This window comes from Polypterus senegalus, chromosome 12, assembly GCF_016835505.1.
Source record: "Polypterus senegalus isolate Bchr_013 chromosome 12, ASM1683550v1, whole genome shotgun sequence".
Taxonomy (NCBI): Eukaryota; Metazoa; Chordata; class Cladistia; order Polypteriformes; family Polypteridae; genus Polypterus; species Polypterus senegalus.
Genome location: NC_053165.1, coordinates 9920029 through 10064207, shown reverse-complemented (window position 1 = coordinate 10064207; position 144179 = coordinate 9920029). Strand labels below are relative to the sequence as shown.

At 42.8% G+C, this 144179-nt stretch overlaps 1 protein-coding gene across 1 annotated transcript; it reads left to right on the top strand.

Annotated features, from left to right (window-relative positions):
* The first annotated feature begins 55652 nt into the window (after window positions 1-55652).
* Window positions 55653-143026, top strand: lmcd1 (LIM and cysteine-rich domains 1). The gene is made up of 6 exons (XM_039773643.1): window positions 55653-55789; window positions 88540-88628; window positions 105594-105849; window positions 122395-122727; window positions 140370-140585; window positions 142502-143026. Exons 1-6 carry the CDS (start codon window positions 55763-55765, stop codon window positions 142661-142663), a joined length of 1083 nt encoding a protein of 360 aa, XP_039629577.1. The 5' UTR covers window positions 55653-55762; the 3' UTR covers window positions 142664-143026.
* The last annotated feature ends 1153 nt before the right edge of the window (window positions 143027-144179 follow it).

The window sequence follows — 144179 nt, the reverse complement described above, 5'->3', positions numbered from 1 at the left end:
CATATGGATGGGAGATAACGTCATCCGATCCTGAAAATCCAACGCATTGACGAACATGGCAGATTCCACACATTGGGCCCCCAACTACCCGAAAGGTCTTGTCTTGGCTTCCTCGTCTGTTATGCCGCTTAAACCGTCATTAAAGAAAGCTACTTCTCATATGTGATTTCTTACCGCCGTATCACTAAGGCATCGCCTTTTTATTTTATATCTATAAAGTTTCGGGTTATGTAACACGCCGCAATTACAAAAGAACTTATTCCAACCAGGGAGCAAGCGCCCCCTGCTGGATACAGGGAGTAATTTACCCAAACCAAATTGTTTGGTCCAGGATCAAACTAACAGGGCAGGTGTGACCAGACAGTTGCTGACGTCCTCCTCATGCCCCATCCATCGTATTCACACAAATATTACAGTCACACACCTACCGCTCCTTTCAAGCGGTCTTCATTTAATGTGCTTTAGTCTCTAAAGGGGCGGCACGGTGGCGCAGTGGGTAGCGCTGCTACCTCGCAGTGGGTTTCCTCCCACAGTCCACAGACATGCAGGTTAGGTGCTTTGCCGATTCTAAATTGTCCCTACTGTGTGCTTGGTGTGTGTGCGTGCCCTGAAGTGGGCTGGCACCCTGCCTGGGGTTTGTTTCCTGCCTTGCACCCTGTGTTGGCTGGGATTGGCTCCAGCAGACCCCTGGGACCCTGTAGTTAGGATATAGCAGGTTGAATAATGGATGGAGGATGGATGGATGGATGGAAGTCTCTAAAGCCTGCAGAGCTGCGACCATTCACAGCAAACGTCTGTGTGAAATCCAAACAGAGAGCAGCAGCGGCTCACAAATTAAACACTTCATTTTCAAAGCCTTGACACCATCACTTTATTGTCTAAACTCTTCCTCGGGTCACCATTCCTATCTCTCTGTCATTTATGTGTTGTGCGGCGCTCGGGGTCACAGAGTGAAATGAAGGCACGTCTGCGCCCCGGTCGCTTACAATTTGTTATCCCGCCTTTCTAAAGACAAATCAGTCTTCCCTTCGATTTATTTCTTCCTTGTAGTTACTGAGCTGTTTGGAGCCCTCGTCACGACTTACATTTCAGATATGTGGCGGCGTGCGTGATCTCAATTATTCCTCGTGCTGCCTGGAGTGACAGCCGCGCACTCGTGACGTCAGCGCTCGCCGAAAGCTTGTGGCTCTTGTGGCTTTTGCCCCGGTTATTTCCATCTGTCTAAGATCTTCATCTTGTAGCTCTCAACCTGTCGTGAACTTGTTTAGTTTGCCTTAAGGGTTTGTGATCTGAAAGCCTTCATAACTGGCTGGGACTGACTGAACCCTGATTCTCCGAGGGTCAGATGGAGCTCACTGGTATTGTTGTAAATTCTTTTTTACACAATTTTACCTTTGACTATTTTTGATTGAAAACCTTCATCATCTGCCATGTCATTTCTGCATTAAAGGGATACTCCACCCGATTATGATATTTTCTTTATGCTAGGGGGCTTTGCCCCCTGCTTGCTTCGCTCGCCAAACACACCAGTTCCATACAATGTGAAGAGGAGAGCTAAACGCACCCCGAGGAGACGTGGCCGCTCCTGAGAAACCCCTCTTAAACAGTGATACAATGGGAAACAAGTAACAGTTGGTTTTTTACCTCCTCTTTGCTCGATCAGCTGCTGCCTTGCTGCTGATTCTGTGCCACATGATCGGCATTTCGTGCTGCGCTTCGATCGTTTAAAAGCCTGTACATCACCTGCCCTTTTGTCCTCAAGCACTATGCAATCTCTTTTTGCTGTTCTGTTATTTCACTGAGTAATATTCTCTGTTTGTAAGCGCTAATGCGATCTTTACTTGAGTTTCGAATTTTCCTACTTCCACTATCTCTAACCTGCTCTGCATGTGTATCACGGGACTTGCTTACAAAGATTGCAAGTATGACGTGAATTGTCCGTCTCGCAGGACGTGAAAGTGTCTCTCTGTCTCTCTTCAAAAGATCACGTCTCGTTGCCGGAAAAAAGTCTTGCCCCAAAATTTTTTTTCTATAATAGAGAGATGTCATTTAGCCAATATTGTTTGTAGCGGGTAGCACTGCTGCCTCACAGTAAGGAGACCTGGGTTCGCTTCCCGGGTCCTCCCTACGTGGAGTTTGCATGTTCTCCCCGTGTCTGCATGTGTTACCTCCGGGTGCTCCGGTTTCCTCCCACAGTCCAAAGACATTCAGGTTAGGTGGATTGGCGATTCTAACTTGTCCCTAGTGTGTGCTTGGTGTGTGTGTGCCCTGTGGTGGGCTGGCGCCCTGCCCGGGGTTTGTTTCCTGCCTTGCGCCCTGTGTTGGCTGGGATTGGCTCCAGCAGACCCCCGTGACCCTGTAGTTAGGATATAGCGGGTTGGATGATGGATGGATGGATGATATCACATAATAGGATTTGGATTTGTTCAGAGTCCTGAAGACCTCAGCCATCAAGCTGCCTCCCCCATTTGGCCAGTGCTGGGTTAGGGTTAGGGTTTCAAAATATTTCACATTTCTCAAATGAAACACTTCTATTATCATGCTATTGTTATTTTTTTTATGACATTTCTGCCTTCTGTACAATGTTCCTACCTAAGCCTATGCAACTCCAACTGCAGCTGGACACTGGATTTCCTCTCGGGAATGTCACAAGTGCTAATGACGGACAACAAGACTCTTTTCATGCTGTTATTTTTGATAATCTGGATCCTCTCAAAGCTGCTCCTCAGACTGCTCTCCCTCTTCACCCATCACTCTACAGACGAAAATAGTAACAACGACACAGAGGAATGTGGTGGCAGATCTGTGAAAGTGTCCCTAGTGTGTGCTTGATGTGTGGGTGTGTGTGTGTGTGTGTGTGCCCTGCGGTAGGCTGGCACCCTGCCCGGGGTTTGTTTCCTGCCTTGTGCCCTGTGTTGGCTGGGATTGGCTCCAGCAGACCCCCGTGACCCTGTAGTTAGGGTATACCGGGGTGGATGGATGGATGGATGTTTGTAATGATGGCCATGAAAAAATTTTAAACGCAGTTTTCATGCAAAATTTTATAATAGAATGGGCGCCTATGGTGACCAACAGCAAAAATGTCAATGAAAAAAAATTCTGACGTTACTCGTGTCACACAATCTTCATGTCAAGTCATCCAGTTGTATGTTCACAGCACTCCCCCAAACACATGTGCTTTTACTAAAATATGAATTAGGTCGCCTTCCGGAAAACATTCCGATGAACAAAAGTGGAATGCGCTCGTTGGATAGGCGGAGCTATGTCATCCGTGGAGTGAAGCATTGTGGGTAGCAGGAAAAAGAGAGAGAGAGAGAGAGAAAAGCATGCATCTTCTCAGTGATCCATTTAAAAGTATCAATTTCAAGGTCAGATTGCTAAGAAAGTTCCTGGCATAGGATTCCTGTTAATGTTTGTCTCGAGAAAATACCTCCCGATAGACAACATTTTTAGTGAAAACTTCAAGCCTTGCCCTCCATTGCTGAGGTCTTTCACTTGCACATTGTTGAGCTCGAGGCATTTCGACGTTGTGTCTCTTCATCTGTGTCATTAGCATGACATCGTTGTGGCATGGTGGTATTTGCTGTACACACGTCAATCGTAGAGAGAAGTGAGGGGCATGCAAGAGCACACAAAATGTGAAAGTGCCTGCATGCGCCATCTAGTGGCTGTTGTTGAGCGTGGGCAGAGTAAGACTGCTCCATACACACACAGGTCTTTCTTTAAATATGTCTAATGGTGTCAATTCACTCTTTTTCTTATACTTTCGTTAATCTCCAAGGAGAAATTGTCTTTTCGCTTGATGTTTGGGGGTCAGAGTGCTGGGTCAGCCAGTATACAACACAGTACATTTCAGGTTAAGGGCTTTGCTCAAGTAGGCCTAACAGAGTAGGATCCCTTCTGGCAGTAATGGGATTGTAACCAACAAATCTCCTAGATACCAGTGCAGGTCTTTAGCCACAGAGAGCCACCACTTCCCTAATCGAACTACACCTAACACCCCAGAATAACATAGGAATTTATGCAAATGTATTAAAAATACAAAAGTTGAAATATCTCATTGACAAGAGTAGGCAGAGCCAGTGCTATGCCGCTTGAAATTTAGCTCAGGTGTATCTCATTCTATTGCTCATCATTGAGATGTTTCTATACCTGGTTTGGAGTCCACTTGTGGTCAATTTGATTGATTGCACCGGATTAGGAAAAGTCGCACAGTTGCATGTAGAAGACTTCACAGTTTGAGAAAAAAACCAAGCCATGAGGTCAACAGGATTGTGTCGAGGCACAAATGTGGGGAAAGCTACGAAAAAGTTTTATTGCAAGTATTGCAAGTTCCAAAGAACACAGTGGTCTCCGTCATTCTTAGCTCTTTGGAGCTTCCCAACCGGCCAAACCAAGAAGGGCCTTTTACTGAAAGACGTGACCAAGAATCTGACTTCGAGTGTCTAGATTGGAGAAACTTACATAAAGACAACCACCATTTCAACACTCTGCCAGTCTGGGTATAGGGGGCAGATGTGACACATGAAAGCCCAGCTGGAGTTTTCAAAAAAGGCACCTAAAAGACTCGCACACTGTGAGAAACAAGAGTCTGTGGTCTGATAAAACCAAGACTGAACGGTTTTGGCCTAAAGGACTCTCATACGGTGAGAAAAAAGAGTAGGGAATGCATTCCCGGGCTCCCGATTCCCGGACATTTTTCATTCTCACATTCCCGGGAATGAAACTACTGTAATTCCCGGGAAACTGGGAACGGCCAAGCTCGCATATATCGCATGTAAAAGTGTAAAAATCAATCAAGAAATAGCACAGTTATAGTTGAAAATAATTAAGTGGCACAGTTTTTTGGCCCAAGGTGTAGTGTGTTGCTCATTAATTTAGTCAACAACAGACCAGCAGCAGTCAGTCTCGCGGCTCCACCTAAGACTGGGCACAGTGGACTGGGAGGAGTCTGCACTCTGCAGCTCACGAATGCCAGGACGGGGCAGACTTCATTGACGTCTGTCAGACAACGGCTTTGAACAGCAACTTGAAATTGCAATGCGTCAGTCTGTTAAATATGTCAAGAAACTGGATGCATCAGTAAAAGCTGAAATGGCGGTGTTTAAGAGCAACGTCAAGCGCGGGCGTTGTTTAGAACAAGTGTATCAGTATCTGATGACTGTGCCGCCTACTTCAGTGGAGGCAGGGCATGCTTTCTCAGCGGCTGGCGTACTCTGCACGAAGGTGCGCTCTTACTTGGACGACCGTATGCTGGACACGCTGTGCTTTCTACGCTCTTATTACCGCAACGAACTAGATACATGTTCTGATGTGACAGCATGAACTGCTTGTAGATATGGTTAGTCTTTTATTGGTGTCAACATATTGCAGTAGTTTTATTAAAAATAAGTGTCGGTCCTTCTAAAACCGTTCACATGTGAGATGCCCGTGCTCTGTGTCATCCCCGGGAGCCCGGGATTCCTGCGAATGACATGCGGGATTCCCATATTCCCAGGAATGGATAAACCCGTCCAGGAATGGATTCCCTAAACAAGAGTCTGTGGTCTGATAAAACCAAGATTAAACCAAGGCTCGCGGCTCTTGTGGCTTTTGCCCTGGTTATTTCCATCTGTCTAAGATCTTCATCTTGTAGCTCTCAACCTGTCATGAACTTGTTTTGTTTGCCTTAAGGGTTTGTGATCTGAAAGCCTTCATAACTGGCTGGGACTGACTGAACCCTGATTCTCCGAGGGTCAGATGGAGCTCACTGGTATTGTTGTAAATTCTTTTTTACACAATGTTACCTTTGACTATTTTTGATTGAAAACCTCCATCATCTGCCATGTCACTTCTGCATTAACCCTAACCCTAACCCTAACATTCTGAATGGTTTTGGCTCCAATTCTAAGCATCACATCTGGAGGAAATCAGGCTCCGCTCATCATGTGCGCAATACCATTCCAATGGTGAGGCATGGTGGTGGCAGCATCACACTATGGGATTGGGACTGGGAGACTACACAGAGCTGAGGGACAGTTGAATGGAGCAAAGTACAGAAATATCTTTAAAGAAAATCTACTTCAGAGCACTCTGGACCTCAAACTGGGCTGAAAGAACAATGACTTGAATTCAATCAAACATCTCTTGAGGGACCTGAGAACATCTTTCTAATAACAGTCTTCATCCACCCTGGCAGAGCTGGAGAAGATCAGTGAGGAAGAACGGTTAGAAAATCCTCAAATCCAGGAGTATGAAGCTTATCACATTAAAACTCAAGGAGACCCCAGGGCCGTAATGGCTGCCAAAGGTGCTTGATAGAAGTACCAGGTAAAGGGTCTGAATACTTGTGTCAATGCAATATTTCAGTTTATTACTTTTAAGAAATTTTGCAAGAATCTCTTAAATCCTGTTTTTTTGTTGGTTTGTTTATAGTACTGGAGTGTACAGTGTTGCTTGTTGTGCGGAAAAAATGAATTTAAATGATTTTAGCAAAAGGCTGCAGTATAACAAAACATGTAAAGAGTGAAGAGCTTTGAATATCCACTAGAGGCACAATAACAGGACGGATGTATGGATTAATTGGACAGTCCATCCTTATTTTCTGCACGGTGAGTGTGAACCAGCAGATGTTTGTAAGAATGGAAGTGGTTAAAGGAATGAATCCACTTAAATACGTGAATTACGAGGTGAACCTAGGAACAATAACGACATTTTCCTCATCGTAAATAGCTTGGTACGTAAAATCAATACTCGGGAACTCAATAGCACTCAGTCTCTGGTTTTCCTTTCGGTGTATTTGCACTTAAGCCCCTAGACGAAGATTATGGCTGCACTGCTCTTAGATGGGTGGGTGGAAGCAGCACAGCTGTTGAAGTCAGGCATCCTCACTGGAGGGTGGCTGGTGCTGCTGCTTCACTTCTCCAGAGTCCCAGGTTCACATCCTCGGCCCAGACACTCTTTGTGGAGAGTTCGTACATTTTCCCTGTGCCTGGGTGGGGTTTTTTGACTTCTTCAGTTGTCCTCCCACTTCCCAAATGTTCAGTTAATTGGTGTCTCTATATTCCACTTTTCATTATTATTCATTGCTTTGTATGATTGTTTATAATATTGTTCCGTTGCTTTATTATTTGTCTAATTATATATTATCTGTTCATTTTATTCTTTTAGTTATTATGTAGTGTTGATGTATGCTTTGTGACCAGTGGGGGCGCTACTGAGCCTCCAAACCCTAAAGACAAGTTTGGCAAGCCAGTTACGGGTTGAAAACATGCATTGTTTTATTCAGGTTATAAAGGCTTGTCGTTTTCTTTTTTTAGTCTCCTAGCCAGGAGTTTACGGTTATCCCTTCTCTATAATTGGGACATTTAAGAATGTATTTTTGAACTTTCATCTAGAAGTGCATTTTGTCCCTGATGCTAGTCTTGATGGAACTCAGGCTGCCTTTGCAGCCTCGCCCCCCCGTCCAGTCTGAGCAGACCAATGCAGATTCCAGTCAGCCTCACGCCACTACGGACATTTTGAGATAGTGAATCACTGATAGCATGCAGCCGACACCTCCATGCTGGGAGGACCAGGGGAGGAAACATGGCCAGAGCAGTACCTCCCCTGGGACACTAGATGGCAATCCCCCTGGGTTGAAGCGGTGCCTCGGATTCCTGCAGGGCTTCATGGGAGTTGGAGTGTGGTGCAGCCCTGTTGTGATCCGCAGGCGCTGCCAGGGCATGATGCAGCAGAAGCTGCTGAGTCCTTATGGGCAGTTACCAATTTCTTTCGCCACTTCAACGACTATTGATTTAAAACCAGCTTCATATTTTCTTCTGATCAAATGCTCCATCATAGGTAAGGGATGCTCTTACGATAAAGGTGTATGAGGGTGTGAGATACAAAAAATACAAAACAGTGCAAATGTCGCTTCGCAATAGTTCGGTTTCACCGTGTGGTCTATCCATCCATCCATTATCCAACTCGCTATATCCTAACTACACAGTCACAGGGGTCTGCTGGAGACAATCCCAGCCAACACAGGGCACAAGGCAGGAAACAAATCCCGGGCAGGGTGCCAGCCCACCGCAGGCCACACACACACCAAACACACACTATGGACAATTTAGGATTGCCAATCCACCTAACCTGCAGGTTTTTGGACTGTGGGAGGAAACTCACGCAGACACGGGGCACCGTGTGGTCACGTAGGCACAATATATAGAAATAAAAAGGCTGTGTGCTCTGTGGTTACTCTATCAGATGGCCGTTAGCATATCATAATCTCTTGGACCAATAGTGTGAGTTTTCCACATTCGACTTATACGTCCAACATTATAAAATACCGTAAATTATACGGTAAAATCAAAGTTATCCGCGGGAGAACTTAAACACGAGTATATATGGCAAATAAAATTAATACAACAAAATACAGTAAAACACAATACAAAGCAGCAGTAAATTGAAAACAAACAAATGACCATGAGGAGGGAACCATCAGTATCACCGTAGGTGACAGAAAACTAGAGAACAGAACCGCATCTTCAATCTCATTTTAAACAGTTCAATTGAGGGCGACTCGTTAGTGTAATACAGTAGAGAATTCCACAGACGGGATGCAGCAGCTGCAAAAGCCCTGTCCCCCTTAGTTCTGCATGTAGTACAAGGGTCAACAAGTCACAACTGACTGGTAGATCTAAGCTCTCTGGATGGCTGGTGTGGAACACACAGTTTGGATAAAGGGCAGGAGCATAGCCGTGTATTAATTTAAAAACCAGCAGCAACATTTTTAAATCATTTCTGAAAACTAACAGATAGCCAGTGTAGAGAGGGTGAAATTGAAGATACAGAATCAAACTTTCTTGCCCTGAGCAAAAAACGGGCAGCAGGAATCTGGACCAACCGCAACCTGCGTGTCAGGGATTTGATGATTCCAGAATACAACGGGTTAACGATAATCAAGCCAAGAGAAGGTAATTAACCTTTAAGTAACTTTCCGAAGATCCCTCGGAGATAAAAAAAAAGGGCTTAACCTTGGCTAAAAGACGAAGTTGGAAAAAACAACTCTTGACCACAAAATTGATCTGCTTCTCAAAAGAGAGGTTACTGTCAAAAAAAATCCCCAAGATTCCAAACGTGACGTCCGCAAAAGAGCTAAGGTGGTTCCAAACCAATGTGAGCTTTGGCAGGAGGACACTGACGTTTTATTTTGATTAAGATCGAGAAAATTGTCAGACATTTTGAATCATCAGGCAACACGTGATGCTGCAGTAGACCAAAGGCTGGACCAGGAGTTGTGCTGCCTACTCCATCAGGTATGATTTGACCTTACAGATGTTGTATAGACTGAGGAACTGTAGCAAGCATGGCCCCTGAAGAACAGCTGGCCATCCATCGCTCACCACTCCAAGGTTGCGCATAGACTTGGCTGGTGTTAGCAATAATGAGCCGCACTGAATAGACAAACGAGAGATAACAAGAAGGCCCATCTTTGCCAGCTCGACCTGAAGATGGTGTTCCTCCATCCAGGCTGCACTATCAGAGATTCTACCTGATACTGGAGGACAGGAATGGCAGGTTCAGCTGTGTATCATCGCATTGCTAGGAGAAACCACAGGACCTGATGATAGAGCCTAGTGGTGTGAAATAGCGGGTCCACAGCTCCGAATGGATGCCCAGTTTTTAAATAGATAATCACCGCACTCGTGGCTTAAGGAGGGGGTGTGGTAGTATGGCGGGAATGGTTCCCGGTCATGATGTGGCGCGGGCATTTCTGCACTTAGGTGCACAGGTGCGGGGTCACCCATGGCCGTGATTGATGCCAGGAGCTGCTAGTCACCTCACTAGTGACACGTCCCCATATAAAAAGGAGAAGCGAGTGCGGAGGAGAGGATAAGGAAATAGAAAGAAAACACAGAATGGAGGCTAGTGGAAAGAAGAAGAAGAAGAAGAAGGCAGGAGGGAAAGAGCTGGTGCGGCAGTCAGCTGAGCCATTTTGAAAGAGCAGACCCGTGAGTGTGAAGGTGGGCAGCTGGGAGGAGAGCCCCTGGAAAGAGTGATTGGGGGGCAGTAAGAAGCGGTCACTCCAGCTGAGCAGTTCAGAGCAGCTGGATGGACCAGAAATGTGGATGACTCGCCAAGAAGGCTTGGGAGGGAGAGCACCAGTGTAAGCGCCCTGGTCGCTGGGGAGCCGAGTCTCAGTCTGTAGCCAGGGGACCAATGGAAGGTCAGCTGCACCTGCGGAGAGGACGACTCCCCTGTTGTAAGGCCCGTATGGGAGAAGCAGGTGGAGCCGCCATTTAAAAGGAGAAATCCATCGGCTTTTATAAAGGGACTACTTCCAGGCTGTTGATTTTAACCTCGTTTTAACAGGAATATTTTTATTGGATATTTTAACCTACACCCATTTCACAAGTTTTTACAGATTATTCCTTTCTATTATAAAAGGAAATTCTGAGACGAGACTTTCTCGGAGATAATTTGAACTCTCGCAAGAGATGATCTCAGGTCCCGCGAGACGAGACTTTTTGCCAAAAGATTTTGACAAGTCCTGTCCTCCTCTCAAATATTGATAACTACGCCCACGGTCCAATCACCTCTCGTTCGTGTGAATGCAGTTCATGTGCTCTCAGCTCCAAGCGGGGTCAGAAATAAAAGACAAAGAGGAGATGACAAAGTAGAACGTCGTAAAGAGGTTCAAAAGCATTGGTGTGATACACATGCAGAGCAGGTTAGAGATAATGAACGTGCTAAAAACAGAAAGTCTCAAAAAACTGATAGTAAAAATCGCATTAGCGCAAACAAACGGAAATTATTATTCGGTGAAATAACAGAACATTGAAAAGTGATCGAATATATGGGCATAGGTGGTATGACAGAAGTATGTAGATTTTGTTTGGCTTTAAACTTTAAGTCGGAGACTTGTAGATCGTCTAATTTGTGTTGCCATCAGGGAAAAGTAGTGTTTCTTCCCATTGAAGAGGCCTATCCGCGAGAATTAAAAGATTTGTTATTTGGTGAAAGTGAAATCCACATACACAAGTGCCAGAGACACGAAGTTGCTGAAGCATGGCATCCGGCCCGGGGGTTGGTGAGCGCTGCGAGCAGGAGCCCGAGCCTCCTAGTATTTATTGAAAACGTTACATTTCGACAGTGTCAGGATCAAAAGGCTCCCCATTGGGAAAAGGGAGTATTAGTGCAGAAGCCACATCGTCACCAGTGGTCACAGGGACACCTTGAGGACAGTCGCTGAAATGCACCTTATCATCCCAGTGAAGGACAAATAGTCAAAGTTTACCGATGAAGCTTTCTTGATTTCTTAGACCGTAGAAAAAAATAAATAAAATACAGAATAAATAAAAGCTCAGCACAGCTGGCTTCCCGCTTTGCTCCACTTGCCGGACTCAAAAGCTTCCTTTCTACCAAGTCGGTCATTCTAAATAATTGACAGGAACTTAAAAAATTAATCAGCGTTGCTCTAAAACATCTCATTTGCCTTCGCTGCTCCCTTTTCCACCGCTCCCCCTTTTTGAATAAAAGAGAACATTCATGACTTCCTTTCACAACCACGGCCTTAATTTTCTTGTAAAATCAAATTGTCAAGTCTACTTTTACAGCTGAGTCCTACATTTTCAATTCGGGCAGGCCAGTATCACGGTAATGCAATATTGAGAAATAAATGAGTGGAGCGAGCATTCATAGTATGCAACAAAAATGAAAAGCATATGTTGTGAGCAGAATCAGCCGGGTTTCAGATGTACTTGCTGCGATATTTGCCTTTTCTCGCCAAAGACTATTATCAGCAGACTGTGTATACAGGGGGAAGATATAAAAATGATGGGAGCGAAGATAAAGTAAGATAAAAATGAAGCCATGTCTCATTACTACGGTGTCTACACAAGGGGGCACGGGGAGCCGCTCACTTTAGTGGAAGCGCAGGCCGGCTTTTATGGTCCTCCGGAGAAGTAATACTGGGGGAGTCCATGGCAGTAATAAAGAGAAGCCATAAATAAAGAATAAATCGAGGTGTGCTTACTGACAGCCATCCTTGCCTGCTTTATGTGAAGTGGCCAAATCTGGAGCGAAGTAACTCACCCTCGCAAAAGTAGAGGGGGACATTAAAATTGCATTAGGCCTGATGTGTCTCCAGATGCCCTCAGCCTTATCACTTTTAGATGTATTAAAACATATATTAGAAGGTGAGTGATAGCAACTTGCTAATTCCTCTAGTGGCTCAAACTCCATAAGTAGACTCTCTTTTTCTTATATACAATCACTGCCAGTTTTTCCCTGTTGCCTAGAATCTTACTTTTTAATGAACTACTTTACACTCCTCCACCAACAGGGACCTCAAAAGCAGTTTTGGAATAAAAACACATACTGCATTTATTTAATGCTACAGTTTGGGCATCTGGCAGCCAGGGATAAGGATGGCACTTGGGTGGCACTAAAAAAGGAAAAGGATATTACTGGACCTGGAGAGAAACAGAGTGAGAAGCACTCATTGGGTATCTCCACATGCCAGTGTGGACTGACAGGAGACCCCTAGGGGGCGGTAAGCCTTGTCAATACATGGGACGGTCAAAAGAGAAATTTCTGGTTGCACCTGCGAAAGGAACCGATGTTGTTTTCATCTGAGAAAAGAAGCCTGAAAGTTTTCCCCAAGAACTACAAGAAAGTCAGGAGAAACAGAAACATTTGGGGCACCTTATGGTCTAACAGAGAAAATGAGACCACAAAGAAGCTAGAAAAACGTCTTCAGACCAGCCGAGTACTGACTAACAATCAGACAGTGAGGCTCAGGTGATAGATAAATAAATTGAAAGTCACTATAAGATAGATAGATAGATAGATAGATAGATAGATAGATAGATAGATAGATAGATAGATAGATAGATAGATAGATAGATAGATAGATAGATAGATAGATAGATAGATAGATAGATAGATAGATAGATAGATAGATAGATAGATAGATAGATAGATAGATAGATAGATAGATAGATAGATAGATAGATAGATAGATAGATAGATAGATGTGAAAGGCACTATATAATAGATGATAATAGTGAAGAATAAATAATAGTGGATCAAAATGTCTGTCACTACTGGACAATACTCAGAAGTTAATATATTGCTTTTATTACTAAACAGAAACTAAAAAGAAGGATTTCTAATGTGACTTTGGTCCATCCTTGCACCAGTGCTGCTCAGGTGGGCTCCAACCTCTGCGACCCTTAAAAAGAACTGAGCAGGTCCAAGAACGGATAAAGGTATGGAGTGTGTTGCTGTGCAGTTTGCTAAAAGCCCATTTTAAATTTATTACAAATTAATTAATCCATCCATCCATTCATTCCCTAAACTCGCTTAAACCAACCTCATGACTGTCAAGTTATCGTAAATTTAAATTATTCTTTACTTTAGAAATGAGGCGGCTCTGGTTAGCCCACTGAGTCTTTCAATATCAGTCAATTTTAAATTCTCTTTTCTAGTGACTGAACTGTACTAACATCATATTATCTAATATTAATAAATGCTTACATTAGAATTACAAGTTTTCTGTTCCTTTTCCACCTCACTACTGTACAAAAAATGATTCTGTTTAATGTAGTGTAAAATTAAGATCAGGGAATGCTCCCCTTCCAAGACGTGTGTCGCTGTACAGATACATCCTTCTAAATGAAGTACATTTTCTCCCTCATTTCTTAGGTTGTTAGCTTGTTTGTTTGACATTTTCTCATTAAGCAGGAGATTTAAACCTGCAGGAGGGGTAATCCAGGCAGTTCTGACCTCCATGAGGTGGGCCACCACAGCAGCCTGCTGATACACTTGGCTGGCGATGAAATAACAAATTGTGTCCAGTCGATGTACACAAATGCATAGGAAAATACATTCTAGTTTACATTATTCAGATATGCAAGTAAATAACAAGTAGGAAAGCTGTCGAGCATGAAGACAAGATGTGTTTTATTCATTATTTATACTGTGTAAAGTGACCTTTCAAATGCACTAGAGCATGCTCATCACTGAATGAGTCTTTAAATCTAAGTTTTCAACAAGACGCAAAGGTCCATCCGTCTGTCTGTCCAGGGCCGTAACTAGCATTTGATGGGCCTTAGTATAAAAGAAATGAATTAGCCATCCGGACATGAAATTAAATGACAGTAAATCCACCCTCAATGAGATTCACTCACAGGGCAAATTCATCCATGTTTTTGTGCTAAAACTGGGTAGGACCCTCCTTTTGCTCTCAGAACAGCCTCAGTTCTTTGTGGTATAGATTCAGCAGTGGATTTAGGTACGGGCGACATGGGCAGCCTCTTGTTGGGAATGGTCAATCCATTAATGACCAGCCAATCCTTTAGGGGGCACCATTAATGAAAGTGAAGGTACGCACACTCCTTAAATTCCATGGTATGTCCACAAAGGGGTGCCGTTTATGGAATCTATCTATCTATCTATCTATCTATCTATCTATCTATCTATCTATCTATCTATCTATCTATCTATCTATCTATCTATCTAATCCTACAAACTATGCTAAAATATCTATGTATCTGTCAATCATATAGTGACTTTCATTTCTGTCTATCTATCTATTGGCAACACCACCTAGCCACAGTGCAAATCCTGCCGACTATGCCAAGTGCTCTGTTGTAGAATTACACCACAATCCAATCCATCCTAGGTTGTTATCTATCTATCTATATCTATCTATCTATCTATCTATCTATCTATCTATCTATCTATCTGTTTATCTTGGTGCCTTTAATATGCATCTCACATTTAGAGCAGACAATGTAACTTAACGTCTAATTCTTTAGATTTTACTCCACAAGACTGCTAGTTGCATTTCTTCCTCAGGCTCATTCTGTTCCTCTAGACTTAGTGATTTAATCTGGCCATGTTAGAAAAGTAAAAGACAGCATAGGCAAACAGTTATGATGTATCGCATTGGCACAATCTCCTTGTCTGTTTATGTCATAGCACAGAGTTCGGGGGTTGAGTTCATTGTTTTTGTCTGCAGTTTTTATTTGTTATCTTTTTTCATGCACGTCCTGGTAAGTAGGGGGTCCTGGACACACTTTTGAAGGAGGGCTGGCCATGGCCTGTGAGTGCCTATGTGATGCTAGCTGGTGACGGGGGGCCGGTGGCAGCAGGAGCCCTGAGCCCCATCTGGAGAGCCGTGCACAGTGCTAATGTAATGTATAATAACATTAACGCCAGTGTTGTTCAGGGGACTCAGGTGTAGCTCCAGTCAAGTCATGTCCCCTGGGTACATAATGCCAAACCTAGTGGTGTACTGCCATATTTCACAGTTTTCAATCCTTTCTTGGGTAACTGATTTTTCTTTTCTTTCCTTTTCTTAAAGTTCTTTCCACATGAATACATCATTTGCTGTTTTGAGAAACAGGTCCATTTTGAAGGGATTCAAAAATTCACTTAGTTTGTCATAAATGCAGCTTGATGCACCCTCATAAAATAACAACCCAGGCTTCCCTTTATTTCTTCATCCCATTTATCTATAAGATTTTCAATGAGTATGTGACTTTAAGTATAGCAAGGTGGCACAGTGGTTAGTGCTGCTGCTTCCTCACAGCTTCTGAATTTAAATCCCGGTCTGTGCTCTGCCTTCTTCTCCCATCAAGTCTGGCTTCCTCACAATAACTTCCTTACGTAACTGTGACTGGTTGCCTGTTTACCCTGAATTGGCCTGGTGTGGATGAACGACAGATTCATTGCATTGTGAAGACACCAAAAACCCTAAACAGCCATGTCAAAAAGAACAAAGATAGGGCAGCATAATGGGAAAAATCTTAAGTTTCTCAATTTACATGAAACACGCACAAACAAAATGAGAAAATTGTAACCCTTGAGCTTTAAAACCCCTAAATCAATGTATTGATTGCACAAATCCATCCTAGAAATCCCATCAAAAGTTAATAAAGGTACAGATTAGAACAGTGGCGAAATTACAAGTAATCATGACAGATGATACAATTGGAGTAAGCGGGTCCGACGCATGGACTGATGGTATTGTTACTATAACTATTATTAAACCTAAATTAGTTAGTGTAAGTGAGCTAAAAAATAATAGATAGATAGATAGATAGATAGATAGATAGATAGATAGATAGATAGATAGATAGATAGATAGATAGATGTGAAAGGCACTATATAATAGAGATAGATAGATAGATAGATAGATAGATAGATAGATAGATAGATAGATAGATAGATAGATAGATAGATAGATAGATGTGAAAGGCACTGTATAACATAATAGGCACACAAGTGCAAGACATGGAACTGCACACACAATACGCAGTGTGCACTTACTACACAGTGTCCATAAAGAAATTCTGCCCCAATGCTGATCTGTCACAACTGGTGGTGGTGAGGAGACCATTGTGGAATGAGCCAGTAACTAAATGTACCTCAACCCAACATGTTATGAAGGAGATGAGAAACATTTGTCAGTACGTCCTTTAATGTTACATTACATTTTTTTCTATAACAGTGATAAGACAGGGGGCATCTTGCTCTCTGATAACACAACAGTAATAGACTGCTCTCTGGTCCAGTAAACTCTTTTCTTTTCAAAGATATCGTCTACAATACTGCCTCTTCTCTTCACAAAAAAATAAAGATCTGTTTTTCCTCCTCTCCAGGTGAGCTTCATTCCAATTTCTTTTAAAGACAATCCTAGAAGTACATCTAGGACGTCATAGGCATACATCAGAAGCACTGATGGTTGAGGGCAGGGAAGCTGTCCCTCATGAGCTCCCACCTTTCAGCTTCTCTGGAGGTCCCTGACAGCACAGCCCCACGCTATCTTCAACTCCCATGTAGCCGAGTGGGAATCTCACCCAGAGTGATGCCAGGAGTATGCCACCATCCAATGTATTGGGTGAAACATATCACTGCAGCAGGCAGTCCTCCACTTCCCATTTATTACAGTGGCACCCCATTTGATAGAGGTACCACCAAGGCTTCTTGCCAAGTCACCACTCTGCCCAAATTTTCCTCTCTCTCTCTCTCTCTCTCTCTCTCTCTCTCTCTCTCTATATATATATATATATATAAGGGGGTCTTCAGCCTATCCCAGCCAGCGTAGAGTGCAAAGCAGGAACAAACCCTGGACAGTGTGCCAGCACATCATAGTATTTAAGAAATATTTTTGAGCCTGGGAAAGGTGCTATATAAATATTATTATTATTATTTATTTGATGTTTAGTTGTTCATTTTTCAATGTCCCGTGCTCACCAGCATCATATATGTCCTGGTGTTTATAAGTCTTCCAGAGACCCCATGAATGCGGCCTTCAAGATAGGAGAGAATGTGCTTTTGAATTTTATACCTCAAAGAAAAGGAAACACTGCCCTCTGCTGCCCAAATCAAAAAGTGCAGTGACTGTCAGCTTGCATGATTTACTTTATATACTGTATGAGGCTTTGCAGGGCTCTTCTTTTGTACTGTTTTATTCACATTTTGTTTCTTTTCTTTATCCCCTAGTACCCCCAGGACAAGCTACAGTTATTATTGGAATAGAAGGCTCAGAAAATTAATAGATAGAGAGAAGATGGATGGACTGATTGTGGAAAAGAGTGAATGAACCTCATATTTATTGTAAATAAGGAGACAACAAAGATCATAAAGAGTTGTGGCACCTAAGTGATCCAAGTATGACTGAAAAATCAAAGTAATGAAAAAAATACACAATATATGTGGAGACGGCTTATTCAGACACAAGTCATTCTGAGACTAAATTCAAGATGGAGGTGGAGCCGGTCCTCAGGAAGAGGGGGTGGGATGGGGGCGGGTTCAGAAGGATGGAAGATTGGAGTAATGTCATTGGTGGTCTGCCCACCAATCATCCGTTACACAAAAAAATGCATTAAGTGACAATGCCAACCACTGGCTTAGAGTGGAATTACCAGTACAAGAGCCCTGAAGTTGTTTCCCATGTGCACAGGTTTGATAGCACATATGTGTACATATGTGTGTGCGTATATTCACAAGTGCTTATATGTTGTCATCAACTGAGAAAACAAAATGTCCACAAAAGAATTGTTGGGGCACCAGCTGGGTCACCCCTTATAATAACTGCAGAATCAACAAAAGAAGCAGGCGCTTGATGACTCAAATAAGTACAACTAAACAAAAAGCAAAATAACTACGACAAGGCTCAGGGTGGCTCAGTGCTCGGTAGAGCAGTTGGTATTCAGGTAGAAGTTCCGTTCTGCAGTCTGCTCTCTCTGGAATGAGACAACCCCTGCCAGGAGCGCCTCGGCTTTACAGCAGCTAGCACGGGAGGGGCGGAGTCAGCTGCTGTTATTGTTAGGTGGCTTCTCAGGGCTGAGGAAGAAAGAAGAGATGATACTGTCAGTGATAGCGCCCACTTGTGCCCTGGAGTGATTGTGCACAGAAGCCATGCTTCAGGCCCACATGTATGACAACACACACATATATATACAGTATATATAGAAATATATATAGAGAGAGAAATATATATATATATATATATATATATATATATATATATACATACGGGCGGTACGGTAGTGCAGTTGTAGCACTGCTGCCTCACAGTAAGGAGACCTGGGTTCGCTTCCCGGGTCCTCCCTGCATGGAGTTTGTTTGTTCTCATGTTCTCCCCATCTGTGTGGGTTTCCTCCAGTTTACTCCCACAGTCCAAAGACATGCAGGTTAGGTGCATCAGTTAGTGTGTGTGTGCCCTGCGGTGGGCTGGCGCCCTGCCCAGGGTTTGTCTCTGTCTTGCACCCTGTGTTGGCTGGGATTGGCTCCAGAAGACCCCCGTAATCCTGTGTTAGGAATCAGCGGTTTGGGAAAATGGTATGGTGTATATATATATATACATACACATACACATACACATACACATACACATACACATACACATACACATACACATACACATACACATACACATATATATATATATATATATGTAAGTATACAGTATATATAAATATATATACACATACAGGGTGATGCAAAAAAATTCATCCGATTTCAAAGTGCCCTATTTTTACAACTGTGAGGTGCCTAGGAACCAATCACATACCAACTAAAAGAGGGGCTCAAAGAGTTTCTGATTGTCACCAGAAGATGGCTCCCTTCATTCTGCAAGCAGATGGAAACCCCTGAGCAGAAAGCATTTGACGCAAAATGACACACTCATCCTCCCACAGTCCAAAGACGTGCAGGTTAGTTGCATTGGCGATCCTAAATTGTCCCTAGTGTGTGCTTGGTGTGTGGGTGAGTGTATGTGTGCGTGCGCCCTGTGGTGGGCTGGCGCCCCACCTAGGGTTTGCTTCCTGCCTTGCACCTTATGTTGGCTGGGACTGGCTCCAGGAGACCCCCGTGACCCTGTATTGGGATTTAGCGGGTAGGATAATGGATGGATGACACACTCAATTGAGTATGGGGTGAATTTGACTATCGCGTTGATGTCGTCTTTACAGCTGGAGGAGGTCATATTGAGCGCTTGTAAAATTACATAATAAACTTTATACTCACCTAAGCTATTTACAATTTACTGCATTGCTGTGTAATGATTTACAAGTGAATTAAATCATTTAGAAATAGGATGAATCTCTTTGAATCACCCTGTATATGTGTGTGTATGTGTATATTGTGACCACCGGCGCCAGGCACAAGTCTCTGCAATAAATTGGCTTTAATTCAGTGGGAAATGCTTCCCAAATCGTTTCCCACCAATTCAGCACCGAGCACATTACAAAACCACCACCCACAACGATGTAGTGTTGTCTCTTCTTTCTCTTCTTCTTCTTCTCTTTCCACCTCCACTCTTCATCTGGCAAACTTCTTCCCCCTTCCTCCCGACTCGGACTCCCGGAGTAGAGTCTGCTGGTTCCTCTTATGTGATCCCTAGAAGTACTTCCGGTGTCCTGAAGGCTTGGCCTTGGGAGCACTTCTAGGTAAGGCTGGAGCCCCACAAAATAGAGCTCCCCAGTCTCTCCAGCACCCCCGGTATCATCCATGGCACCCAACAGGGCAGAACTCCAATTTTAAGGATGCCCTATTGGAAACCATAGGAGGATTGCCATCTAGCACTCTGGGGAAGGTAGTGCCCTGTGTATGTCCACTCCCCCGGTAGGACATATTTTAAAAATCAATAGCAACAATTGATTAACAGCGTCGTTTCTAACACACGTGTAGCTATGATCGCTCTCTGAAAAACGCCAAATGTTACTCCCTCCCTAACAATCTGTAGATGGTAATGTCTGCTGAAGAAACAGGTATCGCTAGCTAAGCGGAGGCAGTGCGCTCCAACACAGGGCGCGAGGTAGAGAGATTCAAACGGAGGCTGGCGTGTGAGTGAGGAGAGCTCTGCCCAGCTCCCTACTCCTAAGGTCCCACCTCCCCTTCCCCGCAGCCCACAGCCTGTTTCTCGGATTAGCGTGAACAAATCGGTGCCGCCAGCGAACTGTGATGAGAAAAGTCACAAAATCAACTGAAATGTTCAAGCAAGTGATCTAAATCCATTAAGCAGTTCTCTCGTTTGCTAGCTAAGCAGAGGTAAGGTACACGCCCCGAGGCTGGCACGTGAGTGAGGAGTCCCCCGTCTACCTCCCCTCGGCCCACTGCATGTCTCTCGGATTCGCGCAAACAAATCGGTGCCTCAAGCAAACTATAATACTTAGCACGATGACAGAAGTAGCAAAATCAGCCGGTGATGTTCAAGGAAATTATAGAAAAAAACCCGATCTAAATCCATTAAGTAGTTCTCTCGTGAAAAGCGAACAGACGTTAGATTTTATATGGAGAGTTAGTAGAGATAGAGTTACTAAATAGAGATATTTTAGAGTTAGATGCAATTCATTTCATACATTTATGTGATTAATTAATTTATTTCTGAAATCGATCCACCGCCCTAATTTATATATTTAAGTGTAAAATGGATTGTAAATTATGCGTTTTAGTGTGTAATGAACATTAAAAAGAGAAATATATAATATTTGTCTTTGAACTTGCATGAAGTGACTGTTGAAATGGTCGATTAGACAAGCAGAATGTTCCAGAGGGGTGGTCTATGAAACTGGCTGAGGTCCTGTTATTTCTTTTGCAAAGTAAGACCTGGTAGATGTCACGGGCACAGATTAGCAATATAAGAGTAAAAGTTACATTTGAGAAATGAGGAGAGTTATAAGGATGTAGTAGAAATGAGACTTTTATTTTGGGTGTCTAAACTGGCTCTGCTGGAAACATCTCATGTCTTTTAACCAATCAGATAGGATTGTAAATTAATGAGCCAATCAGAGTAAATGTCAGTTGTTACACAGGCGCAAGTTCAACACCGTTATGTAAATTCAGTTGTCTATGAATGTGACCCTCTCTACCTGTCCTTTATGATCACTCCATGACAGACTACTGTGATGGGTGCTCCCTCTTCGTAAAGTGATAATTGAAGATACCAGCAGACAAGCTTCCTCCTGCCTGGTTTCTGACTCAAAGACGTTTTATATGACAAATTTCTTAACCCTTAAACCGCCGCAACCAGCTATAATCGATTCCCAGTGCAATTTGCCAGCACACTGGAGTTGATCAGTCCGTGCCATACAATTTGCCAGCATGCTGGAGCCGAGTACAGACAGTCCCCGGGTTACGTACAAGATAGGGACTGTAGGTTTGTACTTAAGTTGAATTCGTATGTAAGTCGGAACAGGTCCATTATTTTAATAATTGCTATTGTTGACCGACTGTAACCAAGTGCTCTGAATGATGGAGTGTCACCTCTCTCTGACCTTTTTATTATTTCTACTTTATTTTCCATTGTGATGATTTTTCTCTTCTTTACTTTATCACCAGCACTTGCATCAGATTTGTGTTTCAGACACATTCTTGAAGGGTGAAGACAAAAGGTTAAGATGAGCTCTTCTGCACAGCACCCGTCGTCAACACGTCTGATGTACTGAATGAGAGACAACTTCCTGCTATGTGTGTAACAGTACAAGCAGGCTTGCTATTGAGAATGAATGGGGGCGGCGAGGGGTGGTTCACCATTCGCCCACCACACAGTCACCTCCCTAACAGTATGCTGCCTGCGGCGTCCGCCCACCGAGAACAAACACGGTGCAGCCAAAGGCTCCATCAAGCCTCCGTTCTGCACACGAGCAATAGCTGTGGCCCCGGTGACTATTGACCACGGGTCACCGCTTGCCGCTAGGAGCCACCCGAGGGACAGTACACTGCACTAGCAGCAAAATCGCCCCCCTCCAACCTCCGTCCAGTCACCGCTTGCAGCGCCCCCAGGACGAAGATGAAGGAGCGGAAGTTACTGAGGCGCATGCATCGCAGCTGCGGCCCCGTTCATAAGTCGTAGGTCGAATGTCCTTAACCTGGGGACTACCTATATATTCGGCGACGTACATTCGTTGAACGTCACAGCTGGCTACAGTCGCTTCCCAGTGCAATTTGCCAGCACGCCAGAGCTGATCAGTCCGCACCGTACATTCGTTGAGCAGCCAGCTCGTGAACACTGGCGCCCCCTAGCGAATCAGCCTCACTATCCCTGGGATTCGGCCGTTGTAGGCGTCAGCGCTGGCCTCTGTGTGCTCACGTGCAGCCAGTTCAAGTGCAGTTGGCTCGGTGATTTATTGAATTTCATCAATGGCGTCAAAATGCACTTGCACTTTGCACATATCATACAATAGATTGTTGCAGTCATCGTTTTTTTTTAATAGTTTTTACAGTTCATTGGCAGTGTGTAAAATGATCAGGGTTGCAAAAATATGTGTCCCATTATAATTTCACTTTTTTTTGGTGAATTGTGACGTTTCCTTAAAATTGCAGCAAAAGAGTATTTGACATCCGGGGGCTGCAATAACCCCCCCCGAGTATGTGGCGGTTTAAGGGTTAAACAGTTTTATTTAGTGCTTCATTTCTTCCACAGCAGGCATTCTATCTCAGATACGTTGGAGAAGACAAGTGTGGCTGCCCAATCCGTGAAAGATCCAGAGACGAGCGACAGGGCGGATTAGGCCTGTGAGGAAAGACCAAAGGAGTTGGGCGTTTTCAGTTTAAGTAAATGGAGATTAAGAGGCGACATGATGGAAGTGTTTAGAATTATGAAAGGAACAGGAAAAGTGGATCGAGATGGCGACTTGAAGATGAGTTCAACAAAAACAAGGGGATACAGTTGGAAATTCTGCATAAATGCTAAGGAAGTTTTCTTAACACAGAGAACCACAGACACATGGAATAAGTGAGCAAGCAGCGCGATGGACAGGAGGACTTTAGGGACTGTCAAAACTCGACTGCTTGTTGTTTTTGAAGAATTAATTAGATTGGATTGGCAAGCATTGTTGGGCTGAATGGCCTGGTCTCATCAAAATGTTTCTAATGTTTGCTTGCTTATCTGCCGAATTTTATGTTCAGTAAGTACCTGCCTACATGAAAGAGGTCAAGAGGAACATTCCTAGTCCACGTTAAAGTAGTGTCACAATTGAAAAATCTGGCAACGGTTGGATCAGATTTTCCAATACTTAGTTTAAAAACAGAACCACACACCTTATTCATGGCACTGGCCTGAAAAAGTTACACGTGGTCCATACACCTCCAGCTGCCTACTCATCTAATTTCTGAAAAAGCTTTCTCCATTACACCTGGAGCTGACCCAGAATGCAACACTCTTTTGAACCTCCACACTATAAATAAATTCAACAGAACAACACACAGAGGTGTGAGGAAAGCCGGCAAATTTCATGTATCGTGTGGACAAGCCAAGACAACAGACGTACAGTAGGCCTGTGATACACTGCTAACTGCTGCGCCATCATGCTGCCTCACTAGAATTCATTTCTTTTCTGTTTTCTATTTGCTGGTCTCATTTTTTTTCTCCTGGAATGACCTGCTTTTAGTCACATTGAATGTCTTCCCAGCCTTGTAATTTATCCTTATGTTTCTATATATGAGAGACACTTTGTGCTGAAATCTTCAGAACTGAAACGGAATTTAAAACAGGATTGCCAGTTACTTTTGGGAAAGGATTGACCGAAGATGAACTCTTTACAAATGGAGCTGCCAGTTATGATTTGGAGAGAACAGACATAAAACAAACTCTTCTAAGAGAGCTGCCCGTATTCAACTACAGATATCTAAACTCTTATAAGAGCCTCTGCATCATTCATACTGTTAGGTGACCTGGCATTTAGACCCTTCACCCGGTGGAATCAAGCCGAGACAACGTCAGGCCCCTCCATCACCTCACACTTCAGTGTCCTGACATTACAAGGCAGCACTCTGCTGGGATTATTAAGAGCACTTCCATCACTCCCAGGTCTAGCAAGACCCCAAATCCTCCATCCATCCATTATCCAACCCGCTATATCCTAACTACAGGAAGGCAGGAAACAAACCCCGGGCAGGGTGCCAGCCCACCGCAGGGCACACATACACTCACACACACACCCAGGACAATTTAGAATCGCCAAAGCACCTAACCTGCATGTCTTTGGACTGTGGGAGGAAACCAACGCAGACACGGGGAGTACATGCAAACTCGGAAAGTCACTAACCACTAACTGCGAAGCGGCAGCACTACCCACTGCGCCACCGTGCTGCCCCGGTTAGTGTGTGTGTGTGTGTGTATGTATATATATATATATATAAATCTATCTATATAGAAGCCAAATACCACTGACACACTCATCACAAAACCTCCCGAACCATAAGGACTAGGGACTTGAAATTTGGAATGTAGGTTACCTTTGGGCCAGTGGTGCTCTCTAAGAAACAGTTTTTAAAATTGTTGTGGTCCAAGCGCGTTCTGTCCGCTTTATGTCTGTCCACTTTTCACGAGAGAACTACTTAACGGATTTAGATCTGGTTGTTTTCTATAATTTGCTTGAACTCCGGTTGATTTTGTGACTTCTCTCATCGCGCTAAATACCAGAGTTCACATGCGGTAACGATGTATTTATGCAAATCCAACAGAGTGACTGTGGGCCGAGAGCAGGGGGGCGGGGCCTTCCTCATTTCCTAGCCAACCTCTGTTCGAGTTGGCCTACGTCTCGCCACGTGTTGCTGCGCACCTCGCCTCCGCTTAGCTGGCGATACCTGTTTGTTTAGCAGACATTATCATCTAGTGATTCTTATGGAGTAACGTTTGACGTTTTTGAGAGAGAGATCAGAGCTTCGTGTGTGTTAGAGGGTAACTGCTGATTGCCAGAGATATCACGTTGACGTGCTTTTCTCTCCACGTGGGGGACGCTCTCCCGTCAGAGCTGAACACGATTAGATTGAGTGCCAACGTCTATTGATCTTTAAAGTTTGACCTGTTTCATTAAGTCAATGTGTGTGTGTGTGTGTGTGTGTTCCAGCATCACGTCCGAACGGCTGGAGCGATTTTCATGAAACTTGGTATACCTGTACGTGTTTCTCAATGGTCGACTTAAAATACTGTGGGGTGAAATCAGCCCTAACCCACCCATTTCTGGGTATGGTGGGGAGTGGTCTTGCGGTCTTGTATGCATGTTATCATTAGGGCCCACGATTTACCGCGACCCACCGCGGAATTTAGGGTTTTGCAGCGGTAAGACGCCACGCCGCGGAATTAACCTAATTGCCGCGGAAAATACCAAATCTGAATGAAATCTCACCATTTGAGGCATATTGATATTAGTATGATTAGTTTTGATTACTTCTTTAAGTTCTTTCTTTAGTCTATTGCATCATCTCATTAATATTAATTACCCGGGGGAGTAAATGCGAACATTAATTTTATTTTAATTCTTTTAATTTTTATTACTATTTAATTTAATATTGTTTCTTTGTATCAGTATACTGCTGCTGGATTATGTGAATTTCCCCTTGGGATTAATAAAGTATCTATCTATCTATCTATCTATCTATCTATCTATCTATCTATCTATCTATCTATCTATCTATATCTTGTTCCTTGCTACTGAAATCGAACACAATGGAGCAACAGTCCAGTCAAAGAAGCCGTCGGCGTTGCTGTAAAGTACTGATGAACTTAACGAGCTGAGAGCTGAACTTGAATTTGTATCTGTGCACTGCCAGCCAATTATGAACACTCTTTCTTCTTTTGAGGCACAGTCATTCATGGCTGTCGATGTCTACAACAAAGTGTCTGCCTTACTGTCTTCCCTGAAATCGTCCGGATTTCCAATTGCAACCAGCAGCTGTGAAGATGCAAAGCAAAATGCTGCTGCTGCTAAACTTGAAGAATATTTTGTGCGAACCATACAGCCGACAATAGACCTATTCAGATCTGTGAGAAGATACCTCTCTTATCGAAGAATTTTGCTGATCACGCACAATCAGTGCCAACAATGATGGCTGCAGCAGATGCATGGCAAGCTTACCTGGACATAGCATCTCTGAAGTTATTCCAGCTGATATCACCGCTTTTTGGCGTGCCTTTGAGCAGCGGTTCCCAAACTGTGGTACGCGGAGCCTTTTCACGTGGTACGCATCGCGGTCCCTGAAATTAAACTTATCTGTGCAAACCCCTTTATGACACGCCTGTTGTGAGCAAAAACCAATGAAACTGTTTAAATACAATAATACGTGGATTCCCAAATTTAGTGCGGTGTGAAATTTCGTCATCTGAATAAATAAAACCTATTATTCGAATCAGTATTTAGTTCATTTAACGCTACCATAATTCCGTTTCGCGGAAGTCAATTCTCCTTCTTCACTGTTTGAGCTTTTGGTCACTAGATAAAAGCACAACGCAGACACTATTTAGTCTTCGGTGACTCTGCCTCACAGAACCCGCTCGCGTTTGTTGTTATACGTGCACTGCCGCTGAATCGCATCGTAGTCACCAGATCTAAGCACACAGCCGATACCATTTCGTCTTCGGTAACTGCGTCACATACAGGCCGAAGGCAGGATTTAGTTTCGGGGCGGAATTTATCAATTTATGTACATGCACAATTTTTTTCATTATTTTTATTTATCATTTCTTTCAATTCTTTAACGTTTCGGGGCGGTTTAGACCCTAACTCCCCCCCTTGCAGCTCTTCCTCCCTTTCAACAAGGTGCGGGTGGTACGCAACACAACTCACTTAACCTAAGGTGGTACTTGACGTCCAAAAGTTTGGGAGCCCCTGCCTTAGAGGACAGACTGCCTCGCTTAGCAGCTCTTGCTAAAGTTTGCATTGCGTTGCCGATCTCTTCTGTTGATGTGGAACGTTCGTTCTCAAAATATGGATCGGTGTTGTCACCACTGCGATATTCTCTGTCACAAGAAAACCTACGAGCTTACAGTGCCATTTTCTTCAACAATAAATAAACAATAACTTTAGAAACATTATTCGATAGTTTGTTGAGAATGATATTATGCCTACATATGTTTCAGCATCGTTTGCCTAAAGCAAATCTGTGAATTAAAATGTGCGGATGTGAACGCTTTGATATACCTATTTGATTAGTATTACGAATTATATGCTTGATTACTATTATGGATTAAGAATAAGAAAAATTGCATTTAGTTTGCTTGGGTTACGAATTAGTCTTATGGAGTTCTGGTACTGCATGTGCCGTGCGAATTTATGATTTCTTGCCGCGGTAAATCGTGGGCCCTAGTTATCATCCAGGTGACACTCGGAATGACCACCAGAGGGCGAACTGGAGGTGACTGCCAGCATCTATATGTATAATTCACTAAGGCAAGACACCCATGGAAAGCACCCTGGAAGGGGCGTGGATTCACTGAGCCGCCGACAAGTAAGACACCTATGGCGCACGCAGGAAGGAGCCACGCCCACCAACTCGACGACAACTCGCGGAGCCACGCCCACCAACTCGGACGCGACGACAGAAGAAACGGCGTCATTTATATTCGTCTGTCGTAGTGGCCACATGCACCTCCGAGCTACGCTGACTGTTCATAGAGGCATGTTTCTCGCGGTGGTGAATCGCTATATGCAGCATGTAAAACGGTTTGCGAGGGGTATCCCATGGGATCCTTAAAACAATCCTTTACATCTGAGGTTAAAACACAATGAAGTAAGCAGTCTTTAAAAACCGAGTTTTCGGTTACGACGCACGAGCGCATGCACCATAGCAAACTGTTTTACACGCTACATACAGCAAGAGGGAGCGGAATGGACGTCCCTCTCCTCCCGTTCCACCCTCCGTGCCTGAGCGCCGTCCACCCCCATCCCTCCGTCTGGCAGGAGAAGGCGCGATTGCGGTCCGCCAGTTTTCAGTCACGGACGATTGTGTGTTGGTTCGTTCCTTGCATTGTTTCAATGTTGCTTTTCTTGCTGATTTATTACATTACCGATTTTTCAAATGTTAATTTCCTCCCTCATTAAAAAACCAGCCTGATTACGCGGCGTATGGTACTCCGCGGGTGGGCTAGTTCTTTATGTTTAAGCACCAGATAGGAATATAAGTAACAAGCTGGTTAAGTTTGCAGATGATACCAAGATAGGTGGATTAGCAGATAATTTGGAATCCGTTATATCATCACAGAAGGACTTGGATAGCATACAGGCTTGGGCAGATTTGTGGCAGATGAAATTTAATGTCAGTAAATGTAAAGTATTACACATATGAAGTAAAAATATTAGGTTTGAATACACAATGGGCGGTCGGAAAATCGAGAGTCCACCTTATGAGAAGGATTTAGGAGTCGTAGTGGACGCTAAGCTATCAACTTCCAAACAGTGTTCAGAAGCCATTAAGAAGGCTAACAGAATGTTAGGTTATATAGCGCCTTGATGTGTGGTGAGTACAAGTCCAAGGAGGTTCTGCTCAACCTTTATAACACACTGGTGAGGCCTCATCTTGAGTACTGTGTGCAGTTTTGGTCTCCAGGCTACAAAAAGGACATAACAGCACTAGAAAAGGTCCAGAGAAGAGCAACTAGGCTGATTCCAGGTCTACAGGGGTTGAATTATGAGGAAAGATTAAAAGAGCTGAGCCTTTACAGTTTAAGCAAAAGAAGATTAAGAGGTGACATGATTGAAGTGTTTAAAATTATGAAGGGAATTAGTCCAGTGGATCGAGACTTGTATTTTAAAATGAGTTCATCAAGAACACGGGGACACAGTTGGAAACTTGTTAAGAGTAAATTTCGCACAAACATTAGGAAGTTTTTCTTTACACAAAGAACGATAGACACTTGGAATAAGCGACCGAGTAGTGTGGTAGACAGTAAGACGTTAGGGACTTTCAAAGCTCGACTTGATGTTTTCTTGGAGGAAATAAGTGGAGAGGACTGGCGAGCTTTGTTGGGCTGAATGGCCTGTTCTCGTCTAGATTGTTCTAATTCTAAAGCACCACTGCGCTCGCCTGTTGCGTTTGAAATCAAATCGAGTTGGCCGGTTCAGAGCGTCAACTGGATGATAACATACATACAAGACCGCCAGACAAGCACATTAGTGACTCTTCATTGTTTGTTCATTTATTTTTAAAGTTGTATTTTTTTAATTATATTTCTCTCAAACAATTAAAAAAAGAAACACTTTATTTTCCTCCCGAGCAACGCCAGGTATTTCAGCTAGTAAGCCATGAAATCAAGGTGCTGTCTGTGGAGGTTTAAAACCTCCCGCTGTATCCTAATACAGGGTCACGGGGGTCTGCTGGAGTGCACAGGGAACAAATCCACCGTAGGACAATTTAATATTGGCAGTGCACCTAACCTGCATGTCTGTGGACTGTGGGAGGAAACCCACACAGACACGGGGAGAACATGCAAACCTCCACGCAGGGAGGACCCAGGAAGCAAACCCACGTCTCCTAACTGCGAGGCAGCAGCGCTACCCACTGTGCCACCGTGCCACCCGAGGTTAAAACAATAGACAGAAAATATCTTATTCAATGAGGTTAAAACCATCTGGCAGGAAACTGTCCTTTTCTTAAAGCCCTGTGCGTCGTTCTTAACACTGACATCTCCTCTGCTTATCCTGTATGGGCCTTGCCAACAGACACATTGGTCCTGGCCCCTGCCTTTCCTTGGCTACAGCAAGGCTCCCTCTCCAGACGTAGGCTCGGGTCCCCGAAAACCATGACGCTCACTTTGGGGCTCCAAATCCGAGCCTCATCAACAAACACTGCCTTCCCGGTCTTGCACGGCAAGCCATTGACACACCTGGTCACTCCTGCTCAGCCGGAGCCCCCGAGAGTCGGCCACACACTCCTCTCCAGCGCTCTCCTCCGAGCTGCCTGCCAGCCTCCCTTCTCCCTCTCCTGCCCTCTTCTCTTTCTTTAACCTTCGCTTTCTGGTCCCCCTCCTCTTTTCTTGTGCTGGCTCTCCTTATCTATCTCCATGAGGTGCAGCACCTCCCTCGCACACCGCAGAAAGCCGATGAGGCAATTGGGACAGACTGCACCCTCACATGTAGGTGCACCTTACCCCAATTACCTCACTAACCTTCCTCAGCAGTGCGTAACCACGGAGAACAAGCCGGCCGTTTTCATTATTTATTTATTAAAAACTTGCCAGCCAGCCATGGACCTCCCTTTACCACATCATAGAAATATGCAGTTTGACAAAATAATAATTGCAGCCATGAAAGCTGTGGGCTAATAAGGACCTCTTCCAGACAAGACCCTTAACCCTCAATTGCTCCGTCCTGGGTATGATGCCAATCTGTATCCGGCCCTGCAAGCAGGTCCTCCAACGTACAGGGAAAACATGGGGCTTAGTGGCAGGATTGGCACTCCAGCCACCGTAAAAACCTCACACTCTTCCAGTGTGGTGCTGAGGTGTCCCAGTCCAGGTGGTTCATCGTGTGGGGGGTGCAGCAACGTGCCATCAACTCATGATCCTAACCCTAACCCCCTCAGACATTCATGTCAGTCTCTAATGATCTGACTCTATTTGGCCGGCAGGAGTCTCTTCACCTGCTCAAGAGCGCACTATGACTTGCAATACCAAGGAGAAACACAAGAGGGCAGCAGATGACCATTTAATGAACTGCAGAATCCTACACAGATTTGAGCATTAAATTTAATCTTTTAACAATTCTTTAAATCCAGGCACAGAAATCTCTAATAAATAAATAATTATAATTTATAAAATTGGTGTAATAAAATTACTTTAATACAGGCTAAAAAAAAACATAAAAAGCTATAGAATATTACATACATAATAGGGATTGGATACTCATATGCTATGCTAAAATCATGAATTTAAAAATTGAGGTATGAAATAGTCTTACAAATTAGATATTAATAAATACACCATAAATATAAATTATATAAATACTTAGAGTGGCACAGTGGCGCAGTGGGTAGTGCTGTTTGCATGTTCTCCCCGTGTCTGCGTGGGTTCCTCCCACAGTCCAGCGACGTGCAGGTTAGGGGGATTGGCGATCCTAAATTGTCCCTAGTGTGTGTGTGCACCCTGTGGTGGGCTGGCGCCCTGCCTGGGGTTTGTTTCCTGCCCTGTGTCTGTGTCAGCGGGGTCTGCACAAGCAGGCAGACACAGACAATGCTTATTTGATTTTACGTTATTTTTTGTGAATACAAACAAATGGAAAAAAATTCGTACAAAATAAATATTCGTAAAAATCCACTATTTGCTCTTATTCGAATACCGTATTCGGATTCGGCTCCACCCCGATATTACAGGGTAAGGCAAAGCATTTCATCTGCACCTAAACCTGATCCAGAATGTCACATAAAACTGAACTAAGCTCACGTTCAAGGTCTTCACTTGCAAATACGTTACGTTAAGTTCACCGTTCTTAGTGAAATGAGCTTGTTCAATGAACGCGCTCTCTTGAACTCGTTCATGCATAACACCATTCAGACCTTTAATTCAGTACTGTGTAGAAGCTGCTTAGGCAGCAGTTCCAGCCTTGGATAAGTCATATGTGCTTTGGGACTCCTAGTCCATACATCGTTCTCCCGGGGTCTTCATGGGTTTTTCAGCGGTTCTCCATTTTTTTTTTCTCATGTGTGTCTGCCTTGTTAATTGATGATTAGAAATTGCTTCGCTGTGGGTGTGTGTCAGTGTAGCCCTCGAGTTATGGGCTGGTGTCCCACTCAGGACGGGCTTGTGTCTTGTGCTTGATTCAGTCAGGATGTGTGATTGCCACTTGTGACTCACAACTGGATTAAGCAAGTTTAACTTTGTCGTGCCAGTTAATCATTTAATAAATGAAGCTGCCTCCCATACTGCAGATAATTATAAAATTCTATAAGAGAGCCTATAGCGGGCAACATGGTGGCGCCATGGTAGCCCTGCTGCCTCGCAGTTAGGAGACCCAGGTTCGCTTCCCGGGTCCTCCTTGCGTGGAGTTTGCATGTTCTCCCCATGTCTGTGTGGGTTCCTCCCACAGTCCAGCGACATGCAGGTTAGGGGGATTGGCGATCCTAAATTGTCCCTAGCATGTGTGTGCACCCTGTGGTGGGCTGGCGCCCTGCCTGGGGTTTGTTTCCTGCCTTGCGCCCTGTGTTGGCTGGGATTGGCTCCAGCAGACCCCTGTGACCCTGTATTGGGATATAATGGGTGGATAGATGAATCACCTATAGGGTTAAAAACATGCCCCATAATACTATCTTAAGATCAGGGCTGTTTTTATACATTTTAAGATTAGGGAATAAATATAAGTTATTAAGAATAGGCATATAAATAGGGTTAAAGAAATCTGTTTAAATGAATTTTAGCCTGAAAATAGGGTCTTAACATTAAGGACTCTTTTTACTGATTTTAAGGTTAGTGTTTGGGCGGTGGGGAAGACAGTCTGTTTAGCCATGCTAAGTGGTGTTATTGGATATTTTTCAAATTTAAAAGCCATATACAATAACTCATCAAAGGCCTGTTTTGAGGAGAGAGGGATATTTTTTTTATAATCTCCTCATCTATCTCAGCTTTACTCTAAATAATAAATCCTGGCAGACCAAACACCACAAGTAGCTGTCAGGAAAGTAAACTTATCACGTTTCATTGTTGACAGATATACTGTCATTTTCTCAAACCCATTTAATTCAATTTAGGCCAGAATCGGAAGTCAGGGCATTGTTGGGTCCAGTTGTCCACATCCACTAGAGATGTGAAAATGATACCGAAACGTCGAAGCTTATGTCAGTCAATCTGAAGCGTAGGGAGTCAACTCACTGTATCGAACCACCACTGTCACGTGACCCGTGACGTTTGAAGCCTCGAACGTCATCAGTACTTCACAGCGCGCTTCATTGGTTTGACAGCTTTCTTTGGCGCTCAGTTAACAGGTAGCCTATAATAAAACGTATCACTCTCATTCGATAATGTTGGGTTGTGAGGAGAGAGACAGATTTGGAGAGCTTTGGTGACAGATGGCGACTAACAGCGGAAAACGGCGTTCAAAAGTTAAATTGTATAAATCGGCAAGGATCTTAGCAGAATACAATGATCACGGACTTTTCTGACTATTTACTGGTGACATGAGGCTGAAAACAGCGAGTGCCGCTTCACTTGCTTTCTTGAGAGCTTGCCTTGACCTCAGTTAACCACAAGATGTCGCTGTCCATACAAGGCGCTGAGGCGTCAAAGCTTCGAATCTTTTTCGGCACAAATAGAAAGAAAGCCTCAAGGCTTCATGTGGCTTAATTTCCCCATCACTAGCATCCACCCAAATGGGGCCGATTAAGGCCAGGTTTATACTTAACGCGACGCGACGCATGCTCCAGCGGACGCTTCTGCTACGCAAGCGTTTCACTGTTTATACTTGCGCGCGTACTTTACGTAAATTTGGAGGAATCCAGCAGGTGGCTGTGCGAGATATTATCACGGTGAGAACAGGTTCGGCTTCTATGTGTTGTGAATTGCCAGGAACACCCATTGAATTCCGATGACATCTTACCGCAATATCTCTGAAAAGGATGTTTAATGATTACATCCATCAAAGTAGTGTTGGTCACTTGCGCTCCATTTTATTTATCATTTTCTTTTTTGGCTGCCGCTCTAAGAATCGGCAGCACATATAATCAGATGGGAAAAAAGTCTCGAGGATCAGTACAGCAATTTATGTGAACGCACCAAAATGAACGTGTTAGCCAAAACTGTCAACTACCTTGGCCTTAGAGTGTTGACAAATCCACGTTGGCTGCAGCTGCGGGTGTGTAAGGCAGGATCAAGCAGGGGTCAAACGCGTGCCGAAAGACATCTCTCAGTCCAGAAGTTCGTTTTAAAAGATTTGGTGAAATATTCAAAGCAAACAGGCTTCACAAGAATAAAGAGAAAACTTTGTTACACACGTAGAATAAAAAGCAAAAAAAAAAAAGAGAGAGAGAGAAAGCGTTTCTTCTATAAACGTATCTTGTCTACCTTCATTTTTTTCGATATTTAAAGATGATATATTTTGTATTCAGTACGTTCTGACGTGCAAATTTAATAGAGAACTTTAACTTTCATACTATTGAGCATGTAAGGCCTGGTTTAAAACCGTGTGCCCACCATGCCTTGCACAGGGCAAGGCAGGTCACTAACTAAAACTATTCTATAGTCAGGGGGCATAAAGTAGTTCGAATATACCAAATCATTTCAACTTGTGCGGGTTATAAGAACCTCCTCCTTCTTCTTCTACTTCTTCTTCTATTGGCTGCTCCCGTTAGGTGTTGCCACAGCGGATCATCTTCTTCCATATCTTTCTGCCCTAGTCATCTTGTTCTGTTACACCCATCACCTAAATGTCCTCTCTCACCACATCCATAAACCTCCTCTTAGGCCTTCCTCTTCTCCTCTTGCCAGGCAGCTCTATCCTTAACATCCTTCTCTCATTTTACCCCTCATCTCTCCTCTGCACATGTCCAAACCAACACAATCTCGCCTCTCTGACTTTGTCTCCAAACCGTCCCACCAGAGCTGACCCTCTAATGTCCTCATTTCTAATCCTGTCCATCCTCGTCACACTCACACTTCTACTACTCTGTCCCATAACTTCATGCTGTGTTATAAGAACCTCCCATAGACTATACACTAATATTTAGGCAAGCATTTAATATGGCTTAAATAACTAGCAAATGGCGCTTACATTGGTAATTACAAAAGAGTTTCTCCACAAACAAATCCAATCACTTGTTCTCAAAACTTCATGCTGTATTATAAGAACACCCTTCTTCTTTCTGCTGCTCCATTAGGTGTTGCCACAGCAGATCATCTTCTTCCATCTCTTTCTGTCCTCATCATCTTGCTCTGTCACACACATCATTTGCATGTCCTCACTCACCACATCCATAAACCTTCTCTTAGGCCTTCCTCTTCTCCTCTTCTCCGGCAGCTCTATCCTTAGCACCCTTCTCTCATTATACCCCTCATCTCTTCTCTCACATGTCCAAACCAACGTCATCTCGCCTCTCTGACTTTGTCTCCAAACCGTCCAATTTGAGCTGACCCTCTAATGTCCTCATTTCTAATCCTGTCCATCCTCGTCACACTCACACTTCTACTACTCTTTCCCATAACTTCATGCTGTGTTATAAGAACCTCCCATTGACTATACACTAATATTTAGGCAAGCATTTAATATTAACTAAATAACTAGCAAATGGCTCTTACATTGGTAATTACAAAAGAGTTTCTCCACAAACAAATCCAATCACTTGTTCTCAACGCTTCATGCTGTATTATAAGAACACCCTTCTTCTTTCTGCTGCTCCATTAGGTGTTGCCACAGCAGATCATCTTCTTCCATATCTTTCTGTCCTCATCATCTTGCTCTGTCACACCCATCATTTGCATGTCCTCACTCACCACATACATCAACCTTCTCTTAGGCCTTCCTCTTCTCCTCTTCTCCGGCAGCTCTATCCTTAGCACCCTTCTCTCATTATACCCCTCATCTCTCCTCTGCACATGTCCAAACCAACGTCATCTCGCCTCTCTGACTTTGTCTTCCAACCATCCAATTTGAGCTGACCCTCTAATGTCCTCATTTCTAATCCTGTCCATCCTCGTCACACTCACACTTCTACTACTCTTTCCCATAACTTCATGCTGTGTTATAAGAACCTCCCATAGACTATACACTAATATTTAGGCAAGCATTTAATATAGCTTAAATAACTAGCAAATGGCTCTTACATTGGTAATTACAAAAGAGTTTCCCCACAAACAAATCCAATCACTTGTTCACTTTTGATGCTTTTGTTGTGCAGTGCTTTTCAACAATACTTTTGTTCGTTGCAAAAACTGAAGTGAAAGGAAGGAAGCGGATTAAACACGATCCACTGAGGAAGTAGGTTATAGCCATCAGTGGGCTACTTCTGAATTTTGGTGAATGAGGCCTGCCCATGAGGCAAATCTATTAACTAACAGTTATTGGGTCCGGGGGGGCAAATACTTTTTCACAGGAGGTAATGAGTATTGATTTTTTCTTCTTTTTTTTTTTTCTTCAAATGAACTAATTGAATCATTGTGAAAATCTCATGTTATTGGTTCAGTCAGGCTACCATTTACTTAATACAATTGGTGCAGTTAGGTTAGTGGTAGGGTTAGTGTTAGGGTTAGGGATCACTGTGAAAAATACAGAAACTGGTGAGTAAACACATTTTCATGTTCCTGCACATACAGTGTCTGTAGGTAACTATGAGTGCCCCGTCCTCCATTCGCCTCCTCCAACCAGAGCAAATTACACAAGGTACATTGAAAAATGCTATTCGAGGAACAGATCACCACTAAATGGACAGAAACTGAGCCGCAGTGATCTAATCACTTCAAATATTTTGGAGATGATTCAGTGAGCACATAGTGGAGTGCATTTTTAGACAGTGGCTGTGTCTGCTGCAGTTAAATCAAGTTGATAAATGACGTGCGGCTCAGACAACAATGAAATTCCTAACAGATTTATATATTTGTTTTTGTTTTAATTACATTTGCTATTTTAGTTTTATTTATAGAGAGAGAGACTGAGAGAGAGAGTGAGTGACAGAGACACACAGAAAGAGGGCATGCTTTTAATAGGACCAAGCCGACTGAAAGTGTAGTAAACAGAGAGACAGGAAAGGAAATGCCAGTGTCAGGTCTAAGAGCGAGTGCTTTTCAACTAATTTTAATTTCGGTCCTCAGTCGATGAGCTCTGCCACCAGACAAAATATAAACTCCGAAATGACCAAAGTTTATTGTTTTATGTTTTAATCGCCATTGTGAAACGTGCCTGAAATGTTACTATGAGAGAGACTGACCTCGTCCTTTACAGTGGGCTGAGAAAGTCTTCAGACCCCTTCACTTTCTGTATGCTTATTTGTGTTGTAGATTTCATTTGAAATCATTTCAATTTGACATTTTTGTCCACTACACACTGCGGTGGATGCCCCGACAGTGGAAGGACTGGGGAAGACAACATTTCCAGGACATTTTCTTCCCCCAACCGGCAGAAGGCAGTCCCCTTGGCTTGTCATGAGCATGAAAGCTCAACCTTCCTGGACTCCTGGACGCTTGCAGGGCCCGGGTGTGGCGGAAGTGCTGCCGGAAGAAGCTCATTGTGCACCTGGCCCTATAAAAGCAGCCAGTCAATGACCCGAGTCGGGAGGAGGAAGACTAAGCTCTAGAGGAGGAGTGGAGGCAGAAGGACTGACGGCAAAAGGACTATGACATGGGCTGACATGGAGTCTGTTTTAAATAAATAGCCAGTGTGTGATATGTGGCAACATCAAGTCCTGCCTGTCTGTGCCAGGGGTAGGGCGGCTGTACTTACCCTGAGCTTCATGACACAAACTACACTCAATAACCCATAATGACAAATATGTTACCAATCATAAAATCAATCCTCTCAGTCATAGAAGTGTTCAGACCTTTAATTCAGAACTGTGTAGAAGCTCCTTTGGCAGCAATTCCAGCCTTGGATAAATCTCTAGAAGCTTTGTACAACTGATTTGGGCAGTTTATCCCATTCTTCCTGGCTCTGTTAGATTGGACGGGGAGTGTCTCTAAACTGGCATCTTCAGGTCTCTCCACACATGTTCTATGATCTTTAAGTCTGGACTTTGACTGGGCCATTCAAGGACATTCAGAGACTTGCCCTAAAGCCACTCCTGCATTGCCTTGGCCATTTGTTTCAGGTCATTGCTGTGCCCAGTCTGAGGTGGTGTGCATTCTGGAGAAGGTTTTCTTCAAGAACCTCCCTGTATTTGGCTGACTTCATCCTTCCCTCAATTCCAAGCAGTCTCACTGTCTCTACCACTGAGAAGCTCCCTATAGCAAGATGCTGACACCACCATACTTCACTATAGTCATGGTATCAGGCAGGTGCTTGGTCTTTACCAGACAAACTACATCAAGTCCTGTCCTATGAGTTCAATTTTGTTTCACCCGACCACAGAATCTTTCCCATCATGCTCTCAGAATCCTTTACAAGCCGTCTGGCAAACTCCAAATGGAAATCAGACACTCTACCATAAATGCCCAATCGATGGACTGCTTCTGAGATGGTTGTCCTTCTGACAGGTGAGGATATCTGAAGTTCTGATAGGGTGACCATTAGGTCTCTGGTCACATCTCTGGTTATCACATAGTCTGTCACTGATCAGCCTTATCATATAAGGTCCAGAAATGGTATTCCTAAGAGGCCTAATGGAGAGGACACTGACACTTGAGCTGAGGTGAAGACTGCCTGGCAGCTGTTTTTTAAGCAAAGGACTCGTGTGCCAAAGCAAATAAAAAAGAGCAATGCCCGTCTGTCATAGACCTCATATCACTGCAGACCTCCAAGGTCCGGTGACGTGTGCAGTTGAACTTGACACAACTTTTACAGAGACTTACTTGCTGATGACGTTCGCAGTTCCAGAGTCCTATGTCCATATTTTGGCCTGGTCATTTTTTTCTGTGGAGATTACATGTGCTCCCATTGTCTGTGTACTCTGTTTTTCCTGGTATTTTCCAAAGAAATTCAAGTTAGTTCAGCTGACAACTTCAGGGTAGCCTTGTGTGGTTGTGAGTATGAGGGAGTCTTGCATAGGCCTGGTTTCTGCCTTGGGTTGTTTCTCGCCTTGAGCCCAATGCTGCCATAATACACCCTGATACTTTATGAACTTCAGCAGCGACCTTCCTCTCCTTTCTATCCAAAACATTGGAAAGTGTTGTCTCTAACTGATTGCCTTCCTTTCTTCTACCAAACAGACTGCTCAGACCTAATCAGTCAGGTTTCAAGAAGGGCCATTTCACATTATAGACCTCTGCTTACCACAATCAACATGTTACTGCAGGCTAGATCTACCAACTTGTCACCTCTCCTCATCTTTTTAGATCTCTCCTCTGCATTTGACACAGTTCCTCCTTGGTACCCACTCTGACGTTGGCATTACTGGGACTGCCCTCAGGTAGTCTGAGTCCTACCTCTTGGGCAGATCCTACTATGTGTCTTGGCACACAGAGATGTTAACGGTGCACCAGGGAAGCACCAAGGTGCCTCAAGGATCAGTGCTGGGCCCTCTCTTCTACTCTCTATACCCTTCACTAGGCCACATCACCATGTCCCATGTTTTTTCTTCTTTTCTAAGCCGCTGATACGCAGCTATTCCTGTTATTCACTCCAGAGGTCCACGTAGGATCAGCTAGAAACTCTGCAAGTCTCACTGATATTGTAATCTGAGTGAAAGAGCACCATCTTAAAAATCAACTTGGCAAAGATGGACCTTCTTCTTATCCCTGCTCATTTGACTATTCAACACCCCATCTCTATTCAGCTTGGCTCACCATCACTAACCCCTGCCAAGTCTGCATGCACCCTTGGGGTGGTGATCGATGATAACCATCAGTCCTTCAGGGACCACGTTGCTATGATCTGTCGGCCTTGTAGACTCCCTCTACCCAACCATATCTGACAGAGTAAGCAGGACAACTCCTGGTCCAGGCTTTGGTCTGGACTACCACAACTCTCTGCTTGCAGGAGTATCGACATGTGTCACCAAGCCACTGCAGAGGATTCAAAATACAGCAACACGTCTGGTGTTCAACCAGCCGAGGTGGGCATGTGTCTCTCCTCTTTACAGATCCCTTCATTAGCTCTCTGTAGCAGTTTCAAATCCTTGATGCTTGCCTACAGAGTAGTCAATGGGTCAGCACCTATACATTGTGAGGTCTCTTTTGTGACCCCCTCAGGTCTGCTGATGAATGACATCTGGTGATGCCACTGGTATCTAATCTTAATCCAGACTCTTTTCACGTGTAGCTCCTAGCTGGTGGAACGAGCTGCTCGCCTCCATTGGGAACTGTGAGTCCTTCAATGTGTTTAGGAAGTGTTTAAAGACTCTCTTGTTTTGGTGAACTTCTGCCTTATCAGCTTTGCTGTTAGATTTTGTAATCTAGGAATTGCTGTTATCTTGTATTTTGTTCCAAGTTCTCCGCTTGTGATGATCAGTTTTGTCCCCTTGTCCTGTTACACTTGTCCCCCAAAAGTCCCTCAGACTGAATTCTACTCGATTATTTTGACCTCTTTTGTAAGTCGCTTTGGACAAGCAAATAAATGTAAATGAATAAGTAAATGCATAAGCAAATTTAATTAGAATGGAAGGACAGACCATTCAAATGAATGAGGTTGATAACTGGTGTTTCAAAAAGCCCCTGCAGCAAAGTCTGCTCAGAACAGGAATACAAGCGATTGTACACATGTGAGGGCGGGAAGTCAAGCCTAAAGAGGTTAGCTGCATTAGAGAAGATCTCTGTTTTTGTTTTCTTCCAAACTTCAGCCAACGACGTAAATCATCTGAGCTACATCCTGATAATGTTTGTGGAGGAAATGATGGCTGTGGAGCAATATTTATGTGAAGCCCCCACGCATTTCCACATCGGCCTTCCTTTGGCCTGCTATTACTCCTGTGGAGACAGAGAGAGAGAGAGAGAGATGCATCAGCTCGTCTACAGGGTCCTGGACTGTCAAGGGACCATGATGGCATCTGCATCCACAGTTCTGTATTCACAGTCAGTATTGGTCAGGGGACACAGCCACGGGAAATTGAACAATGGAGACGTGAGCCGAGTCACTAGGCTGGCATGACACGCTCCTCCGACAGCTCTTACACTGTCAGTATTTATGTTCATCTTCGAGTAGGCTCTTCAGCTTAAGCCGTACTTGCTTTCTAATCCCATTTCCTCATAAAATCAAAACTGATTTACGTGACCGCATGACTTAGTGAATGAAGGGTTGTGCCTTAAGCCACAGATTCACACGTGACCTGCCTGCTTCTTGGTAAAGCTATAGGCTCCATCCATCCTGCTATATCCTAACTACAGGGTCATGGGGGTCTGCTGGAGCCAATCCCAGACAACACAAGGCAGGAAACAAACCCTGGGCAGGGCGCCAGCCCACTGCAGGGCACACACACACTAGTGACAATTCAGGATCACCAATGCACCTAACCTGCATGTCTTTGGACTGTGGGAGGAAACCCACGCAGACATGGGGAGAACATGCAAACTCCACGCAGGGAGGACCTGGGAAGCGAACCTGGGTCTCCTAACTGCGAGGTAGCAGGGCTACCATGGCGCCACCGTGCCGCCCACTATAGGCTCTCTTATAGAATTTTCCCATTATCTGCAGTATGGGAGGCAGCTTCATTTATTAAATGATTAACTGGCACGACAAAGTTAAACTTGCTTAATCCAGTTGTGAGTCACAAGTGGCAATCACACATCCTGGCTGAATCAAGCACAAGACACAAGCCCGTCCTGAGTGGGACACCAGCCCATAACTCGAGGGCTACGCTGACACACACTCACAGCGAAGCAATTTCTAATCATCAATTAACAAGGCAGGCACACATGAGAAAAAAAAAATGGAGAACCGCTGAAAAACCCATGAAGACCCCGGGAGAAGGATGTATGGACTAGGAGTCCCAAAGCACATATGACTTATCCAAGGCTGGAACTGCTGCCTAAGCAGCTTCTACACAGTACTGAATTAAAGGTCTGAACGGTGTTATGCATGAACGAGTTCAAGAGAGCGCGTTCATTGAACAAGCTCATTTCACTAAGAACGGTGAACTTAACGTAACGTATTTGCAAGTGAAGACCTTGAACGTGAGCTTAGTTCAGTTTTATGTGACATTCTGGATCAGGTTTAGGTGCAGATTAAATGCTTTGCCTTACCCTGTAATATCGGGGTGGAGCCGAATCCAAATACGGCATTCGTGATAAGAGCAAATAGTGGATTTTTACGAATATTTATTTTGTACGAATTTTTTTCCATTTGTTTGTATTCACAAAAAATAACGTAAAATCAAATAAGCATTGTCTGTGTCTGCCTGCTTGTGCAGACCCCGCTGACACGAGCATTCGGTGAAGCTCCTCTCTCGCTTTTAAGAAAATGTTGGACTTCGCAAGGCCACTTTATATGTTTCCCCGCTGGACATGTACTATGTGACGCGACTTTTGACCGGCAGTGTAATTGGTTACTTCACCTACACGCTGGATCCACACTCACCATTTGTGTCACACAGTTGGAAATAGAGCGGTAACTGGTCAACAAGCATTCTGCTTCTGGCAGGGTCGTTCTTAGCAGTTAGGGTGACCTACGCAGTTCTGAAATGTGCAGGCCCCGGATTGGTCCCGGAGCTCTGGAAGGTGTTCTAATAAAACGTCCGGAAAAGGCCTTAGATCACCAGTAGGCCTAAATGTACGCTTGTGTGTATGCAGAGTGGTAAAATATTGATTTTGTTCTGGATCTCGTAAATGGCAGTAATATAGGCATATTTCATGATTTTATGGGGATCTCCCTGAATGAAACCGAAATGAATCTCTAAAATTAACGTTTGCTATAGTGCATTTGGCAAAGTTACGACGACGTGACAATATTATTAGGGATTTAGGTGAAGATTGCAATTTGGTTTAATAAATTACTAATGTTAATAAGACTAAGAGATGCACTGAACTGAATGTCCTGAAGACTTTAATTAACGTAAGAAATCTACTTTCCGCGCTTTCATCCTGGCGAAATCCTTTATCAGTTCCGAATAATCAAGGGTTTGGCCAACATCTTGCTCAATTGATATTAATGTCAAACCTTTCAGTCGCTCTTGGGTCATGCGTGACACACGACGTGAGGGACTGGCACAGACGGCTGCATTGCCAGGGGCCCCAGGCCCACAGCCCGACAACAAAATAAAAATAAAATTGTAAGTCGGGGCCGGGCTGGGGGTCCCTCTCACGGTCAGGGCCCTACGCGGATGCATAGTTCGCGTATGCCTAAGAACGTCCCTACTTCTAGGATTCTTTCATTTGTACTTTAACAAATTTCACTTCCTGACTCCAAATCTGAAAACCGTTTTCATCCAGCAACACGTCCCATTTTTTAGTTATGAGGTTCCAGGTCTTGGACAACTAGGGTGACTGGACAGTAAACATGGATAACCATTTTGATAAATACCGGAAATTCTACTAGGGATACCACACGCTACTAACAGCTGTGAGTTGTTTACCTTGTCATTGTTAATTTTATTTTAAAAATTATTCATTTTTAATTAGTGGAAAAAATATTTGTTACTGATCACCAGGTCTTATATGACTCTTAAGCGTAATGACACAACTCGGACTTGACGCTGCACTAGATAGTCGGTTCTACTGTTTCCTTACCATAACATTTCATTTCAGGACATTTTGTTCATTAGGTGTCGCCATTATTTTGAAACTTTTGTCAAGGCGATGGACAGAAACGTTGATGTGTTTCAGCATTTAAGAAATAAGTTTGGTCTCGAGAGACGTGAAGCCAAAATGAAGGAAGGTGTTTTTGCTGGCCCAGAATTCTGTGAACTGAGGCTTGATGAGGAGTTCAAAAGGAAACTGAAGCCCACTGAATCAGCACCCTCATTCACACGGGTTGTCCAGAATGTTCTGGACAGTCACAGAGCAGAGAATTAAACAGAGCTTGTGGAGAACCTGCTGAAAGCGCATCAGCTTACAGGAGCCAGAATGTCACTGAAGGCGCAGTTTTTACATTCTCATCTCGACTGTTTTCCAGAGATGTGCATCTATTTAATTATTTTTTTTGACTGGGAGGATATTAGCATATATGGTTATACATGTTTGTTGCTGGGTATAACTCAATAAAGTGTATTTAAATAAAAAAAAAGTCTTCATAATTATTGTATTTTATTCAAGAACACTTTAAAAGTGTAATATAAGGCATGCAAAATTGAAAAATAGTAAACTCATGGGTCATTTATTGTCACTCCTTAAAAAATACAAAATGAACTGAACGTCAACTATAGTTCAAGATTGACATGGTGGACTACAAACATGAATTTATTTATTTTAATCTGTGTGAACTGAACTATGAGTGAGTTCTTGTAGGTTGTGAACTTGCACCAACACTGCCCAGCGCACTGCTTTGCCTGAACTCCATCACAGGACAGGCAAACAAAGTCCCAACACAATTATTAAAAAAAAAACAGACAGGGGTTCAAAAATCCAGTTAACACTTTAGCACAGCAAAAAGAAACAAAATAACTCTTTAGCACGTACACAATGAACCACCAGGAACGGTTGGGGGGACTTTCCGGATTTATAGGGTGGTGGGCAGTTCCCGAAAGGTGGCCCCCAACTCTTGGGGGACTTTTCACAGAACACATGGAACTTAACAAAGACCGCTTGTTATACATAGACAAAGCCAAAAACAAGAAAGAAGCACAAAACCAACATATCTTCTTATATAATACGCTACCATGGCTGTCCGTTTGTCTGTCCAGGATTTCAGATAGATAGATAGATAGATAGATAGATAGATAGATAGATAGATAGATAGATAGATAGATAGATAGATAGATATGAAAGGCACTATATGATAGATAGATAGATAGATAGATAGATAGATAGATAGATAGATAGATAGATAGATATGAAAGGCACTATATGATAGATAGATAGATAGATAGATAGATAGATAGATAGATAGATAGATAGATAGATAGATAGATAGATAGATAGATATGAAAGGCACTATATGATAGATAGATAGATAGAGAGATAGATAGATAGATAGATAGATAGATAGATAGATAGATAGATAGATACTTTATTAATCCCAAGGGGAAGCTGACATAATCCAGCAGCAGTATTTGGATACAAAAAACAATATTAAATTAAAGAGCAATAAAAATGCATGTAAAAGCAGACAATAACTTTGAGTAATGTTAGCATTTACTCCCCCGGATGGAATTGAAGAGTCGCATAGTGTGGGGTCTCCTCAGTCTGTCACTGAAGCTGCTCCTCTGTCTGGAGATGATCCTGTTCAGTGGATGCAGTGGATTCTTCATGATTGACAGGAGTTTGCTTAGTGCCCGTCGCTCTGCCACGGATGTCAAACTGTCCAGCTTTACTCCTACAATAGAGCCTGCCTTCTTAACAAGTTTGTCCAGGCATGAGGCGTCCTTCATCTTTATGCTGCCTCTCCAGCACACCCCTGTGTAGAAGAGGGCACTTGCAACAACCGTCTGGTAGAAGATCTGCAGCATCTTATTACAGATGTTGAAGGAGGCCAACCTTCTAAGAAATCACCTGTAGCTCGCAAACCGTTTGACCTATTTGACCTGAAATTTGGCACACATATACTACGTGACGTCTACTATCCACTTTTGGGGTGATGATTGACCTCCAAGGTTATTTCTCTTTTAATTTAATTTTATTTTATTTTATTGTAGATCTTTATATACAATACACTACCATGGCTGTCCATTTGTCTGTCCAGGATTTTAAATCACCTGTAACTCGCAAACCGTTTGACCTATTGACCTGAAATTTGGCACACATATACTACATGACGTCTACTGTCTGCTTTTGGGGTGATGATTGACCTCCAAGGTTATTTCTCTTTTTATTTTATTTTATTTTATTGTAGATCTTTATATATAATACACTACCATGGCTGTCCATAGGGTGGCACAGTAGCATAGTGGGTAGCGCTGCTGCCTTGCAGTTAGGAGACCGGGGGTCACTTCCTGGGTCCTTCCTGCATGGACGTTTGCATGTTCTCTGCATGGGTTTCATCCCACAGTCCAAAGACATGCAGGTTAGGTGCATTGGCGATCCTAAATTGTGCTTGGTGTGTGCCCTGCAGTGGGCTGGCACCCTGCCCGAGGTTTGTTTCCTGCCCTGTGCTGGCTGGGATTGGCTCCAGCAGACCCCCGTGACCCTGTTGTTAGGATATAGCAGGTTGGATAATGGATGGATGGATGGCTGGCCGTTTGTCTGTCCAGGATTTTAAATCACCTGTTAGCTCTCAAACCGTTTGACCGATTGACCTGAAATTTGGTACACTTATACTACGTGACGTCTACTATCCACTTTTGGGGTGATGATTGACCTCCAAGGTTATTCCTCTTTTTATTTTATTTTATTATAGAATCAACTATCAGGTGTGGTGGGTTGGCACCCTGCCCAGGATTGGTTCCTGCCTTGTGCCCTGTGTTGGCTGGGATTGGCTCCAGCAGACCCCCGTGACCCTGTGTTTGGATTCAGCAGGTTGGAAAATAGATGGATCAACTATCGGGAGCGGCCAGCCGTGTGGCACATACATACGGGCACCGTTCTCATTCCCTACCACCTTCGCCATCACTTCCTCTACCTGTTCACATCTCAAATCATTCTTGAGGCAGATTGAAAGACGTACTAAGTAATTGGAAACACTTACGTAATCAGTTTTAACGTGAAAAGATGCCGACAAAAGAAGAGAAGCAGCAGGCCGCTAGGGTGAAGAAAAGAAGAGCTGCTCAGGAACCTCTAAGCAAACGAATGGTAAACGTACAGAGAAACAAGAGGAAAACTAGGAATGCTCAAGTCAAGTGGATTCGTGCGGTGTGCCACTACTGGTAAAAGAATAAAAAAATGAGCACAAGAGACATCAAACATGCATTTAAACCCCAGCCAGAGGAGGAACCCTAGCTGAGACATGACAAATGTGCACTTTCCACAGAGACGGCAACCTGGCACGGGATTGTAAGCCAGGCTGCTGTGTGTTGTGGTACAGCAGGCTCTCAAAGGAGGAGGGTGACATCATCTTGAGATGGGTAAAACACTCCTCACGCAGTCAATCATGTCCTTCTGACTCATTCTCCTCCGCTCACGGATGCCACACAGTCATTATTTATCTTGAAGTGAGAATATTCATCTTCAAATGTCTAAAAGTGTATTAAAAACAAAGCAGCGCCAATACTGTACATTAAGCTCTACTGCCTCAAATGATGCACACTTTTAGCGTTTGGGAGAGTGGAGTGAATGTGTGATGAGTAAACACGTATGTACACCTCAGACACTGGCGTATGTCTCATCATTCACGCCTGAATTTGCTCATTAGAAGCGTACTCCATTACTGACTCAAAAGTGCAACTCAGAGACCAATAAATTAACAATACAAACACACGTCATGTGAAGACCCAACCGGATTAAGAAGCTACAGTGACTTGTGCAGCCAGAATGCCTCAGATGGAGAAAAATATGAAGAAGATATAAAACAGAGGAAGAGAACTGCAGGAACATATTTGCCAACCTGTCATATGATCATTCATGGCATGTAAAAAACACGGGCGAGGTTTGTGACCCCCATCACTTTGACACCTGGTGTTCCTTCTTCCAATGCTTCAGTGGTTGATATTGTCGGGGGCAGAAGATGAAGCAGAGGTTCTCACCTGGAAAGAAGGCTCTAGGAGTCGAAGGATAGTCAAACAGAGTAATCAGCTTTATTGCAATAAAACGATAATGCAGACTCAATCCAATTAAGCCAAACCAAGCTGAAGCCCAAACATGCCAAAAAATCACAGTTTATATAATCATTTTCAGTGGAACCTCGTTTTGCGAGTAACTTGGTTTATGAGTGTTTTGCAAGACAAGCTAATTTTTTTAATAAATTTTGACTTGATAAACGAGCGATGTCTTGCAATACGAGTAGTATGGATACACTTTGTCTGCTGAGCATCATGTGATCACAACTGAGCTGATGGTTCTTCTCTCTCGCGCACGCGTCTCTCTCTCTCTCCTTATCTCGCTCGTGCGTCTCTCTCTCTCTCTCTCCTTATCTCGCTCGCTCGCGCGTCTCTGTCTCCTTATCTCGCTCGCTCGCGTGTCTCTGTCTCTCTCTCCTTATCTCTCTCTCTCTCTCTCTCTCTCTCTCTCTCTTCTCTTGAGGGCAATCGTCTCCTGTTCTCCGTCTGAGTCTGTGTGCCTCACTCATATAGTCAACATCCGTATGAGCGTATACGGTTTACTACAGCATTGTGACTGTGTGTGTGTGTGTGTGTGTGTGTGTGTGTGTGTGTGTGCGCGCGCACGCGCACGCACGTGTGTGCTGTGAAGTGCGAGTCCCCATCTTGCGCCCCAAAACACGAAGCCGAGTCTCAGTACTTTAACAACACCAGCCGCCTTCAGCTTGAAACAGCAACAGCGCGGTTATTTATTGTAGCGGGATCTTTATAATGTTCCTTGTATGACCCATCGACGGCAGGCGCTTATAGCATGTCTGCAATCTTTTTGGATACGTTTATACGGCGAACTGCTACAGCGCTGGGAGACTGCGATTGCTTTGGGACACTCTTCCGCGTGTCATCCCGTTGTGTGGAATCCCACAAGAGTTTAGAAACTCACTCACACCAGCCATGACTCTTTATAAAGGTAAAGTCCATCCATCCATTTTCCATCCATCCATCCATTATCCAACCCGCTGAATCCGAACACAGGGTCACGTGGGTCTGCTGGAGCCAATCCCAGCCAACACATGGCACAAGGCAGGAACCAATCCTGGGCAGGGTGCCAACCTACCGCAGGACACACATAAACACACCCACACACCAAGCACACACTATGGCCAATGTAGAATCGCCAATCCACCTAACCTGCATGTCTTTGGATTGTGGGAGGAAACCGGAACGCCAGGAGGGAACCCGGGTCTCCTAACTGCGAGGCAGCAGCGCTATCACTGCGCCACCATGCCACCCTTAAAGGGAAAGTGCAGGTTAATTTGTTTTTATGTATTTTTACTTTATATTTTGTATTAATCATTTTTATATGAATAGTTTTGGGTTGTGGAACGAATCATCTGAGTTTCCATTATTTCTTGTGGGGAAATCCACTTTGATATACGAGTGCTTTGGACTGCGAGCACGTTTCTGGAACGAATTATGCTCTCAAACCGAGGTTCCACTGTATTATCATCCTGACCTCGCTCAAGACAGCTCATTCTCTGCTTATGCTGACATCCTTCTGCAGCCGGCCTCTCAAGTTTTCATGGAAACCACCGATATTCCTCGTATTTTGTTATTCGCCTTCACCTCTTGCTTCACTTATTTTAGTCGGCCTCCAACTTGCAGGTGTTCCCCCTTCTCTGCTCGTGGGCTGTCTTTATCTATCATCTCCCCCTTCTACAGTAGGTTCCTCAAGTTGATAAGATATTGGTGGTTCCAGCTAAGCTTTAATGTAAAAAGAAATATGGCATGTGCCTTTATTTAACCATTTACTTGGTATGCATGACTTGAATTAATACAATTACAATACAATACAATTTATTTTTTGTACAGCCCAAAATCACACAAGAAGTGCCGCAATGGGCTTTAACAGGCCCTGCCTTTTGAAAGCCCCCCATCCTTGACTCTCTAAGAAGATGAGGAAAAACTCCCAAAATAAACCCTTGTAGGGAAAAAATGGAAGAAACCTCGGGAAAGGCAGTTCAAAGAGAGACCCCTTTACAGGTAGGCTGAGCGTGCAGTGAGGGTCAAAAAGAAGGGGGTCAATGCAATACAGTACAATGCACAGAACAGAACAAACACTCAATACAGTATAAAAATAAACAATTTTAGAAGTATGGAGTAGAATGTAACAGTAGATGATATCCCATCAACCACGCAAACCTGAAGGCAGTTCTCCCCAAATTCCATCAACATGTGGACTTTGCTACGAGGGGGGAGAACTGCCTGGACAAAGTTTACACCAACGTGCGTGGTGCCTACAAAGCAGCACTGCGCCAACACATCGGCTCTTCCGACCACGCTACAGTGATGCTGCGACCCGCATACTCGACGCTGCTGAAACGCACGAGACCTGCCAGGAAAACCATCCGAGTCTGGCCCAGTGGAGCGGTCTCCGCACTCCAGGACTGTTTTGAATGTACGGACTGGAATGTTTTTAGAGAGGCGGCGACGTATGACGGCTGTGTTAACCTGGACGAGTTTGCAGAATCTGTGACTTGTTACATTACCAAGTGCACAGAGGATGTTACCGTCCTGAAGAACATCACTACTAGAGCCAATGAGAAACCCTGGTTCACAGCACAGGTGTGCGCGCTGCTGAGAGAGAGAGATGCTGCGTTCCGGTCCGGGAGTACAGCTGCCCTTAGAACAGCTAGGGCAAACCTCTCTCGCTCTATCCGCCAAGCAAAGCGAGCGTATGGCAAAAAGATCCAGCACCACTTCAAAGACGCAAAAGACTCCCGCAGTCTATGGCAGGGCATCCAGGCTGTCACCCAGTACAAGCCAGCATCAAGCAGCTTTGAGGGAGATGCCACACTCCCTGAGGAACTGAACAAGTTCTACGCACGGTTTGACGCACTGAACAACATGCCACCGACGAAAGCGACACCTCTCATCACCGACCAGACCATCTCTCTGCCTGCAGCTGACGTGAGGAGAACTTTCTCCAAGATCAATCCACGTAAAGCTGCCGGTCCGGACAACATTCCAGGTCGAGTGCTGAGAGACTGCGCTGATCAGCTCGCCGAGGTGTTCACAGACATCTTTAACACTTCACTGAGCCAGATGATCGTCCCGACGTGCTTCAAGTCCACTACCATCATCCCAGTGCCAAAGAAATCTTCAGTTTCCTGCCTGAATGACTACGGCCCATCGCACTGACCCCCATCATCATGAAGTGCCTTGAGAGGCTTGTCATGGCACGAGTGAAGAGCAACCTCCCCCACTCACTGGACCCTATGCAGTTCGCCTATCGCACAAACAGGTCAACTGAGGACGCCATATCCACTGCACTTCACCTTTCCCTCTCTCACCTGGACAATAAAGACTCTTATGTTAGATTGCTGTTCATAGACTTTAGTTCAGCGTTCAACACCATCATCCCCCATAGACTGTGTGTGAAACTGAGCAAGTTGGGACTAAGCACCTCACTCTGCAATTGGATACTTGATTTCCTGTCAGAGAGACCTCAGTCCGTCCGAATCGGTGACACTGTCTCCAGCACCATCAGGCTGAGTACCGGAGCTCCTCAGGGCTGCGTTCTCAGTCCACTTTGTTTACACTCCTGACTCACGACTGCACTGCCCTGCACAGCTCAAACCACATCATCAAATTCGCCGACGACACGACCGTGGTGGGGCTCATCAAAACAACGATGAATCTGCATACAGAGATGAGGTGAAGCAGCTGGCTGCCTGGTGCAGTGACAACAACCTGTCGCTGAATGTGGACAAAACTAAAGAAATGGTCATCGACTTCAGGAAAGCTCGCTCCACCCACACACCACTTAGCATTCACGGTTCCACGGTTGAGACTGTAAAAAACACCAAGTTCCTGGGAGTTCACATCTCAGATGATCTCACCTGGACCACCAACACCACCTCCATCACCAAAAAGGCCCAGCAGCGTCTACACTTTCTGAGACGACTGAAGCGAGCCAACCTGCCCCCTCCCACCCTCACCATGTTCTACAGGGGCACTATAGAGAGCGTCCTAACCAGCTGCATCTCCACCTGGTTCGGAAACAGTACTGTTGCTGATATCAGGCGGATTGAAAGGATCATCAAAGCAGCTGGAAACATCATTGGAACGTCTCTTCCGCCACTGCAGGACATCTTCCACAGACGCTGCATCAAAAGGGCCTCCTGCATCGTGCTCGACCCTCTCATCCTTCACACGGACTTTTCACGCTCCTTCCTTCTGGCAGACGCTTCCGCAGCATCAGGTCTCGGTCTTCCAGGATGCGTGATAGCTTCTTCCCACAAGCCATAAGACTCATGAACTCACTCCCAGCCATCACACTTCCTCTTCCTACCTCTTCGTCTTTTTCTAGTTCTAACTTTATTAAAAAATTCTTAAACTTTATTTAAATGCATATTGCACATACTCTAGTTTAAAATGTGTCACTTATTTATTGTCTATTTCATATGCCTATTTATTCTATATCCTCTGTTATGCTGTTCTATGTTTGTCTATACTGGAAACCTGGAGCCACGTCGTCTCGTCTCTCTATGTACCTGTACAGTGTATAGCAGAGATGACAATAAAGTTGACTTTGACTTTGACTAGTGCCTTCACGTTTCTCTACCATCCTGCAGACCTTCCAATAATAATAATAATAATAATAAATACATTTTATTTATATAGCACCTTTCCTATGCTCAAAGTGCTTCACAAAGCCTCAGAAAGAACAGCAGGGTATATGTAATAACATTTGATACAAATCTTCTGCACAGAACACTAAAACAGATAAATACAGGATATACAAAGCATAAAAGACAATAAACCAGAGTAAAATACTAAATTCATTACTATAAGAAAAGCCTCAACACATAACGTCATTTGTGATATGACACACACACACACAGACAAATTATCCTGATCACCTGGATGGATGAAAGAAGAAGAAGAACAACAACAACATTTATTTCTATAGCACATTTTCATACAAACAGCAGCTCAAAGTGCTTTACATATTAAAGAATAGAAAAATAAAAGACACAATAAAAAAAACAAAACAAATCAACATTAATTAACATAGAATAAGAGTAAGGTCCAATGGCCAGGGGGGACAGAAAAAACAAAAAAAACTCCAGACGGCTGAAGAAAAAAATAAAATCTGCAGGGATTCCAGACCATGAGACCACCCAGTCCCCTCTGGGCATTCTACCTAACATAAATGAAACGGTCCTCTTTGGATTTAGGGTTCTCACGGAAGGACTTGATGATGATGATGGTCACGTAGACTTCTGCCTTTTAATCCATCCATCATTGTTGGAGCATCATGAAGCTTTGAGTAGGTGGAGGTGGCGCAGGCCACCACCACAAAGAAACCAGAAAAAGAGAGTAGGGGTCAGTACGGATTTTAGAGCCACCATGAGTAATTATTATGAGGAAATTGAACATACAGAGTATCAGGATTAAGTTAAAGTGAAGTTATGAAAAGGCCATGTTACAGTATGAAGGCACACAATGTCAGGTTACAATGAAGGCCTTCCTGAACCGGTGAGTTTTCAGTTGTTTTTTAAAAGAATAAATGGAGTCGGCTGATCTCATTAATTTCAGGAGGTCTGGGCGCTATTCAGCCGAAAGCCCAGCTATCACCCATAGAGTGCAGGTTAGCGTGGGGCACAACAAGATGGCCAGAATTAGAACACCTTAGTGGGCGAACAGGAGCAAAGTGATGGAGAAGATCACTAATGTAGTCCGGTGCGAGGCCTTTTAAAGCTTTGTAGATTATTAATAGAACATTATATTCAATCATGTAAGGCTGTTTGACTTTAATGAATAAGAAAACATTTTGTTTAGTTCAAAGGTGTGTTAGGGTGCTTTCACACCTATAGTTCGATTGCTTTAGTCCGCACCAGTCAGAAAAATGTTACAATGTAGTAAACAGACGTGGGTACGGTTTGCTTTCGCACATGCCGAGTTCTAAACGAACCAAAATAGACCACGAAGCCCATCGGCACCAGGGAAACTTGTCTTTCTCTTTTCCAGACCTTCCCGTCTTGCTAAGTGAATCACGCACTTCTATATACTTCGCCCGAAGTTTTTTTGTCTTAATACGGCATTGTTCAACTGTCCGAGGATAGCCTTTCTCCCTTAGTAGCTTACTGAACAGCGCGTAAATGGATAGGCTCATCCGACCATATATCTATGAGGCACTTCATTTCTTCGGCACTCCACGTTTCTCCGCGGTTTGATTTCATCGCGAGTCGATAGCTTGAAAAATTTAACGGAGTCAACAGGAAGTGAAAAGAATTTTACCCACAACCTCGTATCTCTTATACCCAAAGTGCATTAAACTATACCATTTCGTCAGATTTGGTTTGGTTGCTTTCACACCAGACGAACCGTACCAAAGTAGAGCGGATAAAGCGGTCCGAGACCACCCCTTCAGGCAGGTCTCGGATCGATTGATTTGGTGCGCACCAAAGTACCGAGATTGCATTCACATCAACGCAAACGAACCGAACCAAGGGACCAAACACGTAAGGGTGTGAAAGCACCCTTAGTTTAACATTCTTATCTTTATTTTTGCCTTACAGCAACCCTCTTAAATATAAAGGTGCCAGAGCAATTCTTCTGGGCAAAGCCATAGGGGAACCATTTCTGATTCTTAAAAAACTTGTATTGATTTAGATCCATAACCGGTTCCAACAGTAAATAACCATGAATTATGATAACAGATTTGTGAAATACCAATGGGTGATGTGATGATTTTAAAAGGACTCTCGCTGCATACAATAATATTGATCAAGTCGAGGTTTTCTGAATCTGTTAGTGTTTTGCTTGGTAGCCTACCATACATTAAGGATTTCTATGTATTGGGAAAGATCCAGCTTCATATACAAAGAACACTTCCCAGAATTAAATGTTTTTTTGTTAAGCAATTGCTTTATGATGAACCATACAAAACAGTACAGCACATCGCTAGATCCATAAAATGCCACTCAAGAACCATTATTTTTAAGTGTAAAGTAGACCAGGTTCACGTACTGGGTGTTTCCAAAGGGGAGCGTGCATGTTATCCCCATGTCCTCATGGGTTTCCGTCCACAGATGTGCAGGTTAGGTGAACTGGTGATGCTAAACTGGCCCAAGGATGTGTGTTTTCACCCTATGATAAGTTGCCGTCCTGCCCAGGGTCAGGGCCGTTTTAACAGCGTCATAGGCTCCCTGGACAAAGCAGTGCACAGAGGCCCCTAACTACACAACCACTCAGCAAGTCATAACACACATAGATTAGCATGGGGTCCCCAGGCAACTTCCCAGCGTGCCCATGTGTTAAGGCGTCCCTGCCCAGGGAGTGTTCCTGCCTTGTGCCCTGCGCTTCCTGAGATAGGCTCCAGCTTCCTTGAGACCCTGCCCTGGGTAATTAGGTTAAGAAAATAAATGACTAGATGGAGCTGTATATGCCGAAATGATCCACAGACTTTCACCACTGGTCTTTATCTAAGGATGGAGAAAAAAAGACAGTATAAACAGCACTATGACAACTAGTTTCTGTTGTTCGTTATCACAATTCATGTTGTTAACGTCAGTGGTAATTTCTGGTCTGTGAATGGTTAAAGGACGCGAGAAAACTTACAGAATACATCGTCATAAACGCAGCATACGAGTGGCTAGAGGATGATGTGAAAGTATGAGCCGAAAAATCCATGGGTGGGTATCCCCGAAAGAACAGGAACAGTGAACTCACATTTCGGAGTCTATAATAAAGCATCCTTCCCGCAGACGGTGACTCTAACATCGTTTTCGCTGTCACGCGTCTGCCGGGTGCGGTTACAATAGCTGCCAAACTTCAAATGATTTACAGAATCGCCCTTTTTCCTTTAAAGGAAGCAACGCGTCGGTTTAAACGAATTAAAAGTGGCTAAACTTCGGTGGAAACCTGAATTCCTTCAATCTCTATCACTGACGGGTGATGTCATGTCTTCGGGGGAGGCTGATCCCGGTCCTCAAAACTCAGTAGAGGCTCTAATTGGGCGGATCTGTGGCCGCTCTCGTCTCTGATTGGTTATCGCGCCGTTCTCTTCGCGTCCCGCCTCCGTACTAAAGAAGCAGCTCACACAGTTCGTGAATGAGAAGCGGGCGGGGCGGCGTAGCACGCAGCAAAGAGGCAAGGTGTCGCGACCTATCTGATCCTTCCATTGCCACACACTCAGCTCGGAGACTGAACTGCAATGGAGCTCACCAGCGCAATTAAGACGGTAAGGCTCTCCATCGAGAAAAATGCACAGACTCGCAAGGGGATTCTGAATAAAGCTGCTCTCTCTTGACAACAGGAAGGTGCCAACTTATTCTGTGAAGTAGGTTTATACTGGCACAGCCTACCAGTGAACGGCTGCTCTGCCCGTTTTCAGCCCAGGGACATTAATAAAAATGTGGAAAGTTTTCACTGGACACAAAGTGTCACACTGGCATCATAAATAGACAGATGTGTGTAAAGTTAATTAGTAAGCTGCAGAAAATGACAAATAAAAACAAATATTATAGAATTTTAAAGCTGTCACTTTATTAAACTTAATCTCGTTAAAATTCGCTGCCAACGTCTGCTGTTCAATTAGGGTATCACTTGCTGATCAGAGCGACTCATTGTTAAATTAAGTTTGTCAATGACAAAGAAGATACGCTGCGCTCGTGAAATTTCAATTAAGATGCTTTGTATTGTGTCCATTGTAGCGTGGTTTTAATATAATTCTACACCTGCTTGAGGTTGTAACATTTTCATCTATCTATCTATCTATCTATCTATCTATCTATCTATCTATCTATCTATCTATCTATCTATCTATCTATGCAGAATATTAACCCATTAATCGATTTAGCTAAGTAACAGCTACGCACAACACCATCATGTTATGTCGTTTTTGTTTTTGTGTTTGAACACATGAGCTGACCTCTGGCTGCTGTCAGTCAATCTGTGGAAAGCACTCACCTATGCCATGTTACGTTATACTGTAAATAGATACTGCATCTGCCTACAGACAGAAAAATAAAAATAGTTGGAAGGTATCTATCTATCTATCTATCTATCTATCTATCTATCTATCTATCTATCTATCTATCTATCTATCTATCTATCTATTTGTCTGTCTGTCTTTTATAGTGCCTTTTTTGATCTGTCTATCTGTCTGTCTGTCTTTTATAGTGCCTTTTGATCTATCTATCTATCTATCTATCTATCTATCTATCTATCTATCTATCTATCTATCTATCTATCTATCTATCTATCTATCCCTCCCTCCTGTCAATCTGTTGGTTTAGAGTTTGTAATAATGAAAGTTCACCTTCCTGTTCTTGCTGATTGTATGACCCAGATCCATTTACTGTACCTCCATGTGCTAAGTGTTTCAACAGAACAGTCCTAATATTTCCAAGCTCATTTAATCCAATTCAGGGTGGTAGGGAGCTGGAGCATATACTGGCAGTATTGGGCACATGGCAGGAAGTAACCCAGGATGGCTGCCAGTCTATTGCATTGCCCACTCATGAATAAACCCCACTGACACATGGCCAGTTTTTAATATCAATTAACCTACTGTAACATGCACATGTTTGGGATGTGGGAGGAAGAGTGGAGTGCCCAAAGGAAATCTCCACACAAATACGGAGAGAACATTCATACACCACACACCCAGTGACCTGGCTCTGGATTTGATCCCACTGCCGTTGATCTGTGAGGTAGCAGTACTCTCCAATGTGCCATCAACAAAATCAAAACCTTTTAAATTGTTTTGCAATGATAAAAAAAATCACTTTTGAATATGATTTGAGTAAGTCATATTTGGGTGCAGACTTTTCAAACCTTATATAAAATATTAGAAAACAGATCAAGCCTGACTGAAATGTGCACCTTTCACATTGAGTTCTGGGCCCAGTTTGGGGGCATTAAGACTGCTGGCTAACAGCCTCAGGCACTCGGGTTCAGGGAGTTCTGTGCGTTCTGATGCTTTGTATTTGACCCTTTCAGATTAGACTAAAGCTCTAAAGGAATTTGTTTGTTTGTTTGTTTTTTACTTAAATTAATTTCTATGAGTAAAACAAACGTATTTTTTGTGCCTTGTTTTCATCCTCCATTCATTTCATGTGATATTAGCCTCATGTTGTTCTTTTCTATCTGTCTGTGTAAACCTGCAGCTGTAACCTTAATTTAATCTGAGTAGACCCCACGCTTGTTTGCCATTTTATGTAAACCTTTGGTATGTGACACCTTTAATAAAGAGCACCACCACACAGGTTTTGCAAGTACCGTTACATGGAGTTAATGAAAACATGAGTTATTAATTTGCATGCAGTTCAGCTTGTATGGTTACAAAATATAAAGCCATTATTAAACTATTATTTTATTTACAAAGTTTGAAAAAGTAAGGGACAAAGCACAAACATCCATCAATTATCTGAAGCCGCTTATTCCAGCACAGAGCCACAGATCAGGCTGTCCCAGCCCAAAATATGGACTCCATTAAAAGGGACACAAACCCTAACTCCATATAGAGTTGTCCATTTTACCTCTGGACGAGAGTTCCGAAACAATTATTCAATTACGATATTTGTTCACTTCTAAAGATGCAGGACCATAAACTAAACTCAAAGAGTTTCAGCCGTTTTTAATCAAACATTCATTTATTTAGCGCCCTTTGTAGAACATACCATAAGCACGCTCTTTACAAAAGAAATGAGGTGCACATTTCAGTATTTTTAATAGTCTTCCACCTGTTTTAAAAGCAGAAGAATAAAAGAGGAAAATGGACGGCACGGTGGCACATTGGGTAGCGCTGCTGCTTCGCAGTAATGAGACCAGGGTTCGCTTCCCGGGTCCTCCCTGTGTGGAGTCTGCATGTTCTCCCCGTGTCTGCGTGGGTTTCTTCCCACAGTCCAAAGACATGCAGCTGAGGTGCATTGGTGATTTTAAATTGCCCCTAGTGTGTGCTTGGTATGTGTGTGTGTGTGTGCCCTGCAGTGGGCTGGCAACCTGGCCGGGGTTTGTTTCCTGCCTTGCGCCCTGTGGCTGGGATTGGCTCCAGCATACCCCCGTGACCCTGTGTTAGGGTATAGCGGATTGGAGAATGACTGACTAAAAGAGAAAAAATAATTTGAAAGCCTTTGCAAAACCAAAATAGTTGCCATAACGTGCAAAATTGAAGAGTATGTTTGTACTGATTCTACATTTCCTCAGGTGCCTCACAAAGTCCGTACTATCGTGTACACCTGAGTTGTACGTCTCGGACAGCTGGGGCTTTGCACCCCAAATAACCTAAAGCAGTGAGCGTTTACACGTTGCCCCCTCATCTCAGACAAACATGTGCCAATTTTGTCTCTCAAAAAACCCCCCTGGTTTCTTTTGTTTTGGTGAGTGGTGTGGTGTCTCAGAAGGTTGCCAGTTCGAATCCCATAAATGCCAATGTTGGGCCCTCAGGGTGGTAGGGAGCTGGAGCATACACTAGCAGTATTGGGCGCATGGCAGGAAGTAACCCAGGACGGTTGCCTATCTATCTATCTATCTATCTATCTATCTATCTATCTATCTATCTATCTATCTATCTATCTATCTATCTATCTATCTATCTATCTATCTATCTATCTATCTATCTATCATATCCTGCCTACTACACTACAATCTATCTATCTATCTATCTATCTATCTATCTATCTATCTATCTATCTATCTATCTATCTATCTATCTATCTATCTATCTATCTATCTATCCATCCCTCCTATCAATCTGTTGGTTTAGAGTTTGTAATAATGAAAGTTCACCTTCCTGTTCTTGCTGATTGTATGACCCAGATCCATTTACTGTACCTCCATGTGCTAAGTGTTTCAACAGAACAGTCCTAATATTTCCAAGCTCATTTAATCCAATTCAGGGTGGTAGGGAGCTGGAGCATATACTGGCAGTATTGGGCACATGGCAGGAAGTAACCCAGGATGGCTGCCAGTCTATTGCATTGCCCACTCATGAATAAACCCCACTGACACATGGCCAGTTTTTAATATCAATTAACCTACTGTAACATGCACATGTTTGGGATGTGGGAGGAAGAGTGGAGTGCCCAAAGGAAATCTCCACACAAATACGGAGAGAACATTCATACACCACACACCCAGTGACCTGGCTCTGGATTTGATCCCACTGCCGTTGATCTGTGAGGTAGCAGTACTCTCCAATGTGCCATCAACAAAATCAAAACCTTTTAAATTGTTTTGCAATGATAAAAAAAATCACTTTTGAATATGATTTGAGTAAGTCATATTTGGGTGCAGACTTTTCAAACCTTATATAAAATATTAGAAAACAGATCAAGCCTGACTGAAATGTGCACCTTTCACATTGAGTTCTGGGCCCAGTTTGGGGGCATTAAGACTGCTGGCTAACAGCCTCAGGCACTCGGGTTCAGGGAGTTCTGTGCGTTCTGATGCTTTGTATTTGACCCTTTCAGATTAGACTAAAGCTCTAAAGGAATTTGTTTGTTTGTTTGTTTTTTACTTAAATTAATTTCTATGAGTAAAACAAACGTATTTTTTGTGCCTTGTTTTCATCCTCCATTCATTTCATGTGATATTAGCCTCATGTTGTTCTTTTCTATCTGTCTGTGTAAACCTGCAGCTGTAACCTTAATTTAATCTGAGTAGACCCCACGCTTGTTTGCCATTTTATGTAAACCTTTGGTATGTGACACCTTTAATAAAGAGCACCACCACACAGGTTTTGCAAGTACCGTTACATGGAGTTAATGAAAACATGAGTTATTAATTTGCATGCAGTTCAGCTTGTATGGTTACAAAATATAAAGCCATTATTAAACTATTATTTTATTTACAAAGTTTGAAAAAGTAAGGGACAAAGCACAAACATCCATCAATTATCTGAAGCCGCTTATTCCAGCACAGAGCCACAGATCAGGCTGTCCCAGCCCAAAATATGGACTCCATTAAAAGGGACACAAACCCTAACTCCATATAGAGTTGTCCATTTTACCTCTGGACGAGAGTTCCGAAACAATTATTCAATTACGATATTTGTTCACTTCTAAAGATGCAGGACCATAAACTAAACTCAAAGAGTTTCAGCCGTTTTTAATCAAACATTCATTTATTTAGCGCCCTTTGTAGAACATACCATAAGCACGCTCTTTACAAAAGAAATGAGGTGCACATTTCAGTATTTTTAATAGTCTTCCACCTGTTTTAAAAGCAGAAGAATAAAAGAGGAAAATGGACGGCACGGTGGCACATTGGGTAGCGCTGCTGCTTCGCAGTAATGAGACCAGGGTTCGCTTCCCGGGTCCTCCCTGTGTGGAGTCTGCATGTTCTCCCCGTGTCTGCGTGGGTTTCTTCCCACAGTCCAAAGACATGCAGCTGAGGTGCATTGGTGATTTTAAATTGCCCCTAGTGTGTGCTTGGTATGTGTGTGTGTGTGTGCCCTGCAGTGGGCTGGCAACCTGGCCGGGGTTTGTTTCCTGCCTTGCGCCTGTGGCTGGGATTGGCTCCAGCATACCCCCGTGACCCTGTGTTAGGGTATAGCGGATTGGAGAATGACTGACTAAAAGAGAAAAAATAATTTGAAAGCCTTTGCAAAACCAAAATAGTTGCCATAACGTGCAAAATTGAAGAGTATGTTTGTACTGATTCTACATTTCCTCAGGTGCCTCACAAAGTCCGTACTATCGTGTACACCTGAGTTGTACGTCTCGGACAGCTGGGGCTTTGCACCCCAAATAACCTAAAGCAGTGAGCGTTTACACGTTGCCCCCTCATCTCAGACAAACATGTGCCAATTTTGTCTCTCAAAAAACCCCCCTGGTTTCTTTTGTTTTGGTGAGTGGTGTGGTGTCTCAGAAGGTTGCCAGTTCGAATCCCATAAATGCCAATGTTGGGCCCTCAGGGTGGTAGGGAGCTGGAGCATACACTAGCAGTATTGGGCGCATGGCAGGAAGTAACCCAGGACGGTTGCCTATCTATCTATCTATCTATCTATCTATCTATCTATCTATCTATCTATCTATCTATCTATCTATCTATCTATCTATCTATCTATCTATCTATCTATCATATCCTGCCTACTACACTACAATCTATCTATCTATCTATCTATCTATCTATCTATCTATCTATCTATCTATCTATCTATCTATCTATCTATCTATCTATCTATCTATCTATCTATCTATCTATCTATCTATCCATCCCTCCTATCAATCTGTTGGTTTAGAGTTTGTAATAATGAAAGTTCACCTTCCTGATCTTGCTGATTGTATGACCCAGATCTATTTACTGTACCTCCATGTGCTAAGTGTTTCAACAGAACAGTCCTAATATTTCCAAGCCCATTAAATCCAATTCAGGGTAGTAGGGAGCTGGAGCATACACTGGCAGTATTGGGTGCATGGCAGGAAGTAACCCAGGACGGCTGCCAGTCTATTGCATTGCCCACTCATGAATAAACCCCACTGACACATGGCCAATTTTTAACATCAATTAACCCACTGTTCGAATCCCGTAAATGCCAATGTTGGGCCCTTGAGCAAGGCCCTTAACCTGCAATTGCTGAGTACTTTGAGTCGTGAGAAAAAGAGCTATAAAAATGCAAAGAATTATTATTTGTTTTGGTGATGCACACAACCAAATTGCTGTCATAGTGTCACTTTCACAGATCTGCCACCACATTCCTCTGTGTCGTTCTTACTATTTTCGTTTGTAGAGTGATGGGTGAAGAGGGAGAGCAGTCTGAGGAGCAGCTTTGAGAGGATCCAGATTATCAAAAATAACAGCATGAAAAGAGTCTTGTTGTCCGTCATTAGCACTTGTGACATTCCCGAGAGGAAATCCAGTGTCCAGCTGCAGTTGGAGTTGCATAGGCTTAGGTAGGAACATTGTACAGAAGGCAGAAATGTCATAACAAGTAACAACATCATGATAATCGAAGTGTTTCATTTTTCAAGGTGATTTGAGAAATGTGAAATATTTTGAAACCCTAAGCCTAACCCATCAGGAGGGGAGGCAACTTGATGGCTGAGGTCTTCAAGGACTCTGGACAAATCCAAATCCTTTTATGTGATATCATCCCTCCATTATTCAACCCACTATATCCTAACTACAGGGTCACGGGGGTCTGCTGGAGCCAATCCGAGCCAACACAGGGCACAAGGCAGGAAACAAACCCCGGGCAGGGCACCAGCGCACCGCAGGGCACACACACCAAGCACACACTAGGGACAATTTAGCATCGCCAATGCACCTAACTGTGGGAGGAAACCCACACAGACACGGGGAGAACATGCAAACTCCACGCAGGGAGGACCCAGGAAGCATACCCGGGTCTCCTAACTGTGAGGCAGCAGCACTACCCACTGCACCACCGTGCCGCCCATGTGATATCTACTGTTGAATTCTGGTCCGTACTTGTAAAATTTTTATTTTTATATTGTATTGAGGATTACTTGTGTTTTGTTCTGTGTATTGTATTGTACTGACCCCGTTCATTTTGACACCCACTGCATGCCCAACCTACCTGGAAAGGGGGTCTCTCCTTGAATTGGCTTTCCCGAGGTTTCTTCCATTTTGTCCCCTACAAGGGTTTTTTTCCTTGTCGTCTTAGAGAGTCCAGGCTGGAGGGGCTGTCAAGAGGCAGGGCCCATTAAAGCCCATTGCGGCACGTCTTGTGTGATTTTGGGCTACACAAGAAATAAATTATATTGTATTAAATTATCGCAATGCAGTTGTGCAATTCTGAATGACTCTTTGCTAAGCTAGTGGGTGGCAAAGTGGTTACTGCAGTTGGGGTTCTGATTCTGGCCTGGGCACTTTGTATGTGTGGATTGTGCATTCTCCTCTTAACAAAGAGGGTTTTATTTAGGAATCTTACACATCTGGAGACATACAAGTGTAAGTTAACTGAGGTATTTATTTGTGTGTGAACGTGCCTTGCAGTGGACTGCTTTGTCTTGTACCCAGTGTTGTCGGAGTAGGCTTGGCGCCCCACAACACTCTAAGGGAAAAACGGGTTAAGCAAATAAATCGATGAGTGTAGCAGCTAAGGCGTTATTCTTTAAAGCACAAAATGACCGAGTTTGTGACCCTAGACTAGTCAACCAGCCTTTACCCACAACTGAAAAACAACTTAATTTGGATAACACAATGCAGTCATAAGCAAGCAAACACTAAGCAATATTCTGTACTTTTGTATTGAAATGAAAACATTAACTTTTTTTTTTGTTTATGTACTAATTCGTTTAAGCCCCCTTATTTTAGTTTGATAGATAACAAAGTGTGGCTCTGTTTCCCTCCATGTCGTGTTAGTAATATATAATTACATGATGAATACTACATCTGTTACAATATATGTATTACGGCCAAAATCCAAAATCAGCCAAAGTGGGAAATAGCCAATGTTGCTGTAAATTGACCGGCTAATGTCCGATGTTTTCCTCGATTTTGGGATTTGGCCAGCCAGTCTGCGAAATGGCATGGGCCGATCGGCCAAAGTTGGAAGAAAAATGGCATGAGCAGCGATTTGTTGCGCACTTAGTTGTGCGATTGCATCAAGTGTAGCCTTGGCGGCTCTTGTTCAGAAAGCGGACGCCCCTTGCTTGTTTCACAATAATTACGATTAGGTATATGAGTAGGTTTCACATTTCTGTTATCATTTTAGCCCTAAAATAGTGACTAAACATCAGGGAGCTATTTTATTGACGATAGGGTTAGGGTTAGGGTTTGGGCAAGGGGAAGGCCTTCTTAAGTGGTGTCCGCTTTCTGAACAGGACCCGCCTTGAGCAGTTTCTCCTGCAGAATGGAAAAGTCACTTAGGAATATGCATCTGAAAGTTATTAAGCATCTTCGCACCTTGAGCAGACAGTCGTACATCAGCACATCAGATTATGGCCAGGGAGTTCTCGCCACTTTGCGAAATGGACGGCCAAAGTAGCATATACACTGGTCATTTCTAGTAATTCGGACTTTGGCAACACCTCTCGGACAAAATGCGAAACGGCCAGCCAATTCAGGAACTGGCTGAACTTCAGGTTTTGGCCATAACATATGTGGTCCAGATCTAATTATGCAATTTTCATTACGCTATAACTTGTTAAGTTTATTACATAGAAAATCATACGAAAAATCCCGGACCATTGAGAAGTGTGCGAACTGACGACATGAAGAATCGTCTTCGCGCTGAACTGGAATCGTCCCTACATAAATCAAAGTCATCCAGATGATCTGGATCTGTATAATTAGATCTGGACCACCCTGTATAATGTGTGTGTGTGTGTGTATTGGGGGAAACAATCAATAAACACTATCATCTGTTGGGTGGAGTTTGATTGTACCCCTGTTTAATTGTCAAAGAGATTTGACACCACACAGGCATTTAAGGAAGCAATGAATCGGCCAAATGATCTGTTCTTTAGACTTCTTAAGTGGCTGCTCCTCTATTGAATGTAGTATCCTTGCTGAGAGCAGAGTCCACAGTGACAGCTGACTTCTGGGTATGGCTCTTCTTATTGTATATACTGTATGTCCTGGGGCAGAAGGGGTGGGGCCAGAAGTCACATCACTGTTCCTCATGAAAATCATCCAGTGGTCTGAGGAAAATATACTTTGTACACCCCATTAGTGGGCACTGACATCCCGTGCGATTGTCTAGGCTATAGCATGCTGGGATAGTAACGTCACTTCAGGAGAGGCCCTTCAAATTCAAAAGCTGACTGAGAAGGAAAGCTCAGTTATGGTGCACACTCTGGACCCCCTGAAGGTAGTGGTGGCAGAGAGAAAGGAGACAAAACTGATGGCCATTATAAACACACATCGTCTCTCTGTCACACACTACCATTAACGATATATGGTCAATCAACTCAAGGAACACTACTGGGTCACCTTTCTACCAACTTCAGTACACTTTTATAATGCCTCACTATGAGTGCTGTCTTATCATTAGAAGTTCCAAAGTTTCTTTTTTCTTAATTTTTGTGTATGTTTGGGGGAGATGGGTGGTGTTGTATAATACTTCTTGAGTTTGTAGAACACAAGATCTACTATTTTAGTGCCTTTGAAGATTTTAAATATTTGGATGAGGTCCCCACACAGTCTCCTCTGTTTGAGACTAAACAGGTTTAATTCTCTGAGTTTGTCACAGGTGGACACGTCCTCAAGCTCTGAGATGCACTTGGTTGTTCTCCTGTGCGCAGCTTCAAGTGCTGCTATGTCTTTCTTGTAGCGTGGTGACCAGAACTGCATACAGGACTCCAGTTATATTATAAAAACTGTTGAATTTAAGTCAAAGAACGTTAAGCTCAAACTATATAACACACTAGTGAGACTACATCTGAACATTTTATTCACTTTTTTGATTACTTCTATGCATTGCTTAGTCAATGAAAATGTTGCATCAACATATACTCCTAAATCCTTTTCAGAGGTTGCTTCCTATATGACAGTGTATCCCACCTTGTATTTGTAATTGATGTTCCTTTTGCCCACACTTATTACTTTGCACTCTTCTAAGCATTCGCCCAGTTCTGAAGGCTGTCCACGCCATTTTGAATTCTTTTTTCCTACATCCTCTGTGTCTGCCATCCCTCCAATTTCAGTGTCATTGGTGAATGTGACAAGTTTACTAACCAAATGATCTATCTATCTATCTGTTATATAGTTCCTTACATTTCTATCTGTTATATAGTGCCTTTCATTTCTATCTGTGTAATCCTGCCTAATATACTAAAAATGAATATCTATCTATCTATCTATCTATCTATCTATCTATCTATCTATCTATCTATCTATCTATCTGTTATACAGTGCCTTTCATTTCTATCTATCTATCTGTTATATAGTGCCTTTCATTTCTATCTATCTAATCCTGCCTACTATACTAAAAATGAATATCTGTCTATCTATCTGTTATATGGTGCCTTTCATATCTATCTATCTATCTATCTATCTATCTATCTGTCTATCTATCTATCTATCTATCTATCTAATGCTCTTGACTAAGTACAGGTTCAGTGTGCATCCTAAATTTGTGAGTATAATAAAATAATAATAAATTCCTAAATCTTGTAACGTTAACGTACTTGCACATTTAAAATATATTAAGCACAGAGAGGCTGAGTATAATTAACATTAATGATGGATAATGGACCTCACTGTGCATTTCCTAAGCATATGTAAAGTTTATAATATACCCTGTCATGAACTCAGCACTCGCTATACAGTAAAAGGGGACTCTGTAAAATTAGAATTTGTGTATGCTGTCCCCCATCTATTATAAGTAGTGTTGCTGGATTTGAAAGAGTCCTTTTATTAATGTTCATTTCAGCTCCTGTTTCCTGCAGTCCAGCCTTCCTTGTGATATACTTGGCGTAAAACCCAGTCTTGGTGTGGCCCTTTTCTAATTTTCGAGCCATTCTGCTTTTCCATATTCAGTGTGACAAGTGCTCCTTTGTTATTAAATTAATTTTTTGTACACACCGGTTATTACAATCAGGGTGTATTTGCTGTTGTGATTAGCAGTAAAGTGTATATCAACATGATTAAAGCCTATTCACTTTTTAAAAGAAGTGGGTACAAATCCAATTTCTTTATATTAGCTGTCATTGTCTGTTGCTATTTTTCAGAATTACCCTTTCAGTATAATTTTCTACTGAATGTGTTCCAGTAATGAGGCGGTAGGATGACAAAATCTAATAGAAGCAGAAGTCGGACAGCAGCTGATTGTTTTCACTTAAGCAATTGCAAATTTTCATCGTGTCTCATAGCAGGGCTACTCGACACTAGGAGGCTTTCTTGAATGTTACTCACTTTTTCAGTGGCGCATTTTTGGTTGTAATTCAACTTCATTGCTAGTCTGACGTCTTTGTTGGTTTTTTTTTTGTTTGTTTTCTGCCCTCGATATATAAATTTAGGAAAACTTTGCATTACTTTTGTTTCAGGCTGGTCCTCACAGGTGTATTCTGTGTAGTTACTTAGTATTTAGTATTCTGGTAAAGTTTTCAAAAAATTCGCACAGATTGCGTAGGACAAACTTGTGGGTAAGGCGTAATGACTGCACGGCTCTAATACAGTATTGACCCCTGGAATCCGAACACCCCAGAACTCGAACAACTTAGAATCCAGACGAAAAATTCGAGCAAATTTTGGTCCGGAATCCGAACGCCCAGCAAGTTGTTCGTGTGTGTTTTTGTGTTTGTTTATATACGATTTTATATATATGTCTCTGTTACACTTTGTATTGTAAATATTCGTGCTGTTGTAAGTGACTAGAACATCCCCTACTAATCATGTGACTATTCTAATACTGAGTTCTCTCACAAGTCACTTCATATTAAAATAATCTCCTTTCTTACTGTAACGTGTCATGTTCTTCTCTCCCTCATCATCATTTCATTAACGCTTTTATTCTTGCGAAAATTTCGCAAGCACAATTTGCTAGAAGTTCTCTAAACATTATATGGTAAAACAGTAAGTAGCGTAAGAAGTAAAGTCCAGTGTGCTTATTTTATTAGTGTACCAGTAACGGCATATTGCACGATAACATGTAGTGAGCATTTAGTGACTTTAGCATTCCTAGTGTTCATCCTCTTTCTCTGTATGTTTACCATTCATTTGCTCAGAGGTTGATGCGCCTGCTCCTTCCTGATCAGCTCTTCTTTTCTCCACCCTAGTGGCCCGCTGCTTCTCATCTTTCGCCGACATCTTTTCGCATTAAAACCGATTAAGCTAGTTTTTGTGTTGCAATTACTTAGTACGTTTTCTTTAATTTTTCACTTTTTTCTGCCTCAAGAATGATTAGCGAAGGTGGTAGGGAATGAAAACGGCGCCTATACGCATGCGCCACACGACCGCCCTGCTTCGCGCTGCCGATAGTTGATTCTACAATAAAATAAAATAAAAATCATCACCCCGAAAGCGGACAGTAGACGTCACGTAGTATTTGTGTACCAAATTTCAGGTCAACAGTTCAAACGCTTTGCGAGCTAACAGGTGATTTAAAATCCTGGACAGACAAACGAATAGCCACGGTAGCGTATTATACAGTATATAGAGATTCAAGTTTATTTTTATCATAGAAAGGAAATATAATATACCAGTAACAGCACACTGCTATGACGATAACGTGCAGTGAATACACTTGACTTGAGCATTCCTAGTTTTCATTCACTTTCTCTCTCAGTTTACCATTCGTTTGCTCTGAGGTTGATGCGCCTGCTCCTTCCTGATCAGATCTTCTTATCTCCACCCTAGCTGCTTCTCTTTTTTCGTCGGCATCTTTTCGCGTTAAAACTGATTAAGTTAGTTTTTCTGTTTCAATTACTTAGTACGTTTTCTTTCATTTATCACTTAAGCTGCCACTTAAGTCTTCAATCTGCCTCAAGAATGATTAGCGAAGGTGGCAGGGAATGAGAATGGCGCCCATACGCATGCGCCGCACGGCCGCCCTACTGCGGGCTGCCAAGTGTTGATCTATACTAGTAAAAGGCAAAGCCCTCACTCACTCACTCACTGACTCACTCACTCATCTCTAATTCTCCAACTTCCCGTGTGGGTGGAAGGCTGAAATTTGGCAGGCTTATTCCTTACAGCTTACTTACAAAAGTTAAGCAGGATTCATTTCAAAATTCTACACGTAACGGTCATAGCAGTCTATAACGGTCGACAACATCCGCCATGTTGAACTTTCTTATTTGTGGCCCCATCTTCACGAAATTTGGTAGGCGGCTTCCCTGCGCTAACCGAAACCGATGTACGTACTTATTTCGATGGTATGACGCCACTGTCGGCCGCCATATTGAGCTTTCCAACTTCACTAATTCTCCAACTTCCCGTGTAGGTAGAAGGCTGAAATTTGGCAGGCTCATTCCTTACAGCTTACTTACAAAAGTTAAGCAGGTTTCATTTCGAAATTCTACGCAAAACGGTTATAACGGTTGACAATGTTCGCCATATTGAACCTTCTTATTTATGGCCCCATCTTCACGAAATTTGTTAGGTGGCTTCCCTGCGCTAACCAAAACCGATGTACGTACTTATTTCAGTGGTATGATGCCACTGTCGGCCGCCATATTGAACTTTTCAACGGTCTTTGTTACTTATGGGCCCATCTTCAAGAAATTTGGTACGCGGGTTCCCAACGCTAACTGAATCCTACTTACGTACATATATACGTCCATAGCCTGCACCTCGGTCACCGTGTGAGGCGGCGTTGGGTCCCCATCCCAACGCCTCCCACGTTGTTGGCTGCCTGCCTATATAAGGCTGTCTCTACAGTCCCTTCCTTGCTACACCACGGGATTCACGTCTCCCTGCTGATAACTGCAGCCTTTTAATTTAATCCACGGCTTCTTTGCTGTTTTATTGTTCATTTATTACGATTATAGTTATTGTGTAGGTATTTTAGACTTACTTTACATTGTTCAGGTACCCATTTCCTTTATCATTCCAAGACGTACCCCCATTAACATGTCTATCGAGGTGATCACCATCGATCAAAGAACTTACCGAGTGGTTTCCATGCCCAGAGATACCACCTACCTTTTCCATTCTCTGTGTTACATATTGCACGGCCATATCAGGCTCACTCTTGATATCCAAAGGAACATTGTGTCTTATGTATTGAATGACTGGGACAGGTTCAAGGTGTGAACTGATGACGGTACAGGAGATAATTAGACTACACAGGAGCACTAGAGGAGTGAAATGCTTAAGCCCTTCACCTATGGATCTGCATGTGAGTTGATGGCTGCCGCTGAATTGTTCGGTTGTCGCTTTCAAGTGTACCGAAATGGCCAAATATTTTACACCTTTCAACAACCGCCAATGCCTCTTAAACATCTTAGACTGACAGGTGACAATTTCAGTAGTGGACACTTTGATGTTTATGAATGTTTAAACTCTCAAAAGCTGGGTGTGAAGTTATCGATGAAACCGGTTGTATACTTACAACGCTTGACAGATGCCGAATGTCTCTTCAACACAACAAGTCCTACAAATACTGTCGTAATTGAAACAAACCATGAAACTCAAACCGATTATGACAGCAGCAATCCAAGCTGTGAGATTTGAGACAAGATTACTGTTCACATGGCGAACTGTACGTTACATGCTCAAGAGTAAGCTCAGCGCACAGCTTGGTCATGTTACAACCGGAGGGCCGAACTCACAATGTGGTACACAAAGAGATCCTTAACAAATAATTATTGGCATATTTTCCCTCAGTTTAAAAAGGTTTAATTTTCTTCTTAATAAAAAGTTTAAGGCAGTAGTTCGCTGCTGCGAAGCGCGGGTATTTTGCTAGTTCTACAGTAAAATAAAATAAAAATAAAAAGAGTAATAAAAATCCTCACCTCGAAAGCGGATAGTAGACGTCACGTAGTATATGTGTACCAAATTTCAGGTCAATAGTTGAAATGTTTTTTGCGAGCTAACAGGTGATTTAAAATACTGGACGGACAAACGAACAGCCACGGTAGCGTATTATATAGAAAGATTAGTGAGTTCTGGCCACATGTTGAAAAAGTGTTTTGAACAAATCCTCTTAAAGAGAATTCGGTTATTTTTTCCCAATTGAGATAATTTACTACATTGCTTTCCCACTGGGATTCTTCCAGTTGAGTAAAATAATGGGGGATAGGATGTTAAAACAGTTTGTCCTGAACCAAGGAGAGCTGCATGGCAAAAATATTCTGAGCCGAATTCACCGCCATATGTTGTGCCAATGACTCCAGAACTGATTGTGTGCCGTCACTTAATTTGATAAAGCCAGTGTACTGTGCCCGTTTCAGGTTCTCACTGATGGTTACTCCTGGAAATTTTACACTGAAGACCCTCTCAACTGCATTACTTTTGTGTAGATGGGAGTGTGCTGGTCTATCTTTTGTTATGGCATATTTGAGCCGAGGATCTGTGGGACGGAAAGAATGCGGCAGGAAAATTCAGGTGCAGAAGGTGGCACTAAATCTTAGGTCAAGGAGAATGGAGATCAGCTATGATGATACCCAAGTGTTCAATGCCTAGCAGTAGTCTGTAACATGGCACTTTGTATTATCCAGACACTGATCCATTGCCACTGTGTGCTGTACTTCCTTGTTTTGTTATTTGGCAATGTTACGTATTTTGTCTTGTGCATCTTTTACTTTAACATGGTGTCTGGCTGGTTACTTACAATTTCAGGGTTACAACTAAATTGGAGATGTCGGACTAAATTATTTACACTTAAGGGCAGCCTGGGAGTACACCAGGTGGCACTTCTATTCTGCTGTGCTTGGATTTTGGTTCTGCCAATGTGGAGTATGCATGTTCTTCCATATTGTGGGTTTCTACCTAAATTCCAATGTTATACTATCAGGCCAGTCTCTAATTATTAACAGTTTAGTGTCTGTTTTTGTCTAAATGTACCCTACACGAGGGCAGGTTTCTGTGATAATGGACATACTGTAAATAGTAAACATAAAAACACTGTGGCAGATGACCAGGGACCTTACCTACCGGGACGCCTGGAGCAGGGACCTGGAGAGGGGCAATATCTCCCCTGGGTGCAAGAGGGCAGACATAACCCCCCAAACCACGGTTTCCATAAGGATCCATGGATACGGAACTGGGAAGCACAACCCTGTGGGTGTCCGTGCCCACCCCCAGGGGGGCACCTGGAAGGTTCCTGAGCCCTGGAGGACAGCATTTCCGCCATACTAGGAAGTGCTGCCGGAAGACCATCACAGAACACCTGGAGCACATCCGGAGCGGGATACAAGGGGCCACCTCACTGCATTCAGAGAGGAAAAGGACTTAGTTAGTGGGGTGTTTTTGTGTGCTGTTGTTGGCTTTGTGTGTTGGGAAATTGTAAATAAACCGCATGTGTGGTGGATATTTCTGGTATCGTGTCTGTCTGTGGCCGGGCTATCTTTTATAACACATATAAAAAGAAAGAATACATGAGTTACACTTTATCACTTACCGAGCTTGTGCTTCTGTTTCAGAGCACACACATTTCAGCTTTTCACAAGCAGGACTTTGTAATGTTTTAAAGATGAACTCTTGGCTTGTGTATTGAGCAAAAAAAAAAAAACTTGGTGCCAACTATTTTGATGTATTATGCTTTGGCTTCTTCCAAGGGATTTTTAATTTACATTATTTTGCTCTGTCAGATACTAAAAGGTTTCAGTGTACCTGAAGTGTTTAGTCAAGAGTCACTAGCAGCATAAAACTACACCCTCCACTCGTATCCACCAATCTTTGATACAGTGCCTCTAACGGATGGCAGCGCCGTTAATCAAACAGCGTTAACATAAAATAATGATTTCAAATCTGCTTAATTTAACTCAGGATGGACCAGTACACATCCTACAGTAACTGCATCAAGTGCACGTCAGGAGCCAACCCTGGACGAGGCCCTCACAGGGCCCACTCATACGAACACCCACATTCTTGATTAATTTATTGATTGGGGCCAGCGTGGAATCACCAGTAAACCTAACAGGCACATTGTTATGATGTAGGAAGACGACCAGAGTGGAAACACAGGGAGAATGTGCCGACTGCCCCTTGGTGGTGACCAGAGTCAGATTTAAGACTAGAACTCCATGCATCGCAGTGTGGTTCCATTTTCAACATTACAATACAGTATTACATTTAATAGCTGAACAGTACAGTAATATTAAAGCACATCTATATCTATCTATCTGTATATACATATATACATATATATATATATCTCCATCTATCTATATATATATATCTATACTGTATCTATATATCTATCTTGTCACGCTTGGGTAACAGATTTGCACAGAAACACAGGAGACATTGTAGAGACAGGAACTTTATTCAGACACTTCAAATGAACATACAATATGCCTCTTTCAAAAGTAAAGCGAACTCCATGTGAAGACAGAGGTGACAGTTCCATCTCTCAATTAAAAGAATGAGAAAACATCTTCCTCTTTATAGGGGTGGACCCCCAATAGGAGCAGAGGCTGTCTGGATGAGGAGAGAGAGAGAGAGAGAGAGAGACAAAGCAAAGAGCCAAAAAGGACAGATGCTGTTGAGGCTTTTAAGTATGTGAAGTGCCGCGTGAGACGCACATCATGTGACAGAGCAGCAGCACCAGTCCAGCAAGTAAGGGAGCAAAGAAGAGGTAAACTGTATTTATTCCCATTGTATCAGCGTTTAAGTCGAGTTCTGAAAGTCCCTAAAGTCTTACTGTCTACCGTACTACTTGGTCACTTATTCCAAGTGTTTGTGGTTAGAAAAAATTCCTAAAGTTTGTGTGAAATTCACCAATAACAAGTTTCCAACTGTGACCCCATGCTCTTGGCGAACTCATTTTAAAGTCACCGTCTCGATCCTCTGCACTAATTCCCTTCATCATTTTAAACCCTTCACTCAGGTCTCCTCTTCATTCCCTTCTCCATAAACTGTAAAGGCTTAGCTCTTTTAATCTTCCTTCATCACTCATCCCCTAGAGCCCTGCCACAGACCTTGTCGCTCTTCTCTGGACCTTCTCTAGTGCTGTTATGTCCATTTTTGTAGTCTGGAGACTAAAACTGCACCCAGGACTCCAGACTAGGCCTCACCAGTGCGTTATAAAGCCTGAGCAGAACCTCCTGTGACTTGTACTCCACACGTCAAGGCGCTATATAACCTGACATTCTGTTAGCCATCTTGATGGCTTCTGAACACTGTCTGGAAGTTTGATAGCTTAGAGACCACCACGACTCCTAAATCCTTCTCATAAGGTGGACTCTCGATTACCCGACCGCCCATTGTGTATTCAAACCTCACATTTTTACTTCCTATGTGTAATTCTTTACATTTACTGACATTAAATTTCATTGCCCACAAATCTGCCCAAGTCTGTCTGCTATCCAAGTCCTTCTGTGATGATATAACTGATTCCAAATTATCTGCTAATCCACCTATCATGTTCAACACATGCACCATATGTGGCACATAAATTGTCCACCCTGTGGTGGGCTGGCGCCCTGCCTGGGGTTTGTCTCCTGCCTTGTGCCCTGTGTTGGCTGGGATTGGCTCCAGCAACCCCCGTGACCCTGTAGTTAGGATATAGCGAGTTGGATAATGAATGGATGGATGGATAAATTGTCCACCAAAATTGTATATAAGTATATACATAGCAGTACCATTAGCGTTAATATCATTTTGACTCACCCTGCATATAGCTTAGGGTTTACCCTGTTTAAGTGTTGAAACTCTGTAGAATATGGTGAATGGAGGTTCAATGGTGTGGATTTGCATACTGGTAAAAACACAAGAGGGGTACACAGTGCTGCCCTCGGTGGGAGAGACTAATTAATTTTGGAACGAAACGTAGCCTGAGCTCTTCCCCTGCACAAGTGGGGAATCAATGCAAAACCCGTCAGAGATAGGGTTAGTGGTGTGGATTTGCGTACCTGACGTACAAACACACATCCAGCTTTATATATCAGATTCCCATACGCACTTAATTCAGTTTGGGGGTCACAAGAAGCTAGCGTTAAAGCTCAGAACAGGACACCGTCGCATTGCAGTGGCCACTGAAACACACATCCACGTAGGGCTAATTTGAAATGGCTTGTTAACGAAACATAGATTAATCTTTTTAGAAGAAAACTGGAATACTCTTAAAGAAAATCCCCACCAGGACACGGGGAGAACTTGCAAACTCCATCCATACAGCAACTAAGAGTATGGTTGAAACCCGGAATGCTGTATCTGTGAGGCATCAGCACCAGCCAGTGTGACCTCCATCATTGAGGGGAGATAAAGGAAACCAATCCATCCTTGGAAGTAGAGCAAAAGGAGGCGTCAGGAGCAAGTTTTACTGTCTGCAGTAGAGAGGCCCACAGTACATCAGCTCCACACATCCAGAACATCTTTATCAGACTGAGAGAATCCGTTATGAATAGAAATGACTTTGTTGCACCCCCAGATAATCCCAGGGAAGCTGACCTGAACAGCCCAGGCTGAGCTGTTTGCTGGCTCAGTGCTTCAACTCTCCAGTGGGCTGACACATTGGGTGGGACAGGCAGATATTCGTAGGGTCATTGAACATCCTGGCCGTTACATAAGTTAGCCAGGCCCAAGCCAGAAGCCAAGGGGAACAATCTGGTCACTTTATCTAAAATAACCACGGCCATCTCTTGAGCTTTATTGTAAATCCACACATTGTTGTAAAATAAGAAGAGCGAAGCCAAGAATGTGCTCTCGGAGAGCTGGATACTTGCCATGGCTCCGGCTCAATTATTCTTCCTGTCATATCAGAGGCTGAAACTTGGCAAAGCGGTTGACTGTTATTGCAAAGCCTTACTGAACAGAATCGCCAAGCTTTTGCACCCTCCTTGGTTTGAATATAAGAAAAAAAAAAAGATTTCACGCCTAATGTTATTGTTAATAATAAATATTTAAGCAAATTTTTTTGCAGCTTGTCAGCTTTGCTTCCTCTTGTTTGTTAGGGTTTACCCCGCTGTGGGATTTCTGTGGTTCCAGGTGTTACGTTCACTCTAGGAGTAGGCACTTTTGGGTAGTTCTGCTGCCCTGCCACTTCAGTGTCGTGAGTTCAGCATTGTGCCCCACTCGTTTCTGTGTTGAGTCGGACCCTTCTTCTCCGTGTCTGTATGGCTTTTCTCCAGGTACTCCGGTTTCTGTCCACAGCACACAGATGTGGATGTTAGGTTAATTACTGACCTGGAATGAATGAGGGTTAAGTGTATCTCGTGGAAATTAGCTTTATGTGCAGAACTGATTGGAGCCTTGCAGCCAGGGATAAACACTTGTGGATTATGAAGGTTTATAAAATGGACAGATGGATGTTCAACCTAAAGTATAAAAAACACAAATGTACAGGGTGGGGCATAAAGATCTCCCATATTTCAAAGGAGAACTCTGCGGGCTGTAGTCGGGGTAGAGAGGTGGGGTAGGCCTCATTCAGTAAGTTAGGCTCTACCGTTTTCAGTACCCATCAGGAGTTGGACCGGTGAACATTGTTGGCTCTGTTGTTCAAGCTGTGGAGGACGGCCGGGATGCCTAGAAGCACCAGGAGAGGGATTATACCTCTCCTGGACCACGAGAGGACAGCCACTCTGGTCTGTACGGGGGCCGTTGGAACCAAGCATGGAAACTCGTGGCCACCACAGGGGGGCACCCTGAGGACTGGAGAGCCCTGGATGTCAGGACTTCCGCCACACCCGGAAGTGCTGCCAGAAGGAATTCCAGGGACACCTGGAGTGCTTCTGGGTGCTCATACGGCACTTCCGCCACGCCTGGTGTGGCAGAAGTGCCGCATGAGCACACAGAAGCACTTCGGGTGTCCCTGGAACTCCTTCCGGCGACACTTCCTGGTGTGGCGGAAGTGCCACATGAGCACCCAGAAGTGCCGCCGGAAGACCCTCACGGAGCACCTGGAGCACATCCGGGTGGCCATAAAAGAGGCCACCTCCCTCGAGAAGATGAGCCAGAGTCGGGAGGAAGGAGGCAACACTTGAGAAGAGAGGTGGAAAGGTGGCAGAAGGAAGTCAAACCGAGACAAAGAGAGAGAGGGACGTTTGAAGGGTGTTTGGTGCAGGGGCACTGTGTGGTGTGCGGGATTTTTGTAAATAAAGGGTTTATTTTTGAGACATTCAGCATCTGCCTGTTCGTGTCCAGGCTAACCTTCCACAAAGCGTTTTATGAGAACAACCGTTCTATGATAGCGACACAGAGAGCGTTCCATACCCGCTTCACGCTCGGTCGAAATGCATCTGTACCAGATCGTCAGACGATTTTGCTGTGGATTTCTAACCTTTGGGCAACTGGGTCCACACAGAAAAGAGAATGACCTGGCAGACCTAGAAAAGGTGGAAGCTGTAAGAGCATCCATTCAGCAGTCGTTCCGCTTGTAAGCATGCCATGGCACTGGGGATATCAAGTCAAGAGTTTGAGGAGGATTCCGCGTGCTGATTTAAAACTGCATCCTCACAAAATGATGTTGGCTCAAGAATTAAGTGAGAGAGGTCATGCCAACCGCAGAGCACTAAGTGTGGAAATTCTTGAACGGGTCCCCGTGGCAGCTGTTCTTCTGAGTAGCGATGAGGCTCACTTCCATATCAATGGAGCCGTTAACAAGCAGACTTTTCACTAGCAGGCTGAACATAATCCTTATGACCTCCACAAACGACCGCTCCACTCTCCACTCGTAACTGTTTGGTGTGCAGTTGCCAACTTTGGTGTGATCGGCCTGTACATTTTAGAGGAAGGCGGCACAACAGTAACAGTGACCTCCAACTGGTACGTTGAAATGTTGGAGACCTGGACGATGTGGATACAGAACATGTGTGGTTTCAACGGGACGGGGCCACAGCTCACACAGCACGACGTTCGCTCGGAGCGTTCCCTGGGCATTTGATCTCTTTAACGGGAGACGTGGGATGGCCGGCACGGTCACCGGATTTAAGCCCATGTGACTTTTTTCCTTTGGAGATACCTAAAGGAAAATGTTTTCAAACATCTCTTGAGGATTTGAAGGAAAGGATCAGATGGGAAATCGACGCCATTGTGCCCGAGATGACCCAGAGAATGATGGAGAACTTCTGGGAATGTCTTCAGCAATGTATTGCCAATGATGGCCGCCATTTGTCGGATACAATTTTTTAAAACCAATTAAAACAAAACTATTTTTATGTACTTTTCAAAAATATATACAATTTTTTCATTTTTTTATACCCCTTCAAAATGTAGGAGATCTTTATGCCCCACCCTGTATTATACAACATAGATTTTCAGTATACAATGTATTATACATAATCATAGAATATTGATATAGTCAAGTTTACTTAACTGCGGTGGGTTGGCACCCTGCCCAGGATTGGTTCCTGCCTTGTGCCCTGTGTTGGCTGGGATTGGCTCCAGCAGACCCCCGTGACCCTGTATTCGGATTCAGCGGGTTAGAAAATGGATGGATGGATGAAGTTTACTTAATATTTATAGACTTAAGAATCTAATATAGTGGTGCCTTGGATTGCGAGCGTAATTCGTTCCGGAAACGTGCTTGCAATCCAAAGCACTCGTATACCAAAGCGAATTTCCCCATTAGAAATAATGGAAACTCAGATGATTTGTTCTACAACCCAAAAATATTCATATAAAAATGATTAATACAAAATATAAAGTAAAAATACATAAAACAAATTAAGCTGCGCTTTACCATTGAAAAGAATCGTGGCTGGTGTGAGGGAGATGAGAGAGAGGAGAGGAGGAGTTCATCAAGAACACGGGGACACAGTTGGAAACTTAAGAGTAAATTTCGCACAAACATTAGGAAGTTTTTCTTTACACAAAGAACGATAGACACTTGGAATAAGCGACCAAGTAGTGTGGTGGACAGTAAGACGTTAGGGACTTTCAAAACTCGACTTGATGTTTTCTTGGAGGAAATAAGTGGAGAGGACTGGCGAGCTTTGTTGGGCTGAATGGCCTGTTCTCTTCTCGAGAGTTCTAATGTTCTAAATTGAGGAGGAGGAGGAGGGTTATTGTGCAGGACGACTTTCACTCCAACTAACGGAATCCCTGCTATCTGTTGGCTCACTGGAATCCTTTTCTTTCTTTGCGACTTTAACAAGGGAACCTATCCAATGACAGTTGCTTTTGCCCCCTTTTGAGGATTTCATGGAAATCTGACGTTGCATTGTCGTTAAACAGATTCATCGCTCGCACCGCCACAGCCTTGTTCGGGTGGTGCTTTTCTACAAAATTTTGCACTCTCTCCCACATTTTACAAATCTCCCTAATCTCATTTGAATTGAGGGATATGCTGTCACGTAAGATCCTGTACTTTTTTCTCCCTAACATTTTATCGACAGTAATATCAAAGTCAGAACTGATGGACTACTGGACAGCATACTGTAGATTGTATTCATTAATAACCCGAGGCATTTATCTATTCACTAATTTTGAAAATGACAATGACCAGATGTGAAATTTGAACCCCGGCTCTGACAATATAAGTCCACAGCACTAACCGTCGTGCCACCCCGCCACCTCAGTAAGGAGTTACGTCACTCTAAATTACTGCTTCAGTAGTAGCACCGGATTCTTTGCTTTCTTTCTGGCATGTTTAGAAAGCAGGCATCTTAGTATCCTCCTTAAAAGCAAAGGAATGTGAAATCATCTGACAACACCTGAAGTCCCGCAGCACTTGTTTTTGGCTGCACTCGTTTTCTCCTTCTTTCAGACATTTGTTACTACTCTGTTTTTTGCAGAGTCATAACAGTTTAAACAATTCTTGTGTCACAAATTCAACTCTGTAGCAAACCATTTCCAGCTTGTCTTTCATTCCCGTGAGCGTGCTTCTTCTCTTCTGCCACATTTCTTGCAGCTTCATTTATTCTTTTTAGCTCTGTCCTTCAGCCACCCTAGTTACACTGCCTTTCCATCTCTTGATGTCTTCCCTCTACTTTATCCCTTTGTTTTGCCTTACGTTTTGTTTGTTGTAGAAGAACAGATGCAAAGATGTTAAAATGGCTGGGGATTTTCAAAAAAGAAAAGAAAAACACCTATTACCTGTTGGTAACAATGGAAAAAGAATCCATCTATCCATCCATCCATTATCCAACCCGCTATATCCTAAGTACAGGGTCACGGCGGTCTGCTGGAGCCAATCCCAGCCAACACAGGGCACAAGGCAGGAAACAAACCCTGGGCAGGGCACCAGCCCACTGCAGGGCACACACACACACACCAGGCACAATTTAGGATCGCCAATGTACCTAACCTGCATGGATGTGCATTCAAAAAAGTGCCATTTAAAGGTAATTTCTGACTTTTGTTTTGCACCTTCCCAGTTATATCTTCTGGATAAGTTTGCCAGTGGCACGCCTTCATTCCTAACATTTGAACTAAGGGCTTTCTTACTATTGCGTGTACGTGACATAGGTATCATGTTGCAGCGAGATAATACAACGTATATGCGAGAAAAAATACGTGGCACCCATGTGATAAAATGTTGCTGTGCAGGTTTGCCACGGCAGGTCTTGTGTGCTAGAGAGTAAGTGTTGGAAACCGATTTTTATCTTACACGTAATGGCTTTGGCAAGCAAATCAGAAAGTGACGTGCATTTGACTCTGGTTTGATATGAAAGAGTATTCTAACAGTACAGAATGCTTGTATGCTTTTAGGATGGTGGAAAGAGGCCTGGCCAAACTTACTTTTAAATTATATGTTACCCAATGCTGCCATGATTGATTAAGGCTTCCCACAATCCTTTAATGGAAAAATCTGGTTTAGAAAATCTATCCATTTTGCATTTTGTGATCCTACTGAATCCAATTTTATTGTCATAGGGGGTCACAACGTATCTGCAAAACAGTGAGGACAGGGCAGGAAACAAATCTGGATGGTGTACCAAGCCATTGCAGGGCAAACCGGGACACATCACTGCAGTCCATCTCTCTTTCTCTCTCTCTGTGTATATATATATATATATATATATATATATATATATACAGGTGTGTGTATATATATATATATATATATATATTGTGGCAGTAGGGGGCGCTAGTGCTCCCTTGAACCCTCAGGTACAACTCCAGACACCAGGTAAAAGTCCAAGACTCTTTATTTTTTAACACCAATGTGCACCAAGCACCTTCCACACTACTCATAAACAATAAACCAATACAGCACACTAATCACTCCTCCTCGCCCAGACACTTTGCTCCTCTCCCTCCCAGCACAGCTCAATGTCTGGACTGGTTTCTAGTCCTTTTATAGCCCCTGACCCGGAGGCGTTCCTGTCCAATCAGACCACAGTTCCTTATTCCTACCGGGTCAGGGTAAACAGTCCTTTTGTTCACCCCGGGAGCACGTCGTTCCTTCCTGTCACGTGACCGTGACGTACTCCCGGGTCATAAGGCACAAAAGAACCCACAAGCCCCCTTACAGCGACTCCTGGTGGCCCCCAAGGTATCCAGCATCCAGGTATAAACACTACAAAGTCCATGAGGCCCTTCTGGACCTCGGGGCACAATCCTGCTGTCGGGAGAACTCCTCCTGGCGGCCTGGGGGTGAGGACTGGAACCAAAAGCCGGCAATCCTCCACAATATATAAAATAAAATGTCTGTCCACTTTTCACGAGAGAACTACTTAATGGATTTAGATCGGGTTTTTTCTATTATTTGCTTGAACATTCTGGTTGATTTTGCAACTTCTCTCATAGCACTAAGAATCATAGTTCTCTTATATATTAGTGCTAACCTGAGACCGAAGCTGTGGGCCGAGGGGAGGGGGAAGAGTGACATCAGGAGTGGGGAGCCGGACAGGGCCCTCCTCATGGGCAGAGCCGTGGGGGACAGCTAGTATATATATATAAAATCCTTGTCTGTCTGTCTGTCTGTCTGTCTGTCTGTCTGTCTGTATGTATGTATGTATGTCTGTCTGCTTTTCATGAGAGAATTACTTAGCTAGCGATACCGGGGACGGGGACGCTCTACCTCTCACCGTGTGTTGGAGTGAACCTCGCCTCCGCTTAGCTAGCGATACCCATTTGTTCAGCAGACATTATCATCTAGAGTTTGTTAAGAAGTAACGTTTGACGTTTTTGAGAGAGAGAGAGAGATCAAAGATACGTGTGTTTTAGAGGGTAGCTGCTGATTGACAGAGATATCACGGCCACCTGCTCTTCTCCCCATATATATATATATATATATATATATATGCTGTGTATATCTATCTATCTATCTATCTATCTATCTATCATTTTTAATGTAGGTAGATCATTTCGACCTGGTCAATTTAAAAGTAGCTCACAAGCCAAAAAAGTGTGGGCACCCCTGAGATAGATATATAGATAGATACTTTATTAATCCCAAGGGGAAACTCCCATACTTCAGCAGCAGCATACTGATAAAAAACAATATTAAATTAAAGAGTGATAAAAATGCAGGTATAACAGACTTTTTACATTTTTGGCAAAGAGATCACAGCTACATTCTTGCCTCTGATAGCAAAACCAAAAATACTGTATATCAAGAGGCCCTCAGATATGAAAGCTATCAATATAAATTCTTCTCAGTATTAATTATTATGTTTTTTTAATTTTTTTAATTGATTTTTAAAGAGCCCTGGGTAGCCGCTAATACCAAGATCATTTAGAGTGCAAATGCCATACAGTTGCCAGGGCAAAACTTGAATTCAGGCTTATGAAGTTGTAAGATAGTAGTGCTAACCGTTATACCACCGTGCTACTCGAATATTATATTGTATACTGTTATAAGTGTGGCATAGTGGTTAAGGATTTGGACTTCAAACCCTAAGGTTGTGAGTTCAAATCCAGCAGCTGACACTGTGACCTGAGCAAGTGAACCTCTCCGGTTGGAAAAACAAAAGGAATGTAACCAATTGTATCCCAAATGTTGTAAGTCACCTTGGATAAAAGTGTTGGCCAAATAATAATATTATACAACATAACAACAACAACATTTATTTATATAGCACATTTTCATACAAAAAGTAGTTCAAAGTGCTTTACATACTGAAGAAAAGAAAAATAAAAGACAAAATAAGAAATTAAAATAAAACAACAGTAGTTAACATAGAAAAGGAGTAAGGTCCGATGGCCAGGGTGGACAGAAAAAACAGAAAAAAAAATCTCCAGACCGCTGGAGAAAAAAAATAAAATCTGCAGGGGTTCCAGGCCACGGGACCGCCCAGTCCCCTCTGGACATTCTACCTAACATAAATGAAACTGTCCTCTTTGTAGTTGGGGTTCTCACCGAGTCACTTGATGTTGATGGTCATACAGACTTCTGGCTTTTAATCCATCCATCATTGTTGGAACACCATAAAGCTATATGTCCCTGATTAACGCATTGACTGACAAAAAAAATATTGGACAATTTGCAGAAAGACTAAGGAAAAAAGTTCTTAACTAATGGATTAATCTCATGGCTGACAAAAATTCTAACTTAACTTAAGTTAACATGATTGGTGGAAAAGCAGAAAAACACTAATAATGATTCACATTTAGTAGTTGGCAAGCAGATTAGTTAGTGCCAGTCTATGGTGATGGTAGAATTGTACAGATGGCAGACGGGTGATTAGAGTTCTGCCTTGTATCCTTTTTCCATCTTGATTTTACTCATGTTTTATATGCAGATACAGTATATATGCAGAAGTATAATTACAAACACTATGTAAGTGATATTCAAAAATGATCATTTATTAGAATAAAATGATCTCTTATCATCAAACAATACTGTCCAGCATTGTTCTGTAAAATGTAAGCTACTGACACCGTTCAGTCTTTACTTCACTCCTTTGTTAATGTATTAAAATGTGCATTTGTTTTATTATGCCCACAAACTATAAAATAACTTTTTCTGATTCCATAGTAGTCTTCTGTATTCTGTAAATATATATTATATCCATCGCCATTGGTCCTTCGCTGTTTTTTAATAATGTCTGACACTTGTGCATAATTATTTAGCTGAGATTTAATTTAGCAGGAGTTATAATATAATATAATATAATATAATATAGTATAATATAATATAATATACATATTAAAGGCCAAGCCCTCACTGACTCTTCACTAATTCTCCCACTTTCCATATCGGTGGGAAGCTGAAATTTCGCCTGCTCATTCCTTGCAGTGTACTTACAAACGTTAGGTATGTTTCATGTCCTATTGCAACACCCAACGGGGGGGAAATGGGTGTACCCCCTAAACTGTATATATAGGTAGGGGAAACCCCTCCTCACTATTTCTGCGTCTTCTAATTTAGGTAGGAAGCCCAAATTTCCCATGCTTATCCTTCACAGTGTACTTACAAACGTTAAGTATGTTTCATTTCACGCCATGCCTCATAACGAACTTTCGAAAATAACGTCTTCTTTTTGGTGGTTCTCCCCATTATGCCGAAAGGAACTTTTGGAACTGACCACTCCTTTTGGCGGTTTCATTCCTTATTTCCCTTAACAGAGGATTTATTTCATGGCAGAGACGCACAAGGGCAACCCCCGGTCCCCCTTCCTTTTTCTGCGCACCTACCACGTGGTTGGCTCCCTGCCTATATACATTAACGACAACCCGTGCTCATGTGCCTCCTCACTCACGTCCTTACTTTCCTCAGCTGTTCGTCGTGCTCACTGCTCCCTTCTTCTTTACTCCACTGTGTCAAGCCTGTTATTGTTCGCCTTGCTTCACGTCTTCCTGCTGGTGACTCCTGCCTTTTCGTTACAATCATCAAATCCACTGTCAATAGTAAAATAAGCCTACGACAATTACATTTATTTTTAAAATGTTTCCTTTTCTTTTTCATAACTTCTTTAACACACTAATTCTCCGTTCTGAAGCGTGGATATTTTGCTAGTATAATATAATATATAAACGTCTATGCGTGGAAGTCTGTGTCTGTCCGGCCCGGAAGTGAGAAGTAAGGGCTCCACCTCTGAGGATATGCAAGCGAGGCCAGCACGTCTGCAGCTTCACTCTGTTGCGGCAAAGCGAAACCGCCGAAGAAAGACAAAGTCGCTTAGCAGCTAATACAGGAGCAAGGCGAACACATCGGCAAAACGGTATCCCATTTACTTTTCCTCCTGCCTCTAATACACAAGAGAGGCAAGCACGGCGGCAAAACGAAACCTCTGAAGAAACTTTCAGTTACCTGACATCTCGACATTTCAGTTTTTTTTCTGACAATTTCAGTAGTTTCTAGGACCTCGTGCTTTTTACAGCACAGGCTTACACAGCTAGTATAATATAATCTTCTTATATAATACACTACTGTGGCTGTCCGTTTGTCTGTCCAGGATTTGAAATCGCCTGTAGCTCGCACCTATTGACTTGAAATTTGCTACACATATACTACATGATGTCTACTATCTGCTTTCGGGGTGACGATTTCTATTACTCTTTTTATTTTTATTCTATTTTATTGCAGAATCAACTCTCGGCAGCACGCAACAGGGCGGCCATGCAGCGCATGCATATGGGCGCCATTCTCATTCCCTCCCACCTTCACTAATCATTCTTGAGGCAGATTGAAGACTTAAGTGCCAGCTTAAGTGAATAATTAAAGAAAACGTACTAAGTAATTGGAACACAAAAACTAACTTAATCAGTTTTAGCGCGAAAAGATGCCGACGAAAGAAGAGAAGCAGCAGGCCGCTAGGGTGGAGAAAAGAAGAGCTGATCAGGAAGGAGCAGGCGCATCAACCTCTGAGCAAACGAATGGTAAACTGAGAGAGAAAGAGTCTGAAAACTAGGAATGCTCACGTCAAGTGTATTCACTGCACGTTATCGTTATAGCAGTGCTATAATATAATATAATATAATATAATATAATATAATATAATATAATATAATATAATATGCCAAGGACAGGCCTTGAACTCCTTGTGTGACTGCCAAGGTGGACAAACACTTGCCTGTCAGTTAAACAGAACTTAAACCACTGGAGAGCAGTGCCAGAAATGTCCCAGATGCTCGCCATTCTGGATTGTAGAAGATTTTGATTGACAGTATCAAATGTTGCTCGAAGGTCTAATACAATTTATCTGTAGCCATAACTACATTGAGCAATCCATGAAATGGTTCCATCACGTTGTTACAAGTCAAGTAACTACTGAGTTGGGAAGTCACACCAAGCTCAACAACTGTAGATAGAAAATGTAACGGAGAAAAACAGGGGTGAAGATAGTATGGATTGTTAACCTCAGGTCCTGTCTTTTTTATTGTTGGATTACAGAAGCAAATCTCAAAGCAACTGGCGCAGAGTCTGTAATTAAGGAATGTATTTATTATTGTTGTGACAGCAGGGATTTGATGAATGTGTTGTGGGGATGAGTTCCAGTACATCAACGATAGGTCTCATTTTACAGAGCAGATCTTTTACAGATGATGAAGAAATTAGGGAAAGTGTGTTAAAGGAGATGAATGAAGAGGGAAGACTATAACAGGATGATGATGAGCTAGTGTTTTGTCAAGGCATTACCTTTTCTAGTCAGAGACTAGACAACATGTGTAAGTGGAATCTTTTGGTGCCCACTGCCAATGGAAATTAAAAAAAGGGTATGAAAACAAAAACTGAGTAGGATATTTTACTGAGAATGGCTTTCACTTCCAAGAATCATCAGCATCAGAGGTAGGTGCATGGCAAATGCAGTGAGAGTTCAATGTAGCCTTTAAAGGCATCCCAGGTACGATACAACAAGGTATGCGCTTTTTTCAAACCATCCTGAGTGGTTGCTGATCTTACCGTTTTAGCAGGTGTTTCAGTATCTCAAAAGCCATTTACTACTCACACAGGTCCTGGGAAGACGATCAGTTCCTTCTACCCCAGTATTCACTTGAAACAGTCAAACGAGTATAACTGTGCCAATTCCCTGTGTGAATAGCACTCACCTTACCTATAAAGGACTGCTCTCTCTGTTGTCAGTGTGGAGTTTGCATATTCTTATTGGTCTATGGTTATGTCCTTTGGCAATTCCAAATTAGTCCTGTGTTGGTGTATGTGTGAATGAGCCCTCTGATGGACTAGCATCCTGCCCAGGACTGTCCCCTGTCTCGAGTCCCAGGGTCTGGCTTCTGAGACCCTCAATTGTTGTAATCATGTATATGTATACGTGTGTGTGTGTAGTACTTATATATACTAGGGGGCTTTGCCCCCTGCTTGCTTTGTGAGCCCACTCCCTTCCTCCTCACCCCGGGGTGCACCACACGCCAGCCACTTCGCATCTCTGCCGCTAACATTGTGAAGGGGGTGGCTGAACGCATGCTTTGGGGATGCGGTCGGATCACCTGCTTGCTTACTGCTCCTCCTGCTGTGCTGCATGTTCTGCGGGTCAGTCATTTCAAAGCCTGTACAGCAGCTGTTCTTGCTTCACTCACTTACCCCCCTCCCCACTGTATTTGGGGCACGCTAAGTGCCTGCCACTTCGCATCTCTACCGCTTATGTTGTGAAGTGGGGGTGGGGGATTGAATGCAAGCTAAGGAGATGCGGACGGATCAGCTGCTGAGCTGCGTGTTCTGCTTGTCGCGCTGTGCGTCAATCATTTAAAACCCTGCACAGCAGCTGCCCTTTGGTGTCACTGCTTTGTCTTGCGGGACGTTAAAGGGACTCTTGTAGGACGTCTGGGCTGATTATTACTTTCCTTATTTTCTGAATTTGCACATAGATTAGTGTGCATCCTTTTTTGCCTTCTTTTCTCTCCAACGCTTGCATGTCTCTTTTCGACACGCCACTCTTTCTTCTTCGCATCAGTTGTATATTAGCGGCTCCTCGTCGGTTTTGTTTTGCCGATGTGCTCGCCTCAGTTGTCTATCAGCGGCTAAGTGAGTTTTTCTCTCCTCTGAGGTTTCCTTTTGCCTGATGTGCTCGCCTCGTTTGTGTATTACCGGCGCTGGTTTCACTTTGGCGATAGAGTCGCTTTCTTTGAGCTTCATGATGTAGCCTCACACTTCCGGGCCGAACAGACAGACACACACACTTCCACGGGTAGACATTTATATATAAAATAGTGTGTGTGTATGTGTGTGTGTGTATATATATATATATATATATATATATATATATATATATATATATATATATATATATATATATATATATATATATATATATATATATATAATTTCCCATAGAGAACCCACTGTACAAAGGCAAATTCTATAGAAAAACACTACTGGCTTGCTTTTTGCATCCATTTCTCAGACCTGAAGCGAAACTTTGTGAGCTATCATTTTTGAATGAAAGTCACGCAATGAAAATTTACAAGTGATTTGCCTTCTACAAATTAGACTTTAGAACTTGTTAAGATGCCTGGCAGAAAGAGACAGCTGTTTTAGGCTATAAAATAATAATTATTCATTAACTCTCCCTCCTAAGCCACTGTGTAAAGCAGACAGTTTTAAACTGGTATACTCAACTCCAGTGAAAGTTACGATTAAAACAAATGAGCAGGTTACTGACAGGGGCTGCATTTCCATTTTTCCAGATGTCTGTGTCGCAGCAGCCAGAAGGGCGAGGTGTGCCTTGTTTGAGATGTAAAGGAATCTGCGCTGGATTTGAGCCACATTCCTGGAGGTAACTCTTTCTCCTTTCCTTCGCTGTTTATTCTAGGTTAAACCATTGTCGCCCAGCTTGAATTTAAATAGCGGTGATAGAAAGCCCAAATGCCACCTAAACATGAAGAAAACTATAAAATTAAGACTAATCCTAAACCCTAACCCTAACCCTAATTTAATATTGTTCTTTATCAGTATGCTACTGCTGGAGTATGTGAATTTCCCCTTGGGATTAATAAAGTATCTATCAATCTAATCTAATTTAACCTAATCAAATCTAATCGGAAGTAATACTTCAACCCTGACATACCTATAAAGCTTTGGCTGCCATATTTTGAACTGTCATCCTCACCAGAGTCGATTCCTACCTTATTCTTAATGCAAGGATAAACTCATTACCTCCTTCCATTAGTGGTTAGAAACGACCATGAAAAGGAAATGGGCAAATGGCTGGTGTTTCAAGAATGCTTAGTTTAAGTAAAACACATGAAGTAAGTAGGAAGATCTCCAGGAGTTTTAAATGAAGATGAAGAAGCAGAAATGCATAGTTGTATTTCAGTAATGATCAGTAATTCTGCACAGGAATTTGGGAATATTTCTCCTTGTGTCCATGGGTGTGTTTACTCTAAGTTCTCCGATTTCCCCAAGAAAATGGGTATGTTCAGGTATATGGCAACATTGTACTGGTCAGATATGCAAGAATGTGTTTGTGAGTGTGGCATTTCATTAATATTTCAGTGCCAGTCCTGTTAAACGCTAAATGCATAACTCTTCACACTTCTATTATTTTCTGCCATGTTGTCCAGTGCCAGAGTGCCATTTTAGATGTAAAGAAAACATAGCAGAGGGCTTGGAATACAAACATGAGAGGCTACTGTATTGAGGATAATAGAGTTTGGAGACACAGCATCTCACTATCACCACCTGGGATCTGCCTGTGAGGAAGTCTATTCACAGAACGCTCCGTTCCCTACTTCCATACCAATAAACTGCCATCTTACTTTCTCCTCTACCAGTCAAGTTCTTGCCAAACCATTTTTCCTGACTGTACACTCAAATGGCCTATTCAGGGCAAGGTGAGGTCCACAGCTACTCCCAAGATGACCCTAGATGTCACTTTCAGGGTCAAAATTGGGTTTTAAAATACCTGGGACTATCCTACTAGAACACCCCTTTGTGGTGCCAGCTGTACATGCAACTTCTTTAAAGGTCCAGGCAGGCCATACGTCATCTGCTTATTATTGTAGGTGGCAGGGTGTCACATATGACATATCAGGCTACTCTATATATTGTCACAATCTCCACAAACAGTCATAGCAAGGTTTGGGGCAGCCATCCGTATATTTGGTTTCCTGGTTGCAAACTGCAAGTAAATGACAGCACTGATGTGCACAAACTGGAGTCCAAAACTGAACTGAGGGAATAGGGAAAAGGTGGAGGCTTTTAATGGTCAGGGAAGGAAGTGACATCAAAGGGGCCGGGATCGGAAAGGTCTTCAGCCACAGGTTCGAGCCTGGACGTGACATGAAGGGGGCCAGAGTTGGCAAGGCCTTCCTCTATAGTTCCGGACCCGGAAATGATGTCAACAGGAGCAGGTGGAGCTTCAGCTTCCCGTGAATGGTCTGCAGGAAAGTGAGAAAAAGAGTCCGTGCACTCTGCCACATCCCAGTCAGATTCAGAATTGCCCTTTAGCTGCCTCCCATGCGCACGTGTGTGACAATATCTAAAATCCTAAGCCTAAAAGTGCAACGATTTTATGTGACTTTTTTGTCACACTTTAAATCGGGCTTATTTTAAAACCTACATATACAAGTGGAACCTCGGTTTACGAGTAACTTGGTCTGCAAGTGTTTTGCAAGACGAGCAAAAATTTTTAATAAATTTTGACTTGATAAACGAGCGATGTCTTGCAATACGAGCAGTATGGATACACTTTGTCTGCTGAGCGTCATGTGATCACAACTGAGCTGATGGTTCTTCTCTCTCTCTCCTTTTCTCGCTCGCGTGCCCAGCGCGTCTCTCTCTCTCTCCTTATCTTGCTTGCTTGCTCGCCCAGCGCGTCTCTCTGTTTACAGCGCGTCTCTCTCTCTCTCCTTATCTCTTCAGCCCAGCGTCTCTCTGTTTACTACAGCATTGTGACTGTGTGTGTGTGCGCTGTGAAGTGCGAGTCCCCATCTTGCTCCCCAAAACACGAAGCTGAGTCTCAGTACTTTAACACTAGCTTTATTCAGCTTGAAACAGCAACAGCGCTGTTATTTATTGCAACGGGATCTTTATAATGTTCCTTGTATGACCCATTGACGACAGGCGCTTATAGCATGTCTGCGATCTTTTTGGATACGCCTATACGACGAACTGCTACAGCGCTGGGAGACTGCGATTGCTTTGGGACGCTCTTCCGCGTGTCGTCCTGTTGGGTGGAATCCCACATGAGTTTAGAAACTCACACCAGCCATGATTCTTTTTAAAGGTAAAGTGCAGGTTAATTTGTATTATGTATTTTACTTTATATTTTGTATTAATCATTTTTATATGAATAGTTTTGGGTTGTGGAATGAATCATCTGAGTTTCCATTATTTCTTATGGGGAAATTTGCTTTGATATACGAGTGTTTTGGATTGCGAGCACGTTTCTGGAACGAATTTTGTTCGCAAACCGAGGTTCCACTTGTATATGTTTAGTATCATTCTTTTCAGAATGTATCGAACTTTAATCTGATGTTGTTAGATTTTCAGATTCTTATTCCATTTTTAAATTATAAACTAAAAAATATCAAGAACTCACGTCCCGTGAGACGAGACTTTGTGCCAAGAGATTTAACCAGGCCCGGGACTGGAAATAAAAGACAAAGAGTAGGACAGCTGCTGTACAGGCTTTTAGATGTTCGAAGCGCCGTGCGAGATGCAGATCACGTGGCACGGCAGCAAGCAAGCAAGCAAAGTGGAGGTAAAGAGGAGGTTAAAAAAAACTATTTGTTTTTAATTGTATCACCTTTTAAGAGGGGGTGTCAGAGGAGCGATCACATCTCCTTGGGGGTGTGTTCAGCCCCCCTCTTCACAACGCGAGTGGCAGAGACGGGGTTGGCGAGCGAAGTGAGCAGTGGGTGAACCCCTAGCTATTATTATAATACTATTATTAGCAGTTCCCCATTATGCCTCAGTGATGGAACCTTCCTCGAGTGATGCTGATTTAACTGCACTGAAACCTACAGGCAAGCATCTGGCATCACTGTCGTCTTTAGTACAGCATTTTATAGCTTGACTCCCATTCTGAATCACATACTGCATCTTTAATTATGCCTGAAGAAATTTATTACTAGCCTGCGTATCTCAAATGATTTTCAGTGTAAGACGGTGATTTTATAGAATTCTTAGTAACTAGAAATCCCTGTGTCTGACAGAGGTTATCCAATCCAGCATGCTGCCCTTTTCTAATACTTTTCAGACAGATTCTAGAATCAAGAATTTCTCTAAATATTAGCCTTCCTCTTCTTCTTCTTCTTCTTTTTCTTCTTCCGGAGCTTTCCCATTTGTATAGGGGGTGACCATTTTTTTTTGACTAGCCTCCTCCAATAGAGGATTTTTTTTTTTGTAATTTATGAAATAAATTCAGTTCAAGATCCACAGTCTGTCATTGACATATATTTTTGAAAGGTAAGCCGCAGATCATCGGTTGGCCCCAGTGCGTAAGATGAATCACATATAAAAACCTCACTTTTAACTGGCAAACGACATTTTCCACAGAAATTCAAACACTACAGTACTGTAGGTGGATGTCTGGTAACTAAAAGAACAAACGGCTTCTGTGCTGCAAATGAAACCCGAGTCTCAGTGTCAATAACCTGCCGTAGAAAGAAAATTGAAACTGGAATTTGAGGGGAGCGGTTTGTTCTGCTCAAAGGTAACCATAAGTATTTTCCATTGTTTATTTTATCTGGTGCCACATTTCCTTTCAAAAACCTCTGAAAAGACCACGATGATAAGATTTCCAAGTGCTGAATGTCATTTCGTTACAATGAAGGTCAAGTCTGATTTTTTTTTTATTCACACAATGCTCTGTGTGTGAGGGCCAGAGGGCCAATTTATTTTACTTTTAAGCAGGGAAGTACAGCGCTGCTACCTTTTAAAGAGAACCACCAAAAGAAATTGAGGGAAAAAGCTTGACAGAAGATTTTCTACAGAAAATATGAAGTGTTCCATTAAAAAATAAATTAAAACCTTGGTTTGTAAAGCTCATTCTTCTCTCTGTTAAAGAGAGACGAATTGAAGAATCGGTCATTAAATTTTTCCAAGAGGTAAAAGCACATACAGTATGTACATAATATTTTCCGATATTAGAGAAAAACCCTATGCTACTCCAGTCATTTTCATTCTAACCCTTTTCTTAATTAGTTGCCCGTTTTTGTTGCTAATTAACTCCTTTTCCTTTCGTTTTAAATGACTTGTTTTTTTAAGACTAGGGCGCTTCTCCCCCTGCACGCTTTGCTCGCCAACCCCCTGCCTGCGCTACGTGCCAGCGACTTCACGTCTGTGCCGTTCACAAACAACAAATCTTTTAATTCTCACGGATAGGCCTCTTCATTGGGAAGAAACACTACTTTTTCCCTGATGGCAACATGAATTAGATGATCTACAAGTCTCCGACTTAAAGTTTAAAGCCAAACAATATCTACATACTTCTGTCATATCACCCATTTCCATATATTCGATCTCTTTTCACTTTGACCTTTTCGTCAATATCGCATTGAATTTTGATTCCGTGTTTGGAATTACTTCGTGACAACGTAACGTATAACTGCCCGTGAGTGAATATCGTTTCTTTCTTTCTATACAAACTGTGTCTGACAATAGCATTCGCACAAATGAGAAATGATTGAACCGTGGTTGTAAATGTTTCTTGTTCCGTGGGGCTTGAAATTTTCTCTCGCAGGATTTCACTTTCACCAAATAACAAATCTTTTAATTCTCGTAGAAACGCCTCTTTGTTGAGAAGAAACACTACTTTTCCCTGATGGCAACACGAATTCGACGATCTACAAGTCTCCGACTTAAAGTTTAAATCCGAAGAATATATTCAATCTCTTTTCTTTACAATCTCTGATCTTTACTATCATTTTTTTGAAACTTTTGAATTTTCATACTTCTATTATCTCTAAATTGCTCTGCATGTGCATCGCACCAACGTTTTTGAATTCTTTACGACGTTCTACTTTGTCATTTACTCTTTGTCTTTTATTTCCGGCCCCGGGCTGTGCTGAAATCTCTTGGCACAAAGTCTCGTTTCGTGAGATGTGACAGTGTCTCTCTTCAAAAGATCACGTCTCGTCGCAGGATAAAAAGTCTCATCTCCCAAGATTTTTTTATTATAATAGAGAGGTTTCTTCCCCTGAATTTCTTCATCGTTCCTCTGAATTACTTTATTTCTTTCCTTAAAACATGAAATGAAACGTGAAGCGAGTGAACCAACAGAAGGCCAACTAAGTCAGGGCCTCAGACTTCAACCAATTTCTTAATTAGGCACCAATTCTTGTCGTTTAATTAAACCCATTCTTAAATTGCAGCTCACATTGTGCAACAACATATATGTCCGAAATTGTGGATTTTTCTCTTTTCTAAGAAAACTGTTAAAATGTTTTGAAGACCGGAGCAGATCAACATTCCTGAGACCATCATCTTTCTTTATTTTCAGATATTGTATGATGGACACAGCTTGCTGGTCCTGTTTTGGTTCATTTTGTATCTCGTTATTGTTTGGCTGCTAATTAAGGAAAATGAAACAATTAAGGGGTCTGTGCCTTCAAAATGCAAGTCGATTACAATAAATGCAAAAGAAGTTAATTAGCAGCAAAAATGGGACATTAATTAAGGAAAGGGTTAGAATGAAAACCTATGGCCACTGCGGCCCTCCAGGACTGGAGTTTGAGACCACTGCCCTAAGCCCACATTGACTGTTCATTAATACGTTGTTTTTGATTTGTAACATTCTCAAATCCGCTTAATCCAGCAGAGAGGGATGGGAGCTTTAGCCTTTCTTTCCAGCTGTGGTGAACATGACTAATAATATCATAACATTCTCAAACCTGCTTAATCAAATCCAGGGATGAAGAGGGCTAGAAGCTCTCCCTGGCACAAAGTAGGAACCAAACCTAGAATGGTGTGCCAGTTCTTCACAGAGCACAATCTCAAACACACCCACACGGTGACTAATTTTACGGTTTAAAATTGATCTAACCTGCACATGTTTGGAACTTAGGGGAGCAGTCACATAGACAAAGATAGAAAATGCAAATGTCACACAGACAGCGACTGGACGAGTGATTTGAATCAAGGCCGCTGGATCCATAAACCCGACGTGCTAACCAGTGCACCACAGAGCGGGCCCCATAGTTCATATTAATTTCAGATTTCATAAAGATACACAGTTATGAACATGTAGATTGTGAAATCATGTGTAACAACATCTATTCATCCTGGCACTTTCTTTTCCCAATTCAGGGGAAAACTGCTGTAGTGTTAACATTATAATAATGAAAACTTTCGAGACTCCAATCTCCTTATTCACTTATTTTGTTCAAATACTGCAAATCATTATTTCTACCCTGTCACATCTTTATTAAAAGGCTCATGGGCAGTGTGTGAAATATCCCATGGTAATCAGTGGAGCCCTGTCGGCTTACCTGGTATTACAGAATACACAATAAATTCAATATGGATAATGTTATCAGTTAGAATTTGCATATCGTAGGCATAAAGATTGCATTTTATGAGGACACACGATTTGCAAACAAACAAAAATGTCAGCATTATGTAGAAAAGCTGCTTTTTGTGATGTATACAACTGAAATGCTGTTTGTCAAAGAGTCTTTTAGCTTTGCCTGGACCATTTCTCTTTCCTCCTGAAGACTGAAGTTGAATGACAACTCATCTCCTGGCAGCCCCTGTGCACGCCTCTCAGTCTTCTCAGTGACGCTGTCCTGTGTCTTAGGGTTCGTTTATACTTCACGCTCAGAATGCGGATGCGCTCGCATCATGGCTGCCACGCGTTCCCAGCATTCATTTGACGCGTTCTCTGAGCAGGTCCTCAAAAATTAATGTGACGCATGCACGAGTTGCAGTACCAGCAAAAAGTCAGCTGGGGCGCAATGTGATAAAAGTTGGAACGTGACGTCAGAGTCTCTGTTTACTATCTACATGTGACAGAAAAGTCGCTATGCGGATCGTACGGGATCGATGTGCGCACTTCGATGTTTTTTTTTTTTTTATTTATTTATTAATTTTATTACAATCAATACATAGCAATCAAGTTTTACAAAAAAAAGAATTATGCTAAGAACAGATCGATCCCCACCCTTGAGAGAGAGAGCAAGCCAAACGGTGTAAAATTTAAGGCTTTTAAAAATACCTAAATCAACAAATTCTCTGTGCTTTATAAAATCATTTCAAAATATTACTGATTAGATCCTGCCATGTTTTGAAAAAGTCTGCACAGATCCTCTAACTGAGTATTTGATTTTTTCCAATTTTAAATAATATAACACATCAGTTTCCCACTGACTTAAAAGAGGAGAGTTTGGGTTCTTCCAGTTTATCAGAATAAGTCTGCGTGCCAACAGTGTAGTGAATGCAATCACAGTTTGTTTGTCTTTCTCCACTTTAAGACCCTCTGGAAGAACCCCAAACACAGCTGTTAATGGGTTAGGAGGGATTGTGAGTCCAAGACTGTCTGAGAGGTAATTAAAAATTTTTGTCCAGAATAATGTTAATTTGGAGCAGGCCCAGAACATGTGACCTAGTGAGGCTGGGGCTTGGTTGCAACGTTCGCAGGTTGGATCATGCCCTGGAAACATTTTGGAGAGTTTTAGTCGAGACAGATGTGCTCGATATATAATTTTGAGTTGTATAATTGTATGCTTTGCATATGGAGCTTGAGTGAATTCTCTGCATTGCTACTTTCCACTCCTTTTCTGATATATTAATTGAGAGGTCATTTTCCCAGTGTCCTCTTGGATCTTTGAAAGGAAGGGATTGTAAAAGGATTTTATATATTGTAGAGATGGAGTCTAACTCCTTGAAATTGAGCAATAATTTTTCCAGCGTGGATGAGGGTGCAAGATGAGGAAAATCTGGAAGGTTCTGTTTAACAAAGTTCCTGATTTGAAGATAGTGAAAGAAATTTGTAGCTGGAATGTTAAATTTGGAACGTAATTGTTCATAGGATGCAAAGACGTTGTCTATATAAAGGTCTCTAAGCAAGTTAATTCCAAATTTTTCCAGATATTAAAACTGCATATGTTTGTGAGGGTTGAAAGAGGTGGTTCTTTTGCAGGGTGCCACAGAAAGAAGCTTCTCCGTCTTAAAATGCTTTCTACATTGGTTCCAGATTCTAAGTGAGTGGAGCACAATTGGGTTATTAGTGTATTGCCGATAACGTGTGTTTATTGGAGCACAAAGCAAGGAATACAAAGAAGTACTGCAGGATTTTACTTCTATTGCGGTCCATGCCTGTGTATGTTCTTCTATTTGTGTCCAGGTTCTTATCGACTGTATATTTGCGCCCAGTAATAAAACTGGAAGTTAGGTAGAGCCATGCCGCCTTCTGCCTTTTGTCTTTGTAGGGTCGCTCTTTTGATGCGTGGATGTTTAGAATTCCAAATAAATGAGGTTATTGTTGAATCTAATTGCTTAAAGAACGATTTATTAATGTATATTGGTATGTTTTGAAATAAAAAGGAGCTTAGGAAGAATATTCATCTTAACAGTGTTAATTCTTCCAGCTAGTGTGAGATGAAGGGTTGACCATCTATGCAAGTCTTGTTTAATTTTTTCCATACAGACGAGAAATTTTGTTGATAAAGAGCTTTATGTTTACTTGTGATGTTTACCCGAGGTATTTAAACTGTTCTGCAATGATAAAAGGAAGGGTGTCTAATCTAATATTATATGCTTGCGAATTCACGGAAAGAGTACACTTTTATTCAGATTAATTCTGAGACCAGAGAGCTTTTGAAATTCTGTGAGTGCTGCTAAGACTGCAGGCACAGAATTTTCTGGGTCCGATATATACAGTACCATGTCATCTGCATATAATGAGATTTTCTGTTCCAGTCCTTCTCTGCTAATCCCCTTTATCTGATCAGTATTTCGACAATGTATTGCCAGTGGTTCAATGGCAATTGCAAACAGCAGTGGTGACAAAGGGCATCCTTGTCTTGTGCCACGTTCTAGTTTAAAGTAGTCTGAGCAAATGTTATTGATGCAAACTGAAGCTTCTGGGTTAGTATACAGTAATTTAATCCATGCACAAATGTTGGGCCAAACCCAAACTTCTCCAAAATAGTAAAAGGTATTTCCATTCAATCATGTCGAATGCTTTTCTGCATCCAATGATAATAATATTTCTGGGGTGTTTGATTTAGTTGGTGAGTATATTACATTAAACAGGCGTCGAAGATTTGAAGATAAGTGTCGGCCCCTAATAAATCCAGTTTGGTCTTGTGATATTATTGAGGGAGCACTTTCTCCATCCTTCTAGCTATGATTTTAGAGAGTATTTTAACGTCGTTATTCAGAAGTGAAATTGGTCTGTATGATGCACATTGTAATAAGTCCTTATTTTGTTTTGGAAAGACAGTGATTAGTGCTTGGCGAAAGGTTTGTGGAAGAGATTGGTTATCTCTGGCTTCTGTAAATGTTGCTAATAGGAGGGAGCTAGCTGAGCGGAGAATTTCTTGTAAAACTCTGCAGGGTAGCCATCAGGGCCTGCTGCTTTTCCACCTTGGAGTGACTTTATAGCATCCAGTAATTCTGATAATGACAGAGGTTTATCGAGCTCCTCCACACTAATAGCGTCAATTTGTGGTATCTGTAATTTATCCAGAAATGCATTAGATTGTATATTGTCTTCTTTAAACTCAGTAGTATATAGGGATTTATAGTAGTCTCTAAAAGTGCACATTATATTTTTGTGTTCGATGATTTTATCTCCATTCGAGATTGCGTTGCGCACTTCTTGCTTGTGAATTTGTTGCGCTAAAAGCTTATTAGCTTTCTCTCCATGTTCATAATAATGATGTCTGGATTTGTAAATTAGTTGTTCGGTTTCTTTAGTTGTCAAGAGGTTTAATTCTGAATGTAGAGCCTGCCTCCTCTTATGTAGAGTCTCGCTTGGTAGTCTGGCATGTTCTTCATCTATTTTAGTAATTTCGCTTTTTATCTCTGCTACTTTCTTCGCTCGGATTTATTTCTGTGGGAAAGATATGAGATAATCTGTCCTCTTAAGAAGGCCTTAAGAGTTTCCCAGAGTGTTCCTGCAGAGATCTCAGGGGATGTATTTGTCTCTAGAAAGAATTCAATTTGTTTGGATATAAATTCAGTACAATTCTCGTCAGCTAATAGAAGCGGATTGAGACGCCATCTGCGGGGTGAGTGTATGGGGCTTAGTAATTTCAGCTCCAAGATCATCGGAGCATGGTCTGAAATAACAATAGCATCGTATTTACAAGATTTAATCTTAGGCAAGAAGTTATTATCTATAAAGAAGTAATCAATCCTTGAGTAGCAATGATGTACTGGTGAGTAGAAAGAATATGTTCTTGAATTTGGGTTTAAAAACCTCCAGGGATCTGATAAGTTGTGATCAGTTATAAACTTTGTAATTATCTTTGCGGTGTTAGTTGCGTTCCCCTGTGGAGGAAGTCTTATCTAAAAGTGGATTTAGAACACAATTAAAGTCCCCAGCCATTATAAGTTTATGAGTGTTCAGATTGGGAATGGATGCAAATAAATTTTGTATAAATTCCTTATCATCAACATTAGGTGCATAAACATTTATCAAAATCATTTTACAGTTAGATAAGTCTCCCATGACCATCACATATCTCCCTTCAGGATCCAATACTACATCTGATGCTACAAATGGTACTGTTCTATGTATGAGAATTCCCACCCCTCTAGTTTTCTTTGTAAAACTAGAATGGAACATTTGGCCAGTCCAGTCTTTTGCAGCGGAACTGATCCTTACTTAGTAAGTGGGTTTCCTGTAAAAATACTATTTTAGCATTTAGACCTGTTAGGTGAGAAAGTACTTTCTTTCTCTTTAATTCGTGATTCAGGCCTTTAACATTCCAGCTTACGAAGTTAACTGTCCCATCATGGAGACACTGATTCTGAGTTTTTGGTGTCATATTATAGTCTTAACTGGAAGTGAAATAGTTTAGGTCTTAATTTCCTATTCCCCCAAGAGTTGTTGCCATGCAGCTTATTATTACGTTGATAGTTATAATTATAAAGATTGAGATGATAGATTAGATATAGATCAAGCCTGCTCTCTTTCTCGTCCCCCCTTAACCCCCACCCTCCCTTTTTGCCTCCCCAGGTGAGGCTAAAACCCACTTCATGCAGTCCCAGTCCTCTGACATACCCAGAGACAGAGCACGTCCAAAGCACATCAAGCCCCCATGCAGTGGCGCTTTAAGGTTAAAAGATAGAGATATCTGTTACCAATATAGTCTTTAAAAGAGGAAAAAGAAAGAAAAGAATTTTGCACTTATATATATATATATATATATACATATACACATATACATATATATATATATATACATACATACATACATATAATCTTCATCAATTTTAGTGCATTAAGATGATATCCCCAGATAATAAACCCAGGTGATGGTGTTAAAGATGTGTCCAAAACAAGCATAACAAGTCTTAATGCAGTAATAGCAATAACAGCAAACCAAGGGTATGATATTGAACAGTCTCATTTAGGGTACACATGAAATAATTAGAAAAGAAAAAAAAAAAAGAGGAGGAAAACGTAATTAAGCACAATAAAACACAAACATTTAGCCCTAGTAATACTAAGTAATGATAAGTAATAAGTAAGTAATAATAATATAAGAATATGAGAATATATGCTGATAAAAACCCGTATTTTAAAACAAATAGATCAGACAGTAGATTATTAATCCTAGCTTTATCATTTACCGCCATGACTCACAATTATGTATCAGAATAGTCCGGGATCAGCTTTCTTAACTCATTTTCTGCCTCCTCCTTGCTAGCGAAAACATAGAAATGCCCTGCCATTCCACTTTCAGTTTTGCGGATACAGGAGGCCGTATTTGACATTGGCTTGCCGTAGCAGCTGTTTAATATTATAGAAGGCGGCGTTTGATAGCTGTTGCTGGAGAGAAGTCAGGGAAGACGCGAATGTGGCAATCTTCATATATAATATCTTCCTTTTTTCCTGAGGAGTTCCATCACCTCTAACTTAAATGATAATCGTTCAAAACGGACTATAAAAGATCTTGGTCGGGTCTGACGGTGTTTGATCAGCGTCGCGTAAGCCGCTGCTATCTCAGATTCTGCTTTAAAGTCGCCCCGATTATTTTAGAAAAAGTTCAGTTGCGAATTTCACGGGTTTAAACTTTCGATTCTCCGGCAAGCCTTCAATTCTGACATTATACCTTCTATTCCCATCTTCTAAAGCAGCCAGTCTGTCTCCAAGTTTTTCTCCGAGTTTTTTACATTCAACTGACATTTACTGCTCTTTCCTCGGCACTGGCAGCTAGATGTTCGGCTATTTCGATCCGATTCGTGAATGTCTCACCAAGATGCTCCAAGCGATCAGCAAGCGCGCTCAGTTTAGCGAGTTTTTCTCAATGCGCTCTTCAATTTTACCCAGCACCTGTCGAAGTTCAAGCTGTACCTCTTGACAGCCTTTCATTTGCCTGTTGGATTTCCTGTCGCAGACATTCATTGGCCTGTTTCATCTCCTGTTTCCATTCCTGTTTCAGTCTCTCATGTGCCTTTGCCGTTGCTTTCTCATTAGCCTTCTCGCTTTTCTTTATATCTTGCCTGAGGTCAGCGAGCAACACTTTCAGTTCAGATAGCTCAAATGTGCCTTCTTGTACCGTAGATGAAGCAGCAGACTCTGCTGAAGCCGGTGTCCCGCTGCTCCAGTCCCGCGTGATTGCGTAACTGAAGCCGCGGACCTCCCGGCCTTTTCCAGTTTCAGGTAATCCTCTCCAATCGGCGAGCTATCCACATCTGCACTCACGATCGCACCTTCGCTCCCCTTTTCGCTCTCAGCAGGCGACGATGTAGCGGACCGTGGTCCCGAGGAGTCTGTACTTTCGCCCATCTGATCCAGGTCTGTCTCTGAGAGGCCGTATCTCGAACTAGGGCTTGCTGATCGCAGCTTGGATGTAGCTTTAGTCTTCGATTCTTTCGGACCCCCTTCTTGTTGGCCATGTTTATATGTGTTTACATATACTGTAGCGGTCCCTCTCGGGTTGAATAAATACAGGATATCTCAGAATAATAAGCAAATAATATGAAAAATAGCACCACTGCTAGCGGAGCTCCACTTCAGACGTCCATCTCTCGCATCGGACGAGACCAAAAACCGCGCACTTCGATGTTTGATGAATGGTTTGATGTGGTGAAGCAAAATGCTGACATACAGATGCATTCGTGGTGCTTTTATATTCAAGCGTCGCATATTCCCGATCTTAATGACACAATTCATTTGAAAAGTCTCACATGCCGTCTTTTTTTTCTGGGGCTTCCTCCTGACCTGACAGCAGCGACAAGCAGCAATTGCCGCACAGAACACATTAAATGTCTGATATTCCAACTCTCTGCACATTTAGAATCCTTAGATTTATACTTGATATCACTTTCATGATGGAATGCATTAAAGTATGTATGTTACATTTTTCAGATTAATCGTTAATTTCGTTTACTGTTAATAAGGGCGACACGGTGGCGCAGTGGGTTCGCTTCCCGGGTCCTCCCTGCATGGAGTTTGCATGTTCTCCCCGTGTCTGCGTGGGTTTCCTCCGGGCGCTCGGTTTCCTCCCACAATCCAAAGACATGCAGGTTAGGTGGATTGGCGATTCTAAATTGGCCCTAGTGTGTGCTTGGTGTGTTTGTGTGTGTCCTGCGGTGGGTTGGCACCCTGCCCAGGATTGGTTCCTGCCTTGTGCCCTGTGTTGGCTGGGATTGGCTCTGGCAGACCCCCGTGACCCTGTGTTCAGATTCAGCGGGTTAGAAAATGGATGGATACTGTTAATAATTACACACATGGGGGTGACACGATGGTGGAGCGTTAGCACTGCTGTCTCACAGGGAGGCTGGTATTCCCTGCCTGGAGTTTGCATGTTTTCCTGCTGGGTTTCCACAGTGAGCTCCGGTTTCCTTCCAAAGATATGCAGTTTTGGTGACACTAAAATGACACCTGTGTGTGTGTGTGTGTGTGTGTGTGTGTGTGTGTGTGTGTGTGCGCGCTCGGGTTCACCTTGCGATGAGCTGAGGCCCCGTTCAGGGATTGTTTCTGCCTCGTGCCCAATGCTTACTGGAATGGACACATCCCCGGATTAATGGATTTAATCATTAAACATCCTCTTCAGAGATATTGTGGTAAGGTGTCATCGAAATGTAATGGCTGTTCCAGGCAATTCACAACACAGCGAAGCCGAACCTGTTCTCACCGTGATGATCTCTCGCACTGCCACCTGATGGATTCTTCCAGATTTACATAAAGTACGTGCGCAAGTATAAACAGTTAAAATATATTTTTATTACGAAATTTGAAAATGAACTAAATACGGGACATTTGGGTGTCTCTGAAAGGTCAGTACGGGACAGGGGACAAAATTATCAAATGCTAGGGGGCTCTGCCCCCTGCTCGATTCGCTCACCCACCCCCGATGTTTACCAGATATACAATTTAAAGAGATTGTTATTTTCATGTGAATTGTAACATATGCATTATTTTCACTTTTACTTTACATCTCTTGTAAAAACAATATTTGTCCTTTTTTCCTGTCCTGGGATTGGTTACATCTGTTTCTTTTGGGACATATAACGCTGCTGGCATTGTGAAATGTGGGGGCTGAACGCAGGCTAAGGAGATGCGCTCAGATCATCTGCTGGCTTGTTGCTGCTGGTGAGCTGCGTTTTCTGTTTGTTGTTGTTTTAAGAGCTGGGAGCACATGAAGTGTGTCTACCAAAAGCGTTCCAACAAACACGAGGTTAGATGTCCGTGAACTTGTTTTAAATTGTTTTGTAAGTAGGGCGTGACGTGCAAAAGTCACCGTCTCACGGGTTTTGTTTCCTAAGGTTGTAACGTCTAGTCTTGTGTGTCGTCAAAGTGTCTCTCCAAGATGATCAGGTCTCGACCCGCGTTGTGAAGGGGGGGAGCTGAACATTCGCTAAGGAGAAGCAGACGGATCAGCTACTGGCTTTGTGCTGCTTCTGCCGAGGTGTGTGTTCTGCTTGTCGCGCTGCGCGTCGATCATTTAGAACAATAATTAGAATTAGAACAATCTAGACGAGAACAGGCCATTCAGCCCAACAAAGCTCGCCAGTCCTCTCCACTTATTTCCTCCAAGAAAACATCAAGTCGAGTTTTGAAAGTCCCTAACGTCTTACTGTCTACCACACTACTCGGTCGCTTATTCCAAGTGTCTATCGTTCTTTGTGTAAAGAAAAACTTCCTAATGTTTGTGCGAAATTTACCCTTAACAAGTCTAAAAACTAACTAACTTTAAAAGTCTGTACAGCAGCTGTCCTTCTGTCTCACTTCCTTGTCTTGTGGGACGTTAAAGTGTCTCTCGCGGGACATCAAATTGTCTTCCGAGAAGATCACCGTTTCGTCTCCCTGGTCTCCCTGCCAGGATTTTTTTTTTATAATAGAGTGATGGGACTGCGGTGGGTTGGCACCCTGCCCAGGATTGGTTCCTGCCTTGTGCCCTGTGTTGGCTGGGATTGGCTCCAGCAGACCCCCGTGACCCTGTATTCGGATTCAGCGGGTTAGAAAATGGATGGATGGATGGATGGAGTGATGGGACATGTCCCGTATATAAGGGATGTCTGGCAACCCTACCAGACACTCCTCTTTCACCCCATCCAGACTGTGAAACCCTTGCAGACTGCCATCTGAAACCAGTAAATCTGTTAAAGATCCAATGTCAAAATGTGTCCCCTTTCACAGTACCTTATCTATATTTATATCTTTGGTGTCTGTAGAGAAAGTTCAAGCAACGCGTACTTTAGTGGTTCAGTCAAAGCCCAGACCTTAACCCCATCGAGAATCGGTGACACGTTTTGAAAATGCAGGTGCTGGAACTGGATTGAACCAGAGCAAATCAGCCAAAGAGTCAGTTTGAAAAAAAAAAAATCACTCTTAACCAGTGTGTAAAGCTAAGTGGATACTGACCCTAAAAGTCGTAAAGCTGGTATTGTGGGTAGAGCAAATATTAATGTGTGGAGTCTGCATATTTATATAGGGACCTTAGTTCAGTTTTTGACTTTGTGCAGGATATCTGCTGACAAAACCTAATTTTGTTTTTAGAATGTTTCTTTAGTATGTGAGTTTGCAATAAAAATTCAGATTGGAACAAGATGTGCAGGAATTGTTTTAAGTACATCAACGTTTAAAAACTTCTGTAAGATCTAAATATTTTGCGGTGCTCTCTATAATGAGTAAATCAATCCCGTAATCAGTCTGGAATTAGGAATCAAACAATGCCTCTTTAATTATCCAGACTGTCCAGCTGCCCAAGGACAGTGAAACCACAACACAGTTGCATATTATACCATAAAGAGCAATGGCTGCCATACACTAATGCTGTGTACTACTGTATATGCCTGCTGCTGAAGTAACATGCCATACTTTACATCTCACTGCGTAGAGAATCAGCCTTACAGACACATCAGTCATACATTTGTGATCTGTTCATCACACTCTGAAAGCTGTGCCATGTGAATATTCATCCAGCAAAGGTTCTGTGAAGGTTAGCCTTTCATCTCCTGTTGTTGCTAAAATAGCAGCTTTGTTAAGTTTTGCCACTCTTCTGATGCCAGTCGTCCTACAAGTGCCCTTTGGCATTAGTGAAGCTGTGCTCCCTTATCCCTTAGAGATTCCACGACTATCAGTCAGCATTCTCTCTCTCTCTCTCTCTGCACACAGGAAAGTATGCAAGTTATGCAGATGCAGCCAGGAGGATCACAGCTTATGTTCAGATGCAGAGGATGACAAGAGAATTGGTCGCCTGTTGGCCGAGTCCAAATATTCCAACCTGACAGCTCGCGTCAAGGGTGGCGATGGAACCCGTATCTACAAAAGGAACCGCATGATCATCACCAACCCGATTGTGTCCAGAAAAGACCCAACATTTGACACCATAACTTATGAGTGGGCTCCACCAGGACTAACTCAGAAACTGGTAATGTCTTTTGTGTAGCTATCCACTTACTGTGTATAGATAGGTGCCAAAATCTTTGAGGCTACACTTTTCAAGCAACTGCTACATGCCAGCCTTAAAAAAGGATAAGTGTCTGTGTGTCTGTTCGTCAGTCAGTCCAGGTCTTAGTTATTCCAAAAGATAACATGTCATAAAAAACTTTTGTAAAAAAAATACATTGCTTTTTCCACTCTAATAGATGACACATCACAAACATTAACACTACTTTTGTGAATCCTGTACCAAATGCCATTTAACAGAGACGTATGCTTTGCATTTGTCATTCCAACAGATGGCACATCAAACACATTACCACTGCTTTTACGAATCCCATACCAAGAGGCATATAACATTTGTAGTAACAAAATGCATTGCTTTTGTCATTCCTACAAATTTTTTACGACAAATTATTACAATGAACGTACTACAGATGTTTATGATGCACCATCAGTTGGAATGACAAATGCAATGCATTTTATCACTAGAAATGTTTGTGATGTGCCATCTGTTTTAATGATGAGTGCACTGCATTTTATTATTACAAAAGTTTGTGATGCGCCTTCTGTTGGAATGATAAGTGCAATGCATTTTATTATTACAAGTGTTTGTGATGCACCTTCTGTTGGAATGATAAGTGCGATGCATTTTATTATTACAAGTGTTTGTGATGCGCCTTCTGTTGGAATGATAAGTGAAATGCATTATATTATTACAAAAGTTTGTAATGTGCAATGCATTTTATTTGTCCATGCATTACAGAATACATTCCAATAGATGGTGCACTGCAAAAGTTAACGCTGAGGTCTGCGTTGATTACTGTACTCAGGTTTCAACCCATTTTGGACGAGTAGCACAGCTAGTCTACATAAAGGTCTGCTGAATGGCCTGTCAGAATTTGGGATAATTGGCATCACAGAGACTCTTCCTGCGAGTGTCTCCAACCTTTCTCTTTGCAGGATTTCTGAACCTTTAGTTCATTCTGCTCATATATGAGAGAGTGTGGGTGTGTGATTGGGCAATGGGCTGCCACCCTGCCTAGAGACCAAACCTTATTAAAAAAGGACCCTGGATTATTCTTCTGTCCTTAAGGGGTGGGCAGATTCAGTGATGCGTCTGCAGACGTTTTGATTGTATTCACATCTAAGAGTGAGGCTTCGTGCTTCTTCTGTACACAAGTATAGATGCTGCAGGCAGAATGCTTATGCAGTGAGTAAATACGCATAACAAGCAGTGACAGGGATTCATAAGGACTGTCCGCTGAGGGCAGCAGTTCCACACTGACCCCATTATAAAAAAGGCTTTCAATAATCCTGTCAGCTGCATGAGCATGTCACAGTTTATACAAACATAACAAGAGTACGCTGGAGGCAAAAATAAAGCAAATAAATCAACTGATCAAAAGGAAGTCCAGAGGGAAAGAAATCCCAGATGTGGGCACAGCTGGCTATGCAGTGAAGATCTAAGCAGTTGCGTTTCCTGATTAATCTGCTGTTTGAATGTTGTTTACTGACCTAATGAGTTGTTAAGCTGTGATTCTTCCACATAGCGTTACGCCGATATGCCAGGCTAGCACAGAGACACAAGAAACTGGACATACAATTAAGGATTTGTACGAGTTTTGCGTGTTATCCCTGTGTATGCATAGGTTTTCCACCTTCATTGCCAAAGAGATGTATTTGAGTTTAATCAAACTCCAAACTGGTCATGGTGAGAGTGAGTGTGATGGATTGCCATCCTGTCCAGGACTCTTTCCTATCCTTCACTCCGGCGTTGCAGGAATAGACTCTGGACACCCCCATCAGTCCTGAGCTAAACTAAGCACATTTGAGAATGTGGTACTGTAGTAGTTGGTCTGTTTTGTTTGGTTTCATTTTTTGAATATCTTATATTTGAACCATCTTTATGTTTTCTCTCAGGCACATGTGCCATCGTTTACCAAGCTAGAAAGTTCCAGGTCACCACAAGTCGCCTAATAATGTCGGTCTTTGTGTGTGTGTGCAGTAAATGAGGCCATCACGCTGGCACAAACGATAACACTGCAGTCTGACATATTCTCATTATGAATCCCGCACCCAATCATTGTCATTCTTGCCATATCTGTGCAGCATTTTTATGAGGACGTTATTTTTATTTTTTGGTGTACATGAGGCTAACTGACTATGTGTGAGTGAGTGAGGCCTGCGATGGTCTGATGCCTTTTTCCAGGGTTGGTTCCTATCATGGTATGTGGATAGGCGTCAGTGTCATGAAACCATGAGTCTGATAACGCAGGTTTGAGAATGTTATATTATGCTTTACTGTATATAGGCCTGGGAAAATTAACATGTTCATTTTTGCGATTGATGTGATCTGTTTAAAGTGTTACAAATATTGTCGCTTCCAGGGCCAGCGATGAAGTAAACACCTCTGGTAGTGCTTTGTCCCGGACGTCATTTTCATGTATTTGTCTTATTATTATCATTAGTACCACGTTTAATTTTTACTGTTTAGTGCACTTTTTAACTTAATATAAGCGTGTTTTTTGAAAAGTATTTTTGATCTATACTAATAAAAGGCAAAGCCCTCACTGACTGACTGACTCGTCACTAATTCTCCAACATCCCGTGTAGGTAAAAGGCTGAAATTTCGTAGGCTCATTCCTTACAGCTTACTTACAAAAGTTAAGCAGGTTTCATTTCGAAATTCTACGCGTAACGGTCATAACGGTCGACAACGTCCGCCTTGTTGAACTTTCTTATTTATGGCCCCATCTTCACGATATTTGGTAGGCGGCTTCCCTGCGCTAACTGAAACCAATGTACATACTTATTTCGGTGGTATGATGCCACTGTCGGCCGCCATATTGAATTTTCCAACTGTCTTTGTTACTTATGGGCCCATCTTCAAGAAATTTGTTACGCGGGTTCCCAACGCTAACTGAATCCTACTTACGTACATATATTCGTCCATAGCCTGCAGCTCGGTCATCGTGTGAGGCGTTGGGTCCCCATCCCAACCCCTCCCACGTTGTTGGCTGCCTGCCTATATAAGGCCGTCCGTCGCTCCAGTCTCTACATTCCCTTCCTTGCTACACCATGGGAGTCACGTCTCCCTGCTGATAACTACAGGCTTTTTATTTAATCCACGGCTTCTCCGCTGTTTTATTGTTCGTTTATTACGATTATAGTTATTGTGTAGGTATTTTAGACTTACTTTACATTGTTCAGGTACCCATTTCCTTTATCATTCCAACCCGCATTAACATGTCTATTGAGGTGATCACTATCGATCAAAGAACTGTCACTTACCGAGTGGTTTCCATGCCCGGAGATGGCACCTACCTTTTCCATTCTCTGTGTTACATATTGCACGGCCATATCAGGCTCAATCTTGATATCCATTGTGTCTTATGTATTGAATGACTGGGACAGGTTCAAGGTGTGGACTGATGACGGTACAGGAGATAATTAGACTACACAGGAGCACTAAAAGAGTGAAATGCTTAAGCCCTTCAACTATGCATCTGCATGTGAGTTGATGGCTGCCGCTGAATTGTTCGGTTGTCACTTTCAAGTGTACCGAAATGGCCAAATATTTTACACCTTTCAACAACCGCCAATGCCTCTTAAACATCTTAGACTCACAGGTGACGATTTCAGTAGTGGACACTTTGATGTTTATGAATGTTTAAACTCTCAAAAGCTGGATGTGAAGTTATCGATGAAACTGGTTGTGTGCTTACAACGCTTGACAGATGCTGAATGTCACTTCAACACAACAAGTCCTGCAAATACTGTCGTCATTGAAACAAACCATGAAACTCAAACCGATTATGACAGCAGCAATCCAAGCCATGAGATTTGAGACAAGATTACTGTTTACATGGCCGACTGTACGTTACATGCTCAAGAGTAAGCTCAGCGCACAGCTGATTACAACCGGAGGGCCAAACTCACAATGTGGTATACAAAGAGATCCTTAACAAATAATTATTGGTATATTTTCCCTCAGTTTAAAAAGGTTTAATTTTCTTCTTAATAAAAATTTTAAGGCAGTACTTCACCGCTGCGAAGCGCAGGTATTTTGCTAGTATTTAATATTTTTAACATTACGAATCAATAATGCAAAAGAGTTTATTGTGTACATAAACAATTACATACACATCCAGTACCATATTTATATACTACTTTTAAAAAATTTTTATAAAAACTAGGGGGCTCTGCCCACTACTTGCTTCACTCGCCAACCCCAGGGCGGGCGCTATGCGCTAGCTACTTAGATGCTCTGCCGCTCGTGTATGGCGAAGCGGACATACAATTTAAATCAGTCTTCAGCAGTGCATTCAAACTCAACGGTCGTTTGGATTGTAAAATTTTTACTTTGACATGTCTTTGTCTCATATGCTGTGCCAATCTAATAATGAATACATTGGCCTCGTTTTTTATCACCTTCTTTTCCGCCTGCACGTCCACCCAAATGTCTGTCTGGATTGTTTCCGGGCTCTCCAGGTTCATTTCGCACGTAGGCCTATATTATGTTAAATGGTAACTGCAGTTTGCGAGGAAGAGGAAGCCTGTGTGCACCGAGATGGAACGACATGCATTCCCGGGCTAGTTCATGCCTTAACCTGATTGGCACCCCACAATGGAAAGGGGACATTTCAGAGAATTGATGTTTAACCAGCAGAATGAAAAGAGCAGAAGCTACTTTTAGAGAAAAAAAAGAAGTCCAAAGAGTGCTGGCTTTCAGACTCTGTAAGTGATGTTTCAGGCTCGACTAAGCAGAAAATCCAGTGTTTTTTCACTTGGCACTGGGGTTACCCTGGACAGCGCTGTAATAACACAGTTGCCTTTGTATGGCAGGTTCATGATACTGGCGTGCTGCCAGCCTGAAATGCCACGATGTAACTTTTATGGCCTCATAAATAAATGTGGTTAAATTATTAGAATGCTTTCTGGATTTATAGTTCCTCTAAAGTATGCCAATTTGCCATAAAAATTGTTACATTATAAATGTCCGTCGTTCAATTTAGACACCGTTTTTCGCAAATTTTTTGCATGTTGTGTAAAAATCAGTTTAAACAGTTTCCCTGCGGGTTAAATGTTATTCTGCCGATCTCCATGTCTAATGAGCAGTTATAGTTGCTGCCCAACTGCTTTTGACTGTGTGGAGTTTTGCACGCTCTCCCAGTGCCCCATATGGGATTTCTTCTAGTATCCCATTTTCATTCCTAAACCTAAAAATTCTACATTGACTTGTCCATCCATCCATCCAAGCATTATTCAACCCGCTATATCCTAACTACAGGGTCATGGGGGTCTGCTGGAGCCAATCCCAGCCAACACAGGGCGCAAGGCAGGAAACAAACCCCGGGCAGGGCGCCAGCCCACCGCAGACATTGACTTGTTTTGAGTGAATATGTGTTGTGGAAAGCAGCCTGGACACAGACAGGCAGACACCGATGGATTTACAGCCACACACGCCTTTATTAAACATTTCCTATTTACAATGTCCAACAGCACACAACCCAGTGCCCCCCTGCACCAGTCACCCTCAGTCCAGGCCTCACACAATGCCTCTCTCTTCACCACCGCCACTCCTCCTCTATTCCAGGATTCGTCCTCTTCCACCCGACTCCAGCTGCCGAATGGAGGGAGGCGGCCCCTTTTCTGTTCACCCGGACGTGCTCCAGGTGCCTCCCGATGAACTTCCGCCACACCAGGAAGTGCCAGCTGAGCACCCGGAAGCACTCCGGGTGTCCCTGGTTTTCCTTCCCTCCGGGTGTGGCGGAAGTGCTGACGTCCAGGGCTTCTCAGACATCCGGGCGCCCCCTGGTAGGTGACCACGGGCCCCTATAGGGTTGAGCTTCCATGCTCTGTTCCCGTGTGTCCCCTTACCAACCAGGGCATCTGCCCTCTCGTGGTCCAGAGGAGGTGTAGTCCCTCTTCCAGTCCTTCCAGACGTCCCGGCAGCATACTGCCCCCAGCCGCCACAGTGTATTAAGGTGTCCAATCTGGTTTGCTCTTGCTCAGTGCTGTAAGGACAGGCTGCTGTTCCCACAAAACCGTTCATGGCTCAAACAGGTCCGAGCAGTGCATGTGGTGGTGTATGGCCTGCAATGTACTGTCGTCATGTCCTGGGCCAGTTCCTGCCTTGCACCCAATGCTGTTGGGACAGGCCTCTGCTCCTCCTGACCCAAGATAAAGCACATTCAGGCAATTGTTGTCTGCCTTCTGCAACTTCAGACATACTTGAAATGTTCCACTGTCTTGTACAGTATATACCGTAAGATTAAATGTCTATTATCACAGTTCTCATATACATCCCAAAGCTGCAGAAAGCAAGCACAACAGATGACTTTGCAGGGACAGAACGTGAATACTTCCAAAATGATTAATACTTGTAAGAGTCAAATCCTTTAGGTTAATGGTTCATTTACTTTGGTTTTTACTTAGTTTGAACTTGAATGTAATGTAGCTTTAACATAAATAATGGAAGATTCTCTTCCACCCCATATGAATTAAAAGTAATGGAATGCTCTTAATGTTGGCTCTGTGTAACAATAGTGTAGCTCTTAGATTGAAGTTAGACACTCTGATGGAAACTGGGGTGTCAGCGAGCCCCAAACACAAACACGCAGTGAGTCCCGGGTTCAAATAAAGGTTGGTTTATTCACCTTCACTCTTCCAACCAGTAACATGAGCACAAAAAACAGGTTTTCTTTCTCCACAATTCTCGTCCTTCTTGATCCGAGTGCGGCCTTTGATACTATTTGTCACACGACTCTTCTTAATAGATTATCTCTGATTGGCATTACCCACACTCCACTAGATTGGTTCAGATCCTACCTCTCAGGCGGCACTCGGTTTGCTCAGCTTAAAACTTTCACTTCCCAACCCACCGCTGTTACTTCAGGTGGGCTCTGCCCTGGGCCCCCCCTTTTCATTATTTACCTCCTTCCCTTCAGCAATATCTTTCGTAAGTACAGTGATACCTCGGTATACGTCCGCTTTGGACGTCCAACTTGGTATACATCCTGTTTGGACGCGAAACATTTTGCTTGGTGTACGACCTCTGTTTGGAATACGACTCACGTGCTGCCCTTGTTTACCTCTCTCTCTCTCTCGAGACAAAGCCACGACTGCCCACGAGCGTCAGTACGCCAGTCGCTAGCATTCAGTAAACAACCCGCGCTATACCTCTCTGTGAATTGTCACGTGATTTTGTGTTTTTTCGCGTAAATTTGAATTGATTGTTGAAAAGTATGAAGGTGGCATGCGTATCCGGGACTTGGCTGCTGCACACCGTATGCCAAGAACGACGGTATCTACGATTGTGAAAAACAAAGACATTATTAAAAAGTAAATTGAGGTTCAATTTTCATTTATTTCATCTAATTGCTTTTGTATTTATGCATTTTAGTATTAAGTAGTGTTTAAATTATTTTATACAGCCCCATCAATGTATAATATGCCAATAACAATAGGATTTTTTTTCATGGGAACGGACTAACCCCAGCTCTATCTCACTAGCAAACCTACGTTTTCCTTTCCATCCTCCTCGCTTATTGATTGCATCGCAGAAATCAAATCCTGGCTTTCTTCAAATGTTCTTAAATTAAATAACCAATGACAAAACTGAGGTTCTCCTCATTGGTACAAAATCAACATTATCCAAAACTGATCATTTTTCCTTTGTTAATGATAATTCCTCTGTCTCCCTTTCCCCACAGGTGTCATCCTTGACAGTACTTTATCTTTTCAGTAATGTCTCCCGGTCTGCATGTTTCCACTTGTGTAACATGAATCGTATTCTCCCCACACCACTGCTCTCCTCGTTCATAGACTGGTCACTTCTCGTCTGGATTATTATAATTCCCTTTTCTTTGGTCTTTCTCGGAAATCTCTTTATAAGCTTCAACTGGTCCAGAATTCAGCTGCCCACCCACATCATTACTAGATGCCCCCTCTACTCACCATATCACTCCCATCTTGCAGCAGCTTCACTGGCTTCCAGTTAAGTTCCACATTCAATTCAAACTTCTTCTGTTAACTTTTAAGGCCCATCCATGTTTGTCCAACCTCCTTCATGTTGCCATTCCCTCCCGCACCCTTAGATCCTCTTCCTCCATCCACTTGACTGCCCCCCTCGCCCGTCTTACCACCATCTTACCACCACCAGCAGCTCTGGAACTCACTACCACCTGAGCTTAGAAATATTGAATCATTCTTACTTTTCAAATCTAAACTCATTTGTTTAAGACGGCTTTTTCTCTTTGATAACAACTGCTCTGTCTGATTTTAATTTTTGTATTTTAGTTTTGTTTATAATGTGTGTTTTATCTATTGTTCGGTGTCCTTGAGTGTTTAGAAAGGCGCCTACAAATAAATATAATGTATTATTATTATTATTATTTAAGTGTTGCTTCTTTTCCTCCCAGCTCCGACTCGCCTGCATAAGGGAGTGCGGTCCCTTTTATTACAGAGCCGGGAGTACTTCCGCTGCCAGGGTGATTGCCCGATGGAAACACTTCTGGGTCACACGGAACTCCATTATAACAGGGAGCTTGTTTCCCTGCAGCGCCCTCTCGCGGCACCCAGTGACCCAAGCAGGGCTGCCCTGCCGGATTACATTTCCCAGCATGCCCTGCTGACTTCCCACTGGGCACATATATCTGGGGCTGCTGCCATCTAGTGTGCTGGGGGAGAAAAAAAAACCCAGTGGCATCTTTCTTTTTCAGTGGGCTGTCCATCTATCTCTTGGTTCGTCCTTCTTGGTCTGATCCCTTTCTCCTCCCCGACAGGAATGCCCATCTGCCTAGATAGATAGATAGATAGATAGATAGATAGATAGATAGATAGATAGATAGATAGATAGATAGATAGATAGATAGATAGATAGATAGATAGATAGATAGATAGATAGATAGATAGATAGATAGATAGATAGATAGATAGATAGATAGATAGATAGATACTTTATTAATCCCAAGGGGATATTCCCATACTCCAGCAGTAGCATACTGATAATAACAATATTAAATTAAAGAGTGATAACAATGCAGGTATAACAGACAATAACTTTGTATAATGTTAACGTTTACCCCCCCGGGTGGAATTGAAGAGTCGCATAGTGTGGGGTCTCCTCAGTCTATCAGTGGAGTAGGACGGTGACAGCAGTCTGTCTCTGAAGCTGCTCCTCTGTCTGGAGATGATCCTGTTCAGTGGATGCAGTGGATTCTCCATGATTGACAGGAGTCTGCTCAGCGCCCGTCGCTCTGCCACGGATGTCAAACTGTCCAGCTCTGTACCTACAATAGAGCCTGCCTTCCTCACCAGTTTGTCCAGGCGTGAGGCGTCCCTTTTCTTTATGCTGCCTCCCCAGCACACCACCGCGTAGAAGAGGGCGCTCAACACAACCGTCTGATAGAACATCTGCAGCATCTTATTGCAGATGTTGACATTCACCAGCCTTTTAAGGAAGTATAGTCGGCTCTGTCCTCTCTTGCACAGAGCATCAGTATTGGCAGTCCAGTCCAGTTTATCATCCAGCTGCACTCCCAGGTATTTATAGATCTGCACAGTCACCTGTGATGATCACGGGGTCCATGAGGGGTCTGGGCCTCCTAAAATCCACCACCAGCTCCTTGGTTTTGCTGGTGTTAAGGTGTAACTGGTTTGAGTCGCACCATTTAACAAAGACCTTGATTAGGTTCCTATACTCCTCATCCTGCCCACTCCTGATGCAGCCCACCATAGCAGTGTTAGGAGCCTGTCAACCAGGTAACGAACCATCCCATCTTCTGGCCGAGATGCCCATCCAGCCCCTGTGGCATCTAAAACATCTAGAAAGAAATGCAAACTGTTAGACAGGTAGGCATTAAGAGGGTAGAGTTTTCTGACTGTTGTGTATGCAGGTCAAACGTAGATAGAAACCTTAAGAACAGTAACCCAGATACAGTACTTACCATACACATACTTTTTTTTGGTGTGAACTGTTTGCTTTGAATTTAACTAAATTCTTTCAAACGAAGACACTTAGACTGTGGTGTTTTTTTGGACAACGAGTCATACTGTCATGCTGGAATGCGTTTCTGGTAGCTGCATTTGAACCACTTTGAACTGTGTATTTAGAAACCCTTGACAAATGCAGATACGTTACTTATTATTTGACTTGACGCCTTTATGCAAGGCAACGTGGAGAATCTGAGAAACACAACTGGTTACTTTTCCTTTTCTGATTTCCTCACAATTAGAGTAATGCCAGGTGAAGTGACTTGCTTGTTGTCACATGGTGTCAGTAGTGGGATTTAAAGCCATAACTTCAGAGCTTGGAAGCCCAAAACCTTAAGCAGTATGCTGCATTGCCTGCCTAAATACTACCAAGCTGCCGGTTTTGTTTTCTTACCTTCACCAAGCACACGACTGCTGTCTGAATGTTGCATGCAAACAGTTAATAACAGAAAGGGCCATGGACGGTTTGCGAACAAAAGGTGTGGTTAGGGGCATAGCCCCAGCCAAATCGTAGCAGATGTAAACTTTGGTCCGTGTGGAATGCAAACATCAAGCTTTACTTTTATCCTGTTTAGTTAAATGAGAACTTCCCACATCAAGCATTAGCTGATGACACCACTCACATTACCAGACTTCGCCTAAAGCCATCCATTACTTGGATACAGTCATATGAAGAAGTTTGGGAACCCCTCTCAGCCTGCATAATAATTGACTTTCCTTTCAACAAAAAAGATAAGACTGGTATGTCTTTCATTTCCTAGGAACATCTGAGCACTGCAGTGTTTTCCGAACAAAGATTTTTAGTTAAGCAGTATTTAGTTTTATGAAATTAAATCAAATGTGAAAAACTGGATGTGCACAAATGTGAGTCCCCTTGTGATTGTGCTGATTTGAATGCCTGTCACCGCTCAATGCTGATTACTTGGTTGGATGAGCTCATTAAGCCTTGAACGTCATAGACAGGAGTGTCCAATCATGAGTGGTCAAAGGTATTTAAGGTGGTCAATCGCAAGTTGTGCTTCCTTCCCTTTGACTCTCCTCTGAAGAGTGACAGACAGCATGGGATCCTCAAAGCAACTCTCAAAATATCTGAAAACAAAGATTGTTCAGTCTCATGGCTTAGGGGAAGGCTACAAAAAGCCATCTCAGAGGTTTAAACTGTCAGTTTCAACTGTAAGGAATGGAATCAGGAAATGGAAGGCCACAGGCACAGTTGCTGTTAAACCAACCCAGCAGGTCTGGCAGGCCAAGAAACATACAGGAACAGCATATGGAGAGGCAGGATTGTGAGACAACCCACAGATCACCTCCAAAGACCTACAAGAACATCTCGCTGCTGATGGTGTATCTGTACATCGCTCTACAATTCAGCACATCTGTATGGCAGGGTGATGAGAAAGAAGCCCTTTCTGCACTCGCGCCACAAACAGAGTCGTTTGTTGTATGAAAATGTCAGGTTCATTTTGGAAAAAAGTGCTTTGTGACTGATGAGACAGAAATGGAGTTATTTGGTCAGAACAAAAAGCACTTTGCATGGCGGAAGAAGGACACCGCATTCCAAGAAAAACACCTGCTACCTGCTGTCAAATGTGATGGAGGTCCCATCATGCTGTGGGGCTGTGTGGCCAGTTCAGGGACTGTGGCCCTTGTTAAAGTCGAGGGTCGAATGAATTCAACTCAATATCAACACATTCATCAGGATAATGTTCAAGCATCAGTCACAAAGTTGAAGTTACATAAGCAGGGGTTGGATATTCCAACAAGACGATGACCCAAAACACAGTTGGAAATCTACAAAGGCATTCATGCAGAGGGAGACGTACAATGTTCTGGAATGGCCGTCACAGTCCACTGACTTGAATATCATCGACAATCTATGGGATGATTTGAAGCAGACTGTCCATCATCAAATTGAACTGAACTGGAGAGATTTTGTATGAAGAATGATCAGAAATACCTCCATCCAGAATCCAGACACTCATCACAGGCTACAGGAGGACAGCGTCGAGAGGCTCAAAGGAGCAAAAGGTGGCTCAGCTAAGTATTGATGTCATATCTCTGTTGGGGTGCCTGTCTAATTTTGTTATGATGCATATTGCATATTTTCTGTTAATCCAATAAACTTCATGTCACAGCTGAAATCCTACTGTCTCCATAAGGCATGTCAGATATTAAAAGGAAGTTGCTACTTTGAAAGCTCAGCCAATGAGAAACAAAAATCCAAAGAATTCAGAGGGGTTCCCAAACTTTTTCATATGACTGTATGTACTCTGGTCCACTGAGCACAGACGCTTCTGGCGTGCCTGTTTGCGTTAAGAGTGAACATTTTTAGGTCAGGTGATTTTCACTGCAGTGGCTGTGATGTCACTGTCCCTTTGTAGGCACATTTAATATTTAAACTTGAGATTTGGAAACATGCTCACTTTTTAGGAAAATCAATTCTGTGGGTAGGTTATGTGTTTTTAAAATGTTGGCATGTACTTAATTTGCTTCTATTTACCAAAATGGTTAGCTTGTTTCTAGATTTGATGTCAATATAAAACAAAGAGACAGGCAAAAGAGAGTTGACATGATTTGTGTATTACTCAGGATAACCCTGCTTTACCCATCAATGGGACCCCTAGATTAACACCCATCCCACCCACACACTCTTGAGACCAAAGTAACTTAAAATAATGTCTTCTTCCTCTTCAGCGTTTCCCACTTTTATGTGAGGTCGATATACTTGATCCACCGTCTCCAAACAGTCTTGCCAGTCAGACCCTTTACCTTCAGATCTTCTTTGATTTCATCCATTTATCTCCTCTTTGGCCTCCCTCGCTTTCTCTTTCCTGTGCTTCTATTCCCATCACTCTTTTGCTCACATCTCATCACATGTCCATGCCACTTCAACCTTACGTACTTTCCTATACTTTTTTAGCTTTCTCTCCCACTTTTGTTGTACCTCTGATGGTCTCATTTCTTATTGTAACTCCTCACATTCTCATTTTTGCCATATCCAACTTCTTTACTGCCCACCATGTCTCAGCTCCATACATCATTGCTGGTCTTACCACTGTCTTAAAAACCTGACCTTTAACCTGCTCCTTAATTTTTCGATCACACAATACAACAGCGACCTTCTTCCAATTGTTCCATTTGCACTGCACTTACTGGGTTGTCTCTGGATCTAATTCTCTATCCCGGGCTACCACTGATCCTAGATATTTAAATGCATCCCCTTTTATCAGTAGCCCTCCCTGTAGGCTAACTTCTGAATTCTGATCATCATTAATCCTCAGTGATTCTGTCTTCTTCTTTCTGTTTTCTTCAACCCTCTATCATCCAAAGCTTTTCTCCATTCTTCCAACTTTCTCTCCACTTCCACATTTCTGGTGCTGCACAACACAATGTCATCAGCAAACAGCCTGCACCAGGGGGATTGGTGTTTGAATCCCATGACTCGACACATCCATAAACAGATCAAAAAGGTAAGGACTTGAAGAAGATCGTGTAATAATCGCCCGATACAAGATGCGATTGCTACACTTCACCACCCAAAAGGGAAGTGAACGATATCTGAAGGATAAAATAGCATTAAAATATTCGGCCCTCGCCCTTTCTTTTCCCCTATACGCAGAGATACTTGGCAAAAATCAGAAGGAAGTTGGACTGGTTAAGTATATAGGGTGGTCCAGATCTAATTATGCAAATTTTCATTACACTATAACTTATTAAGTTTATTACACAGAAAATCACCCAAAAAATCCCGGAACATCAAGAAGTGTACGAGCTGACGACATGAAGAATCGTCTTTGTGCCGAGCTGGAATCATCTCCGCATAAATCAAAGTCATCCAGACGATCTGGACCTGCATAATTAGATCTGGACCACCCTGTATTGTAATCCAATTGATACATTTACATGCCCGGTGACTGAGTGCTCATTTGTGATTCCTTCTCCCCAGTCTCTGTACCCCCAGCGACGAAATCTTAATCCCCGGTTTGAAACAGACATAAAGAAAAAAAGATCTCAAAAAACAAAGAAAGATTGTAACGTAGTCCATGACATAGCAAAGAAACTGCAGTACAGTTATTGCTGTAGCATGGAGTGGAAAAAAACAGTCCTCAGGCAAAAACGGCTTCCCGAAGAAACTTAGACATGAGTCCGACTCGCCAAATTGGAGCACCTAGAGAACCTCAACCCTTGGCCTCTTCTCGGGGATTCGTTGCACTGTTTCAACTTCGGAGTGGCCATCCACAAATAAGACGCCCCAGGGTGAAGTATTCCTTTAAGCGTAGATAGCCGCGCTGCTTGCCTTCTGCTTTTTTCTTTTTCCCTCCTCCTCGATCCGCAGTTCCCCTTAAAAAGAAAAGTTGCCCCCTGAAACATCCTTTCCCTGCTTAGTTGTTATAGCAGCATGACGCCGGCAAATGGCAGCTGGAATCCTTACCGTGCGAGGTCCTCCCAACACTTGGTCGTCCACAAAAAGTGCCTGAAAAGATATTCCTTAGACACCCTCACAGCCACATTATACAGTGAATGGCCAGTCCAGAAAGCCAACCCGCTTGACGTGTTATGTAGCCTCACTACAATCGACTGACTCTAGCTGGGATCTTGTCTGTTATCCCAATAGCGCTCTTAAACTGAGTCCTCACTCCCTTGTACACATCCTGGACAATCCTCAAATACTTCTCTGGCACTCCTTTCTCTCTTGTGCCCCTCCAGACCTCTTGATGTGGCACTCTGTCATAAACCTTCTCCAAATCCATCCATCCATTATCCAACCCACTATATCCTAACTACAGGTTCATGGGGGTCTACTGGCGCCAATCCCAGCCAGCACAGGGTGCAAGGCAGTAAGAAACCCCAGGCAGGGTGCCAGCCCACCACAGGGCACACACACACACACACCAAGCACACACACTAGGGACAATTTAGAATCGCCAATCCACCTGCATGTCTTTGGACTGTGGGAGGAAACCCACGCTGACACGGGGAGAACATGCAATCTCCACGCAGGGAGGACCCGGGAAGCGAACCCGGGTCTCATTACTGCGAAGCAGCAGCGCTACCCACTGTGCCACCGTGCCGCCCCTTCTCCAAATCAATAATCATAATATGCAGTAGTTGCCTTTCTGTTTTATTTGATACTCCTCTATGAATGTGTTTCTCAATGTAAAGACTGCATCAGTTGTTCCTTTCCCTGGCATAAAACCAAACTGCTCCCCCTTCCCTATGGTGGTCTCTTTGTTAAGCCTTCTCTTTATAACCCTTTCCCAAATTTTCATTTCAATTAAGTTAATAAACAAAAATAATATATTTTCCTAGTCTCATAACAGATAATTTAACTCTTGGAGGGCCGAATATTTTTTCCCAGACATCTCTGAAAAGCACAGAAAATAGTCAGTCAGTCTATCATTTACCAATCCACTATATCCTAACTACAGGGTCACTGGGGTCGCCAATCCCAGCCAGCACAGGGCGCAAGGCAGGAACAAATCTCTGGGCAGGGTGCCAGCCCACCACAGGGCACACACACCAAGCACACACTGGGGACAATTTAGAATCGCCAATGCACCTCACCTGCATGTCTTTGGACTGTGGGAGGAAACCCACGCAGACATGGGGAGAACGTGCAAACTCCACGCAGGGAGGACATGGGAAGCGAACCCGAGTCTCCTTCCTGCGAGGCAGCAGTGCTACCCACTGCGCCACCGTGCCGCTCAAAACAATAGTTTCACACATACATCAACATAAAAAGTCTGTTGCTGCCTGTTGTGGCTCCTATCGATGTCTGTTTGCCATCTCCGGGTGGTTTGACGGCTAGCAGGAATGCACAGTGGGCGATGGTGGCAGTGGCAGTGTGACGCCGTCTGGTTTGTACCTCTTGTCATCGTAAGTGGCAGTTCTCCCAGGCAAACATTGTCATAGGCGCATCAGCTACACAAACGCATTCAGCACTACGATCAACCGGGGACCGATCAGCTGATGCTGGTACCTCACTTTCATTTTCGATTTCCATCTCCAGATCACTTGCATGCAAAGTCAGAGTCGAACAAGTTGGAGTGCGATTCAGCGATAAAACGCAAAACGTCATCCACGGAGAATTTTACTTTGCACATTTGCCTTGGTCTTTCAGCTGATGTCGATGCCATTTTAGAGGTTGTTTGCTCTTTTCTACTCGTGCACGCACAGGAAGTCGAGGTCGAATCAACAAAGCTGACTTTCCATCTAGCAAGGAGAGTCAAACTAAAACGTAATGACAAGTTTTGTCCCCATTTACAACTGATTAATGTACTCTACCCCTGAATTTCGACAAAAGTCGACATCTGCCCTGAAAGAGGTAAACCCCAAATGAACCTGAATGTTACAACATGTGTACATTTTTAGACTCTTCTAAACATAACACGAGTTCTTCACACTTAGTATTGAATATTATCAAATCTGTATTTGATGGGTGGTCCAGCAAAAACAAAATCAGTGCAGTTTTATGTTTCTCACCTTTATGCCAGTGTTGCATGTGTAATGTTTAAATGCCTGTGTTTTCCTTTAGGCAATTCTTTACATGGAACTTATTCCTAAAGAAATGCAGCCAGTCGCAGGCACGCAGGGAGCGCAGTACCGACGAAGGCTATTGATGAAGCAGCTGCCCATCTACGATCATGATGCCAGCCAGTGTCACAACCTGTCAGAGCGGGAGGCGAAAGAAATGGAAGACTTTGTGAAGATGTATAAAGAGAACGCACTCGGCGTTGGGGAGGTCGCCCTACCAGGAGAGGGTGGTGCTCATAAAGACGATGACAAGAAAAATGGGAAGCAGCCGCCAGTAGAGGGCCACCTTGCACCCAACGGTACACTGGGAGAATCTCACACGATGGCTGAATATGTAAGTTGCACTTTTCCACCTGAGAGTCAGATTAAAGCTATTTTAAATTAAAAACACTGTAATATTTAATTGGCTACTCAATGTAACACTTTGCAGGTAGGGATTGTCACATTCTGTTCATTTTAAAATATTTTTTGTATTTGTTTATGAAAGTACCGTATTTGCTCGTGTACCATGCGCCCTTGTGTAAAATGAACACCCTAAGTTTTACAAAGAAAATTGTTTTGCCGCGTGTATGACGCGCATTGTGATTGTATAGGAAGCATTTAGAGATTGCGAGAGAGAGCAAGAATGCAAACAAGCGAGAGAGAGAAAGAGCGCGAGCAAGCGAGCGAGAGAGAGAGAGAGAGAGAGAGCAAGCGAGCGCGAGACAGAGCAAGCGAGCGAGAGAGAGAGAGAGAGAGAGAGAGAGAGAGCAAGCGAGCGAGAGAGAGAGACAGAGCAAGCGAGCGAGAGAGAGAGAGAGAGTGCGTGAGCAGGCAAGTGAGAGAGAGTGCAAGTCCAAGCAGAAGAAGTAAACATTACAGAATTACATTTCCTCATGTATGACGCGCACCTGATTTTCTAATGCTAATTTTAGGGAAAAAATGTGCGCGTGGTACATGCGTAAATACGGTATTTGTATTTTTACACCACCCTCTCTTTTTTGAATTTTATCTGTATTTATGTTGCTAATCTTTTGGTTGCTTCTTTTATGATGTTATCTATTGTTGTTCCACACTGGCTGTTATGAAGATCCCCTGTAGCAGAGCTGCTGGAAATCATGCATTGGCTTGGTAACATAGATACCACAATACTTAAACCAAAGTGAAGCCGCCGAAGTATAAGGCAAAGTCGAGCACGGGCAAAACGCGTGCCGCACAAAAGAAATCTTTCAGTCCAAAGGTTCGTTTTGAAAGTATTGAGTGAAAGTTAAAAGCAGATAATCCACACAAGAAAAAAGGAAAAAATAGTTACACACGTAGAATCAAAGGCAAAAAAAGGAAAAATGTATCTTCCATAAACTTAGCTTTTCTTGAGAAACTTGTTATTTCTGTACTTAAAAGTTCTTTACTTCTTCTTTCTATACTTAAAGGTTCTTAATTTCTTCTTCTGTACACCTTAAGTGCACAGCTTCGTGCTTATATAAGCGCGTTATCTTTACATGTTACTTCACACACTCAAAGTGCCCGTAGGTGTGGGCACGAGCACGGTTTAAAACCATATGCCCTCTATGCCTTACACATGTCAAGGCTGGTCACTAACTGAAGAATAATGTTTACTCAAAGCTGTTAGAAATGGCAAGAATATACCAATACAATTCTACTTATGGGGGTTATAGGAACCTCCCATAGATTATGAATTGTCATCTCATAAAATATTTATGAATCTTATAGATCTAGGAAAATGGCTCTTACACAAAGGGTTCCATAATTTTGCTAGAATTTGACCTAAAAAAGAAAATACGGGTTTCGTTTGGCTGAGTTTTAGGTTTCCAATTAAAGCGTTCTGTGGAATATGATTGCTTTGCTCTATCATGAGAGTTCACCAGATCGACTAACCACTGACCGTGTTAAGATTTCAGTTTCTGGTTTACATACACATCCTATGCCACTTGGACAAATAAACCAATGATACACGCTCTTCAATATGGAAGTCAATCTCATTGGTCACAGTGAGTACTTAAATACTTATTTAGTAAAATGTGTGGAAGAACATCTCAGACCAGAAATGAGAAAGGTTTTTAAAAATTCAGACATATTAAAACCATAATACAATATGACAGGGTGTCTTGCTTGTTAGTTTCATTCAATGCTTTATTTTTAAATGAGCCATTTATTTTGCCAGTCTGCTAAATACTTCCCTGCGGCTGGCTTAGGCAGTTTTTTTTTTTAAAACTAGTGTCCCATAATACTTTGCAAGGCCAGTGTGACATCGCAGGACATCACAGAAGTACAGGAGTCATGTTGGATGGGGATGTTGCTGACCAATCTGTCTGATTTGGTTTGCGCATGCAAGAATAATTTACGGTACATGCAGGTATGTGTAATGTCACTACCTGATTGGTATTCCAGTCAGATATGCACATCACACGCATTTTTTTTTTATGGGTAAATTAGATGACCATAATTAGAATATTATGAACATTAGGTTCATTGTACGTTGCATTTTTGCTGGATTAAGTACATTATGCTCCTTACAATGTAGCACAGAACAGGTAGTGACAGGGACAGCCCGCCCCCATAGTAAATAAAATGCTGATTCCTTGAATCACAGGCTCTGTGTGTATTAATCATAGTGAGGAGAGCTCAGGAGACGCAGGACGAGATAAAGGACTCATTGTGGACTACAAGTATAATTTTATCTGTAGGAGGCAGAGTCACGTTTTTGAACATAATAGTCAGTCCAGCATAGTTGGTATACAGGGCCTTTTGTAGTAAACATAGTTCTATGATGATAATAATAATTCCTTAAATTTATACAGTGTTTTTCTCACTACTCAAAGTGCTTTACATAGTGAGGGGGAAGCCACTTCAGACACCACTAATGTGCAGCATCCACCTAGACGATGCAATGGCAACCATTTCGCTTCATTACACTCACCACACATTAGTTGTTAGATGTTAAAGGGCTGAAAGAGTTAGCCATTTAGAGACGGAGGATGATTAGGGGCCCAGAATGAGTAGGCTATGCTGGGCAATTTGGCCAAGCATCACAATACACCCTAATCTTTTATGAAGGACACCCATCAAAGTACCAGCAACACCTTATGAGAAGGATTTAGGAGTCGTAGTGGACTCTAAGCTAGTGACTTTCCTACGGTGTTCAGAAGCCATTAAGAAGGCTAACAGACTGTCAGGTTATATAGCGCCTTGATGTGTGCAGTACAAATCACAGGAGGTTCTGCTCAGGCTTTATAACACACTGGTGAGGCCTCGTCTGGAGTCCTGGGTGCAGTTTTGGTCTCCAGGCTACAAAAAGGACATAACAGCACTAGAAAAGGTCCAGAGAAGAGCAACTAGGCTGATTTAGGGCTACAGGGGATGAGTTATGAGGAAAGATTAAAATAGCTGAGCCTTAACAGTTTAAGGAGAAGAAGATTAAGAGATGACCTGAGTGAAGGGTTTAAAATTATGAAGGGAATTAGTGCAGTGGATCGAGACGGTGACTTTAAAATGAGTTCATCAAGAACACGGGGACACAGTTGGAAACTTGTTAAGGGTGAATTTCGTACAAACATTAGGAAGTTTTTCTTCACACAAAGAATGATAGATACTTGGAATAAGAGACCAAGTAGTGTGGTGGACAGTATGACTTTTGGGATTTTCAAAACTCGACTTGATGTTTTTTTGGAAGAAATAAGTGGACAGGACTGGCGAGCTTCGTTGGGCTGAATGGCCTGTTCTTGTCCAGATTGTTCGAATGTTCTAATGGCTAGGCCTGAGCGTGCTTACCTTCAGGTTGATTACCTGTTCTGAAGTACATCTGCTGACTGATGATGTTTATTAATACATTTAATTATAATAGGCTACAGTCGATTCTATATTTCTACAGTGCCACCCTTGATGGTGTCAACAGGTGGACAGACACTTGAGGACTTCAAGGAAGTGTTAGTGTGCTGGCCAGGTCGCCATCCATGAATCCATTATCCAACCCGCTATATCCTAACTACAGGTTCACGGGGGTCTGCTGGAGACAATCCCAGCCCACCACAGGGCTCACACACACACACACCAAGCATACACTAGGGACAATTTAGGATCGCCAATGCACCTAACCTGCATGTCTTTGGACTGTGGGAGGAAACCATGCAGACACGGGGAGAACATGCAAACTACACACAGGATGGACCCAGGAAGCGAACCCGGGTCACCTAACTGTGAGGCAGCAGCTGTGCCCACTGTGCCACTGTGCTGCCCCTCTTTAATTCTAAATTCATTAATATTAATGAAAGCAGTCACTCAATAGCCAAAAACTGGTACATACTGGTGAGGCCCACCAACAATGATTTTCTACTCAGCATTTCCTAGTGGATAACTTCCCAGGTGTTTTTTGGGTACAATGGAGTTGTTTCCATATTTCTATAATGGTAAGAGACGTGCCCAGGCTGATGTAGGCATTCAGTGGCTTAACGTCTTCCTTGATCGCCCCCAGGCACTAGTGGGTCACACTGTTGGCTTGTTAATTCATTGGAGCATGACCACACAACCTGGCTGAAATAGATGTGACCTTCAAGGGCAGAGTAGCTTTAATGCAGAATTTTAAGAAATAGCGGATGGGATCAACTTTCCACCCGTATACTGTATGTATTTTCTCTTTGTTTCAGCATTGGATCATCCCAAATACAATAACGGGTTCCAGACTCCAATGTGGCTTTCAAAGTGCTTTAATCTTTGACGTTGCTTTTTCACAGCTACCGCTTCAGGCTGTAAATGCTGTGAGCGAAATCTGGATCTCATTGAACAGGAGGGATTTGGGTGCGTAATTCAATACTAATGAATACAGAAGATGTTTTTGTAAGTTTCTTTGCAAATTATCTCTGATTGGTTCCTTATGGAATGAAGCAGACTCTACGTTGCTATAGCACCATTTCACACTTTACAAATTGGGAACTATTTTGAAAGCCATTACACAATTAGCTAACAAGCTTAGAAATGTGCGTGAATTTAAGACGTTTTTATGTCTCGGGACAAATCTTTTCAGCGTTGGGTGGAATAGGAAACCGTGACCCAAGTTGAAGGTAAACCTCCTGGAGCTTCGGTGCCCCATGTTTACTCTTTGAGGGACCCACTGTCTGCCCATCAAGTCCACTCGTATTCAAATTTGGATTAAAGTCTCTAATAAAGCCGGTAGCTTCTTCAGAGAAAAAACGTAAAACATAAAAAAAAAAGTGCAAATTTAAATTGACCAGTAATATTTTCAAAAGTGGCGATTACAGATGAAATAATGCCATCTACTTCTGTAACTTTCAACGTTGAGTTGCTGTCTTGAATAAAAACAGTTTTTCCAGTTGTCATGAGCTATGACAAAAAGGGCAAACGGCACAGAGCAGTGCAGCATTCTGGGAAGCTCAATTACAGACAGCGTGATCTGTTACGGTTGTAGCGGGCCTACATAATGATAGTATATTCTGTGTTTGTCCGTTATGTGTGCGTCAGTGAATGTTGTCCCCGTAAGTGCAGAGGGGATGGATGATGGAGAGAGACCGCAGCCCCGAGACGTAAATCACCTGTTTACACACCAGATACAGTTTCTCACAGAAGTGTGTACACCCCTCACATTTTTGTAAATAATTTAGTATGTCTGTTCATGGGACAACACTGAAGTTATGACACTTTGACACAATGTACAGTAGTCCGTGTACAGCTTGTATCACGGTGTAAATCTTCTGTCCCCTCAAAATAACTCAACACACAGCCATTAATGTCTAATCCGCTGGCAACAGAAGTGAGTACACCCCTAAGTGACAAATGTCCAAATTGTGCCCAAAGCGTCAATATTTTGTGTGGCCACCATTATTTTCCAGCACTGCCTTAACTCTCTTGGGCATGGAGTTCACACGAGCTTCACAGGTTGCCACTGGGATCCTCTTCCTTTCCTCCATGACGACATCACGGAGCTGGTAGATGTTAGAGACCTTGCGCTCCTTCACCTTCTGTTTGAGGAGGCCCCCCTCCACAGATGCTCAATAGGGTTTAGGTCTGGAGACATGCTTGGCTAGTCCAGCACCTTTACCCTCAGTGGTCGACTTGGACATGTGTTTGGGGTCGTTATCATGTTGGCATACTGCCCTGCGGCCCAGTTTCTGCTTCAGTATGTCACAGTACATGTTGGCATTCATGGTGCCCTCAATGAACTGTAGCTCCCCAGTGCCGGCAGCACTCATGCAGCCCCAAACCATGACACTCCCACCACCATGCTTGACTGTAGGCACGACACACTTGTCTTTGTACTCCTCACCTGGTTGCCGCCACACACGCTTGACACCATCTGAACCAAATAAGTTTATCTTGGCCTCATCAGACCACAGGACTTGGTTCCAGTAATCCATGTCCATAGTCTGCTTGTCTTCAGCAAACTGTTTGCGGGCTTTCTTGTGTATCATCTTTAGAAGAGGCTTCCTTCTGGGATGACAGCCATGCAGACCAATTTGATGGCGTGTGCGGCGGGCGTATGGTCTGAGCACTGACAGGCTGACCTCCGCAGCAATGCTGGCAGCACTCATACGTCTGTTATCAAAAGACAACCTCTGGATATGACGCTGAGCACATGCACCATGGCCAGGCCTGTGCTGAGTGGAGCCTGTCCTGTTAATCCTGTCGCTGTACGGTCTTGGCCTTCATGCTGCAGCTCAGTCTCAGGGTGTTGGCCATCTTCTTATAGCCTCGGCCATCTTTACGTAGAGCAACAATTCTTTTTTTCAGATGCTCAGAGAGTTCTTTGCCTTGAGGTGCCATGTTGAACTTCCAGTGACCAGTATGAGAGAGTGTGAGAGCGAGAACACTAAATTTAACACACCTGAGACCTTGTAACACTAACGAGTCACATGACACCGGGGAGGGAAAATGGGTAATTGGGCACAATGTGGACATTTGTCACTTAGGGGTGTACTCACTTTTGTTGCCAGCGGTTTAGATATTAATGGCTGTGTGTTGAGTTATTTTGAGGGGACAGCAAATTTATAATAATAACTCTTTTCATTTATATAGCGCTTTTTCTCACTTCTCAAAGCGCTCAGCAATTGCAGGTTAAGGGCCTTGCTCATGGGCCCAATAGGGCAGAGTCCCTTTTGGCATCTATGGGATTCGAACCGGCAGCTTTCCGATTGCCAGTGCAGATCCCTAAACTCAGATCCACCACTCCGCCTGCTGTACACGGACAACTTTACATTGTATCAAAGTGTTGCATCTTCAGTGTTGTCCCGTGAAAAGATATAATAAATCCATCCCTCCATTATCCAACCCTCTATATCCTAACACAGGGTCACGGGGATCTGCTGGAGCCAATCCAAGCCAACACAGGGCGCAAAGCAGGAAACAAACACTGGGCAGGGCGCCAGCCCACCGCAGAAGATATAATAAAATATTTACACAAATGTGAGGCGTGTACTCGCCTTTATGAGGTACTGTACACCCGGGATATTTTAAACTTAAAAAAGAAGAGCAAAGACGAATCAGGAGGCGACAGTTGAGCGGTGAGGAGTGGGGTGGGTGGAGAAGACAATTTACCACCCATCTACAAACTCTACAGCTATACAACTGCTATTTATTACTTAATTCCAATGCCTGCTTTTTCAACTACCAATCCTACAGCACAATAGCCAGAGCCAAGGAACCCCGGGGTTCAAATCCATTCCAACCATTGCCAGGACGTGTATGGTGAGGTCGTCTTGTTGTCGCGAGGAGGCACAGCCAGTTTTCAATACTGCCGGACTTTATTTTGGGAGACATTTTTCACCACATTTTCAACTGCTGTGTTTATCCAATCCATTTTTGTATTTGTGTTGTGGGAGGGTTTAATGTACATATTTGTATTATATATAGTAATTAGTCATTGGTGATTTTAGGATAGGGGTGGCGCAGTGGGTAGCTCTGCTGCCTCGCAGTTAGGAGACCCCGGTTCGCTTCCTGGGTCCTCCCTGCGTGGAGTTTGCATGTTCTCCCCGTGTCTGCGTGGGTTTCCTCCCACAGTCCAAAGACATGCAGGTGAGGTGCATTGGCGATCCTAAATTGTCCGGTGTGTGTGCTTGGTGTGTGGGTGTGCCCTACGGTGGGCTGGCACCCTGTCAGGGGTTTGTTCCTGCCTTGCGCCCTGTGCTGGCTGGGATTGGCTCCAGCAGACCCCTATCACCCTGTGTTAGGATATAGCAGGTTGGAAAATGACTGACTGACTGATTGTAGAACTGGATTGGAGCCCACCTCTGGCAAATTGAAGGGATTGGACATCGTTTAGGAAGGCTCACGTGTACCTGTGTATAGGAAGTTTCACAATTCACACTGCATGTCAGGACAGAAACCAAGCCATGAAGTCCAAGGAACCCTCTGTAGACCTCCATGATCAGATTACAGCGAGGCACAGATCAGGGCAACCATTTGTAAGACTTCAGTGTTCCTAGATGCAGGGTGGGTTCGTGTGATATCACTACCCAATCTGCGCTCCAGCTAGATTTGTACCCTGCACATATGGGGCAAAATGTGAGCACTAAGAGGCCATAGAATTAAAGAACAGGATTCATTTACAAGAATCGCGTTCTGATTAAGAAACGGGTGAGAGTGAAAATGGTGGTCCATCCAGGAACTGAGTTTGAGACCATCCCGAGTTAGCTGGTCATGTGTTGGTTAAGGAAAAAAAGAAACAATTGATGGTTACGAATCTTAATGAGCAAACCAAAAAAATATAAGAAAATGAAGTATGTTTGATTAGACAGCACTAATTGGTTATGAATTACGAAAGTGGCCTAACCCTAACCCTTGCAGGATCTGAGTTTGACGCTACTCCGAATGACATGTCATTTTCAGTGGGCTTTTTTGTACATGTGGGACTGCTTAATAGTGCAGTGGTTTTCTCCAGAGACAGTTCACTCCATGAAGATGTGTATCTTAGGCTAACTGGTAGCACTAAGTGGGTCCGCATGAGTGTAGGTGCCCAGTGGTAACCTTGGTTGCCACCTTGCACCTGGTACAGTTTGGAAATTGGATGGAGGTATGAAGGAGTGTTAGCCAGTACATTTTTCTCTGATATTAGTAAGAATTTAATTAAAATAACATTTATTTATTACTATCCATCCTTCCAATTTTTCTAATCCATTCATCCGCTCCAGGAATGCGGAGAGTTGGTGTCGATTCCAGCTCTGGGTATCAACTTTTGAATAATATTTTGTCATATTTACATTTTTTTTTTTAATTTGAAGAAGTTTCCTCTTCTTTTTATTTGTTTAGTATTCCCAGTAGACTATCTAGTTATTAGAGCTTGGCTCCTCAGTATCCACTAATTAAAGATTACTGAGAATAGTCGGCCATGGTTACGTTTTGCTCCTGTCCTCTTTGAATGCGCCGCTTAGCCAAACCACAGTTTCTGTTTTATAAAAATTAGTAGCTAGACATAAACCAGATGTGCACTGCTAGACACATTCACATATTTGTTCGCCGACTCCACATTTCACTAAATGAAGCCTAGAGGTTTCATCGGTTGAATTTTGAAGTGCAAAGGGGAGGCAGCTCTTACGCATGAGGTTAATGATAGTCTTCTCCTCCACCACACGATGCATTTGTCTTTTGAGAGACTGAAGGCAGGACTTTTATCACTAGTGTACACATTCCGCCAACAAAACAAAAGAGATCACTGTTGACTTCAGGAGAAAGCAAATGCCACACCGGCCGCTTACAATTCATGTAGTCAGTGAGAAGCACCAAGTTTCTGGGAGTGCACATTACAGATGACCTGGCGTGGACCACAAACACCACTTCTCTTGTCAAGAGGGCACAACAGCAACTTCATTTTCTCGAAAGTCTGAAAAGAGCAAACCTTCCTTCTCCTGTCCTCACAACTTTCTACAGAGGCCCTATAGGATGGTCCAGATCTAATTATGCAATTTTCATTATGCTATATCTTATTAAGTTCATTACATAGAAAATCACCCGAAAAATCCCAGACCATCGAGAAGTGTGCGAACTGACGACGTGAAGAATCGTCTTCACACCAAACTGGAATCGTCCCCGCATAAATCAAAGTCACCCAGACGATCTGGACCACCCTGTATAGAAAGTACTGTACATTGACCAGCAGCATCTCAGTTTGGTATGGTAGCTGCACTGTCACTGAACAGAAGATACTTCGAAGAGGGGTGAGGACAGTGGAGAAAATCATCGGGTCCTCACTCCCATTTGTTCAAGAATTACACTACTCACGTTGCCAGAGCAGATCCATTAAGATCATAAAAGATCCCACACACCCGGCACATGGGTTGTTTGAACTTCTGCCCTCTGGAAAACGTTACCGCAGTATGCAATGCAGAACGACCAGATTTAACAGGAGCTTCTTCCCCCAGGCCATCAGAATACTAAACTCGGTTAAATACCCTTTGACCTTTTGCTCGCTCACTTACAGTGCACTTGTAGTGTACCACAATAGGTCTTAAGTTTACATTATATTGTACTAGCAGGAGTACCCGGCGTTGCCTGGGAATCTATAATCGGTGAAAGAAAGAAACAGAACATAGGACTATGAACAAACAATTTTCTGATGGCAATTTAATTGGAAGTGCCTTCACTCTGGCGTCCGCCATATTGCGAGTGGCAAAAGTGCCATTTAAACTAATACAGGTAGACGTGGAAACCGGGTTTTCTGATGAAAAAACAATAACGTTTAAAACAGTATCGTTTACATACAACATATTTCGGCGAGTCGTTTACATGCAATTATTTATATCCATTTATACACTAATAATGGCAATTATTAAATAATAATAATTATTATTATACAGCCACTAACCACCCCTTTTAGGTTAGCTTTTATTTCCTGAAAATATATATTTTTTATTTCCATTTCTAATCTGAAGTGATATCCATTAAAGCAAAAATATGCAAATTAGAATAAAAAACATTTAATTCATACCAGCTTTTAATTGCTGAAGTGTATCTCAAATATCTCAGCAGCCTCTGCAGTATGGTTGGGAATATCTGTTTAGCCCAGATTCCCAAAATCTTTTGATTTTAAAAGTACTTGTTTCTCTCCTGAACGCCCTTCCCATACTTTTGACATGTTCTGTTGTATGAGTCTTCATTCTCCTTCTTCTTCTTCTTCTTCTTCTGGCTGCTCCCATTAGGGGTTGCCATAGCGGATCATCTTCTTCCATATCTTTCTGTCCTTGTCATCTTGTTCTGTCACACCCATCACCTGCATGTCCTCTCTCACCACATCCATAAACCTTCTCTTAGGCCTTCTTCCTCTTCTCCTCTTACCTGGCAGCTCTATCCTTAGCACCCTTCTCTCATAGCATCTCTCCTCTGCAGTCGTCCAAACCAACTCAATCTCGCCTCTCTTCATTAAACTGAAAAAATGTTGCTGATACCTCTGAGAATTTTGAGATGCTGAACCTAGGTCCTCACATGACCTTCTCAAATCCAGACATAAAATCCTCCTTAACAAATGCAAAGTCTTTAGCAAATAATAAGCTGTGAGGATATATAAAGACATACTTTAAATATACAACAGATGTTTGGTTATGAGTTTTACATCTACGTTCTTATGGTGCTAAAATTGAAAATGGCAGGTTTAATTATGTGGAGTTCTGAAATGGGGGAAAAAAATCAGTTTGCATTCTTTTGGTTGTGTAAGTTATGTGATAAAATCAAGCGGATGCTCAGCAGTGCCCTCCATAATGTTTGGGACAAGGACACATTTTGAACATTCTGTTCCATAGTTTAAACAATACAAATCAAACAATTCGGATGTGATTAAAGTGCACATTGCAGACTCTCATTTACGGGGATTTGCATAAGTTTCGGTCACACGTGTAGAAATGACAACACCTTTTCACTTTTTACTTCCTCGTATACAAAGTATATGGAAGGTATTGTAATCGTCCAAAATTTTGACTTTGAGATTTTGATGAATCTCGACGTTTTAGACCTCCCTGAGTCCGATTTGCTTTCTCGTAGGGAAAGTATTGTAATCGTCCAAAAATACCATCTTTGGAATATTGTCTGTGTGTGTATGCAAACACAATAACCCGAGTACACTTTCACTTAAATCAACCAAATTTTGCATACAAGTATTAGGTATAAAACATAGATTTCTGTCAACTTTTGAGCTAAAATGGTACTTTTTTAGTCCATTGTATTCAACATGACTTTTATAATAATTGTTCAATATATTATTCATTTGATTGGATTTGTTGTTGATGGTTCTTTAATGTACATAATATAAAAATAGAATCATTGTCTTGTGATTTCACTCCTCAAATATCCATCCCCATATCTGAGTATACGAGAAAGTCCACTCCCGATTTTATTATTTTTAGTCAGTTTGGTGTGCCTTTCACATCCATCTCTCTCTCTATTTATCCTAAAGAGCCTTTCATATCTGTCTGTCTATCTATTGCTTGATCGATCAATTGTCTGACTTACAGTTTCATCACCTGGTCTCTTCCAACAGCCCATTTGGCTTTCCAAGTGTCACTTTGGCAGAACATCTAACTCTGCACTCAAAGGTGGTCTAGATGTAAGGAGATTTTGTGCCCCATACTAGCCAAGTCCTGGAAACACTTATGAGGTCTGGGATGACCTTCCATTTGCTCCAGGGTCTCCTTATACTGGATCTTGGTGTGCCTGCACCCCTGAACCTTCAGGTGCCTGTAAAGCTACATAATGGTTCCTTTCATTTCCTTTCAGAATTTGTTTCCTCCATGGCACCTCATTTTTTGTAGCAATGACAGTGAAAGCTGTCCTTGACTATCTATCTATCTATTTTATAGTGCCTTTCATATCTATCTGTCTATCTATCATACAGCACATTTCATGTGTCCCTGCATCCCCCAGATCTCAGAAGCTCTCAAGATGCTCCAGGGGGCAGCCTTTCCTAATCTGGGACTGCGTGGCACCACAAGCAGAAGGAAAGCTGCCAGCTAGCGAAATTTAAAAGCCACTGTGGTCCCCCTTCTCATTAACATGGATTAGGTTCTGCCATCTTCATCCACTCTGACCAGAATGTCTTCTGAATTCCTTATAAAGGGATGTCACCTGTCAACCTACTGTCGGGCCGGATATAGTCAGATATCTTATCCTGCCTACTATACTAAAATCTATCTATCTATCTATCTTACTATCTATCTATTATATAGTACCTTTCATATCTATCTATCTATCTATCTATCTTACTATCTATCTATTATATAGTACCTTTCATATCTATCTATCTATCTACTATCCTGCCTGCTATACTAAATCTATCTACAGTACCTATCTATCTACAGTATCTATTTATTATCCTGCCTACTATACTAAAATCCATCTATTTATCTATTATATAGTGCCTTTCATATCTATCTATCTATCTATCTATCTATTATCCTGCCTGCTATACTAAAATCTATCTATTTATCTATTATATAGTGCCTTTCATATATATCTATCTATCTATCCTATATAGTGCCTTTCATATCTATCTATCCATTTATCTATCTATCTATCTATCATACAGCACATTTCATGTGTCCCTGCATCCCCCAGATGTCAGAAGCTCTCAAGAGGCTCCAGGCGGCAGCTTTTCCTAATCTGGGACTGAGTGTCACCACAAGCAGAAGGAAAGCTGCCAGACAGCGACATTTAAAAGCCACTGTGGTCCCCCTTCTCTCTAACATGGATTAGGTTCTGCTGTCTTCATCCACTCTGACCAGAATGTCTTCTGAATTCCTTATAAAAGGACATCACCTGTCAACCTACTGTCGGGCAGGATATTGTCAGATATCTTATCCTGCCTACTATACTAAAATCTATTATCTTGCCTACTATACTAAAATCTATCTATCTATCTATCTATCTATCTATCTATCTATCTATTATATAGTGCCTTTCATATCTATCTATCTATTATACAGCAAATTTCGTATCTATCGGTCAATCTATGTATTATATAGCACACTAGGTAACATAGCTGAAATACCCGGCATTAACCAGGAGAAAAATTAAGTGCTTTTTTTTTTTTTAATTGTTTGAGAAAAATATAATAAAAAAAACACAACTTTAAAAATAAAATTAAATTAACAAACAATGAAGACTCACTAATGTGCTTGTCTGGTGGTCTTGTATGTATGTTATCATCCAGTTGACGCTCAGAACCGGCCAACTCAATTTAATTTCAAAATCAACAGGTGGGCGCGATGGTGGGGCTCAAACATAAAGAATGCTGCCAGTCACCTCTGATGGTCGTTCCGAGTGTCAATAGGATGATAACACACATACAAGACCACAAGATCACCCCCCATCCTACCCAGAAGGGGGTTGGTTAGGGTTGATTTCACCCCACAGTATTTTTAGTCGACCATTGAGAAACACGTGTACCAAGTTTCATGAAAATCACTCCAGCCGTTTGGAAATGATGCTGGAACACACATACATACAACACACATTTTATATACTGTATATAGATTTCATCTCTAAGTATCTATCTGTCAATCTGTCTGTAATATAGTGCCTTCTGTATTTTATCTATCTATCTATTAAGTCTTTAAGTCAGAAATAAACCAACAAAAACAACTGTAACAAATGCACAGAGTTTAAGAAGAAAAAAAGAAGCAACTTAAAGAAAAAGATCACCTGTAACACAGACACTTCCTTTTTGTACCCTGTGCCATCGTAGGACTGTCATCTAAATTGTATCAAGTTAAAAAATTGAGAAGAATCTTCCTAAATGTCTGGGATGGTTAACCCTGTAATGTCTGTGGTTCTGTCTTCTGTAAAACGTGAACCAGTGCACAAGTGTGTGTGTGTGTGTTCATAGATCTGTTGTCATGCCTGGAGGCTGAACAAAGCTGCTTCGTAAACTGAATAGCTTTAGCATATTTTCACCCTCAAATGAACAGAAATACCGAGAAGATAATTCCTAAGAATTTTAATAGCCAAACAGTTGCTTTAATTAGGTGTTGAAATTGCTGCAATCCCACCAACAGACTTGACGTGCTTAATGGCGATAAAGGAATGAAGTTAAAACTAAGGAACTCTGTGAACTTTATAGAGGCTTTGGATTATGTACAGTAGATGGTCTTTAGATAATAAAATGAGACTCAGATGGAAGTTCCAGGTTTGCTTATGTGTGCTTTGAGTGTGGCAGACTTCCTTCTGGCCTAGTCCTACATCTTGGTTCATCTGCAAAAGCAGAAACGCTGCAGCAGATGTTCCTCCCCACTACTTTAATTTGGTGTGGTCTTTCATATGGATTAGTATTTTAAAATCTCTGGGCTCGTTATTAATTGTGGGTTGTGGCTTTCTTGCAGTTCACCAGGATGAAAGTCTGTCAGGAGATTTAATAGCAGCAATCTGGGAAACGGTCCAGCAGAAAATGAAAGACGACCGATAGAAGTAGGATTTTCAGTTTTTTGTAAAAAAAAAGCACGATATTGCTTTAATCAGCAAGTTTAAAGGCTTCAAAAAGGTTTTAGTAACTTATTTACATTTGTGATTGTGATGTGTGGAACTAAAGACAAAAAAAAAAAAAAACAAGTGTTATGGCACAGAACATCCATCCTGTTGATACTCGTAGGAAAAGTAATATTAACAAAACTGAGCAACTTCAATGTTTTTATGTTCTGTAGAATATTTTTGTAGTTCCAAACCGGCCTCGTTCTTCTGTGTGAGCGTGGCGTTGTGTGTACGAGTGGGCACTATAACGGTACGGTGCCTGTCCAGGATTGCCTCCTTCCTTGCACCAACATCTGACCAGACAGGCGGACCGACCCTGACCTGGAATGAGGAGGTCCGACAATGTTATGTTATGCTATGGTGCCAAATATTGACAGCCAGTAGTCTCTTTCCACCAACACTTGTGCAGACGTCCCGACGATGGCAGTTTAGTTTAGGAACTGAAGAACTGCACTGATTACGTATTTACTATTATATATCAAGCTAGGAACAAAGGCTTCTTGGGGGCTTCATAACACTTACAAAGCCTCAATTAAGTGTTTAATCATGTGTGTAACTAGCTGTTATTTTGCTTTTACTCCAGGGGTCCCTGTCTACATTCTGGCCGGGACAGGCATCTTTGTGAAATGTGCATGTCCTCGTGCGTCTGCATGGCTTTTTCCTATTGGTATCCTGATTTTCCTCCTACATCTTAAAAACATGCGTAACGGGTTACCTGGCTAGGCTAAATAATTCTGAATTAATTCTGATTTGTGGCTTTACTGTCATACCATTCATACACTATATTGCAGAATACAGTGGCAGGACCACAGTGCAACATATACAGTACATTAACAAAGGACAAGTGCAAGACAAGTAGAGCGCTCCACTATACATAGAGATAATTAAATAAATAAAAAGTAATAGATAAATGAATAGATAATAATAAATTGAAATAGTAATACATACATAAATAAACAGGGTGGCACAGCGGTAGAACTACTGCCTTGTTGTAAGGAGACCATTGTTCGTGTTCTGCGTCCTGCCTGCGTGGAGTTTGCATGTTCTCCCCATGTTTCTCCAGATGCTTCGGTTTCCTTCCACAGTCCACAGACATGCTGGTTAGGTGACTTGTCGATGGCAAATTGTCCTTAGTGTGTGTTTGGTTTGTGTGTTCACCCTGTGATGGGCTGGTGCACTGCTCAGGGTTTGTTCCTGCCTTGCGAACTATGCTAGCTGGGATAGGCTCCAGCACCCCCCATTACCCTGGTCTGGATAAAGCAGGTCAGAAAATGACACGACATAAATAATCACAACATTTAATAGTAAAAACAGTAGTAACAAATGTAGTGCATATATTTATAGAGGGGTGGCACGGTGGCGCAGTGATAGTTATAGTCTGCATGTTCTCCCCGTGTCTGCATGGGTTTCCTCCCACAGTCCAAAGACATGCAGGTTAGGTGGACTGGCGATTCTAAATTGTGTTTGTGTGTGTCCTGCGGTGGGTTGGCACCCTGCTCGGGATTGGTTCCTGCCTTGTGCCCTGTGTTGGCTGAGATTGGCTCCAGCAGACCCCTGTGACCCTGTGTTTGGATTCAGCGGGTTGGATAATGGATGGATGGATATTTATAGAGGTCAGTGGCAACTGGGCGACAGTCAACTCGGTGAAAAGGGGTAAACGTTATACAATGTTATTGTCTGTTATACCTGCTTTGTTATCACTCTTTAATGTAATATTGTTCTTTATTAGTATGCTGCTGCTGGAGTATGGGAATTTCCCCTGGGATTAATAAAGTATCTATCTATCTATCTTTCTAATCCTACCTACTACACCATATCTATCTATCTATCTATCTATCTATCTATCTATCTATCTATCTATCTATCTATCTATCTATCTATCTATCTATCTATTCCTACCTACTACACCATATCTATCTATCTATCTATCTATCTATCTATTATCCTGCCTGCTATACTAAAATCTATCTACAGTATCTATCTATTATCCTGTCTACTATACTAAAATCCATCTATCTATCTATTATATAGTGCCTTTCATATATCTCTATCTATCTATCCTATATAGTGCCTTTCATATCTATCTATCTATCTATCTATCTATCTATCTATCTATCTATCTATCTATCTATCTATCTATCTATCATACAGCACATTTCATGTGTCCCTGCATCCCCCAGATGTCAGAAGCTCTCAAGAGGCTCCAGGGGGCAGCTTTTCCTAATCTGGGACTGAGTGTCACCACAAGCAGAAGGAAAGCTGCCAGACAGCGACATTTAAAAGCCACTGTGGTCCCCTTTCTCTCTAACATGGATTAGGTTCTGCCGTCTTCATCCACTCTGACCAGAATGTCTTCTGAATTCCTTATAAAAGGACATCACCTGTCAACCTATCTATCTCTACCTCAATCTATCTACCCTCTAATGGGAAAAAGTGATTTAAAGGAATGGATGGGAGAGCCTTTGATGTGACCACACTGCTGTAAAACCAAAGCCTTCAATTCAAACTCATTTGTTTCATCCACAGCACTGTGAGCACTGCAAGCAAACGGTGAAGAAAGAACACCCAGCTGTGTATGCAGAGAGGGGAGGATATGAGCGCCTCTGGCACCCAGCTTGCTTTGTGTGCTCCAAGTGTCGGGAGCCCCTGGTGGACTTGATCTACTTTTGGAAGAACCAGACTTTGATGTGTGGCCGTCATTACTGCGAGACAGAGAAGCCACGCTGCACCGGCTGCGATGAGGTGAGCCCGTTTTAAAGTTGCACTAGAAAGTCGTACGGCTTGAATTAAACGGTCACTTTCTGTGGTTTAATATTAGGGAAAGGCCAGTTACACTCCAGATTGACTTCAGTAGCAGCAGGACATGCTGAATGCACAGATGATCCAGTAAGATGAACATTCTCAGTACAGTATACATCGTGGTCTGTCCTTAAAATTGGAGTTTTCAAATTTTAAAAATCTGCGGTGGGCTGGCGCCCTGCCCGGGGTTTGTTTCCCGCCTTGCTCCCTGTGTTGGCTGGGATTGGCTTCAGCAGACCCCTGTGACCCTGAAGTTAGGATATAGCGGGTTGGATAATGGATTGATGGAAATTTTAAAAATAAAGCTTACAAAATCCATAAGGTAAAAGGTACAGCTGCATTAAGATGGTGGGTCTCCCTACAGTGTAGCAATGCACCCAGCAGCAGCCATAATGTTTTTCACAAGCCTGTAATTGGCTAGGGTCCTCCCTGCATGGAGTCTGCATGTTCTCCCCGTGTCTGCGTGGGTTTCCTCCCACAGTCCAAAGACATGCAGGTTAGGTGCACTGGCGATTCTAAATTGTCCCTAGTGTGTGCTGTGTGTGTGCCCTGCGTTAGGCTGGTGCCCTTCCCCAAGTTTTTTTTGTCCTGCCTTGCACCCTATGTTGACTGGGATTGGCTCCAGCAGACCCCCGTGACCCTGTAGTTAGGATATAGGAGATTGGATAATGGATGGATGTAATTGGCTATAAGCTTGGCACAACAGCCAAAATGTAAAACTGACACATTGGTGTTGCACCACAACGAGCTAAGTTACCCAGTGCTGCCCGGGTTACAAAGTGGGACTCCCCCAAGGTCCTTACCCTCTGTGGTCATTAAAGATCTCTGGGCATCCTTCATAATGTGTAGGGTGTATCCTGATTTCCAAGCTAAATTGTCCTCCATGGCCTGGTCATTCTGGCCCCCCGATTATCCCCCGTCTCTAATTGTCTCACTCTCTCTCACCCTTTAATGACCAAAGAACTTTTGTGTGGTGAGTGCGCTGGCGCAAAATGGCTGCCATTGCATCATCCAGGTGGATGCGTTGCATTGGTAATAGTTAAAATGAATCCCCACTTTACTTCTAAATATTGAAAAAGTGCTATATACATGTACATTTATTATTATTATTTATTCTTCTGGATTTCCTGGTTGACAGGTAAGTGTTGTGGTCATCTGAGGTAACGACAGGTTGAAAACCTCGATAAACGTTGGGGCGCCAACCCAGCTTTCCCCATTTACTTATAATCTGAAAATGAAATTGCGCTCAATAGCACAAATATACATGAAAACTGTCGCCCTCTGGTGTTCTATCAAATAAACTGCTGCCTATCAAGGCTTCTTTACAGTATAGGAGGTGTTTTGTGCCAAGTGTGTCTTCTGCACTCAAGTCAGTGAGTGACGCCTCCTTTCGGGCTGCTGGGAATTTTTATGGTCCCGGGACCTGAAGGGGCGGAGTCAATTGCACTCACTGGGTGGTTTCTCAGCACTCCAGAGGCAAAGGGAGACAATACAGTTAGCTGCAGTGCCCCCTCTCTGCCCACAGTGGTATTACATACCTGGGAGGAACCTGGATGGTGACCTTCTGACGTGCATGCGTGACAGCGTGCATACCAAAAGGTGGTCATCATACCACCTTCACAACTTGAACGGTGGTTGTCTTCTCTCTGTCAACAGATCACTGTTAATATGTCATACCAGCTATTATTCTAAAATGGTAGTTCTCTTTTTTTTCCTGGTACCTGCCTTACCATCTACTGCTTAAATTGGGACGGGCTGCCCAAGTCCTGAACTAGACAAGTCAATTTAGAAAATAAGTTTATTTTCCATTAACATCTCAAAACAACTCCCTGATTAAATATGTTGCATTTACCTTTCAGCTCATTTTCACGGAGGATTACCAGCTGGCAGACGGACTGGCTTGGCACAAGCAACACTTTGCCTGCATGAAGTGTGAGCAGCCCTTGGTCAACAAAGCCTACAGTCTGGAGCAGGCGGTGCTGCTGTGTGCTGCCTGTAGCAAAAACAGTCAGCATGTCTGAGTTGTCCCAGATCAGGAGCCGGTGACTGACACAGGGACACAGAGCTGGGATCAGATTGAAACTGGCATTACTAACAGTAAGCAAATTAAAGAGCAGTGCCTCTGGCCAAAGCTGTGTAACTCGGACTCCAGTTTAACACATTTACATCTATTCTGTAGTGTCTTTGTGTAGGAGCCATGACAGGGCTGATTTATACAAATAGTGCAAACGGAAAAATCTGTTTAGCTGACTGAGCAAAGTCAATAGTGAGATTAGGAGCCCACAGTAGGGCTCATTAACCCTCCGATTGCCATCATTCTTATTTAATTTTGGGATTTAATAAACTGTCTCAGACTATGCTAAATGTTCATTCCGATGACACATGAAAGGATAAGTTCGGTATTTTTCAAGTCAAAGTTATTTCTTCACAAATATGGCATAACGGCCATAAATTATGTTCTAAAGTTAAACAATTTCTATGAATTTCAAAAAATATCTTACCCACACTGGCACTTTACAATGGAGGAAATGAGGAACAAAGCACCACCGGAAATCAAAACTTAAAAACTTACCAGAAACGTTCATTTTCCACACCAAGACACTTGTCAAATATTGATCCACGGCTTGCGATCGCACACAAATTGTAAAATAGCTTATACAAGTCATCCATCCATTCATTATCCAACCCGCTATATCCTAACTACGGGGGGTCTGCTGGAGCCAATCCCAGCCAACACAGGGCGCAAGGCAGGAAACAAACCCCAGGTAGGGTGCCAGCCCACCATAGGGCACACACACGGGACAATTTAGAATCGCCAATGCACCTAACCTGCATGTCTTTGGACTGTGGGAGGAAACCCATGCAGACATGGAGAGAACATGCAAACTCCACGCAGGGAGGACCCAGGAAGCGAACCTGGGACTCCTAACTGCGAGGCACTGCGCCACCGTGCCACCCTTATACATGCCATTTTTGACCAAATAAAAGACATAAATATTATGAGATTCAGCCATTTTAAAGGAAGACCAGCAGTGTTTGTCTCTTCCCCCTCGCCAGGGTCTCCCCCTCTTTGTTCTCAAAAGACCAAATCACAGTAAACTGTCTGTGCCACATGGTTGGTTTTGTTTTGATTTACTTCTGTGTTTCGATTAGATTAGATAAACTTTAAGAATCCCAATTTTTGTGAGAATTCACAGCAGCAAATAGAAAACCTATTCTTACCTCGAGAAAAATAGTACTGGGAATATGCAATAAAACGACTATTTCTAGATCTCAGTTTTTGTCCTAAACATGTAATCAGAAACAGGGACGGCGTGTTATCTTTTATACAATACAATACAATTGATTTTTGTAGAGCCCAAAATCACACAAGGAGTGCCGCAATGGGCTTTAACAGGCCCTGCCTCTTGACAGCCCCCCAGCCTTGACCCTCTAAGAAGACAAAGAAAAACTCCCAAAAAAATGGAAGAAACCTCGGGAACGGCAGTTCAAAGAAAGATCCCTTTCCAGGTAGGCTGGGTGTGCAGTGAGTGTCAA

What these genes read in the sequence shown, in the direction of transcription:
- lmcd1 (XM_039773643.1), top strand. Translation starts at nt 55,763, where the DNA reads ATGGAGCTCACCAGCGCAATTAAGACG. An exon ending in CAGGACTAACTCAGAAACTG is followed by an intron (nt 105,850 to 122,394) that starts GTAATGTCTTTT and finishes GTTTTCCTTTAG; the next exon opens with GCAATTCTTTACATGGAACT. An exon ending in GCTGCACCGGCTGCGATGAG is followed by an intron (nt 140,586 to 142,501) that starts GTGAGCCCGTTT and finishes TTTACCTTTCAG; the next exon opens with CTCATTTTCACGGAGGATTA.